The sequence below is a fragment of the Mobula hypostoma genome, chromosome X2 (genome assembly GCF_963921235.1).
Source record: "Mobula hypostoma chromosome X2, sMobHyp1.1, whole genome shotgun sequence".
NCBI lineage: Eukaryota > Metazoa > Chordata > Chondrichthyes > Myliobatiformes > Myliobatidae > Mobula > Mobula hypostoma.
The window spans coordinates 31,687,550-31,831,728 of record NC_086129.1 but is presented as its reverse complement, the minus strand read 5'-3'; the positions used below and the strand labels follow the sequence as shown (position 1 = coordinate 31,831,728).

Genomic DNA, 144,179 nt, shown 5'->3' with positions numbered 1-144,179 from the left:
TTTGTAATGCAGTTTCTTGTGCTTTCTGTTTAACCTTGTTAAGTTTATTTTGATAGAATCGGGGATTCTGTGTTACTTGTGTTATTTAAGTGGATGCCCAATTAGCGCTAATCACAGGGTCCTCATTTTCGCAGTGTCGCTCGGCTGAGCCACCGATGTTCTCTTGGTATCATTATGAATAAACTCTCATCACCGCCTCTATATCAGATTCTGTCTTTCCTCTGCACTTGGGTTCCAATATTGTCAGTGCAAATCATGACAGTTACAGATGTGTAGTATTGATAAGTTGGGAATGTGTGAAAATCTTGTACATTGCTTTTAAAAACATAATTGTTATTTGTACATGCAATAAGTTGGATGGAAGAAAGTTGTAACATCATCATAGTGGACTTCGCTTAACCAAGCAGTAATGTACGTATCTGCTTAGTCATTAATAAAGAATTGAAAATTATCAGAGATCAAATAGAGGCTCAGCCAGTTTTGTACAGGCAGAAACCAGACTTCACTTCCAGGCAAGACATCAACAGCTATAATCCAGCCTTCGGAAGTCTGTGTAGGGGAGCACTTTGGTTCCAGTGATCATAACACCATTAGTTTCAATTTGATCATGGACAAGGATAGATCTGGTCCTAGGGTTGAGGTTCTGAACTGGAAGAAGGCCAAATTTGAAGAAATGAGAAAGGATGGATTGGGACAGGTTGTTCTCTGGCAAAGATGTGATCGGTAGGTGGGAAGCCTTCAAAGGGGAAATTTTGAGAGTGCAGGGTTTGTACGTTCCTTTCAGGATTAAAGGCAAATTGAATAGGAATAAGGAACCTTGGTTCTCAAGGGATATTGCAACTCTGATAAAGAAGAAGAGGGAGTTGTATGAAATGTATAGGGAACGGAGTAAATCAGGTGCTTGAAGAGTATAAGGAGTGCAAGAAAATACTTAAGAAAGAAATCAGGAGGGCTAAAAGAAGACATGAGGTTGCCTTGGCAGTCAAAGTGAAGGATAATCCAAAGAGCTTTTACAAGTATATTAAGAGCAAAAGGATTGTAAGGGATAAAATTGGTCCTCTTGAAGATCAGAGTGGTCGGCTATGTGCGGAACCAAAGGAAATGGGGGAGATCTTAAATAGGTTTTTTGTGTCTGTATTTACTAAGGAAACTTGCATGAAGTCTATGGAATTGAGGGAATCAAGTAGTGAGATCATGGAAACTGTACAGATTGAAAAGGAGGAGGTGCTTGCTGTCTTGAGGAAAATTAAAGTGGATAAATCCCCGGGAACTGACAGAGTGTTCCCTCGGACCTTGAAGGAGACTAGTGTTGAAATTGCGGGGGCACTGGCAGAAATATTTAAAATGTCGCTGTCTATGGGTGAAGTGCCGGAGGATTGGAGAGTGGCTCATGTTGTTCCGTTGTTTAAAAAGGGATCGAAAAGTAATTCGGGAAATTATAGGCCGGTGAGTTTAACGTCGGTACTAGGTAAGTTATTGGAGGGAGTACTAAGAGACAGAATCTACAAGCATTTGGATAGACAGGGACTTATTAGGGAGAGTCAACATGGCTTTGTGCATGGTAGGTCATGTTTGACCAATCTGTTGGAGTTTTTCGAGGAGGTTACCAGGAAAGTGGATGAAGGGAAGGCAGTGGATATTGTCTACATGGATTTCAGTAAGGCCTTTGACAAGGTCCCGCATGGGAGGTTAGTTAGGAAAATTCAGTCGCTAGGTATACATGGAGAGGTGGTAAATTGGATTAGACATTGGCTCAATGGAAGAAGCCAAAGAGTGGTGGTAGAGAATTGCTTCTCTGAGTGGAGGTCTGTGTCTAGTGGTGTGCCACAGGGATCAGTGCTGGGTCCATTGTTACTTGTCATCTATATCAATGATCTGGATGATAATATGGTAAATTGGATCAGCAAGTTTGCTGATGATACAAAGATTGGAGGTGTAGTAGACAGTGAGGAAGGTTTTCAGAGCCTGCAGTGGGACTTGGACCAGCTGGAAAAATGGGCTGAAAAATGGCAAATGGAGTTTAATACTGACAAGTGTGAGGTATTGCATGTTGGAAGGACAAACCAAGGTAGAACATACAGGGATAATGGTAAGGCACTGAGGAGTGCAGTGGAACAGAGGGATCTGGGAATACAGATACAAAATTCCCTAAAAGTGGCGTCACAAGTAGATAGGGTCGTAAAGAGAGCTTTTGGTACATCAGCCTTTATTAATCAAAGTATTGAGTATAAGAGCTGGAATGTTATGATGAGGTTGTATAAGGCATTGGTGAGGCCGAATCTGGAGTATTGTGTTCAGTTTTGGTCACCAAGTTACAGGAAGGATATAAATAAGGTTGAAAGAGTGCAGAGAAGGTTTACAAGGATGTTGCCAGGACTTGAGAAACTCAGTTACAGAGAAAGGTTGAATAGGTTAGGACTTTATTCCCTGGAGTGTAGAAGAATGAGGGGTGATTTGATAGAGGTATATAAAATTATGATGGGTATAGATAGAGTGAATGCAAGCAGGCTTTTTCCACTGAGGCAAGGGGAGAAAAAAACCTGAGGACATGGGTTAAGGGTGAGGGGGGAAAAGTTTAAAGGGAACATTAGGGGGGGCTTCTTCACACAGAAAGTGGTGGGAGTATGGAATGAGCTGCCAGATGAGGTGGTAAATGCGGGTTCTTTTTTAACATTTAAGAATAAATTGGACAGATACATGGATGGGAGGTGTATGGAGGGATATGGTCCGTGTGCAGGTCAGTGGGACTAGGCAGAAAATGGTTCAGCACAGCCAAGAAGGGCCAAAAGGCCCGTTTCTGTGCTGTAGTTTCTATGGTTTCTATGGTTTCTATGGTAAAAGGATATCCTCAAAACCAGATTCAGTATCCATTTTAAAGAAAGCATAACTGTCAGAGTGAGGCTTGCAACAAATAAATTTTATATTTGGAAGCTCACTAAAAGCCATGCTCCAAGTAATCGTCAACTTGTTCACTGAAGCCTATGAGATGATAAGCCTTATATTCAACATCAGTAAGCTAAAGATACCTCCCAATCTGTTTCCACTGGACACCCTGCAGTAAAGGTTTGCAGTGAGAATGTGGAAAATTGTAGACTACTTCTCATATCTCAGAGGCATTCCATCGATGATGAAATTTGCCACCACCTTCAATGTGCCAAAGGTGGAATGAGGGAGAGAGTATTTGAGGATTAGGAGTTCAGACTTGCCACAAAGATTATAGGCTGCAGGAGAGCAGTGATCTCTGTCTCCTATATGCTTCTGAGACCAAGATCCCTTACAGCAGTTATATTGAAGCATCTGATAGATACTACCAAAGAAGGCACCTTCTACCCCACCTGTGGGATAATGAGTCAGCAGTTTCCACATTCAGTCACCTCAGAATTCACAAAACTGGAGTGGATGCAAGTCGCCTGCACTGCTGAAGTGAGTGTGAGGGGGTGGGAAAAAGAAGATGAGGAAGAGAAAAAAGAAACAGAATAGTTGGGAATAAGATTTAAAAGTAAAATATTTTCTTTTCTGAGGAATGTAAATCTCAGTTAATGTTCTATCGACAGAAAAGGGAAAGAAATTGAAATATAAACTAATACAATTGTAAATTCTGCACTCTCCACTGTGTCTATTTCTTCTATACACTCATGTTCTTTTTAATCCTTCAACATTATTGTGTACATAGAGCACAAAGCTCCATATATTTCCTGCAGAAAGTTAAATATGACCATAATTTTGCTTTTAAATCCTATTATCAGATTTCATAAGAAAAACAAAGCTAACCACAGAACAGAATGTGTCCACTTTTCAGTTCAATTTACTGACAGTCTGATTCCCATGTCTGTAACTGATGGTAGTAACCCACCATCAATGTTGGCCAAAATGGACTAAATCTAATCAGAGCCCTTCTTGATAGAGTTGGCCCGGAGAGGATATTTCTAATAGTGGGAGAACCTAGAACCAGAGGACACAGCCTCAAAATAGAGGTTGTGAGGCTTTAGAATAGAGATGATGAGGAATTTGTTTAGCCAGAGGGTGGTGAATCTGTGGATTATCAAAATATGTATATGTCACTGTATACTACCTTGAGATTCATTTTCTTGCAGGCATTCAGAGTAGAACAAAATACAATAAAATCAATGAAAAACTACACATAGAGATTGAAAAACAACTAATGTGCAAAAGACAAACTGTGTAAGTACAATAGATTAGATTAGATTAGATTATGAGGACACGCAGTCCTCTTTTATTGTCAATTAGTAATGCATGCATTAAGAAATGATACAATATTCCTCTGGTGTGATATCACAGAAACACAGGACAGACCAAGACTGAAAAACTAACAAAACCACATAATTATAACGTATAGTTACAACAGTGCAACAATACCATAACTTGATGAAGAACAGGCCATGGCACAGTAAAAAAGTTCAAAGTCTCACGAAAGTCCCACATCTCACGCAGACGAGAGAAGGAAGAAAACTCTCCCTGCCATGCCCGACCACAGTCCGACTCTGAGTCATCCGAAAACTTCGAGCTCTGATCAGCCCCCTGACACTGAGTACTGAGCACCATCTCTATCCGAACGCTTCGACCTCAGCCTCGGTCACCAGCCGCAGGCAAGGCCGGGGATTTGGGGCCTTCGCTCCGGAGATTCTCGATCGCACAGTAACAACGGCAGTGAAACCAGGCATTTCAGAAATTTCTCCAGATGTTCCTCTGCTTCTCACATCTGTCTCCACCAAATCAGAATTGTCCACGGCCCCTATTTAGCAGATACGATATCATTTCACCAGAGAGCGGCGCGCGCTGCCATCTTCTCCTCCCGCTTCATTATAATAATAATAATAATAGTAATAATAAATATGTAAATAAATAATACTGAGGGAATGAGAGGGAAATTTAGTGCATGAGAGGTCCATTCAAGAGTCTGATAACAGTGATAGAGAAGCTGTCCTTGAAACTAGTACTTTGTGCTTTGTGTCCTCTTCCTGAGGGGAGTGGGGAGATGAGAGAATGGCCAGGGTGGGAGAGCTCCTTGATTGTGTTGGCTACTTTCTTGAGGCAGTGGAAAGTCCATATCGTGTCAATGGGGGGGGGGGGCGGGGAGGGGTGGTGGAGGCTGACCTGTGCAATAGTTTGGGCTGCATTCACAACTCTTCAATTTTTTGCAGCCTTGGGCAGAATAGTTGCTCTACCAAGCTGTGATACATCTAGGCAGGTACTTTCTGTGATGTATCTGCAAAAATGGGAAAGACTCGTCAAGGACATGCCAAATTTCCTTAAGCTTCTGAAAAAATAGATATGTTGATGTGCTTTCTTGGCATCAATGTGGCTGGACTAGGAAAAATTATTGATGATGGTTGAAGCTCTCAACCATCTCCTGGATATGATAGATAGACTCACAGGTAAAGTGTCATCTCACCTGGAAGGACTGTTTGAGGCTCTGAATAGTGGTGAGGGAAGAGGTGTAGGGTCAGGTGTGGCTCTTGTCCCACTTGTAAGGGTAAGTGCCAGGAGGGAGATAGTGGTGTGTTCTCTGCTCTTCTTTCTTAAGTCAATAAAAGCTTCTGCTGGGAAAACCTGGTGATAAAGAATGTGATGGAGGAAGTAATAGTAGTCAGAGAGGGAATGATATCTTCAGAATGTTGAAGAAGAGAGGAGGGGAAAGATAGAAACATAGAAACATAGAAACATAGAAAATAGGTGCAGGAGTAGGCCATTCGGCCCTTCGAGCCTGCACCGCCATTTATTATGATCATGGCTGATCATCCAACTCAGAACCCCGCCCCAGCCTTCCCTCCATACCCCCTGACCCCCGTAGCCACAAGGGCCATATCTAACTCCCTCTTAAATATAGCCAATGAACTGGCCTCAACAGTTTCCTGTGGCAGAGAATTCCACAGATTCACCACTCTCTGTGTGAAAAAGTTTTTCCTAATCTCGGAAAAGGCTTCCCCTCTATCCTCAAACTGTGACCCCTCGTTCTGGACTTCCCCAACATCGGGAACAATCTTCCTGCATCTAGCCTGTCCAATCCCTTTAGGATCTTATACGTTTCAATCAGATCCCCCCTCAATCTTCTAAATTCCAACGAGTACAAGCCCAATTCATCCAGTCTTTCTTCATATGAAAGTCCCGCCATCCCAGGAATCAATCTGGTGAACCTTCTTTGTACTCCCTCTATGGCAAAGATGTCTTTCCTCAGATTAGGGGACCAAAACTGCACACAATACTCCAGGTGTGGTCTCACCAAGGCCTTGTACAACTGCAGTAGTACGTCCCTGCTCCTGTACTCGAATTCAGTTATAAATGCCAGCATACCATTCGCCTTTTTCACCGCCTGCTGTACCTGCATGCCCACTTTCAATGACTGGTGTATAACGACACCCAGGTCTCGTTGCACCTCCCCTGGTCTGGTTGTGGAATTCTGATGAGGGGGATGAAGTGAGAAGCTGGGAGCTGAGAGGTGGACAAGATAAAGGGTCAAAGAAAAAGAAATCTGATAGGAGAGTGCAGTGGACCATGGAAGAAAGGGAAGGAAGAGGGGCACCAGAAGGATGTGAAGGGTAGGTGAGGAGAAGGGGTAAGAGGGATACAGAATGGGGAATTGAGGTGGAGAGAATGGTGGGGGTAGTGAAATTACAGGACTGTTAGAAAAATCGATGCTCTCATGCCATCAGGTTGGAGGCTACCCAGACAGAATATGAGGTGTTGCTCTTCCAACCTGAGTGTTGCCTCATCATGGGAGTAAATGATGCCATGGACCAAAATAGAAATGTGAAATGAAATTGAAATGGGTGGCCACCAGAAAATCCTGCCTTTTATGGCGGATGGAGCAAATGCATTCGACGAAGTGGTCCCCCAATCTATGTTGAGTTTCACCAATGCAGAGGAGGCTTAACTGGGAGCACTGGATGTGGTAGGCAGACTCACAGGTAAAGTGTCATCTCACCTGGAAGGACTGTTTGATGCTCTGAATGGTGGTGAGGGAAGAGGTGTAGGAGCAGATGTGGCTCTTGTCCCGCTTGAAAGGGTAAGTGCCAGGAGGGAGATCAGTGGGCAGGGACGAGTGGACAAGGGAGTCAGGTAGAGAGCAATGTCTGCGGATAATGGAGCAGGTGAGGGAACAATGTGCTTACTGGTAGGATTCTCTATAGATGGCAAAAGTTGTGGAGGATGATGTGCTGAATAGGGAAGCTCATTGGGTGATAGGTATGGACAAGGGGAACCCTATCCCTGTTAAGGTGGTGGGAAGATCGGGTGAGAGCAAATGTGTGGGAAATGAAGGAGATGCAGGTGAGGACAACGTCGATAGTGGTGGAAGGGAAACCCATTCTTTGAAGAACGAAGGCATTTCAGATGTTTCAGAATGGAAAGCTTCACCCTGAGAACAGATGCAGCAGAGGTGGAAGAATTGAGGAAAGGGAATAGCATTTTTACAAGTGACAGGGTGGGAAGAGATGTAGTCAAGGTAACTGAGAGTCAGTATTAACTGCCTTCATTATTCACTGCCTACAGAACTGGCCCATCAAACCACTCAGTTCGAAAGTTCAGATGAATTGGCTTGAAGTAATAAGTTCGGCAGTGAAGTCCACTTCCTATAAATGAATAAATAAATGACATGAAAATTAAGAATGTGGGGTTGCAAAAGCAATGTGACTGAATGACTAATTAATTATTCATACCAAGAATCGGAGATTTGAATACTTCTTGTTGGCAAAATTACAATTGCTCAAAATCTGAAGAAAACGCAGAAACTACTGAGAATACTCAGAGTGTTAGATAGAAGTCAGTGAGATACAATCAGAGCTGATGTTTCAAGTCAATTAAATTTTATTGGAATCTAAGAGGTCTGTTTCTCCCCCTAGAGATGCTGCTGACCTGTTACGTAGTTCCAACATTTCATGTTTTTCTATTTTTAATTGTTTTCATCAAGCCTACCAGTAAATTGACTTATTATTTCAGAAGTTTAGTCACTTTCTAAATCTATCTGGATTTGAAATAATGTTTGTTTCTGATATTTATAGATAAACTGAAAGTCATTCATGGAATACACCACAATAAAACGTCACGCAAATACAGTAAACTGAATATACCATTTTTTTAAAATCACCAATTCAGTAAGTAACCATTGATCATCTGGGCTACAGGGTCAAGTAGCAGTTAAGCATGTTACTCAACTTTAAAAAATCAGTTCCATTGACTAATCTGATGATTTCATTAGATTTGTGGATTGAGATTGTGAGCTTGAACTGCAAATCAGCACACAGGAGGGAGATTGAAAACATGGCTGAGTGGTGTCACAACAACAATCTCTCATTCAATATCAATAAGACCAAGGAACTGATTATAGACTTTAGGAGAGGGAAACCCGAGGTCCAAGAGCCAGTAACCATCGGAGGATCAGAGGTGGAAAAGGTCAGTAACTTCAACTTCCTGGGTGTTGCTATCTCAGAGGACCTGTCCTGGACCCATCATATAAATATAATTGCAAAGAAAGCACAACAGCACCTCTACTTCCTCAGGAGTCTGCGGAGATTTGGCATGACATCAAAAACCTTGGCAAACTTCTACAATGTGTGATGGGAAGTGTATTGACTGGCTGCATTATGGCTTGGTATGGGAATATCAATGCCTTTGAGCAGAAAATCCTACAAAATGTATTGGATTCAGCGCAATATCATGGGTAAAGCCCTCCCAACCATTGAGCACATCTACATGAAACATTGTGCTCTTTATCGATTACAGCTCAGCATTTAACACCATAATCCCCTCAAAACTAATCAGTAAACTCCAACACCTGGGCCTCAATACCCCCTTGTGCAATTGGATCTTGCATTTCCTCACTTGTGGACCCCAGTTAGTTCAGATTGGCAAAAGCATCTCCTCCACAACCTCCTTCAACACGGGAGCACCACAGAGATATGCTCTACTCACTTTACACCAGTGACTGTGTGGCTAAGTCCAGCTCCAACACCATGTACAAGTTTGCTGATGATACCACTGCTCTGGGCTGTATCAAAAGGTGGTGATGAATCAGCATACAGGAGGGAGATTGAAAATTTGGCTGAGTGGTGCCATAACAACAACCTCTCACTCAATGTCAATAAGACCAAGCAACTGATTGTAGACTTCAGGAGCAGGAAACCAGAGGTTCATGAGCCAGTAATCATCGGAGGATCTGAGGTGTAGAGGGTTAGTAACTTCAAATTCCTGGGTGTCATTATCTCAGAAGACATGCACTGGACCCATCATATAAATATAATTGCAAAGAAAGCACAACAGTCCCTCGATTTCCTCAGGAGTCTGCGGAGATTCAGCATGTCATCAAAAACCTTGGCAAACTTCTATAGATTTGTGGTGGAAAGTGTGCTTACTGACTGCATTATGGCATGGCATGGGAACACCAATGCCTTTGAGTGGAAATCCTACAAAAGGTAATGGATTTGGCCAAGTTCCTCATGGGTAATACCCTCCCAAACATTGAGCACATCTACCTGAAACATTGTTGTTGGAAAGTAGCATCCATTATCAAAGATCCTCACCACCCGGGCCATGCTCTTTTCTTGCTGTTGCCATTAAGTAGAGGTACAGGTGCCTCAGGACTCACAACACCAGGTTCAAGAACAATTACTACTCTTTAACCAGACTTTTGAACAAAAGGCAATAGCTATACTCATTTAAGGACTCTTTTATCTTGTTATTTCATGCTCATTATTTATTACTATTTATTTGTATTTGGATGTTCACAGTTTGTTATCCATTAATCCTGCTTACAGTTACTGTTCTATAGGTTTGCTAAGTATGCCCACAGGATAAAGAATCTCAGGGTTGTATGTGGTGACACGTATATACTCTGACAATAAACTTTACTTTGAACTTTGTCGTAGTAAAACAGCATTCATCACGAAAGATCCTCTTTTTGCTGCTACCGTCAGCAAAAAAACAAAAAGAACAAAAGAGGACAGCTACCCCCATTCTATTTCTGGTGTTCCCACAACCAATGATCTCACTTTAAGGACTCTTTATCTTATTATTTCATGCTCTTGTTATTTATTGCTATTTATTTACATTTGTATTTGCAGAGTTTGTTGTCTTCTATGCTGTTGCTCTTTCATTGATCCAGTTTACAGTTACTAGTTTATAGGTTTGCTGAGTATGCCTGCAAGAAAACGAATCTCAGGTTTGTATGTGGTGACATGTACTTTTTAAATTTGAACTTCAAACTTTGAGAGGCTCAGACAGCAGTCAATTCAGTCAAGCGTTTTCAGCTGAAAAGATGATTGCTCAGATGAACTGAGGCACAGAATTCAATGAGTCTTTCTCCAATTGTTTCTGAATCAAAATCAGAAGCATATTCCACAAAGATTACATTTATAATGTAATCATAAAAGGAGCAGAGGAAACTTCTCATCTCCTTCCAAATGTGGCATTTGAGAGGAAAATAACGTACTTATGGTGAAGCATCTATAATTATTTTCAGAGCAAGTTGAAGACTTGATTTGCCTTCAAGGGAAACATCATGGAGCAGAGCTGCTGCAGCTATTTTCAAAGCATTATTTCCTTGCTCAAAGAACAAAGATTATATTGCACAACTTCTTTCCAACACATCTGCCAAAGAATTACAAACAAGAGAGAATCTGCAGATGCTGGAAATCCAAGTAGCACATACAAAATGCTGGCGGAACTCAGCAGGTCAGGCAGCATCTATGGAAAAAAAGTACAGTTGATGTTTCGGGCCGAGACCCTTCGGCAGGACTGAAGCGTGTATTATCAAAGAATTAGAGAGTTTTGTATGTACTTCCAATGTATATAGTAAATTCTGCATGAAAATCATTCTGCATTGCTTTCAGACTGCACTCAATTCCTACACACCCCCGCCCCCCCCCCCCCCAACAGTGACTTCTTGACCCACTGAGTTCCACCAGCAAATTGGTTTTGGTCCAAATTCCAGCATCTGCAGTCCATCGTCTGTCTCTTAATGGTAGTTTCTGTTGTTTTAAACAGCAGAGAACAATAACATTGGATTTAGCAGGAGAAGATGCTTCAACATTACACTCACAGTCAATTGCTTTTGTAAATTATATAAATCACCCTCTGAATCAGAACCAAACTCTCAGCAATTATCTTCCTTCTTTATGTATATTTTGTGACTCTTAAGTGTTATTAGCTAGGATGTGAAGATAATTATTTTCTGTAGTGGCATACAAAATATTGTATGGTCACCATAGAACTCGATTTTAAGTTGATGATTGTAATTGAGCTGCTTCACAACTGTTGGGAAGTGCAAAAGCTGCTCTAACTCAGAGGTGTAGAATATACCTCCTGTGGGCTACACCAACTCTATATAGTTCCTCTGGTCAGACATGGATCCCACCATGGTGGCAAAACACAATTAGAAAGTGATTGTAGTTATAGTGGTCTATTCATCATTATCATCATCAGGTGCCGTGCCCAGTTTGAGCTTTGACTGCCATGGCCCACACACTCCTGTTTCGGGTCAAGTGGATCAATTCATTGGTATTCATTTCCAGTTCTTTGGCTGCTGCCTTCATCATCATTTGTGTTTGCCTTCCTCTTGCTTTCTTCCCTTCAATCTTTCCCATACTTACCGTGCCTTATAACTCCTCTTTCCTAACTACATGTTCAATGAAGTTACATTGCCTTTTTATCATCTCATACATTATTTCTCTTTTTGTGCTTGCTCTGTTCATGACATCCTCATCAGATATTCGTTTCATCCATGATATTCTTTGCATCCTCCTCAAAAACCTCATCTCTGCTGCTTCAATTCATTTCCTCATGTTACTAGATATTGTCCAACATTCTGAGCCATATAACATAACTGGATAAACGTAAAATTTCAGTACTCTGAGGCAGGTTGTCATGTCTAGTTTAGTGTTGGTCAGTATACTCTTCATTCTTGTAAAGGTGTCTTTTGCCATCCCTATTCTTCTTTTAATGTCCATGTCACACCTGCCATCTAATGTCACTCAGCTTCCTAAGTAGCAAAAGTTCTGTACTTGTTTTACGTCGTCCCTGTTCATTTTCAGCCTGCAGATAGAATCCTTCTTTTTGGATATCACCATACATTCTGCCTTTTTGCAATTGATAGATAGACCCATTTTTGCACTTTCTTCAACAACTATATCAATTAAGTTTTGTAGTTCTTCCTCCGTACTTGCAATTAACGGTGTCATCCGCATATCTGAAATTATTGATGTTTTCACTGCCAACTTTAATTCCCAAGATGTCTCTTATTTTCTGTAATATTGTTTCACTGTACACATTAAACAAATCGGGAGAAAACACACCCTTGTCTAATGCCTCTCTTGATTTTCGTAAATGGACTCACTTCTCCATCTATTCTTACAGCAGCAGTTTGTTCCCAGTACAGATTTCTGATTAGGCAGAGGTCTTCTGAATCGAGATCTAGAGTTTCCTGTATTATTTCAAATAACTTATTGTGCTTCACTTTGTCAAATGCTTTTGTGCAGTCGATAAAACAAACAAACAAATCTTTTTGCACTTGACTAGCTCGTTCTGATAGTATCCTTAACATCAATATTGCATTTCTTGTACCTTTGTCTTTCACAAAACCACATTATTCTTATGAATACCTACATTAAAAACCATCCAAGACACTTGTGGACCTGGAAAAGTCCAGGTGATAACACCAAAAATCAAATTGACTTTATTACTATAAACCAAAGATTTAGAAACTCAGTGACTCAATGTAAAACATATCCAGGTGCAGACTGTAATAGTGACCATAACCCAGTAATATGTCATGTAAAAGTAAAACTTAAAAAACTAAAGAAGCAAAAGCCTTAACAATCCATTGACTACTCGCAATTAATTAAAGAAGAAAACTTAAGACAAAAATTTACAATTGAAGTAAGGAATTGATTTCAAAGTCTAGAAATAGTGGTCTATTATGTGACGAAGGCCCATCACTGACTACAGATGGCACATGGTGCTCTCGGTAAAACACTCATCCCCAGCTGTAATAGTGACTGGGTCTGAAACAGAGCTGCTGCATGGAGCTGTCTCACATCGAGGCAGCAGCAACCTGTACAGGTGTGCTGATGGTGGAGGATACCATCTTTAATTGGATAATTGAATTAATTAGCTTTTGGTTGGTCTAGGGGGAGGGGCTTAGCAGTTATAAGCCTCAGGTTACCAGTTACTTTTCTTTTGTGTTTAGTCTGAGGGTGGCTATATATATATATAGTTTTTTTTTCCTGTTTTTGTCTTGTTTTGAGGTAAATAAAAGCACCTCAGTCTATTTTTGTGACTCAAGCCATCTGGTTATTTTTCTTAAACAAATGACCCATGGATTTTTGTGACATATGGTGGCAGCGGTGGGATGGCTGTAGGACAGGCTGGCGGGAGGCCTCCAGTGAGATCCACAGGCCCCGGAGCTCTTCTTGGAGAATATCATCTCTCTTCTGCTGGGCAGCTAAAAAGTCCCTGAAGAGATTTACCACCTCGAGGGTTGAGGGACCCCCTTCCAGCGATGTCCCAGGCTGCAGCTGTCGGGTTTTGGATCTTGCCCCTTCTGCCTCTTCCTCTGACATTGCCACTGTCTCCCACTCATCCTCATTCTTCATCTGAAGTTGCTGGTTTTGAGACCGTAGCCCAGATCGTTTTTTTTAAAAGCACGCTTAGTTTTGCGACTGGCCATCCCACCGCTGCCACCATGTCACAAAAAACTGTGGGTCAATTGTTTAAGAAAAATAACCAGATGGCTTGAGTTATATGGACCTGAGAGAGGTGCTGTTGGCCAAATTTGACATCTCTTCAGAGACCAACCGTCAACAGTTCTGGGCCACCTCAACATCATTTGGGGAGAGGAGAAGTCTGGCCTCAGGTGGATAAAGTTGAGGCCATCCTGAACAGCCCCAGGCCCTGTATCAATACCCAGGTCCGGTCTTTTCTTGGCCTAGTGGGCTGGTACTGATGATTCATCCCTCACTTTTCAACCCTGGCAGCCCCATTGACCAACCTTAGCTGCAAGTTGGCCCGTAATCCTGAGGAATGGAGTGAGGAGTGTGAAAGTGCTTTCCAGGGCCTGAAGGAGAAATTATGCTCTTCCCCTGTGTTGCAGAGTCCTGACCCTGGTGCAGGTGGATGCCTCGGGTGTAGGCATCGGGGCAGTACTGGCTCAGGGAGAGCCAGGTGAGGAACGTCCTGTGTTACATCTCAGCAGGAAACTTGTGCCGGTACTCCACAATCGAGAAGGAGTGTCTGGCAATCAAGTGGGCATTGGACAGCCTCAGGTACTACCTTCTTGGGAGGGAGTTTGACCTCCAGATCGACCACAGAGCCCTGACCTGGATCCAGACAATGAAGGACCGGAATGCCAGGGTGACTAGGTGGTACCTGGAACTTCAACCTTTCAGGTTCTGTGTGTGGCACAAAGCAGGCAAGGAGAACATCATAGCGGACTTCCTGTCAAGACTGCCAAACATTGCCACTGCAGGAGAGGAGGGTGGTAGTGTGACGAAGGCCCGTCACTGACTACAGACAGCATATGGCACACTCAGTAAAACACTCATCCCCAGCTGTAATAATCACTGGGTCTGAAACAGGGCTGCTGCATGGACCTGTCTCACATAGAGGCAGCAGCAGCAACCTGTACAGGTGTGCTGATGGTGGAGGATACCATCTTTAATTGGATAATTGAGTTAATTAGCTTTTGGTTGGTCTACGGGGAGGGGCTTAGCAGTTATAAGCCTCAGGTTACCAAGGCTTTGGAGTTTTGTAGCTCCATGGAAGCTTGTATGGCCTGACATAGACTGGCATTTGTTAGAGGTAAAAAGGAAAGAAAGATATAAAACAGATTTAGTAAATGCATTTAACTGTCATGTGATGGAAAAGTATAGTGATTATACTCACATTTATACAGATGGTGCAAAGGAACCTGAAACAGGAGTGACAGGGTTTGGGGTGGTAATACCAGCAAAAGAAATTAGAATCAGCAGAAGAACATCTAATAAGTTAGGGGTGTTTACAGTGGAGATGCTGGCAGTGTTGGTTGCGTTGCAATGGGTGCAGAAAGCCAGACAAGCCAAAGCATTGATATGTTCAGATTCATCCTCAGTTCTAGCAAGTTTAAGGTCTTTTCACACAAACAGTCGGCAAGATGTACTTTATGAAGTCCTTCAGTTAGTTACAAGAATTGCAAATCAGGGAGGTCAGGTAAAATTTCTATGGGTTCCAGCACATATAGGGGTGAAGGGGAATGAGGGGGTGGATGAGTTGGCAAAGAGGGCATTAAAGAAAGAAAATGTGGAAGTGCACATTGGTATCAGTAAAGCAGAGGTTAAGTGTGTAATCTGGGAAAAAGTCAACCGAATGTGGCAAGAAAGATGGGACAGGGAGGGGAAAAGAAGGCATTTATATCAAATACAAAAGAGTGTTGCAGTTACTGGGGTAGGTAATAGAAACAGAAGGGAGGAAATTGTGTGGACTAGGTTAAGGCTGGGGAATTGTGCATTAAACAAAACATTGAAAATGGTAGGGAAACACCAGACAGGATTGTGTGAGGAATGTCAGGAAGAGGAATCAGTAGAACATGTAGTTCTGAGTTGCAGGAAGTATGGGATACAGAGAGATGATGAGAAATAAACTAAGCACGCGATTGGGTGAAGGGATTTAGAATGTATGTCTAGTGCACATTCTGGAGCAGAGGGTGGCGGTAATGCACCATTAAGCTGGATGCCAATCGCCATAAAACAAGATACAGACAGACAGGCTTTGGAGTTAGTTTTCTTTTGTCTGAGGGTGGCTATATATATACCTCAAAACAAGACAAAAACTGGGGAAAAAATATTTTTTTCCCCAGTTTTTGCCTTGTTTTGAGGTAAATAAAAGCACCTCAATCTATTTTTGCGACTCAAGCCATCTGGTTATTTTTCTTAAACAATTGACCCACAGTTTTTTGTGACATATTAGCATATCGTTTACTCCTGTCTGCTGTGTAAACCACTTTGGTTTTGGGGCACTTGAATATCCGATTGTCTCCAGGTCCTATCCTATACTCACTGAGATTTGTGAAGAAAATTTTCTGTTAATTAAAAGCAGTAAGTGCTGTATGGAGAATAAGAATCACTCAATCCCTGTGGAAGTTTCTGTAAGGCAAGGGTGCTAATAGAGATAGTGTGCTGATGTAGTATAGTCAATCACCCAAGCTGAACACCATTCATGAGAACATAGCTCCCTGTTACACAGCCTCTTTATTCAAGCCTACCCAAGGTCACCAGGCATAGAGCACACTCACTCGCTATTGGATAGTCATTCTGTTACACCTTGAACTGGCCACCAGAGGGAGGCAGAGAAGACAAGGTGAACCTCTTCCTGCTCCCCTGCCTCTTTGGCTAATTATTAGTTCATTATTAGCCTTGGCCTTCTGTTCTCTCCTATCAGACTCCCCCCTTCTCCAGCCCTGTATCTCCTTCAACAATCAACTTCCCAGTTCTTTACTTCACCCCTTCCCGCCATCCTGGTTTCACGTATCACCTTGTGCTTCTTCCTTCCCTCCCCCTGCTTTCTTACTCTGACTCCTCATCCTTTTTTTTTCTCCATTCCTGATGAAGGGTCTCGGCCTGAAATGTTGACTGTTTACTCTTTTCCATAGATGCTGCCTGGCCTTCTGAGTTCCTCCAGCATTTTGTGGGTGTTGCTTGGATTTCTGGCATCTGCAGATTTTCTATGGTTTGTCTTTGTAGTTTCCAATTTTCTAAGTTTCTAGTTTCTAAAACTCTAGTTAATGATTTTTTGGGGGATTTTGACTTTGCCTGTGAGTTTTTTGAATGCTCTGCCTAGACCTTGCATGCCAAGGAACCCAGTTAAGACTTGTTGGACTTTTTCCTCTAATTTTGTGTAACTTTTCTCTGCAATTGGGTTCACCACTATTCAGTGCTGGGGAAGTTAATACTGAAGAAGTTACCTCATCAGCTGTGACACATTTTACTAAATCTAATGCTTTATTGCCTGTAAATTGTAGTTTTTAATTAGTTATAAACACCTGAAATATGTATTGTGCTTAGTACCTACATGTACAAATAATGAGATTCAGAAGTGTACCAAGTTTCTATCGGGTCAATATTTATATCAGAGCTGGCAGTTTTCAGACTTTCAGAGTGGTTTGGTACTGGGGCTGAACTGTTCTCCTTGTGTACACATGTAAATTAAAGTGTGATTGAGAAATGACTGCAAGTTGTGAGGGTCCTGTTAATTGAAGGCAATACAACAAACTTAAGTGCATTACTAATCTTTGACTTTGAGTACGGACAAAACAGTCCACAAACTCTGCCTGAAATTGTAAAAAAAAAGTGACATTTTTGTTTACTTTAGGAAAAAGCCGTGGTATCTTCAATGTACAAGCATTCAGATTTCACTTTTTGCATAACCTAAAATAAGATGGTACATGAATACTCACTTCTCATTTCACCTTTTCTGCATTCTCATCATGTGCGTTGCAGACCCCCACCTTCAATTAGGGTCTGGAGGCTTCATGCCTGTTTGTTCAGTTAAGGTCAGGGGCAACACAGTGATGACATTTGAAGCAGGCAGGGTTCTCCAGTTTACTGCATTCTTCCCACATTGCTAATATTCTGTTCTAAAAAATAAATATCCCCATATATGCATTTAGTTGATACATCATAACCTCCGTTGGTCTATATAGATCTGGTTAACACAGGGGCAACTTTGGGGAATGACTCTGGTACCATCCCTGCCATTGGTCATACAAGGACTCTGACAGTTTGGACCTTTCCAGTGATAATGGGGGCATTTCTAAGAAGACATACCAGTGAGCTACTTGTTCTTTTGCTGTGGTGCTGCAGAAATTAGGTCTTTATGATGCCAAAGTCCTTTTTGGACTTGCATCATGGCTTTGGTAAACAATACACTTGTTCAGCCTACAGGCTAGATCCCTGCATCCACATGCAAAGTTCAAAGTAAATTTATTATCAAAAGTGCATATATGTCACCATATACAACCCTGAGATTTTTTTTGTGGGCATACTCAATAAATCCATAATAGAATAATAACCATAATAGAATCAATGAATGACTGCACCAACTTGGGCATGTAACCAGTGTGCAAACGATGATAAACTGTGCAAACACAAAGAGAAAGTAATATTAATAATAAATTCATAAGCAATAAATATTGAGAACATGAGATAAAGAGTCCTTAAGAGTGGGTCCATAGATTGTGGGAACATTTCTGAGTGAAGTTATTCCCTTTGTTTCAAGAGCCAGATGGTAATAACTGTTCTTGAACCTGGTGGTGTGAGTCCTGAGGCTCCTGTACCTCCTTCCTGATTATAGTAGTGAGAAGAGAGCATGGTCTAGGTGGTGGGGCTCCCTGATGTTTTTCCTGTGACAACAATTCATGTAGACATGCTCAATGGTGGGGAGGGCTTCACCTGTGATGAAAAAGGCCATATCTACTACTTTTTGTGGGACTTTTCATTCAAGAGCATTGGTGTTTCCATACCCGACTATGATGCAGTCAGTCAATACACATCTATAGCAGTTTGTCAAAGTTTTAGATGTCGTGCCGAATCTTCGCAAACTCCTAAGGAAATAGAGCAGCTGTTGTGTTTTCTTCATAATTGCACTTACCTGCTGGACCCAGGACAGGTGTCATGGTTCGGTCCGTGAAATCCGTATTCCGGTTCATGGTCCAGTCCATTGTTCCTTATTCCTGGTTTTCCCTTTTGCTGTTGGGTGCTCTAATTGAGGCAGCTGATGCATATTTTGGGCTGGCTACATAAATAGCTCCTTGGTTCAGCTTCAGTTGCTGGGAAATCCGAGAGGGTGGGCCACTGGTGGAGGTGACGCTGCTGAGGCGGGAGGCATTTTGTTTTGCTTTTGTGCCCAGATTTCAGTCACGGGCACAGAGGGCTGATCAGGCAGTGGTTTGAAGGGGTGTCCTTGATGCGTGAATGTGGTTTGGAACTTGTTGAGGGAAAGAGAGTGAGGAAGGAGTGAGAATTGCTGGGAGGGGATCCCGTGGGTCCAGTAATGGCGGACAAGGTGAGGGGGGGTTGAGGGAAAGAAAGTGGAGAAGGATAGGGATTTGGGATCAGAGGTAGGTAGCTGGGGAGAGATGGATTATTGTGAAGGGAGAAACAAAGGGAATGAGGAGATAGTGAGGGGACGGATGAATGAAAACCAAGACAAAGGGAATAAAAGAATAAGAAATGACAGTAGAGAGAGCTCTGAAAGTGAGGAAGATGAACAAGTTCAAAGAGAAGGTGCTGTCATAATTAGGTTTAGTGAGAAGGCTCAGGGACATATGAAGAAAATTAACCCGTTTATGCTAACAACAACTCTGGCAAATAAGACAGGGGAAATAGTATTTGCAAAAGTCCTTAATGATGGCAACCTATTGGTAAGATGTGCGAATGAGGAACAACTTGAGAAAGCACTCAAGCTAAAAGACATAGGAAATCGCAAGGTGGAATACACGGGGATGATGGGAGCACAAAATAGTGGTTGTAAAGGAGTGATCACGGGGGTACCAGTGAATATAAATATGGAGGAGTTAAAGAGGAATATCAAAGGAGGAAAAGTAATGAATGTTCAAAGACTGAAAACAACAAAAGAGGGAATGAAAAAGGAAAGTGAATCAGTATTGATTGAATTTGAAAAAGAAAGAGTGCCAAGGAAGGTGTTCCTGGGTTTCATGAGTTACCCAGTAAGGGTGTATGTGCCAAAGCCATTGAGGTGCTATAATTTTCAAAGGTTTGGACACATAGCTAAAAACTGTAAAAGGCAGAGGAGATGTGCTAGATGTGGGGGTGATCATGAATATGGGAAGTGCGGAACAGGAGTGCAACCAAAATGCTGCAATTGTGGAGGAGCTCAGAATGTTGCATATAGTGGGTGTGAGGTTGTGAGACGGGAGACTAAAATTCAAGAAATAAGAGTGAAAAGAAAGATCACTTATGCAGAAGCTGTAAGAATGTCAAGAGAACAGAATAATGCTCCTAATGAACAGGGAGCAATAGGGATACGAGAGATGCATCAAAGAACAAATGACAGGATTTATGTAGACAAAAAGGCTCCAGTAACATTCATTGCAGGAGTGATTAATAGTACTGCTGAGGTAAAGTCAAAAAGTGACAAAATTCAGCTGGTGGTAAAAGCAGCAGTAAACCATTTAGGGTTAGTAGGACTGACATGGGAGGAAGTGAGGGAGAACCTCAGTAATCAGTCAAGCCAGGAAGTGTCACGTGTTGGTTAATACTAATTATGGTGATTCTTTTACAATGGAATGCAAGGAGCTTACTGGCCAATAGCCAGGAATTCAAGCACTTTATTAAAGAAATGGTTGTAAAACCGGATGTAGTGTGTATTCAGGAAACTTGGTTGAAACCAACTTTAGACTTTGTGGTATATGGGTCTACAATGATAAGGAAAGGTAGAAATCTAGGGCGAGGAGGGGGTTGTGCTATGTTAATCAAGCAAGGTATACCATATAGGGTACTGGAAAAAAGGAGATGATCAGGAATACATAGTGGTGGAAGTGTGGGAGAGAGGGGAGGGAGTGGTTATAATTAACTACTACAATCCATGTAAAAGGTTGGATTTGGACAGCCTATTAAGGATACAAGGACAAAACAGACATAAAGTAGTGTGGTGTGCAGATTTCAATGCTCATAGCACAATATGGGGGGATCACATTACAGATCCAAATGGAAAGGTATTTGAAGATTTGATGGAAGAAAGAGATTTGGTGTGTATGAATGATGGTAGGGGCACAAGGATAGACATAACAACAGGAACTGAGTCATTGTTAGGTATTACGTTAGTGTCTAATACCTTGGCTGGTGTTAGTAACTGGGGAGTTTGGACTGCTTCAACAGTAGGCAGTGATCACTACCCAGTTTTGTGTTCAGTGCGTGAAAGAGTTGAAGTAAGACCAGGTGGCGGAATCCCAAAGTGGGTGTTTGGAAAAGCAGATTGGGATAAGTTCCAGAAGTTGAGTGAAGAAGCATTGACAAAGATTGACATTTCTGGAAATATAGATGAATTAAACAGTCAGGTGACTCCCGCAATTATTATGGCAGCAGAAGGATCTATACCCAGGAGTAAAAATAGGATGAATAGGAAACTGGTACCATGGTGGACAGAGGAATGTTGTCAGGCTATAAAAAACAGAAATAGAGCATTCAAGCTAGTTAAAATAACCCATAATATGCAGCATTTGGTTCAATATAAGAAAGCACAGGCAGTGGTGAGAAGAACTATACGTCAAGCTAAAAGGGCAAGTTGGAGGAGTTTTTGCAACAAAATAGAAAGAACAACACCTGTGGGGGAGGTATGGGGAATGATTAAGAGGATGGGAGGAGATAGAAGGGAATGGGAATATCCAGTAATGGTATCTGAGGAGGAAACAGCAGTCTCCAGTAGGGATAAGGCAGAGATCATGGCCAAGTCTTTTGTATAGATACACAGTTCAGAAAATTTGTCTGAAGAAGGAAGAAGGAGAAGGGAAAGAATAATGAGTCCACACCCAGGTGTGTTAAACAGGAGGGAAGGAACAGATGATATAATTGATGATCCATTTACATTAGCAGAAATGGTGAGAACAATAAAGAGATCGAGACCAACCTCCCCAGGGAAAGATCTGATATGCCCTGTGATGCTAAAAAATCTAGAAGGAGTGCTCTTGAAGTTGCTGCATTTTTATAACAGAGTGTGGGAGGAGGGAAGATTACCAAGTGCATGGAAAGAAGCAGTAGTAATTCCAATAAGGAAACATAGCAAGGATCCGTCAAAATCCACCAGCTACAGACCAATAGCATTAACATCAAATATATGTAAGATAATGGAAAGGATGATATCAGAAAGTTTATCGTATGAGCTTGAGAAGAAGGGAATGCTGGCAAGTTATCAGAGTGGTTTTAGAAAAGGAAGGAATTCCATGGACTCAGTGATAATGTTAGAGACTGAAATAAGCAAGGCCCAGGCAAATAAAGAATCAGTAGTTGCAGTGTTTTTTGACATTGAAAAAGCCTATGATATGATGTTGAAGGAAGGATTATTAATTAAACTGCACAAGATGGGGGTTGGTGGGAGAGTTTTTAATTGGATTAAAGATTTTTTGTTTGGTAGAAAAATTCAAGTTCGGATTGGATCAGAATTATCAAAACAGTACATAGTGGGAAATGGCACACCTCAAGGTAGTGTGATTAGCCCGTTACTTTTCATCATTATGATCAATGATGTCTTCACAAAGCTACCAGTGGATATAGGTAGGTTACTGTTTGTGGATGATGGGGCCTTGTGGAAAAGAGGCAGGAACATGGAGCATATAATCAGGAAACTACAAGAAGCAATTGATGAAGTGGTGGAGTAGGGTTATGACTGAGGATGTAGATTTTCGGTAGAAAAAACTCAAACTGTATTTTTTATCAGGAAAAGAATTGAGGTGGGGAAGAAGTTAAGGATGTATGGGATTGAATTAGAAAGGGTTGGATCATTTAAATTTCTGGGAGTTATATTTGATTCATGATTAACGTGGGCAGACCATATCAGGAAAGTTGAGGAGAAATGTAAAAAAGTAATAAATGTGATGAGATGTTTGACTGGTAGGGAGTGGGGAGCTAGTTGTTCAACATTGAAGAGAATGTATGTGGCTTTAGTGAGATCTGTGTTGGATTATGGAAATATAGCATATGGATCAGCAGCTAGGTCTCTGATTGGAAACTGGATGTGATTCAGGCTCAGGCTTTGAGAGTGTGCAGTGGGGCTTTTAAAACGTCACCAGTGTCAGCCCTACAGGTAGAAATGGGAATAATGCCTTTGGAACTAAGAAGGATGCAACTGATGGCAAACTACTGGGCTAACTTGCAGGGGCACAATTATTCTCGCCCTACTAAAGGAGTGTTGCAGGAGTGCTGGGAAAATGGGAGGTTTCAGAGGAATACCTTTAGTCGGGTAGGGAAAGATATTGCGAAAGAATGTGGAGTGTTTGATCTGAGGATAATTCCTTCAGTAGTTTATCCGGTTGTAGCTCCATGGAAGCTTGTATGGCCTGACATAGACTGGCATTTGTTAGAGGTAAAAAAGAAAGGAAAATATAAACCTGATTTGGTAAATACATTTAACTGTCATGTGATAGAAAAGTATAGTGATTATACTCACATTTATACGGATGGTGGGAAGGAAACTGAAACAGGAATGACAGGGTTTGGGATGGCTATACCAGCAAAAGAAATTGGAATCAGCAGAAGAACATCTAATAAGTTAGGGGTGCTTACAGTGGAGATGCTGGGCAGTGCTGTTGTGTTGCAATGGGTGCAGAAAGTCAGACAAGTCAAAGCACTGATATGCTCAGATTCATCCTCAGTTCTAGCAAGTTTAAGGTCTTTTCACTCAAACAGTCGGCAAGATGTACTTTATCAAAAATTGCAAATCAGGGAGGTCAGGTAAAATTTCTATGGGTTCCAGCATATGTAGGGGTGAAGGGGAATGAGAGGGTGGATGAGTTGGTGAAGAGAGTGTTAAAGAAAGAAAATGTAGAAATGCACATTAGTATCAGTAAAGCAGAGGTTAAGTGTGTAATCTGGGAAAAAATCAACCAAATGTGGCAAGAAAGATGGGACAGGGAGGGGAAAGGGAAGCATTTATATCGAATACAAAAAAGTGTTGCAGTTACTAGGGTAGGTAATGGAAACAGAAAAGAGGAAACTGTGTGGACTAGGTTAAGGCTGGGACACTGTGCATGAAACAAAACATTGAAAATGATAGGGAAACACCAGACAGGATTGTGTGAGGAATGTCAGGAAGAGGAGTCAGTAGAACATGTAGTTCTGAGTTGCAGGAAGTATGGGATACAGAGAGAGATGACGAGAATTAAACTAAGGGGATTGGAGTGCAGGAATTCACATTGAAAGGGTAGCTGGGCATGGGTGAGAGAGCACAGGTTATGGTAATTTTAGCTTTCTTAAGGGGTACAGGGTTTTTTTATGGGATATGATGGGTAAACAGGAATAGGGTACTAGGATGGTCAAAGAGGGGAGGGTAAAGTGTATGTTAGGGTGTGTGTGTGTGTGTGTGTGTGTGTGTGAGAGAGATTGGGTGAAGGGATTTAGAATGTAAGTCTATTGCACACTCTGGAGCAGAAGGTGGCAGTAATGCATCATTAAGCTGGGTGCCGACTGCCGTAAAACAAGACAGAGAGAGAGAGAGCGCTTCAGTTGCTGGTCTGTTCCCTTCACCTTCTGCCTGAAGCCTTGGCCTGAAGATTTGCTTGCAACCTCTTCTGCGTCCTCGCCTGTACTGCTGTCAAGTTCTACCGCCGGAGCTAGACTGGATCCTTGTTGTGCCTAGATAAGGAACTGTCTTTTGTTACTTGGAACTGTCTCTGTGTCCATGCCTTCGCTAAGTATGTCTGGCCGCCGCTATCTTGTGTTGGGAATCGTCTCTGTGTCCACACTTTCGCTAGGTAGGTCCGGCCGTTTGCCGCTACCTAGTGTTGTGAACTGCCTCATCGTGTTCAGCATTCTGTGTATGAGTCCTGGCCCTATGTTTTGTTCCCAAGGAGGGGTCCTGGCTCTGCGTTCCTGTTCTCTTTTGACCAAGGCTCTACGTTCCTGTTCTCTTTCGACCAAGGCTTTGCGTTCCTGTTCTCCCTCGACCAAGGCTCTGTGTTCCTGTTCTCTCTTGACTAAGTCAAGGCTTCGTATTCTCGTCCTGTCCATGTGCCTTGCCCAGCTTGGTGCTGGGATTCCCTCGTCCTTTCCAGGAGTCTCTCATCCTGTCCAAGCCACATCCAAAAACCTCGTCCTATCCAAGCCACATCCAAGAACCTCGTCCTGTCCAAGTCAAGGCTTCGTGTTCTCGTCCTGTCCATGTACCTCGTCCTATCCATGTGCTTCGTCCTGTGCTGGAGTTCCCTCGTCTTGCCCAGGAATCTCTCGTTCTGTCCTGTAGCCTCGCCTAGTCCTGCCTCCCAAGACCACGTCATGTCTTCGCCTAGTTCCAGAGTCTGAGCCCGAGTCAAGACCCAGGTTCTGGGTCCTTGTCCAGTCTCCAGCCTGGAGTCCGAACCCAAGCCTCATCATGTCCTCACCAGGAAGAACCCAAGCCATGTCATGTCCTCGCCTCGAAGAACCCAAGCCTCGTCATGTCCTTGCCTCGAAGAACCCAAGCTATGTCCAGTCCTGTAGCCACGTCATGTCCTCGCCTAGTTCCAGGGTCCAAGCTCGAGTCAAGACCCAGGTTTTGGGTCCTTGTCCAGTCTCCAGCTCGGAGTCCAAGCCCAGGCTCCTAGTTCCCATTTCCTTGTCCTGGTCCCGCTTGCCTAGCCCAAGTCTGTGTTCTTGTTCCAGCTCTCTAGTCAAGTCCTGTTCCTAGTACTTCAGTGTCTGTGTCTTGCATTTGGGTCCACTCCCAGTGCCCCCGTTATGACAACAGGTCCTCTGAAATAATAACACCGAGGAATTTACAGTTGCTGGCCCTCTCCACCTCTGATCCTCTGATGAGGACTGGCTCATGGACCTCTGGTTTCCTCCTCCTGCAGTCAATAATCTGCTCCTTGGTCTTGCTGACATTGAGTAACTAGTTGTTGGTGTGGCACCACTCAGCCGGATTTTCAATCTCGCTCCTGTGTGCATACAACATTCAATAGGAATTCACAGCAGCTTAGAGATCTCTAGTGGCAGACAGTTTTGGCATTTTAGGTAAATGACCTTAAATCAAGATGAAATGCTAACTCTGGCTCACTCTCCACAATACTTTCCAAACTGAAGAGTGCTTCTAGCATTTTGGTTTGTAATCAAGTCATATTTTGTTTTTGTCAGTTTAAACACAAATATAAGCTGACAAAATTTATAGGGAACAAAGAATTTGTATGGAAATTGCCCAAACTTTATATAAAACAAAATTCTGTAAGTTCATGGTGTTTTTAGCAGTTTTTTGAAACTTGAATTTGACAGTGGTGTCATTGTAAAAAAAAACACGTAAAAATTAACATCGTGCTTCTGGGGTGTGGAGGGCCTGTCAGCTTAAGTGCATTCAATAATGTATTCATCAATACCACCCCAACATCTGAAACAATTCATATTAACTCTCAATGTTTCTCAGCAACCAAGTCTGAATTAGGAAAGATGTCTCACAAAATGCATATTCTATATAGGTTCTAAATGTAAAAAAAAAACCGAAGTCAAGACAACAGTCTCACCCTCAATGTCAGCAAAATGAAAGAGGTGAATGGCAGAGCATGTGCCCCAGTCTGTAGCAATGATGTTGAAGTGAAGATGGTTGAAAGATTCAAGTTCCCAGGTGTAAATATCATTTTTTTCCTGGTCCAGCCACATTGATACTACAGCCAAGAAAGAAATTTGGCATGTACTTGATGATTCTTACCTGTTTTTTACAGATGCACCATTGGAAACATCCTATCCAGATGCATCACAGTTCAGTATGGCAACTGCCCTATCCAAGACCACAAGAAATTTCAGAGAGATATGAATGAAGCATAGTTCATTATAAAAATAAGTCTCTCCCACTTCGACTCTGTCTACACATTCCTCTACCTCCTGTGACGAGAATACACATAAATTAAGATGTTTGCTGGCCTGGGTTAGCATCAGTGGCATCAGCAGTTGGTCTGCCACCTGTCCTCAGGGGAAGGAGAGATAAGGAACAATGAAGCAGCATCTGGAGATGTGTAATGAAGGGACAGGAGAGAGAGCTGTCTAGAGCGACTCCCCCTTTGAACCCTGAACTGTTTGAAGTGATGGACAGGCGATACCCCAGCAGGGGGATAAAAAGGGACAGGTTTGCTAAGGCAACACACACGACACCCAAGGTAACGAGACCCTGGAAGCGGTGCGCCTCTCACAAGTCGGTGGGAAGTATCGGGCCATAAACGCACGGGGTGGAAAGGTACGATCAGCGGGAACCTGGTGTGTGTCCACCCTCGCTTGGGTGCCGGGTTCACTGCAGAGGATCGACCGCATCTGGAGGAGGGGTCACAGTCGGTGACCTCAGGTGACATCGCAAAGGACCCACCCGAAAGCTGCTTGTGAGCAATATCGCCGGTCTGTGAGTGGAAGCCGTTCTGAATGATCAGTCGTTCTCGTTCTCTCTCTCCCTCCCCCCACGTTGTCCATCGCCATGGCAACGACTACTGCGAACTGAACTAAATTGGACTGAACTTTGTGTCACTTTGAAATTGGTTATTTACCCCAGACAACGATAGAGCTTGATTGATGCTGTTATCTTAATTCTGTGCACGTGTGTTTATCATTGCTGAACTGTTGCATTTATTATCCTTTCGATTACTGTGTTGCTTGTTTCTTTAATAAAACTTTCTTAGTTCTTGTAATCCAGACTCCAACTGAGTGATCCATTTCTGCTGGTTTGGCAACCCAGTTACGGGGTACGTAACACTCCTCTCTGTGTGCCGACTCATATTTGTTGCTGATGAGGCCAACCACCGTTGTATCATCAGCGAACTTGATGATGATGTTTGAACTGAATCCAGCAATGCAGCCTTGAGTCATCAGCATGAACAGCAACAGACTAAGCACACAGCCCTTAGAAGTTTTATCTGACTGTTGTGTAGATTTTTAATGTCTGTTATTCCTCTTCCTTCTTCTATCCGAGGTAGTGTTAATCCAAGTGAATTCTAGTGTACATAATGTTTTCTGAAATTTGTCATTTCTGTTCTTATTTGTATTTGTAAATGTTTCAGATTGGTTTCAGACCAAGATATTATGCCAAAAGAATACGTTAATATAGGTACAGCAAAAATGTTTAATGCCTTTGTTATATTTTTACTGTTGAGCAGATTTTCTTAAGCCTTGATGTAAAATCTGTCAAAATAATAATAATATTTTTTACTTTCTCTTTGTATTTGCACAATTTGTTGTCTACTGCATACTGATTGTCCACCCTGTTGATGCGGTCTTTCACTGATTCTATTATGTTTATTGGATCTATTGAGTATGCCCACAAGAAAATAGATCTCAGGGTTGTATATAGTGACTTGTATGTACTTTAATAGTAAATTTACTTTGAACTTTATGTCCCATGCAACAGATTTGTCCACCATTCCTATGGCCTGAACATCTCCATGTTCCATGTGTTCATGGAGTATTGATGGTATTAACCAACTGACTTAACATGTAGTTCTACATCATCTGTTGTACCCTGATCTGTATTTTCCATTTATTTATTATTTTGTGATAACCTGTGAAGTTCTCTTTCCACCAGCTCTCTCAGCATTGCCTTCTCGTCGTACAAGCCTGTAGAAACCTCTGCCTCCTAACAAAAATATAGTTAAGTGAGAAAGATACCCTTTACAATCAGGTGCTCAAAATTAAACTGTCTTTCATAGCAAGTTTACTTAGAATTTAACCAAAGTGGTTATACCCATGTATGGTTATTTTTGTAATAGCGATTTAATGAGGTCAGATTCTTGCGAAGTGTCTACATACAATAGTCTAGCCAAAGCAGCATACCAATTGCTCTTGAAAAGGGAAGAAAAGTCATATCACATGTTACCAAAAGTCCCTGTTTATTTTTTCAAAATTCAGGTAAACATAAGATCTCTCCACAGCACTCCCACTGTGTTGGTATGCACATTTATTTTTGGATATATTTGTCATGCTCTTAAAGCTGTAGCAGAACTGGTTTTATACTATAATGTGTACCAGCTGTGCATAGTCTCAGTAGTTTGCAGTGTCCTGTTTCCTATTAAAACTGCGTCTAACTAAGTCTTACAGCTCCCTAATTCAGTGACTTTTTCACCCTGTGCCTTTTGGTCCAAAGATACTATCCTACTCCTTCATTCTCAGATGATTCTCTAAACCCAATTCACTTGTTACCTTTGCCTGAGCTCTCAGCAAAGTCCTTTATCCCTCCCAGAATTCAAAGTATTACATTCAGGTCCTCTTGCCGTATATGTGCAACAGATTTTTCCTTTGATTCATTCACTAACACTCAGAATGTTCTGGGACATGGAACTAGTATTTAAATGTGAGCTTATTGTCATATATTTGCCTTGTCATAATTTTCTGTGATGTGTCAGGTAGAGATATTAAGAGGTAACATCAGGCAGCCCAGAGCTGAAGTTAAGAAAGATATTCCCTCTTTTTTCCCCTCCACCCCCACCCCACACACACATTGAGCAAAAGATACAAAGCTTGAAGGCATGTGCCACTAAGGTAAAAGATAGCTTCGGTCCCACTGTTATAAAACTATTCAACCTTATTACACTTGTAATGGAATCATCTGTTTTGAACAGCAAGCAAAGCTAAGTTTTTAACTGTATCATCAGTACATGCGGCAATAATAAATCAAGTTGCCAATTTAAAATGAGAAATAATTAAATAGAGAGTGATCCATAATTTTTTGTGCATCCTGAAGATGGATGAAATCATTGTTGTCACCCAACTCCAAGCTACAGTTTCACCTAATCTCCTTGGGTTTGGTTGCAACTGAACAGACAATGCTCATTCTCTGGGTCTCCCCTTCTTTCTTGGCAACAGATCCAACCAGTTCCCCTCCACCACCACCACCACCCTCTGTTTGGCAGAACTGGTCCTCACTCTCAACAACTTCTCTTTCACTTTCTGCAAACCCATGTTGTATCCATGGACACCTGCATGAGCCCCAGCTATACTCGCCTTTTTATTGGCTGTGAGGAACAGTTCATGTTCCAAGCCTTTCCAGGTAATGATCCCCAACTCTTTCTGCGTGACATTGACAACTGCATTGGTGGTGTTTCATGAACCAATGCTGAGCTCATCAGTTTCACCAACTTTGTTTCCAACTTCCGTCATGTCCGTAAATGCACTTGGTCCATTTCTGACACCTCTCTCGCCTTTCTCCATCTCCCTGTCTCTATTTCTGGATACAAGCTATCTACCAATATATTTTATAAACCTACCAATTCCCACAGCTATTTTGACTATCCCTCTTCCCATTGAGTGTCCTGTAAAAATGCCATTCCCTTTCCTCAGTTCCTTCGTCTCTGCCACAACAGTTCCCAGGATGAGGTTTTCTTTTCCAAAGCATTAGAGATGTCATCCTTCTTCAAAGAACAGAGTTTTCCTTCCTCCTCATTGATGTTGCCTTCATTCACATTTCCTCCATTTCCTTGGCATCTGCACTCACCCCATCTTCCCATACTTCTGTAGGGATAGAGTTCTTCTACTTCTCACCTACCACCCCATGAACCTCAGCATCTAACATATCATTTTCCAGAACTTCTGCCATCTTCAATGGGACTCTACCACCAAACACATCTTTACCTCCCCAACACACCACCATTTTCTGCTTCCCACAAAGATCGATCCAGGGGCGGCGCTAAGGTGGTGCTAGCTGGTGCTATAGCCCCAGCAGAAATTGCAATAGCACCAGCGTAGCACCACCAAGAAATTAACTGAAATTTCACATACAAATTGCAGCTGCTTTGCTTTCTCTGTACAGTTTTGAATACAGCTTGTTTCTCCAGTTGATCTAGTGAAACAGCGCCCCCAATTACCATAGCGCCCACGCAGCAATAAAGTTATAAACTCTGTCAGATCCACTCTGCACTTCTGCTTATTCGTTCGTTATCAATGTCTTGTCGTTGCTGTTCTCAGATCAGTTAAGCTGATTCAAGATCAATTAAGGTGGTGGTGTCACTCACTCTCACTCACGCGAGAGATTGGTAGTATACATCCAGGCGCAGATCCATGGTCTTGCGAGACTAACGGATGACACACACACACACACACACACTGTGCTTTTACAAGCTAGTGTCGGCATAGCACGTGCATTATTTTGGCCGGCGTGAAAAATGGATTGATTTTTAGTGAGAAATCAACTTCATCCAGAGGAATCAGTGGTGTCTCAGCCTTAACATGTCTTAATTGAAAGTGACATGCAGAAAGGAGTAAGTGGGGATGAGGATGACAACAGTTCATCGGAGGAGTACGAGGGCGAAGTAGAGGTACAAGAAATGGAGTGGGATTCGGAAGAGAACATGGATGAAGCTGCTCTTAGTGCTAGTGGGAATACTGTTAGTGATGTTCGCCAGCAGCCTGAGGAAGGACCCCGTCGGCCAGCATTGAAAAAGTACCCTTCGCTGCTCGCAACAGTTTGGCAATCAGCAAAGGAGTTTTATTCGTGGCTGGTCTGACTGACTGGAATATTCGATCACGAAAGATACTACGTTCTGCTTCGCATGCAGGCATTTCCTGTGTGGAGGACATGGGTTGCATTCTGAGTCTACCTTCACTGTCACCGGTTACCGCAACTGGCGGACAGCTACAACAGCTTTCAAAACCCACCATGTAAGTGCAGCTCATACGTTTGCTATGGAGGCACGGGCCAAATTCAGATTGAGAAAACAAGACGGTTCAAGATTGGGAAATATGCTTGACAAAGGACATGCAAAGAATGTCCAAGACAATTGTGAGTATATGAGAGCTATGGCTGAGTCTCTAGCAAGGACAGACTGTGAATGACACAGTGGAATTTATAGCTCCAATGAGACCCTACCACGATGCATTTATAGATTTATACAAACTAATCTGCATATCACTGACTCTACCTGTGACATCTGCCTTATGCAAACGGAGTTTCTCTTGCCTCAGACATCTCAAAAACTACCTAAGGAATATCAGCAGCGATGCTCGGAACAACAACTTGTTCCTGTTGGCCATAAACAGCTGGAGGACCAAAGCACTTGACATCCAGAAAATCATTGATGCTTTCACCACCAATCACAACAACAGACGGATTGTGTTTCTCTGAAAACATCACTGGTGAGCGCAGTTGATTTTTTTGAAAATTTGGGCCAAGACTAATGTTGATTATTATTACTATTTTGTGGTAGATACCCCATAGTCCTTATGTTTCCTGAAAATCCTAAATTATTACATTTACTGCTATTAAGCCTACTGGTTTTGCTTAGACTTCCAAGCGGTGATTCTGCTGATTTTTGTTTTAAATTCAGTAGCTGAATTAATTGAGGTATTGCATGGTCAGAGTACGATTTGTCCAACTCCTGGTAAAGCCTTGCATCTGCTTTTGCCTTATTTGACTTTAATAACCATGTATCTTTTGGCATTGTCTGTCTATGTAATGCGAATAGCTGTGGACATTGTGGTTAGTGTTGTGTTTTTCAGTTGAAAATCACGCATTTGACGCTGATTGTGGGATTGGTGTGTGATTCACGTTGTGCACTGTGGGTGGGATGCTCTGTTGGTTTGTTTGTTTATGCTCTGTGTAGCCCGGGTTGTCTCCGATGCTGTTGATACTGTCACAGTTCACTTCAATATTGTATTTATCAATTGCTGTTGCTTGTGAATCAACAGAGGCATTTATAGTAGGCACATAATGCTTGAAACTGACCTTTGAACACCACGTGTCTGGCCTTGCGAATACATATTACCATAGGGCAGCGGTCCCCAACCACCAGGCTGTGGACCGGTACCGGGCTGCACAGCATGTGCTACCGGGCTGCGAGGAAGCGATATGATTTGGCGATATGAAACGATATGAGTCAGCTGCACCTTTCCTCATTCCCTGTCACGACCACTGTTGGAACTTGAACGCACACGAGGTCATTACCCACGCATCATCCATGTCAGTGCGGGAAGAAGATCAACTCCTCGAGCTTGCAAATGACAGCGGGCTGAAAAGTATGTTTGACATAACATCTCTGCCGGCATTCCGGATCAAAGTCAAGGCTAAATATCCTGAGATAGCCACAAAATCACTGAAAACGTTGCTTCCATTTCCAACATATCTCTGCAAAGCGGACTTTTTCTGCAATGAATGCAATGAAAACTAATTTGCGGAATAGTCTGGACATAAGGAACTGCCTTCGAGTATCGCTGTCTCCCACCACCCCTCGATGGCACCGTTTCTTTGCAGGGAAACAAGCCCAGGGCTCCCACTGATTCAGCCATATTGGTGTGTTGCAATGATTTTATATGTTCATACGGGGAAAATATGTGCTGTGTGTTTAATATCCAAACGTTACTTAAAATGTTATGATGCTATTGACTTATAAGTGGCTTATAATTGACTTATCACTATATTCATGCGCTGTATTACATAAAACCTAAAATAACACTAACATATAGTAAAAGCAGGAATGATATGATAAATACACAGCCTATATAAAGTAGAAATAATGTATGTACAGTGTAGTTTCACTGAATAAAATTGCCAAAAATGATTTGTAGAAAAAACTGGGCACGTACACGTACGTGCATGTCACACATGCGCACATAGGTGCCTGCGCAAGGCTTCATGGTCATGGTTGTCTTTCTAGGGGTAAACACAATGTATTTGACTGCCACTGTTGTCCGTTGGCAACCCTACTACACACCTCCCCACACAGTCAGACGGTCCGCAAGAATATTGTCAATATTAAACTGGTCCGCAGTGCAGAAAAGGTTGGGGACCCCTGCCATAGGGTACATCCCTCAGCACCATCACTGAATAATTCAGCCCCACTGTAGCACCAGCAAGAAAAAATCTCTGGCGCCGCGACTGAATCGATCCCTCCATGATTCCCTTATGCATTCATCCCTTCCCACTAATTACCCTCCTGCCACTTATCCCTGCAAGTGGCCAAAGTGCTACACCTGCCCATTCACCTCCTCCCTTATCGCCATTCAGCATTCCAAACAGCTATTGGGATTGCCTACTGTATTTGGTGTTCTCAATGAAGCTTCCTCAACATTGGTGAGACCTGATATACACTGGGGAACCGCTTTGTCAAGCACCTCCACTCCATCTGCAAAAAGCAGTATTTTCCGGTAGCCAACTATTTTATTTCCTATCCCATTTCCTGTTCCAGCAAATCAGCTACTCTTCTGCCATGATGAGGCCACTCTCATGTTGGAAGGAGCAACACCTCATATTCCATCTTGGTAGCCACCAACCTGATGGCATGAACATCAATCTCTACAATTTCTGGTAATTTTCCCCCTCCCCTTTCCCTCTTCTTCAACTCCCTAGCCTGGCCTCTTACCTCTTCTCCTCAGCTGCTTATTATCTCCCTCTGGATTCACCTATCACTTTATATCATGTCATCCTTCCCTTTCCTCCACCTTCTTATCCTGTCATCTTCCCCCTTCCTTTCCAGTCCTGATTAAGGGTCTCAGCCTGAAATGTCGACCATCTATTCATTCCCATAGATGCTGCCTGACCTGCTGAGTATCTCAAGCATTTTGTGTATGTTGTTCTAGATTTCCAGCACCTGCAGAATCTTCTGTGCTCATTCTCAGCTATGTGTTAGATAGCCGAAGGCGAAGTTCATCTGGTCAGAATGATAAGTGGCCATAAAATTGATTGGCTTGTGAGGCAAGAGCTCAGGCAGCATGGGTGGTTGGGGATTGGAGGCTGTGCCTTGGGTGGAGCAGGAAGAGAGGGTTGTCCACCTTTGAGGACGTCTTCAAGAGATGGCGCCTCAAGAAGGCAAACTCTATTGTTTTCAGGAACAGCTTCTTCCCTACACCATCATGTTTCTGAATGAGCCATGAACAAGACCTTTTTATTCAGTTTTATACTATTCTTGTAACTTTATTTCCATGTCAGATAGGCCAATGATAATAAAGTTTATCTCTGATTTCTTAAAGCCTAAGTCTGTTCTTTGGGTCAGGGATAGAGGAAGGAGACAGAGATTAAATAAAGCATGTATCTTTACATGCTTTAATGTGAGCACATTAAGTGGGACACATGGAGGGCATAGGATAGAGAACAATTGGACTTCTGGTTTTCTGCAAACCACTAGCACCCCAGTAATTTAAATAGTGTGGCCACAATCCTTAGAGAGTCCATAAGGCAGTCCAATGTTGAGTCCAATGCTAACTGGCAACTCCTATGACATTGCTGGTGCCAAACTCTATAGGTCTCTGCAGTTCCTTTGGATTCATCAGGTTTGTGGAGAGGGAGCCTGCAGGACAACAGCTTGTTCTCCATATCTTACTGCCCTGGCTTGCATAGATAGTTAAGACGCAACATCCATGGTTGAGCCAATCAACAGAGGGCCTATATTTCCACAATCATTGTCTAAAATTGTGTGCAAAGCCTGGTTGCTTACAAATAATATCCGGATTTAGAGAATTAAATTAAGGGCAGGTTGCTTTATCTCTGAGATTAGAAGATTAGTAAGAGACGAGGGATAGATATGACTGAGGTTGATAAAATGCTAACACCATTTGATAAAATGAGATGGAGGAATAATATCTTCTGGTGAGATATTCAAACACAAGGATCATTACTAAAGTTAGAGCCAGCCAAAGCAAGAGCAAAACCCAGGTGTACATTTCCCTGAAAAAGACTGGAACTCTTTCCCCCACATGACAACGTTTGCTGCAGCTCAGTTGGTGCTGCCAGGATGCTTGTGAAATGAAGGAGAAATGGAGTTGGAAATGAAAGTTAGGTTTAATGCTAGTCGAATTGAATGGCAGAAGAAGAATGAGGCCCTGAATGTTCAAATGGTTCCATTTATTATCAAAATGGATACAGTATACAACCTGAAATTCTTCCTCTTCGCAGTCATCCACGAAAAACAGAAGAACCCAAGAAGAATGAATGGCAAAAGAATGTTAGAACCCCAAAGCCCCTTTCCCCCTCCATCCAAAAGGGTCTGCAAAAAGCACCAGCGCTCACCACCCACCAAGCAATAACAAAGCACCCGAAGAGAGACCATGATCTGCAGTCAACAAGAACTATTGTTTACCCGACAGTTCAACATGCCATAGACTTTTTCTCACTAACAAGGGATAGAGAGATGTCACTCATTTCACAGCGAAAGGGGAGACTAACAAACAGTTGCCATTACGATGTTACAGTCTGCCACGTTACTTCTTTCTGAGATTCTCCAAATCGAGAATCACCATCAAGAAAGTGTGATTGCTTGACTACAGAGACCTCCATCTGTAGCATCTGCCGCCGCGAAATCCTGATGTTCCTTCTCCCGTGACACCTCAGTTGGCGGCACCGGTCTGAAATCGGTCGTCCACAGGGCCACGCGCCAGCGTCTTCCATGCCGCACCTGGAGAATGTTGGAAAATGGCCGGTCGGTTCGTGAGCCCCAAGAACAGGAACTCATCGCCGTGCATTTCAGGGACCTCGATAGAACCCCAGCCACCCTGAAAAGGAAAAAAAAGAGACATTAAAGAGACGAATTTAAGCTGTTTCTGAAGATGAGCTCGAAGAGGCAGCCATTTGGCACAATCTTAACTCCGCCCACATTGCACATGGTCCTAGAGGTTACTGGAATCCCATGGAATTGATCTAAGAACAAGTCATTGCTTTAGTGAGCGGAGCAGCGAAGAAAAATGCCATCACCATCTCATTTAGTATTCCACAAGAATTGAAGCTAAGTAATTTTTAGATGTAAAGTGTAGTGTCAGGAATAGGAAATAAATTGAATAATACGAGGGGTGATTGATAAGTTTATGGCCTAAGGTAGAAGGAGTCAATTTTAGAACACCTAGCACATTTATTTTTCAACATAGTCCCCTCCTACATGTACACACTTAGTCCAGCGGTCGTGGAGCATATAGATCCCTTCTTTGTAGAAGTGGTCCACAGCAGGGGTGATTGATAAGTTCATGGCCTGAGGTAGAAGAAGATATTATTAACTTCAAACTTTCTGCATAATCACTCAAAGAGTTGAATTGCACGTGCATGTAATGAGAGCACTTTGGACCTCCAGGTGGTCCACAGCAGGGTGATTGATAAGTTTGTGGCCTAAGGTAGAAGGAGATGAGTTATACAGCTCTTGTTACATGCACGTGCAGTTCAACGCTTTGAGTGATTATGCAGAAAGTTTGAAGTTAATAACTCATCTCCTTCTACCTTAGGCCACGAACTTATCAATCACGCCAAGCTGTGGACCACTTCTACAAAGGTCCAGGATGCCAACTCCTACAAAGAAGGGATCCATATGCTCTACGACCGCTGGACTAAGTGTGTAAATGTGGGAAAAATAAATATGCTAGGTTTTCTAAAATTGAGTCCTTCTACCTCAGGCCACAAACTTATCAATCACCCCTCGTAGTTCAACCTTTACATTTAATATAAGAGAATGTATACAATATACAACCTGAAATTCTTGTTCTTTGCAGACATCCACGAAAATAGGAGTGCCCCAAAGAGTGAATGACAGTAAAAACATTAGAACTCCAACCCCTCCTCCCATGCACAAGCAGCAGCAAAGCAACCTCCCCCTCTTACTGCAGCAAATACTGTAACACTTGCATTGCAGTACGATCAATTTGATTAAATAGCCACCATTATAATGCAGGTAGTAGAATTCAGGCGGCTGTGCATGCAGATTTTAACATATCATTATATTATACAAGTTATACTGTGAAAAATAGGTGGAAGACAACTTGGAACTACTCTGAAGACTCTTGTTGGAGGTTATTCATTTATTTATTTGCTTGCTTGCTTTCATTTAGATATACAGCAGGGTAACAGGTTTTACCAGCCCATGATACCAAATAATCTATTAATGCATGCTTCTTTGGAACATGGGAAGGAACTGGAGCACCTGGAGAAAACCCACTGAGTCACAGGGAAAATATCCACACTCATTACAGCCAGCAGCAGAATTGTACCCAGTTTGCTGACTCTGGAATAGTTTTATCCTCATCACTGTGCTACCATATATTTCTACCCCAACACAACACAATACAATTTTGCCAAAGTGTTCCAGAAGCAGCAAGATTACTTATTTCTAGTCAATCCAAACAGCAGATATTCTCCAGCACTTTTCAGTGAGCCCACCCTATGTGGACAGTTGTGAATTCTGCTATCTGAGACAGAAAGAGTCAATGCAATTAAAGTGCCTCTTGAACAACTGAGTGAATTACAAGCTTCGTAGTTTGCCAGTTTGCCTCTTCCCCAGGGCACCACTGCTCAATACAAGAGGACATAGCTTTAAGGTAAGGGGTGGGAAGTTCAAGGGGGATATTAAAGGAAGGATTTTCACTCAGAGAGTGGTTGGTGCGTGGAATGCACTGCCTGAGTCCGTGGTGGAGGCAGATACACTCGTGAAGTTTAAGAGACAGGTATATGGAGGAATTTAAGGTTGGGGGGGGGTTATATGGGAGGCAGGGTTTGAGGGTCAGCACAACATTGTGGGCTGAAGGGCCTGTAATGTGCTATACTATTCTATGTTCTATGTTCTATCTTCCCAAGGAACTTATTACAGCTTAGCTTTATTGTGCTACAGGTGTGAACTCTAACCTGTGGAAACATCCTCAGAATTGTACCCATAATCAGTGAAGTACCTGCATCAGTGAGAGTAGATGATGCAGAATTACTGCTCATCTTACATATGCAGAAGAAATTGCAGATTTCCACAGACCTCTTATAGGATCTAGAGTAAAAAAGCATATTTGCAAAACAGCTTTTCAGAACCTCAGGATCTCCAGCCAGTGAATTGCTTTTAGTGGCCAATTTGCAGCTAGCAATAACCCAGAAAACAATGAAACGAATAACTGTACGATCTGCATTAGGTGTTGGCTGAGCCTTCAGTACTATAGTTCAAAATAAATTTATCCCCAACCTTGAGAGTTAGGAATCAACATCCCTCTGATTGAATAGTGTCTTGGATCCTACACCACCGAGTTCAGGAACAGCCATAATAAATTTTCTTTGAAATTTAAAAACTGATCTGTTTAGTTGAAATAATGATATTTTAAGTAATTAAGAAAGAGTTCCTAATTGTCTTGGTTTTGAGCGTTATACCTGAACCACATCTATGGGTAGCAGTGGGAGACTATTATCCATGCCTGAATAGTTCCAATGAGCCAGTGTTCTGGCAGTTAGAAAATATCTGCATAATTTAGTAGGAACTAGCATTATTTTACAGCCTCATTCGTCAAGGCTGTAAAGGTGGTTGTAATACTAACTAGAAAGTGGGATGTCCTTTCCTTAAGATAGACTCCTAATACATTATAAATATGGTGCGAAGAGTGTGTTGTGCTGAATCGGACTCATGCTTTTCCCTGGTCTGTTGACGCCTAGTATTAATATTAATTCAGGAAAATGTTAACTTTAGGTGATAATCGAAAATGGAAAACATCAGGACATCTTCACTACTGAGAGCCATTTAATGGATGTCTGATGTGCAGTATCACTAGCATGCACTAGTTTATAAATTGACGAAAGATAAATTGAACTGACTGAATTCTCTAGCGCTGATGCTGGTGTTGTTAATAGACATCAATTCACAGAAATCTGTGGGAGATTCTTTTATAGCACCGACAGCATGCCAAAGTGTTATTCAAGCAATGATGTCAGCTGCAGAATTAAAATAAAACCCCTAAAAAGTCCATTCAGCATATTGCAAAGCATAGCTAAGTTTAGAACGATGCTTGTATATGGTCTCAGGTGGGTGTCCAACTTGCACATGCATGTACGCAAAAGTAAAATAGCCTTACTCTCAACCGTCTTTTATCCCAGTGCTTTGACGTTTTTGTGTTGAGCAGAAAGGGATTTATTAACAGTTTAAAGGAAGTGGAGAGAATTACCCCTTGACCACAAATGTATTGGCACTAATTAATTCTCTTGCGCTTCATATGCAGTTTCACAAAAGATCTCTTGAGGAGCTGCAGATTTAAAATTGTGGTTAAGGAAACCCAATTTTTCAAGGTGCTGTGTTTCTAAGGAAACAGCTACTGTAAAAGTAATTAGAAATGAAGGGTTGCACGTTTTTTGTAGGGCAGGGTCATTCTGTGAAGATGATTAAAACTTCGGAGGCTGTCTAAAGCATTAGGGTGATTACCCTTTTTGGAGTGTTTTCCTCCTCCTCCCCAAATGAGAAGCGGGAGGTTTCCTCTGTTTAGCAGGACACAAGGCTCAGGGAGACATTTATTTACTTTGAAACTTGAAAGTGAGGTAGTGATTAAAAACAAAGTTGGTGGGTCCAAGAAGTGACAGGAGATCTAACTGCAAAGCAAGTTCATTAAACTCCAGTTTCTCACTGCATGTAAATGTTTTGCTTTTCTCTTTGGTCAGAAAAGTGACAAATTGTATTCATGCTTTATGGTGGGAGTTTGAGGCCCTCCGTTGGTAGAGGTCGACCATGAATGTGTACATGATATGCAAGTCAGTACAAAAGCCAGGGTGGTACGATATGGAAAGCAAGCTGTTGGGTGGGAGTTTACTTTGAATTATATTAACTGATACGGTTGTTCAGTGTTAAAAAAAAACTGGACTCCCATTGTAACTACAAAATCTAATTATTTGAACAAAAAAAATCTCATAATTTTTAACAAAGAGTATAATATGTCAAAATGCAAAGGGTTCCATTAATATAAAATTGAAGATCGTTACTGAATATTGTACTGATGGGTTATGGAGGCCCACATTAGTCCTCATTATTAGAGAATCTGCTAAAACCTGCTTATTTTTATACTTATGGAATATTGCCACCATTGGTAGGAACAACACAAGATGCCCATCCCTGATTGCCCTTATTAACAATTACAATCTTACAAGCTGCACTCCATATCACTTAAAGCTTAACTTCAATACTGCATAGTTTGAGTATCACTTATCATGTAGCATTGTAATTATATGTTTGCTTTAAGAGCTAATTAACTAAATTTATATAGGACCCCTTTTCACTTCTGGTCTCATTATAAAAGGATAAAGTCACATTGGAAAGATAGGAAATGCATGCCAGGAAAGGCTAAGCAGACAGGAACATAGAAGGTAGGGGAGAGAAGTGTGTAATGAATCCAAAAGTATCTCCTGCAGTGGGCACAAGAAAAATAGTTATGTGTGTTTGAAGATTCAAAAGAAGTTATAAATATAAAAAAGCTATTAATAAATTCATAAGGAAATCTAGCCAAAGCTTTTACATCCAAAGAGTAGAAGTTCTGCCACAGAGCTTCTGGAATAAAAAGAATAGATGCATAGAGGCAGTAAAAAGGCTGAAATGGAAAGATGAGCTTGAATAGGATAAGGCTTGTGTGAAGTACAAACATTAACACAGACCATTTGCGCCAAATGTCTAGCTTTTGTGCTGCTGACTCAATGTAACACAATACATTCACTCACACAATACCAAAAACTGCGACATGCGTGATCCATCCATCCCTTATTAAATTGAGTGTGAATTATATATGATTTTTATAGAACATATTTCATCAATAATAGCGGGTAGCTTGCATCCTATAGAGCAAAAGTATGATAAACCGTAGAGATTTCCTTGAATGTTGGTGGCATTGTGTTCAATTGTGCAGAAGTGATTTAAATATATTATGGCACATTAAACACTATTCTTAAATGTTGACTTCACAAGCACTACAATTAAAGATAAGAGAGAGGTTGAATAGCTGGCAGGTTTGATACCTGCAGAGGTCATCTATGCTGAAAATTCTACTACTGCTAGTGGCATAGAGTTACAAGTTGAACTGAAACCATCTCATATTTTGTGACTAACTTGCTTTTTTTTCATAAGAGTGTGGAAAAAGTGTAGTGAGTGTGAGGTAATGATGGGTTTACCTGTGTAGCATTTAATCATTCAAGTGCACTTGGATAGGTGTCTAGTGTTCTCTGTTTATTTTAACTATGCAATAAATCAACATGATAAAACTCTGTGCTGAGGGAACTTCAGTTTTTTTTTGCTGGCTAACCGAATTGAATAAAATTGATGTTTGCATTGAGTTAAAATGTGAGCCTCCATCACCCATTGTTTAGTCCATAACGAGAAATGGATGGCACTGGCAGATCATTGCAAAGTAATGCCCCACCCCAAGTCATAATGCTCCTCATCTCTGCACAATCATTATATCATTATTCATTTCTCCTAATGTTGAGAAATAGTTCTGATTTTTTAATCCACCATGCAGTAATAGATTTGCTTTGCTCCAAATATGTTGATGTAACGTCTAGTTCTGATTGAATATCTTTTTTGATTCTATTTCAATGTAATTCAGTGTATTAGCCCTTGATAATGTAAAATGAAACTTTCATTTAGGTTATGGCCTAAGGCATTTGCAGGTAGTTAGTGTAATATAGGAGATACGTGAGTCATTTTGCATGCAGAAAGACTTCACTAATAGCAATGAAATAATCTATTTAATGACATTGGTCTTGGTGAGACAAGATCAAAAACTTAACTGCTTTTGGATATTTTATATTAACCTGTGTTATGGTTTCAGGTGTTGTATAACAGATCACATTTATAATGGTGCAGCATTTCCTTGATACAACTCACACCAAATGCTGGAGGAACTCAGCAGGTCTGGCAGCATCTATGAAGAGGAATAAGCAGTTGACCTTTGGAGCCGAGACCCTTCATCAAGACTAGAAAGGAAAGGGGAAGAAGCTAGAGTAAGTAGGTGGGGGTAATGGTAAGAAGTCCAAGATCCAGTTACAGAGAGAGATGTTGAGTTCCCAACAATGACAGTTTACCCACCAGCCTCTTCATGATTGTTGAATTCAGTGCCACTGGGCAGTAATCATTGAGGCCAGTTACCATTGCTTTCTTGAGCACTGGAATAATGGTGGCTGCCTTGAAGCCTGCAGGAAAGTGGACTGCTTCAGAGAGTGATATTAAAGATGTCCATTAAGACCTCTGTTAGCTGGGCCACGCAGTCCCTCAGCACCAGATCAGCTATGTTGTCCAGCCTCACAGCTTTGCGTGGGTTCACCCTGGCTGGGGTCCTCCTCACCTCGGCTGCGGCCACACAGGGTGCCTGTTCCTCATGGGGAGAGGGGATTACTCTCAATGTCATGTGATTAACTTGGTCAAATCTTGCATTGAAGGCATTCAGCCTACCAGGAAGAGAGGCGTCGATGCCATTGGTGCACAGGGTGGACTTGCAATCGGTTATGGTTTGTGTACCTTGCAACATGCATCGCGTGTCCCTGATGTCACAAAGGTGTCTGTGGATTTTCTGTGAGTACTTGCACTTTGCTTTCCTGATGGAACAGGAGAGCTCTTGATGACCTTAGAATTGTCCGGTGGTCTAAACTGAAAGCAGTATCCTGATATCTAAGCAGTGCAATCAACCCCTGCAGTCAACCATGGTTTCTGGGTTGCCCTGCAGTGTACTGTTTAATCCTATGTAGCCAGTCACTGATCCCGCAAACTTATCGATGTTGATGTGATGATTCAGTTTAAGATGGCACTAGTGAAGCACAGTGACTTCTTTTCAGTAGCAAACAAAACTACTAACTGCTATATTAATCACACTTTTTTCTGGTAAGCAATCACTGCAATCAATGGCCTGTAACTTTCCTTTTGGAGTTAATCTCTTGAACCACCTGTACAACCTGGCATCTTTGTGGTGTGAGCTGAAGTCTCGAAGGTGCAGGACGGTTGTGGTGTGGTATGTACGGGCTGAATTGAGGTAGTGGGGCCCAGGCCTGAATGTGGGGAATGAGTCAATGTTTGGCCATTGCTGGGGCAATTAATGCGGCAGAACCGAGGCAAGGCCATCGGGGAAGCAGAGCCCGGGTCCAGGCCCCAGGAACCAAGAAAAACCTGAGGTTTGATCGATTTAAGCACTGGGTTGAATTGGAAATGTTAGGTATGGGCCGAATCAAGGCAGCTGGGCTCAGGTCCTGGAACATATCGAAACAGCAGCGCCCATGGTGGTGGTTTGATGTTTATCTTTAGAAGCTTTTTGTATGATGCATGGCTCCAGGGCTGTACACCTAATGGGGTTTTATTTCTCCCACTTTTTCTGCTTGGTAGGATTTTTTTATTATCACCAAAATTTTTCAATCTTTAAAATAATGTTTTATTTCCTTGAGACATTGTAAGTGTTGCTTGCTTCGATGTACTCGTGTTATTTTTGAATAATATAATAATAATAAAAAGATTTGAAAAGAAACAGCAGCGCCCAGGTCTGAGAGCGGAGAATGACCCAAGGTTTGGATGATTTATGCAACAAGCCAGATCGCAAAGGTCAGAGGCTTGGGGCCAGAGGTGAGGGACGGGCCAATTCAGCTCACTGCTCCGAGAGGTTTACTCGTCTCTGCACTAAACTGAGGCTGTGGCTTGCAAATAATGGGCTCCTGGATCAGCTGCAGTGATGGCTGGCTTCATGGTGGTGGACTCAGTTTTGTGGACTTTAATCGTTTGCTGGCTTTTGTAGCTTGAATGATTCATCTTTTTCCCCCTGCACGTTAGGTGTTTGACGGTTGTATCTTTTTAATGGGTTCTCATGGGTTTCTTTGTATTGTGACTGCCTGTAAGGAGGTGAATCTCAAGATTGTATATAGTATACAGCACATACTTTGATAATAAATGTACTTTGAACTAGCTACCTCCTAGTCCACAGTCCGTGCTTTTGAAACAGTCCTGCAGCACTGGTGTGGCACATTCTGGCCAGGTCCTGATCTTCCTTTGAATTAAATTTAATAGTTTAACCAGTGATCTCTGTTCAGAGATTAGCAAAATGGATATGTGATCTGAATATCTGAAGTGAGGGCAGAGATAGCCTTGTATTTGTAACCGGGTGACCGTTAGATCTTATTCAGTATCGTTAAAAGTGTACTTAGGCAGCCATTCGGGTAATGCTAGAATAGTTGTCTGTGCCTTTAGGGGAGACGGTGATGTCATTATGCACACGCAGGATAGTGGGGAGACCATTTTGCTTTCTGCTGAAGATATGGTAGGGCGTTGGAATCGGGTTCCTCCCAGAGTGAGCTGGGCATGGTGAGGAAAGGTGAGCATTAATTGACAATATCCATGTGAATTCGTTTATGCTTGTTGGCAGATCGAGAATATCGGTAATTTGACATGTTTCACATGTGGATGCTTTAGATTTCCACGAGTGAAGGAATCAATGCTGGGTAGCATGGCTTATGCAAAGTTCCTCACCATCCAAGTAGGTCAGTCTTCCTGTAATTTAACTACCAGGCAGTACCTTGTAAAAGTTGTGCCAAAGTGTACATTTTGTCTAACTTTGTTGTATCAGGACTAATTGTGCATGTAACCGCGTAACATGAATGTCTAGTCTCTGTTCGGAAGTTCAGCACGTGTGTACGTCTTAGATGAGATGTATTCGCTTACATTTTCCGCTGTTATATGTAAGAGGCAGGGTGGGTGGGATTCTAATGTTGTTTGTATTGTGTTCCTTCAGGGTTGCCACTACCGTATTAGTTCTGGTATTTTTATATTGCATACGCAGTTTTGTTCATACACAAGGGTGTGGATCGAAAGTTAAACTGAGATTGTAACGGCAAGAACTGGTTGTAAATTCATTTTGTTTCACGACCCTCTTCTGGGACTTAAACATCTAAAACAGATATAGGAACTGAAACACGAAAAAGTCTTCATTGTCCTGCGTGTGTACTTTTCCCCAGGCTACAAAATCCGGCACCAGGAGTGGGGTTAATTCCAAGCCAGTTTAGAGGGTCTTTGATTGTTGTATGCAATATAATATGCAATACCTAATACGGTAGTGGTGAAGACAGGACCGTGGTCCCGTCGGGCGGAAGGAGAGAGTGCGGTTCAGCCTCGTGGAGAGTGCGGTGGAGTTGCAGGAACGGACCGGGACGTCAGCGACTGACGTCAGGACGCAGAGCGGAGACGTGGACCCAGGGAACTGCGGGCCCCGAAGCCATCGAACTTGCAGCAAAGGATGGCAGCAGCTCCCTTTTGCAGGCTTGTTGTGTGAACTTTAAAGACTTGAGCTTTTACTATGTCACGCTCAGAGGACACACCAGTTGAACTTGATTTGAATGAACAAATTAGGGAATTGCGTAGTAGATATGATGAAGCCATTGTTACGTACCCCGTAACTGGGTTGCCAAACCAGCAGAAATGGATCACTCAGTTGGAGTCTGGAGTACTAGAACTAAGAAAGTTTTATTAAAGAAACAAGCAACACAGTAATCGAAAGGATAATAAATGCAACAGTTCAGCGATGATAAACACACATGTGCACAGAATTAAGATAACAGCATCAATCAAGCTCTATCGTTGTCTAGGGGTAAATGACCAAATTTCAAAGTGACTCAAAGTTCAGTCCAGTTTAGTAGTTCAGTTCGCAGTAATCGTTGCCATGGAGATGGACAACGTGGGGGGGGGAGAGAGAGAGGGAACAGGAACAACTGATCATTCAGACACGGCTTCACTCACAGACCGGCGATATGGCTCACAAGCAGCTTTTGGGCAGGTCCTTGGTGATGTCACCTGAGGTCACCGACTGTGACCCCTCCTCCAGATGCGGTCGATCCTCTGCAGTGAACCCGGCACCCAGGCAAGGGTGGACACACACCGGGTTCCTGCTGATCGTACCTTTCCACCCTGGGCGTTGTCTGGCACTTCTCACCCACTCGTGAGAGGCGCACCGCTTCCAGGGTCTCGTTACCTCGGGTGGCATGTGTGTCCTGCCTTAGCGAACCTGTCCCTTTTTATCCCCCTGCTGGGGCATCGCCTGTCCACCACTTCAAACAGTTCAGGGTTCAAAGGGGGAGCCGCTCCAGACAGCTCTCTCTCCCGTCCCTTCATTACACATCTCCAGACGCTGCTCCATTGTTCCTTATCTCTCGTTCCCCTGAGGGCAGGTGGCAGACCACTTGCTGATGTCACTGATGCTAACCCAGGCCAGCAAACATCTTAATTTTATGTGTATTCTCGTCACACCATAGATAAATTAAGCAAAAGGTACAATGTATATGTCCCAAGGGAAAGACACATTTTTCCATTTACGGGAGATGTTGAGAAAGATGGGAGGTCTGTTAGTGACTTTATTGAAGAAGTACAACATGCACTTCATAGTAGAAATCAGTCTGATCAGGATCAGTATTACTTTGTTGTGTCCCTGCTCAGGGGTGAAGCCTTAGAGGAAGCACATATGTGCAGTGATGCTGGGGAAGACCGTGCTGATGACTTGTTCACCTGTCTCAGGGAAGCTTTTAGAGATGAGCGTAGTGCACCCCAGCTCTGGCATAGCTCCTACAGTTGCAAACAGCGTGAGGGTGAAGATGTAAGAGAGTTTTCACATGCCCTGGCCCAAGTTCTTAACTTGATACTGAAGCACTCCCCTGATGCCGTGTCCAATGAGAGGGTGGTGCTAAGAGATCAATTTATAGAGGGAATCTGGGATCCTTCCCTCAGAAGAGAGCTCCACAGATTCGTGCGGGGCCATCCTGAGTCCTCGATGATAGAAGTGAGAGAGGAGGCTCGTCTGTGGCTCGTAGAAGAGCCCCTGGGAAATACAAGGTCTGGGAAGTCAAAGTGCAGCAGTGGCCAGGCACAGTGCTCGATTCTTAAAGCTCGGGAATCTGAGTCGGTCACACTAGATGACGTCCTTAAAGTGGTCGCAGAGCAGGGCAAAACCCTTTGTGAATTGACTCAAGCAGTGAAAGATCTCACTGTGCAGAGGGATTTTACACACGCTACTAGTATCAGACATAATTTACAGCCTAGGTTCACAGAAGATGGGCAACCAATATGTTTCAAGTATCAGGTGGGAGGGCATTTGGCCAAGAATTGCCCACAGAATGCGGGGTGCAAGGGAAGTGGAGTCTGCATCCTCCTGCCCTCAAGAGGTTGGGAGTCGTGCAATTCAGCGGAACCCGTGACCAGTTGCTGCAACGCACCACAGGAACATGTCCAGTTGTGGAGCTTGAAATATCGGGTGTCGCTGTCTGTTGTCTTTTGGACACAGGTAGTCAGGTAAGCACCCTGACCGAGCAGTTCTTTCAAGAACACTTGAATGGAGAGAACGAGGATATGTTGTCCACTGCTGGCTGGCTAGCAGTGGACAACTGCAAACGGTCTTGATATTCCTTACTTGGGGTATCTAGAGCCAGAGGTTCAAGCAATGGGCATGAAGATACAAAATTGTGGCTTTCTGGTGATCTGGGATCCTGTTAGCACCGAACCACCTATCCCATGTATTGTAAGCATGAACATTATCAGCCGGTGTAGGCAACTTGTCTACGCAGAGTTTGACACCACCCTAGAAGGGAAGCTGGATTCTGACTGGAGAGATGTTTTCCAGAAAGTGCAGATGCACACTACTGAAAAGAAGGCAGTAGTCCGAGTTTTGGGAAAAGATACTGAGCACATACCTGCTGGATCTGTAGTCACCATTGTGGCTAGCAAGGCCACTGGCGATGCTGGTAGTGACCATAAAATGTTACTTGAGCCACTTAACTCCCCTTTACCAGGAGGTATCGTAGTCGTTCCTACTCATTGACTCTGGTAATCATATAGTGCCAGTGCAGATTTTAAACCTCTCTGGATAGGATGTATAGCTCACACCTAGGACCCGGCTGGGTATCCTGTCAAAGGTGGAGTGCATGGATAGTGATCCACAATGTGCAGTAAGATTTCAGCCAATCTCAGCTGGCATTGATCACGTGACAGTGGGTGTAAGGGAGGCGTGTAGTAAGCACAAGTTAAAGTCAATTCTAGACAAGTTCGATATTGGGTGTAGTGAAGGACAATAAGCTCAGCTAAGAGCTTTACTGGTTAAGTACCTGGATATCTTTGCAGTTGAAGAGGAAGACCTTGGGTACACTGACAAGGTCAAGCATGAAATTCAGTTAATTGATGACGAGCCTGTTTCACAGCCATACCTTCGTGTTCCGCCGAATTAGTACAATGAAGTGAAAGAGCACATCTCAAAGTTGTTGAGGAAGGGTGTGATTCGGGAGAGCAGTAGTACGTATGCCTCGCCTGTGGTGTTGGTCTGGAAGGCTGATGGTAGAATAAGACTGTGTGTAGACTATTGGAGATTGAATCTTAAGACCAGAAAGGACGCGTTCCCGCTCCCACATATTGATGAGAGTTTTGATGCCCTGCGGGGAGCGCAATTTTTCTCGACAATAGACCTCACGAGTGGTTACCACCAAATGGTGGTATAGGAGCGTGATAGGCATAAGACTGCTTTTTTGACCCCGTTTGGTCTGTATGAATACCTTCGCATGCCATTTGGGGTCTGCAATGGGCCGGCGACTTCTCAAAGGCTCGTGCAGGCAACCATGAATGACTTAGTTTTCCAAATCATCCTTGTGTACTTGGATGATATTCTGGTGTATTCACAGACTTTTCTGGAACACTCGGAGAGGCTCGACACTGTGCTTAAGTGCCTCCAGGAGACTGGTCTGAAGGTAAAATTGGACAAGTGTCATTTTCTGCAGTCAGAGGTCAAGTTCTTAGGACACCAGATATCAGCCAAGGGGATAGGCACCGATCCTGAGAAGGTCTCAGCTGTTCAGCAGTGGCCAGTACCATCTACAGTTAAGGACTTAAGATCGTTTCTTGGCTTTTGCAGTTATTATCGAAGATTCATTCAGGGGTTCTCAAAGATTGCAGGTCCACTGCATGATATAGTGAATTTGTGTACTAATGTAGGGAGTCCAAGTAAAACAAACCGGCTGTTACAACAGTCTTGGACGTAAGAATGTCAGACTGCCTTTGACTTGCTCAAAGAGAAACTGACCAGTTCCCCCATCCTTGGCTTTGCCAATTTCTCCCAGCCCTTTATAGTGGAGATGGATGCCAGCAATCATGGGCTAGGAGCTGTGTTATACCAACAACAGGGAGGGGGAAAGAGGGTTATTGCATATGCAATCTGGTGATTGAGGAATGCCGAAAAGAATGATAGGAATTATAGCAGCATGAAATTGGAGCTGCTTGCACTCAAGTGGGCTGTAGTAGAGAAGTTTCGTGGATACTTGTTAGGTTCCAAATTCACTGTAATCACTGACAATAACCCCCTGTCTCACTTGAAAACTGCCAAGTTGGGAGCAGTGGAGCAGAGATGGATCTCACAGCTGTCAGTGTTTGACTCCGATGTCCAGTATCGTCCGGGTCGGAGTAATGCCGTAGCTGATGCACTCTCTCAGCAGCCATTTGCAGGGGAGCCTGAGCCTGCCTCAGAGGATGCGGAGTTTGATGGGGCTGTGGCGATCCGTAGTTTGATCAATTGCGGCACTGCCCTTGAGCCGACACTGGTTACCGCTGGTCTTAACAGCTGTAGAGTTAAGCAGATTTGAGCCTAAGAAGCTGGTAATAGTGATGTAAGTTGTCCAACGCAAGCGAACACTCCAACCCGCCCAGGTTATTCTAATGGGGACTTGCGTACTTTTCAGCAGCGAGACCCTGTGTTAAGTGTTCGAAGGGACTTATGGGATCAGAAAAGAAAGTGGCCAGGAGCATAAAACTCTGCCTAAACCTGTTTTGTCTCTGTTAAGGCGCTGGGGCAGTATCAGGGAGCGTAAACGGTTACTGTATAGGGTAGTTGAGGATGAGAAGCTTGGGGAGTGTTACCAGCTTCTGGTACCTATCAGCTTGAGGAGCAAAGTGTTAGAGTATGTACGTGACTCTATGGGCCATCAAGGCATAGAACATACTCTGCAATTGTTGAGAAGCCAATGTTTTTGGGTGGGCATACACGAGGATGTGGCACGGTGGGTCAAAAATTGTCCACGTTGTGTACTAACTAAGATGCCGCAGCCTAGGATCCCCCCCCCCCCCCACCATGAAGTCATTTCTGGCTTCAAGGCCACTTGAAGTTGTAGCTGTAGATTTCACTGTGTTGGAGCCGGCAACTAATGGGCATGAGAATGTCTTAGTGGTCACGGACATTTTCACTAAACTTACCCAAGCATTTCCGACTGGGGATCAAAAGGTGGATACCACAGCAAGGGTGCTGTTGAGGGAATGGTTCCTGAAGTACGGTGTCCCTGAGAGATTGCATTCTGACCAGGGCCGTAACTTCGAAAGTGAGGTCATAGTGGAGCTTTGCAAACTATACGGGGTAAAGAAAAGCCGTACCACACTTCATCATCCTACTGGAAACACGCAGTGTGAGCGTTTCAACAGGACGATGCATGATTTGTTGCGTATGTTGCCTCGCGAAAAGAAGTGCAGACGGCCAGAACATCTGCCCGAGTTGGTGTATGCATATAATGCAACACCTCACGCACCCACTGGGTAATCACCTTACTATCTGTTGTCTGGGGTAGATCCCTACTTGCCCATGGATGCTCTGTTGGGGCAAGAACAGACGGTGGACCAGAAACATGACATAGAAACATAGAAAATAGGTGCAGGAGTAGGCCATTCGGCCCTTCGAGCCTGCACCGCCATTCAGTATGGTCATGGCTGATCATCCAACTCAGAACCCTGCACCAGCCTTCTCTCCAGACCCCCTGATCCCTCTAGCCACAAGGGCCATATCTAACTCCCTCTTAAATATAGCCAATGAACTGGCCTCAACTGTTTCCTGTGGCAGAGAATTCCACAGATTCACCACTCTCTGTGTGAAGAAGTTTTTCCTAATCTCGGTCCTAAAAGGCTTCCCCTCTATCCTCAAACTGTGGCCCCTCGTTCTGGACTTCCCCAACATCGGGAACAATCTTCCTGCATCTAGCCTGTCCAATCCCTTTAGGATTTTATACGTTTCAATCAGATCCCCCCTCAATCTTCTAAATTCCAACGAGTACAAGCCCAGTTCATCCAGTCTTTCTTCATATGAAAGTCCTGCCATCCCAGGAATCAATCTGGTGAACCTTCTTTGTACTCCCTCTATGGCAAGGATATCTTTCCTCAGATTAGGGGACCAAAACTGCACACAATACTCCAGCTAGCTGTACACCAGAGCCGACTGAGGGATGCGTATGCCAGAGCAAAAGAATACTCTGAACAGAAGGAGGCAGAACACATTGCCTGGCAGGAGGACAAAATGTACTGTCCCAAAGTTGATGTAGATGTGCTGGTTTACTTGAGGAACAGACCATTAGGCCCGTAATAAGATCCAGGATGCTTGGGTGGTAGAGGTACTGGGCAACACCTACACGGTGGAACCTTGGGAGGGTGGGCCTAGCAAGAGGGTGAAGAGGGTAGACATCAGGCCCTGTGAGAATTGACCCATTCCAGCTACCTGGAGACTGCAAACTCCAGTAACTCAGGCCAGCTCACCCCTGGAGCATGAATCAGATTCTGAGGATTCCGAGAATGGTGTGATAGTGGTAGAAGATATGTCAGAACAGGGCATACAGTGTCTTGACCCTAGCCTAGACAGCGTATCTTCTGAAAATATGACACCTTCTGGAACTGAGACAGGGGAGCCGACAACGGCTAATGCAGGGGCAGAGGTCGGTAGCCCTCTTGTAGCAGCACCCCACAGGAGTAAATGAGTAAATGCTGGATAGCACCCTAACCCACATCGCGAACCAGGGTCAGTCCTTGATGAGGTCTCCATAAGTCCAGCAGCACTGTCTGAGATACTGGCTAGTCTCAGTTCAGTTCTCTTTAGAGAAGCAGTTAAGGAGGTTAAAAGCACCCTTGTAGTGAGCGAGTGATCGAGGACGATTACTTGAATGCAGGGGAGAATGTAACTGGGTGACCGTCGGATCTTATTCAGTATTGTTAAAAGTGTACTTAGGCAGCCATCTGGGTAATGCTAGAATAGTTGTCTGTGCTTTTAGGGGAGACGGTGATGTCATTATGCACACGCGGGATAGTGGGGAGACCATTTTGCTTTCTGCTGAAGATGTGGGAGGGCATTGGAATTGGGTTCCTCCCAGAGTGAGCTGGGCATGGTGAGGAAAGGTGAGCATTAATTGACAATATCCATGTGAATTCGTTTATGCTTGTTGGCAGATCGAGAATATCGGTAATTTGACATGTTTCACATGTGGATGCTTTAGATTTCCACAAGTGAAGGAAGCAACGCTGGGTAGCGTGGCTTATGCAAAGTTCCTCACCATCCAAGTAGGTCAGTCTTCCTGTAATTTAACTACCAGGCAATACCTTGTAAAAGTTGTACCAAAGTGTACCTTTTGTCTAACTTTATTGTATCAGGACTGATTGTGCATGTAACCGCGTAACGTGAATGTTTAGTCTCTGTTCGGGAGTTCAGCACGTGTATACGTCTTAGATGAGATGTATTCGTTTACATTTTCCGCTGTTATGTGTAAGATGCAGGGTGGGTGGGATTGTAATGTTGTATTGTGTTCCTTCAGGATTGCCACTACCGTATTAGTTCTGGTATTTTTATACTGCATATGCAGTTTTGTTCATAGAAAAGGGTGTGGATCGAAAGTTAAACTGAGATTGTAACGGCAGGAACTGGTTGTAAATTTGTTCATTTTGTTTCGTGACCCTCTTCTGGGCCTTAAACATCTAAAACAGATAAAGGAATTAAAACCCGAAAAAGTCTTTGTTGTCCTGAGTGTGTACTTTTCCCCAGGCTACATATTATTGTGTTTTTTAGGTTGCTTTTATATTTACATTTATTGTCTTTTGTTTTTATTGTGTTCTCTATGCTTTTTGTGTTATTCTATGGTATAACAGATCCAGAGTAACTGTCATTTTGATCTCCTTTACAGTCCTGTACAGAAGAATGACAATAAGCAATCTTGAATCTTAAAGCAAAGAAGCAACAAAACATTGTCTGGTCAGAACAAAGTGAATAGCAACTTTGCAGCACGGTGCCGTAGTGGTTAGCACACACTTTACAATACAGGCAAATTGGGTTCAATTCCCAACTCTGCCTGTAAGGAGTTTGTACGTTTTCCCCAAGATTGCGTGGGTTTCCTCTGGATGCACCAGTTTCCTCCCACAGTCCAAAGACGTACCAGTTAGTAGGTTAATTGGTCATTGTAAATTGCCCCGTAATTAGGATAGGGTTAAGTCCAGGGATTGCTGGGTGGTGTGGCTCAAAGGGCTGGAAGGGCTTATCCCACATTATATCTCAATAAAAAAATAAAATTTCAGCTGAAACTGAGGCCTATGAGTGTTATTGGCTTGCAGAGGAGAGAAGAAATCCAGTCTTTTCTGGAAACTTGATTTGAACTGTAACTTTATTCAAAAATCGTAAAGCACCACAGATTTGAAATCAAGGTACAAGAGTCTGTTCAACTACTGAAATGTTTAAACTTAATGCTGACATTGCAATGGCAGTGATCAAGACCTAAAACTCAACAAGAGACATGGTCTCACACATCTGAAAAGTGGAACTTTATATGCAAAGAAACAATTCTTAGATTCACTCATTGATGACAAGTTTACAGTTTACAAGTCACAGAAATATATGCACAAAAAATAGAGGAACTGATTTGTTGCTGTTCCTTTCCAACTTCAGAGTAAATGTCCGAACCTCTGATGTAAATTATCCATTAATTGTCATTAGCTAGATGAGAGAGATTATTTCTTCTTACTTGTTTTCCAGAAAGATGGCAATGTGCTCGGAGCAGCCGCTTTTAAGTAGGCAACCAAAAGTGTTAATTGTCTTTTGTTGATGGATTTTTTATGATTACAAGACCTTGCTAAACATTAAGAACTTAAAATACTGCAGGTCTTCCGTCTTCCCCTCAGCAAGCTGCTCATCAGTAGAGAAACTGAAGGAGCTGGACTTGGCGTGGGCCATGCCGTTGCCTGCTACAGAAAGGCGTCGGAATTGGTGCGCAAAGGCGGTATGCAGTCTAACAGCACTTTTCTTGTGATGGCAAGACCCAGTTGGGCATTGGTAATGTGGAATGCTGCCAGTCCAGTTCACCGGTTTAGTGGTGGGACCAACACTGGGGGAGCTGCATGGCCTCGGTCGTAGCAAGGATTAGACCTCAAGCTGTAGCGTTGCCTGGTTGCAACCATCCAGGAGAGAGGTGCCAGAGGCAACATGGCCCAGAGTTCATGCTGGTGTTGGTGCTGCTCTCCAGTGTTCACTCAGCAGAAGATAAGCTGTAATGTGTTCCACTGCAGCCTGCTGCAACATTCATGAACTCAGGGACTTGGACTGTATTTTACTGCTATCTTATGTGTTATATTGGCCTTGTGCTGTGTACAACTACCGGTCCTGCATCTTCTACCCTGGCTCTGGAGTAATGCTGTTTTGTTTGCCGTATTCATGTATGGTTGAATGGCAATTAAATTTTAACTTGAACTTTTGTTGATGTAGTGCATAACAAGCTATCACCAAGTTTAAAGAACCATTTACCACAATTGGGAGAGTGTTTATCAAGCAAGGCACTATGAGTTAATGGTTATTTATCTTTTGCACTTTTTAAAAAAAATTTTTGTAATTTAGTTATTTCTTGCACTGTACTACTGCCACAAAACAAATTTCATGACATATGTCAGTAATAATAAACTTGATTCTCACATAGAAAATATTGATTATTTATATCAATTCCACAGCAGATATATACATATGGACTTTTAATATTTAACAGCAGCTAGATCTAGCCCTCATTTACCGCATTTAATTTGGTCAGTAAGTCACAGAAAGCTAGTAACCTTTAACTTACCTGTCTAAAAATTGCATTTCTAGCATCAAGACTGGAGTACGATAATTAATGACAGTCAGACTATTTCCACACACAGTTGATGCAGATGCACTACATGAAAGAGCAAAAATGACTGACTCTAGTTCAGAAAAAGATTTTCATTTTGATGTTACTCAGGAAATTGAATGGCTTTGGTTCGGTACTGCTTGAATAAATGTCAAGCAAATTCAGTGCTTTTACAATAGTAGGATTTGACTCAGAAAAGAGTGACAAAATCAAGATCAAAAGAGGGATAAAGCAAGGGACCCTTTGTCGCTAGAACACTGAGGAAGGGGAGTTGTAATTATACCACCAGAAGGAAGATCCAGATGCACGGCACTTGCATTTGCAGCTGACATAGCAACTATGAGCGACTCTTATGACAGGATGGTGGAAAATATAAACATACTGTCATTATTTTATAAATCTATTTGACTGGATGTAAATGGGAAGACGATGAAAGGACGAAAGGTTTTCACTTCGTCAATGCAAGGAAGACACAGTGTACAACATGAAAGAAGAATGGAGCTTCGACCGGAAGAGCATCTCAAAGATACCACACAGCAACATCGAAAAGTATCCGGATGCTAGAATAGACCCATGGTGCGGAATCTCCGAGAATTGGGCTGCAAAGTTAAAGGGGTGATCCGACAACTTAAAAAGAGCGAAGCCGAAACTTGATTCAAAAAGTCACACTCCAGAAGACTTAAACTGTTCCAGGAGTGTATTACCACTTAATTTTAAATGAGGTATCATTTTGGTGGCACACATCTGTTTCCTTGATGTGATTGCATAAACGCATATGCTATAATTGCAGCAGATTATTGAGAGAGGGGTAAAATGTTGCCACTTAATCTTGTCCAACCTTTCAAAGAACTACTTTCATTTTGGACAATGCATAAATCTTGAAAGGTCTTTTCAAGTCAAAATTTGCTTTACTACCTATTGTTTCAGTACTATGAATTTATTTATGAGTTATCTCAAAATTTATGTTTTAAGAGCAATAAACAGTATCAAAGATCATAGTGTGAAAGCACACTAAAATACCCTTACACAGTTCACAGGATACAGTTTGTTACTGCTTACCTTGTTACAAATGCTTGACTCAGGGAGATGCATAGAACACACATCACAATTCACATACAGCTGGAATGGCATTATATAACATTGCACTAAACGAACAGAAACTTCCAAACACCAGTCTAGGTCTTAATAAGTCAGCTTACAAGTATACTGTGTGAGGCATAAATCAGGCTGCAGTATAGTATTGTTGAAGATTCATGATTTTGAAATTAAACTGGAGCATGTTTTTTTAAATATTGTATTGCACTTTTGTTGAAGAGCAAATTCTTCATGATTTCCAGATGCTCAGGAATCAGGCAATATTTGCTGCTCTATAATAAAAGGAAGGGTAAATTCCAAGTCATCACAGCAAGTGGATATATAAGAAAGATTGGACCTGAAAAGAACAAAAGATATACATGAATTATACAAATGATTTTTAAAAGAAATCTAAAGAATTTAAGTAATACATTTTGAAGTCAAATTTTAGTGGCATTTGGAATAGAACTGTAGGTGGCAAATGATGGTATTCCATCATCATCTTGACCTGTGGGTCATCAATGGTAGAAAATCGAAACAAAACATTCGTTCGATCGTAAATCACAAAACATGAGAAAATTGGCAGAAGCAACACACCCACAAAATGCTGGAGGAACTCAGAAGGCTAGGCAGCATCGTCCATGAGTCCTGATGAAGGGTCTCAGCCTGAAATGTTGACTGTTTCCTCTCTTCTGCAGATGCTGCCTGACTTGCTGAGTTCCTCCAGCATTTTGTGTGTTTTGCATTGGCTCGAGTGTACTGTGTATAGTTCTGGTCACCATATTACAGGAAGGATCGAGTGGTTTTAGGAAGAGCGCAGAAGGGACTTAACCAGGATGTTGTCTGGAAGAAAATGCCGTAGAGCTTAAATAAATTCAGTTTATTCCTGCTGAAGTGTAGGCAACTGAGACATGAGTTTATATAATTATGAGGCATACAGATAAGATGGTCTGACTTTCCTTTCCACGGAAAGGGAATACAAAACTAGAGGGCGCAGGTTCAAGGTTAAAGGCAATGTGTCCAACAGGCTTTTCATACAGAAGGCAGTGGTTATATGAAACAAGCTGTCAAAGGAGGTAGTGAATACAGATACAATTGCAACCTTTAAAAGGCGTGTGAATACTTAGAATGGAAAGCCATAGAGGATATGGGCAAAATTCGGTCAAATAAGATTTGCATAGTTGGGCATCACAGTGAGTACAGATACAATCAGCTAAAAGAGCCTCCTTCTATGCTGTACATTTCTGATGGTAGGGGAGCTATGTTGCTTCAGCTGGGGCACAGACAAGGCACGTGTGCTGCACAATTGCCTGTCGTAGCCACCCAGAGGAGGAGATACCGGATGCGGTGTGGGAGAGAGCGGAGACCTCTGTGGGTGCACTAGAATCCATACTGGATTGGGTGCTACCCTCTGGTGTTCTTTAGGTGGAAGAACAGGATGGACCAGGACAACATCTCATGCACCATCAGTCTACAGGCCCATGCCACTTGGAGGCTCGGGCTATGTATTTTTTTTGTGCAAGTATGTTTTTCTGCTATTGTAACTATACGAGGGGTGATTGATAAGTTTGTGGCCTAAGGTAGGAGTCAACTTTAGAAAACCTAGCACATTTACTTTTCAACATAGTCCCCGCCCCCCCCCAACTACATTTACACACTTAGTCCAGTGGTCGTGGTGCATACGGATCCCTTCTTTGTAGAAGTTGGCGTCTTGGACCTCCAGAAAGTGGTCCACAGCAGGGGTGATTCATAAGTTCATGGCCTAAGGTAGAAAGAGATGACTTATAATGTAATGAGCTCTCATTACATGCATGTGCAGTTCAACTCATAACTCATCTTCTTCTACCTTAGGCTATGAACCTATGAATCACCCCTGCTGTGGACCACTTTCTGGAGGTCCAAGATGCCAACTTCTACAAAGAAGGGGTCCGTAAGCTCCACGACTGCTGGAATAAGTGTGTAAATGTAGAGGGGAGGGACTATGTTGCAAAATAAATGTGCTAGGTTTTCTAAAATTGACTCCTTCTACCTTAGACCATGAACTTATCAATCACCCCTCGTATATGCAATAGGTGCAGTGTGCTATTGGTAATGTGTTTTGCACCTTGGCCCTGGAGAAATGCTGTCTCATTTGGCTATATCCATGTACAGCTGAATGACAATTAAACTTGAACTTGGTTCTATGATTCCATGCTATGGAGTTCATCAGAGGAATTAGTAATTTCCAATTTTCAACAATGCCTTTTGGTCCACTGAAGAACAAGCTCCATCTTTACATTCTTACCTGCAGTTCTGTGAACTCCGTTGGAGTCATTCAAGTTCCTTTCCAGAGCTGTCAAAAAAAAGGAAGAGAATTATCAGATGGGATTGCTGAAAAGAGTTACCAAATAGCATTCAGGGTTCATAAAGGGACCACTTAGAAATGTAATGCATTATTTATGTTTGCAGAGAAGTCTATCACAGACCTGATATAAATTGTTCCAATGTATAATTCAATTCAGTCTCCTCAGGAAACAGTAAACAGCAAACACTTGGAAAACACGGCTTGTGAAATTTTCTTTCCAAAGTACTAACAGAAATAAAAACAAATTGATCCAACCTTACAATGCACATTTGCAGTCTGATCAGCAACATTCCATGGATAGCTCATCCAAACAGTTGGGTGGAGATAGTCCACTGCTCTGAACACAACTATGATGATTTTGAAAAGTTTATCCTTCTTTCTTTGAAGATTTTGAAAAATTGACTCTTTTAAACTCAGTCACAACTCAGCAGTGTTCCTTCCTTTCAAAATGACCTTTGACAGTAGAATGGTTATATGGTGTATTTTGACTGATACAGCTGAAAATGTTTATCACAAAATAATGGTTAGGTGGGGGAGAAATCAGTGGTCTGTTAACTTCCACTGTACACAGAATGTAGTAACTTTGTCAGTTTATTGCAATTGCTCATATCAACAATGTATTTTGTTTTACTAGGTGAGGAATTAAAACAGAAAATATCACCCAGAAATTGAATGCAGTCTTAAACAGACATTGTGTTCACTATCTCATATAGATTTTTAAGTGGCTTCCTCCTGCTCTTCTCATCTTTTACAAAGAGTCAGCATGTAATGATTGCCGTGTCTGTGATCTATATCCCACAATCCATGTCTCTATAGTTGCAGGGGAGAATTCTGATCGTGGAACTGGGCCATTGCTTTGCATGAAAGCATCATTGCCTGTTAATGCACTGTTCAGCTCATTCTTTCACTTTTGATTTCTCTTCCCTGTCAATTTCCTCCCTTCCCATTTTGACTCTCTCCACCCTCTACTTCCCCCCAAACTTCTCCATTTTCTATTTTCGATCCACTTCTTCCCACCCCCACCAACCCCTACTTATGTCGTCCACAAGGCAGTCTGCATGGTTGCAAGAGACATACCATAATAACGATGCTGAAAATATTCTGGACAGCAGCTATAAATGGGGAAATTGGCCTTTATTGCTTTTAGATAGGTGAAAACCACTACAGTGATATCCTAAAGAGGTTAGGAAAAACTTCTTCACACAGAGAGTGGTGAATCTGTGGAATTCTCTGCCACAGCAAACTGTTGAGGCCAGTTCATTAGCTATGTTTAAAAGGAAGTTAGATATGGCCCTTGTGGCTACAGGGGTCAGGGGGTATGGAGGGAAGGCTGGGTTCTGAGTTGGATGATCAGCCATGATCATAATAAATGGCGGTGCAGGCTCGAAGGGCCGAATGGCCTACTCCTGCACCTATTTTCTATGTTTCTATGTTTCTATATCCCTAACTTAGGATTTATAGTTAATATCCAACTTGGCTTTAGGGTAAAATATATTGAATGTTTAGCCAACAGAAACGAATTGACCCCTTCTTCAGTCTTCATTTCCCTTCCCCCAATTTCCTGCCTCCACTCCTCAATTCTACCCTCCCTGCTTTGCCCTCCTCATCCTCTGCACCCCACCCCAACTCAGGTGTGCTTCCCTGCAGACAGCTGAGAGGCTAGGGCCTGAAAATTTCTAGGTTCTAAGCTCCCATACCCTGCAGAATACTTGTAGAAATTATGTTTGTAGCAAGGTTGTTAAAAGCTCATCACACCAAACAGTCTCAGACAAATTTTTCTCTAAGCATCACATGTAGGACAATCATAAGGAACTGAAAATCATCGAATGATGTTAAATTGTTGTCTGTGACCTGGGCCTCATTGACAAGGTCAACATTTGTTGAGATGGTGATGAGCTGCCTTCTTGAGCTACTGCGGTCTGTCTGATGAAAATTCTCCCTTACTACTGCTGAGCAGGAGGGTCTAAGGATTTGGATCCAGCTCCGATTAAGGAATGGTGATATATTTCCGAGGCAGGATATAGTGCGAGACTTGAAGTGGAACATTCAGGTGAGGATAATTTTGCATATTTGATTGCCTCATTCTTCTTAAAGTAGAAGTTATGGGATTGTGAGGTGCCGTCACAGCAACCTGGCTGAATAACTGTTTTGAATTTAATATAGTGCACACAATCCACAGTACAGTTGCAGTGGAGGGTATAAAAGTTCAGATGATGGATGGCGTACCAACTAAAGTTGAACGGGATAATTATGGCCTTTTTGAGCATTCGCTCAAAAAAGAGGGGGATATTTCATCACACTCTTGCTTTATGCCTTGCAGATGGTGGAAAAGGCTTGAAGAGTTGGGAAATGAGTCAGTCACCATTGGATACCCAACCTCTGACCTGCTCTTGTAGCAATGGTAAATATGTAACTGGCCCAAATGAGCTGCTTATCAATGGTGACCCCCAAGATACTGATGGCGTAGGACTCAGTGATAGCCCTTTTGCTAAAAGTGCTGGTGGCTAAGACTCTCATTGGCATAAGCGTTCTTTTTCTTCTGCCCTGATGTTGTCCAACTCTGCTGCCTGCAGACAGATTGTTTCATTTGCTGATGGGCAACAGGTGGAACTAATCATCAGGAAATCTTTCCACTTCCAACTTTCTTATGGAAGGAGGGTCGCTGTTGTTGTCGACTATGATTGGAACTAACACAGTAACATGAGGAACTCCAGTGCTTACAACCGCCTTCTTTTGTGCAAGGTATCATTCATGGACATTAGTTTTATCAGAGCACCTTGATGCCACACTCAGTCTAAAATGCTGTCTTGATGTCAAGGCCAGTCAAACATGATTTTTAGAGGTTCAGCTCTTTCTTCCTGTTTCATGAGGATATGATGGTGGTTACATGGGCCTGTCAGGTCTCTACCAGCTTCATGTAAGAGCACTCCAGTTATCCCATTCCTCTGCCCTCTCTTCTCTGCAAAAGGCCCTCTTGTGCATCAAAAGTTGAGTGTTCACTAAGTTATCAACAAGCATCCAAAGGTAAATCTGGAGAAACTCAGATGAACCACTTAGCATAACCCTCTTGCTTTGGAATTGGTACAACTTTCTCATCAGAAAAACAAGCTGAAGCAGTCGCTGCATTTTGCTGAGGGCAGCATTTGGACCAGTGTGCTTTACTTGATCCAGTCAGCAGAACAAACTCTCCCCAGCACTGGGACGTCCACAGAATAGACTCCACAATTTCCCCACAATGATTGTTAACTGTTAAAGTAAAATGTGAAATATAACCCATGCTTCAGACGCCTGACTAAATAAATAATTTGCAAGGGTGCACTTTCTCAAATTGAAACTGTATAATCAGAATTTAAATAAGAAAACGGGAACTCAAGTTTAATTTCAAAAAACTTCCTCAATTTCACCTTACACAATCTATAAAATTTGTATCAAAAGACCATAAGATGTAGGAGCAGAACTAAGCCATTTGTCCCATCAAGTCTGTTCTGCCATTCCATCATGGGTAACTTCTTATCCCTTTCAATCCAATGTTCCTTCCTTCTCCCCATAACTTTTGATACTCTACTAATTAAGAAACTATGAAACTCTACTTTAAATATACTCGATGACTTGGCCTCTACAGCAGTCTGTGGGAATTAATTCTACAGATTCACCATCCTTTGGCTAAAGAAATTCCTCCTCATCTCTGTCCTAAAGCCAAACTAAATTCAATAACACTCCCTTCTAAACAAACTGATATTGATCTGGCCTCATCTTCTGCAGCTTAGAATGGCGATGCATGCTCAATTCGTGCCTTTGTCAGATTTATTTCTTCACTCATCTGAGAAAATTTTGGAAGTAAGCATGCAAAGAAATCTGTTTTGGGGCCCATTTCAGAATAAGTAGTACATTTGAAAAGAAAGTGTTCGTTTTGCTCGTACTTCATGACCCAGATGAAAGGATAAGGTTAACGTTACAGTATATTGTTTCAAGCTATCACTCAATTACCACAAGGCAAGGGGCACAATTATGGGATTTAGTGGTTGTGGGTAGAGGCTTCCAGCTATTATGAAACTTAACCTACAACTTACAACTGAACAGTGGGCAATAAAATGCTACTTCAATAGCACTCTCTACATATTTACTTCAGTCTTTCAAAGATCATGCAAGTAAACAGCAAAATCACTGTCATCTCATTGAATGTTTATTTATGGATTCACATGAATATCAGTTGATTTATTTATAGAATAAAATGCTGATTTTCTCTTGAAAGCTGTTTCTGTAAAACAAAGTTGTACTTCTCTTTAATAACGATAGTTCCCAAGTTTTGTGTTACAGATATAGTCAGAACCCATGTTACAAGGGCTAATTTAAGGGCCATTTATTTTTCATAATGCTCCTTAAGTGTATCAAAGACTTTCAGAGATACAGAAGTTAAGAGTTAGATATGATTAGTCTGGATCATTATTGTAATCTCAAATGCTTGCTTGCTTCCTTTCATCTCCTTCCTTTTTATTCTTTACTTAGCTCTCTTAAAATGGCATGATGGACTTAGCCTTATCTCCAAACACTTCCAAAATCAGGTAAAATAATAATTATGCCACATCATGTGTTCACCTCCAGCACTCGTCCTATGGTTACAATTAATTGGTACAGCAACAATGGGATCCATACACAAGAGGTTTCTGTTCTTTGGTCATACCCTGAGATGAGCAAGCCACATCAGACTAAGCTACCAGCATTGGCTTGATATCTACATACTTCATGATTCTTATGCCTCAATGATTGCTGAATATTCCCAACTTTTGATGTTCCTGGCAGGATTCTTGGCACTGTGGAGGAACAGTGGGATCTTGGGGTGCATGGCCACAGATCCCTCAAAGTTGGCGAGCACAAGTTAATTGGGTTGCTAAGAAGGTGTATCGTGTATTGGCCTTCATGAGACAGGTGGATGGAGATCAGAGCTGCAAGGTGAAGTTGCAGCTCTCTACAACCCTGTTAGGCCATACTTTGAGTATCGTGTTCAGTTCCTGTTGCCTCATTGGATGTGGAAGCCTTAGGAGAGGGTGCAGAGGAGATTTATCAGGATGCTGTCTGGATTGGAAAGCATGTCTTATGAAGATAGGCTGAGTGAGCTAAGGCTTTTCTCTTTAGAGAGAAGGAGGATGGCAGGTGACTTGATAGAGGTGTACAAGATGTTAGAGGCATAGTCAGAGACTTTTCCAAGGGTAGAAAAGGCTACCAAAGGGCATAATTTTAAGGTCATAGTAGAAAAGTATAGGGGAATGTCAGAGGTACATTATTTACACAGAGTGGTGGGTGTATGAATGTCCTGCCAGGGATGGTCATAGAGGTGGATATATTAGGGCCATTTAAGAGACTTTTCAATAGGCACTTGGATGAGAGAAAAATGGAAGGTTGTGTAAGAGGAGTGAGATTGATCTTAGGTTAGGTTAACAAGTTGGCACAACATCATGGGCCAAAGGGCCTGAACTATGCTGTAATGTCTATGTTTCTCTGTTGGATTTTAGTTGTGTTGAAAATTACATGAACTAAAAATAGAAGACACTTGATATATCAGAAAGGATTTTTCTTATTTATATGCTTTCAATAAGCCAGGTGAAATAAATAACTACAACTAAAATATAATGCATTTCATGTTTAAGGGCAAATAAGTATCTTTTTAATTATTTATTTGTACTTCAAAATCCAGGGCCAACATTTATTGACCATCAATATCTGACATTGAGAAGGTAGTTATGAGCCACTTTGAATGATCGCAATCCTTCTGATTAAAGCATTCCAACAATGCTGCTGAGGAGGGAGTTCTAGGGCAATGGATAGGGTGTCAGTCAAGTGTGGCATTGTTTTGTCGTGGATAGTAGCAAGCTCTTCGACTGCTGTTGGAGCTTCACACATCCAGGCAAGTGGATATTATTCCATCATACTCCACCTTCAACGAGACACAATTAAGTGGAGGTGGCACTGATTTGCGGGTCATTTACCCGCATATATCCAAACATGAGCAGCTTTTGCAGGTGTAGTATGTATATGGCTGGTCTAGCTGAAACTTCTGTGGCATAGATGTTGTTAGCTGCTCTGAGCCCATGGCAAAACATTGTCTAAATCTGACTGAATGTAAGCACAATACCCTCACCTGTATACTTTGTGTATATTCTATATGCTGTTTGCTGTCTGCACTTCCATGCCTGTGATGGTGTTTCATTCACCTGTTCCTCAGCATACTGGTGCCCATGACGATAAACTTGACTTGAGCAGGTTAATGGTCAATGGGTGCCACCTGACTGACTCGATGACTGAGAGACGACATTGAAATTGTTCTGTTTTTTTTTGCCAACAGGACAAACCTGGACTATTTCCCATATCGTTAGACAGGTGCCACAGTTCACTATGGAACGAGCAATGTAGGTTGAGGCAAAGTTGTTTAAGGATTGCAAACAAGAGCAACAGTAAAAATGAGGTGAAGCTAAATGCAAACTAGGGGAACAGCAAAACCTTCTTGGCCAGTCCCTTGCTGCTTCTGTCTGAGACGTGGTGCATGATCTCCATCATTTTAAGTGTCCAATGACCTATACACTCCAATTCCCCATCCAAAATGTCTTATAGCTTTCTGTTTCTTTCTGGAACATAGATCCAACTAGTCCCCCTCTACTAACATTCCTCTACCTGGCAACATTTGTACTTACTCTGAAAAGTTTCTCTCTTTGCTTTGCAGAAAGTGGGAAGAACAAAGGTGTAGCAATAGTACTTACAGAGGTGCCAGCTACCTCTGCCTTCCTGTTGGCCACATGGAGTAGTTCCTGCTCCAACCCTATTGACACCGCTCCCCAACTCTTCCTCACTACGTCAATGACTGTATTGGTGCTGCCTTTAACATCCTTGTGGATCCCATTAATTTGATCAGCTTCACCAGCGACTTCCAACCTACCCTCAAATTCACTTGGACTATTTCTGACACCCTCTCCCCTCTACAACCATCAGCCTCCTGAACTCCCATAGATAACTTTACTCATCACAACTCTGATCTGATTCTACAGCCTCAGATTCACTTGCAAGAACTCTTTACAACCCACGTTCTCAGAATTATTTTTCTTTTCATTTGCACAATTTATCGTCTTTTGCACATTGGGTGTTTGTCAGTCTGTGACTTTGTTATTTTCATTGCAGCCTCCAAGTGCTTTTCAACATGTATTTGGTTGATCTGATGCCATGCGACTTCAAGGGATCTGGAGTTAGTCGCTGAGGATTCCCAGGGATAATGATCTTGGCTGCGCAACACTGGACCGTCACCGTTGAGGTGAGTCAGTCAGTCTAGCCAGTAAGACAGAGATTGTGTTGGAAGAGTCTGGCACTCTGCTTATAAAAGGTACAATTCTGTAAGTATGACCATGCCAGGCACTATTTGACTAGATTTCAAGACTACTATCTCAATTTAGACTGTGCTGCCCACATATTTTGCAAAGGAGACTTCTTAGGTTGGCTGGGGAACAACTTTGCCATATCAGAGTTCAGATACTAGGTCATAAAGTTCCATCTGGTTTTATTGTTTCCCTGCTTCAATTGAGGTAGAATTTTGGACCTTGCAATGTCTCCAGAGCCAGAGATGAGATGGATTGCATCCAATGAAGGGAATCAGTTACTGCTTCAATCTCAATCCAGTAGTTACATGGTCATCATTATTCCCAGCTAGTTCCTTCAATTTTCTAGATTAACTGAATTTCAACTCCAAAGCTGCAAAGCTGTTGCACGTACTCCTCTCCACCCCTCCTCCTGCCTTCTGCCCTTCTTTCCAGTTTTGACGAAGCGTCTAGGCCCGAAACGTCAACTGTTCATTCTCCTCCATAGATGATATCTGACTTGCTGGATTCCTCCAGCATTCTCTGTGTGCTGCCCTATTGCGATTTGAACTCTGGTCTCTCAATGGTTAGTACAGGCCTCGAGTTTTGGAGGTATTCCTAGTAATTTAATATGTAATTTTGTGCCCTGAATACCCTTTGCTTAATATAAATTATATTTAATATAAATTATATTTCCTGACACTGAGGAGGACTTTCACTCCATCAAGTCTATCCCATAAGCCCTATTCCACTACCTATTCCCCTGTCACCTGTTTTCACTCAGGTGCACTTTCACTCCCTTCTGATTTTCCCCAACTGCCTGCCTATACAGTAATTTACATTGGCCAATTAACATTCCAGCACATCTTTGGGCTGTCTAGAAAAACAGGAGCCCACACAATGAGAAATGCAAATGTCACATAGGCAGCACCAGAAATCAGGAACAAATATCAGTTGCCGGAGCTGCTGCACTACCTGTTGTGCTACTGTGCCATCCATTTAAAGAAAGAGAAATTTCATGAGGTCATTCTGGTCCATGTGAAATATTCAAGTGAAGCTTACCAACAAGCAGCATGCAAGAATTGCTCGAGTTTGAGGAAACTTAAGCAAAGAGCAGTTTTCGTGTACAGCCAGGCAGCAAGGGCCAATGGATAAATGATTTGTAAAGGAAAGATTTACCACCAAAGCAAAATGCTTCCGACATACAAGAATCATAACTTAAGTACTTTGATTTGCCTATTTGACTCAAAAGATACATAAAACCAACATCAATATTTAAAAAGAACCTACCAGTTTTTACACTCAGTTTAATTCTGCATTCAAAAATCTCTTGTCCAGTGCTTACAATGCAAGTATAGTTGCCGGCATCTGAGGCTTTCACTTTTGGAATAGCTAATACAATTTTTTCGTCAGCTATACTATGCTGAAAGTTAGGACATTCAAGTTGATGGCGATTTTCATAGCAAATGATCTCACTCCCCTTTTTCCAGTATGCAACTGTATTATTGTTAGTCTTGAATGGGTGGAGACACATCAAATATCCCTGATGGCCATGTGTCACATGCACTACTACAGTTTCAATACCTGTAGAAAGAAACATATTCAACATTTTAAAATACCCTTATGTAGGTTATGTATTTGTCTGACCAACTTATGTACAAAGAAACTGAATTTTATATTCTTCAGGTATCACAATCACCATCAGCTGAGGTCACCACAAGGCTGGTGTGCCTAGCACCCTGCTCTACTCACTTTATGTTTCTGACTGTGGGGCTAAGCACAGCTCCGATGCCATATTTAAGTTTGCTGACAACACCGCTGTCATTGACCAAATCAACGGTGGTGATGAATCAGCACATAAGAAAGAGGGAGACTGAAAATCAGGCTGAGTGGTGCCATAACAACAACTAAGACCAAGGAGCTGGTCATTAACTTCAGGAGGAAACTGGAAGTCCATGAGCCAGTCCTCATTTGAAGATCAGAGGTGGAGAGGGTTAGCAACTTTAAACTCCTCATTGTTATCATTTTAGAGGGCCTGTCCTGGGCAATGCACCAAAGTGCATTTATAAAGAAAGCACAGCAGCACATCTACTTCCTTCGAAGTTTGCAAAAATTCAGCATTACATCTATAACTTTGACAAACTTCTATTGATGTGTGGTAGAGAAGTGAACTGACTGATTGCATCATGGCCTGGAATGGAAATACTAATGCCCTTGAACATGAAATCCAACAAAAAATAGTGGATGCGGCCCAGTCCATCATGGGTAAAGCCCTCCCCATTCCCGAGCATGAGCACTGTTGCAGGAAATTAGCTTCTACCATCAAGGGTCTGCACTATCCAGGCCATGCATTTTTCTCACTGCTGCCAAAAAGAAGGTGGTACAGGAGCCTCAGGATCCACACCTCCAGGTTCAGGAGCAGTCGTTACCCCTCAACCACCAGGCTCTTGAACCAGAGGGGATAACTTCACTATACTTCACCTGCCCCATCACAACCTATGGACTCACTTTCAAGGACTCTACATCTCATGTTCTCCATATTTATTGCTCATTTACTGTATTTATCATCATCTCTTTTATTTTTGTATCTGTTGTCAGTTTGTTGTCCTTTTGCACATTGGTTGTTTGTCCTTCCTGTTGGGTACCGTCTTTAATTGATTCTATTGTGTTTCTTTTACCCTTGATAATAAATTTACTTTGAAAGGTTGCAGGAGGGAAGAAGGGGGAGAGGGAAGTCAAGAAAATTTTTCATGTAAAATAATGGATCTGCCAGAAGAATAATGAGAACTCGACTGAAGTTAACAGCATGGAATTTATTTTATTCAATTTGCAATTAGTGGAAACCGATGAACATTCAGAATATTGAAAAATATTTAAATGCAATTAAGTGAAAATTTCCACTGGAAGTTGAAAGAAATTAATTGAGCATAGTTCTTTGCACAAACTGTGTCAAATTCAACCCAGTTTTATTCTAGAACAAAATCTCTTACTGTGTCCAATCTTAGGCCTGAGTCACTTTGTTGGACTTCACTCTCACATTGAATATGATGGAGAATTGTTTGGATCTAATATAATTTGAAACTGAAGGTGATCCATTCTCTTACTTGGGCCAAACAAAACACTGAATTTTAAAATAAAATATCTTTCCTCAATTCAAAACAGATTGAGATAGAAAACAACACCCTGCTTTACATGCTGTTACATTAAGTAATGACATATTTGCAAAGAGCTCTACTCCAGTAATTCAACTTCTTTTGAAATTTCTACTCAATTAGATATTTGTCAATATTCTGAATGCTCATTTGTTTCCACTAATTGGAAATTACATAAAATTATTCAACGCTAGTAACTCTAATATAGTTCATCATTTAAACTGAGCTTCTTCCTGGAATCATAACAAATGTTCAATTATCCCTTTGAAACCATCGCTAAACTAGAAGAGTGTCTTATTTTGTTTTTGTGTCTTCTCAGAGAAGAACTCGCATTTTTAACACCACAATAACTTCATCAATAAGTGGTGGTAACAAATAACTTTTTAAAAATCTGAAAAATATTGATTTAACTTCTTACACTGAAACCGTCCATTTCCTACTATAGTTGCAAGGATATCCAATATCCTAATCCAGAAGCAACAAGCAAACTGCGGAAGGAACTCAACAGGTTCAAACAGCATCGGTTGCAGGGCGGGGTGATGCATGACAAGGAATTGACGATATTTTTGGTTGAAATCCTGTCCTGACGCAGGAAATCAACTCAAAGCTTCAACAAACACTGTGGTTCTAATTATGCAGTGACAAAAAATATCAGGTCATTCTAGCTAGAACCTCAACAGTGAATTCAAAACTTAACAAATTCTAAATTGCAACTGCCACAACTGACACTGAGCAAACAAATCATGCGAAGCTGCCTTGACGCCATATTCCTGCCTTGTTGTTGTAACAATAGCATTGAACCAAAGCAGATCCCAGAGAGGTATTTTATTTAAAATGTTCCTGGATAAGGTTTGGCATTCCCTGCATCTCCAAACAAACTAACAACTCACTTTAATTCCTGGAATTCAGGAGTCTACTTACACCTTACAACACACAGCAACTGAAATTGGCAACTGCTTATTCTGTTGATCTGGTTCTGGTTCACGTGGCCAAGTGGTTAAGGCATTGGACTAGCAACCTGAAGGTCGTGAGTTCGAGCCCCAGCCGAGGGAACGTGTTGTGTCCTTGAGCAAGGCACTTAATCACACATTGCTCTGCGACGACACTGGTGCCAAGCTGTATGGGTCCTAATGCCCTTCCCTTGGACAACACTGGTGTCGTGGAGAGGGGAGACCTACAGCATGGGCAACTGCTGGCCTTCCATACAACCTTGCCCAGGCCTGCGCCCTGGAGAGTGAAGACTTTCCAGGCACAGATCCATGGTCTCGCAAGACTAACGGCTGCCGGTACTGATTCAAAGTCTCAGAGCTGAAATCAGAGCTCATTTCTTCCCTTTTGCCATTTGCGCAGTTTGTTTTTTTTTTGCGCGCTGGGGTTTTGATATTTTTCTTTGAACGGGTTCCATGATTTTCTTTGCTTCATGGCTGTCTGTGGGGAAGATGAATCTCAGCCTTGATGAATCTCAGCCTTTTGCATGCATTTATTTTTAAAGTATGTATTTTGAATCTTGAATCTGGCATCTCCTGCACTGAAATATAAACTTAGATAATGCAAGGAGGGGAATTTCAATCCAGTCAAATGAGGAAATGCTAAATATTGGTGAGTTGAATCCCAAATTCTCTCTAAAATGGATTAAGCTGGAACAGGGGTTGGAGTTAATGTATTGAGTTTGTAAGCAACCAGACTCAATTATGTAGCTCTGAAATGAGCATCAGTGACAGTAAATGCAGCAACTCAAAGAACATTCATCAATTCAATTTGATTCATCAGTTGCATTAATTCTATACATACCTTCTGGATTTCCTTTTGGTATGTATAGTATGGCTACCACAATGTAGATGATGTATTTTAATGCACCCATGACTGTTAGCAGGTGGAGAAAGCTGTAAAGAAAGGGAATAATTTATTGGTGAAAAATGGTTCCTGGCTTCTGTAATGCAGTGGCTGAGATTCAACAATCAGCAATGTGGGAATAATGCATGTTTTGCTGCCAGTTGGCTGACAAACTTTCAATGCCTTCACAAAGCCTGGCATTCCCAGAGGAATCTGTGGTATTTGAGGCAAAGGCAAGGAACTTCAGCCCATCAGACTGAAGAAATCTCATGCATAGAAAGTACAAGATATACAATACATACAGCAAGTAACATTACTTAAGTCCAAGACTTAAAGACTGTAAAAAGACATAATCAGAGAACAGATATTGTTTTTTTCTACCCATTTCATCCATCATGCTAATGCTATTTGTCTCTGTTAGGGCAGTATCCTTCTGCACCTTTCCTATCCAAGTATCTGCCCAAATATTTTTTAAATGTTGTAATTGTATCTGCCTCTATCTAGATAGCTCTAGCAGCTCGCTCTAGAAAACCACTACACTGTATCACACACACAAGACGTTGGAGGAACTCAGCAGGCCAGGCAGCATCTATGGAAAAGTGTAAACAGTCGGCATTTCAGACCAAGACCCTTCATCAGGACTGGTAAGGAAGGGGAGAAGTCAGAGTAAGAAGTTGGGGGGGGGGTGAAGTATAGAGCTGGAAAGTTGATTGGTGAAAGAGATGACGGACTGGAGAAGAGGGAAACTGATAGCGAGGACAGAAGGCCATGGAAGAAAGGGAAGGGGGAGGAGCACCAGAGGGAGGTGAGGGCAGGTAAGGAGATTAGGTGAGCGAGCAAAACAGGAGTGGGGAATGGTGAAGGGGTGCCGGGGGGGGCGGGGGTTGTTACTGGAAGTTCTAGAAGTCAATGTTAATGCCATCAGGTTGAAGGCTACCCAGACAGAATACAAGACATTGCTCCTCTAACCTGAGTGTGGCCTCATCATAGTCTCTCTCTCCCTCGATGCTGTCGGAGGATGATACCAAAGTTCTGCAATTTACGGAGGGACTGCATTTCAAATTGGACTTTTTCAGTTTTATGTTTTTTATATTCACCCATTCTTTCTTGTTGCAGTTTGCGCAATTTATTTTTGTGTGGGGGGGGCGGGTTGATATTCCTGTTGCCACTTCCGTGATGTGTTTTTTCTGCATGGGGGGGGGTTGCTGTTCTTGTTGCTGTTTGCATGATTTGTTTTTTTCTGTGCGGGGAGGGGAGGGTTGGTGTTTTTCTTTGAACAGCTTCCATGGTTTCCTTTCTTTCATAGCTGTCTGTGGGGAAGACAAATCTCAGAGTTGTACACTGCATGCATACCTTGATAATAAATATACTCTGAATCTTTGAACCAATCATTCCATAGTCAGTCACTTAGAATATATTTTACCCTCATTGTAATGTTTGGGCTGAACAACAAGTGAATCTCATGTCCACATTTGCATGCTTTTATGCACTGAGTTTCTGCCACATGATTGGCTGATTAGATATTTGAATTAAGGAGCAGGTTTACAGGTGCCTCTAATAAAGTGGCCACTATGTGTATATTGAGTTTACATTTGAAAAGTTCGTTAAGACAACCTTTTCTACATTTGTACCATATCTATGAATGGAAACAAATGTTCAAATTTCAAAGCACAGATGCATGGAGAAGATGTATGATGTGAGCAGAGTTAAATGGATTAAGTGTTTCAAAACTGTTCCATATGCAATATTGACTCATTTAAAAGGTACTAAGTTACCCACTAACCAAAGTTGCATCTACCACCTACACGAACGCCACTCAATCAAAACTTTTAAGTTCTGCAGATATTTTGCTATGACCTTACTATCTGGATGTAGCTATGCTCCAAGACCTGTAATTGAAAACAGACTGCCAAACCACTGGAAAACAAAAGTCATCTGACCAATATAGAAGATGTAAATTAGATTAGATTCAGATTAGATTCAACTTTGTCATTGTGCCGAGTACAGATACAAAGCCAATAAAATGTAGTGAGCGTCTAACCAGAAATGCAAAGATTTAGATTAGTTTTTAGATTATGAGGGCACACAGTCCTCTTTTATTGTAAGTTAGTAATGCATGCATTAAGAAATGATACAATGTTTTTCCAGAATGATATCACAGAAACACATGACAAACCAAGACTGAAAAACTGACAAAACCACATAATTATAACATATAATTACAACAGTGCAAAGTAATACCGTAATTTGATAAGAACAGACAATGGGCATGGTAAAAGTCTCAAAGTCTCTCGATAGTCCCATCATCTCACGCAGATGGTGAACCTCCAGCGCCGCAAACTTGCCGATGCAGCATCCTGGAAGCATCCGACCACAGTCCGACTCAGAGTCCGTCCAAAAACTCCGAGCCTCCGACCAGCTCTCTGACACCGAGCACCATCTCTGCTGAGCTCTTTGACCCCGGCCCCGGCAATAGGTAAAGCCGAGGATTTGGGGCCTTACCCTCTGGAGATTCTCGATCACACAGTAGCAGTGGCAGCGAAGCAGGCATTTCAGAAGTGTTATAAAATAGTGTTATTTTCAAAATAACTGCAAATAAAAAGTAAGTGCTACAGCACCCAAATATAAAAGTACTGAGACAGTACAATATGGGTGCAATACTGCTTAGTGCTGTGATGTGAGGTTCAGCAGGGTCACACACTCGGAAGAAGCTCTTCCTGTGCCTGCTGGTGCGGGAGCAGAGGCTCCTGTAGCACCTACCGGATGGGAGGAGAGTAAAAAGTCCATGGTTAGGGTGAGATGCATCCTTGATAATGCTTTTCACCCTGCCCAGGCAGCGTTTATGGTAGATGTTCTCAATGGTGGGCAATTGGGTGCCGATAATCCGCTGGGCAGTTTTCACCACACGCTGAAGTGCTTTGCGGTCCGATACAGGACAATTGCCATACCACACTGAGATGCAGTTGGTGAGTATGCTCTCAATGGTACAGCGGTAAAAGTCCGTCAGTATCCTGGGACCGAGGTGAGCTTTCTTCATGCTCTGCAGGAAATAAGGGTGCTGTTGCGCCTTTTTGATCAGGATGGAGGAGTTCAGGGACCAGGAGAGATAATCGGAAATGTGGACACCAAGGAATTTGAAGCTTGATACATGCTCCACTACAGCTCCATTGAAGTTGATATGCATTCTGTGAATAATTAACCGATTTTTATGGAATTCAGTGGATGGAGCTAAAAAGGTAAAGGGGGCAGAAGAAGACAGGAAGAAAGAGAGATAAGAGGAAAACATTGAATTGAAGGCAAAATATTGTTAGCATATTTTCAATGCTAAGCTTAACATTTGGATAGCAAAAATTATAATGAAAACAATGTATTTTCCAGCATTTCCAGTTCTTCATTCAACCTTTTGATTTGTTATCCCTTCTCCCATTTTGAAATGTCCCCTCAAAAGCTGTCCTATTGATCCTCGATTACATACTGTTTGGTGCCAACTAACAGAGCAAATTCCTGACCTGACAACTCCTAGCTCACATCCACTTGAACTTCCACTGGATCCAGTCTAACAGCAGCTTGTGGAGTAACTTCAGCCACTAAGTGTCAGAATATTAATGGAGAGAGAAAGCAGGCAGTTAACACTGCCATCAGATGCTGAACATTAATTTTTTTCCCTTCTTTTTTGAGTCTGGTTGTCATGGCATGGATACTATATAGCCAAATGCCTCTTATCTTAAGCATTGCAATTGCGTCAGCCTTAACCTCTTCCTCTGGCAACTCATTCCAGGTATTCTCTGCCCAATAGGAGGAGAAGATGGCAGTGCGTGCGGCCTCTCCAGTGAATGATATCTATAATCTGTCAAGTAGGGGACCATGCACAATTCTGATTTGATGGAGACGGACGTGAGAGTACAGAGGAACATCTGGAAATCTTCTGAAATGCCCGCTTCGCTGCCGCTGCTACTGTGTGGTAACCGGAATCTCCGGAGCAGAAGGCCCCGAATCCTCGGCTTTGCTTGTTTCAGCGGCCGGGACTAGGTCAAAGGCGCTCGGGAGGCTGTATCGGAGGGGCTGGTCGGAGGCTCGAAGTTTTCGGACGGACGGACTCAGTGTCGGCTGTGGTCGGCTGCTTCCAAGGCATCGGCACGTTGACAGTGCCTGGAGGTTTATGGCAGGGAGTTTCTCCCTTTTGCCGCCTGCTATCGGGGACTCGGGAGTCGATTGACTCAGGGACTTTGAGACTTTTTTTTTTTTACCATGCTCATGGTTTGTTCATCATCAAATTATGGTATTGCTTTGCACTGCTGTAACTATATGTTATAATTATGCGGTTCTGTCAGTGTTAGCCTTTGGTTTGTCCTGTTTTCTGTGATATCACTCCGGAGAAAGTGTAAGTGTGCATGCACCTGTCGTGCATGCAGCCTGTTACAGCTGTTCCGACTAGTTTTCTTACTTTTTTCAGGTACGTTATTTGTTGTATTTTTTTTCACATTAACACGTTGAAGCTGCACCCTTTCTAACACGCTGGTGGAGAGAGTTTTATTTGGGTTTTTAGCGCTGGAAATAGTTATATTCAGACACGTCTCATTAGCGGGGCAGCAGTATGGTCACATTGTTTATTCCAGGGACCAGCTGATTGCGCTGCACGAGGACATACCCGACCAAAACTTTTCCATGGAGGGCTTCCAGACCGTTTGGGCTGACTGGAAGTGCACGGAGAGCGGTAAGCGTAAAGGAGTTGGGAGCTTGCTGTTCTGGTTAACAACGGATTGTGCAATCCTCGTCATATTACGATCGAGGAACGTGTTTGTAGACCGGATATTGAACTTTTTGCTGTTGGACTCCGGCCATATTCCATCGAGATACAACACTGGGCATCATGGGAGGTCGTTCCTGCCTGTGGCCATCGAACTTTGCAGCTCCTCCCGTGGAGGGTCAGACACCCTGAGCCAATAGGCGGGTCCTGGACTTATTTCCATCTGGCATAGTTTGCATATTGTTGTTTGATTGTTTGTGGTTTTTGTATTTCTATATTATGCTCTATTCTTAGTTGGTGCAGCTGTAACGAAACCCAATTTCCCTCGGGATCAATAAAGTATATCTATCTATCTACCTAGAAACGTGGTATCATTTCTTAATGTATGTATGCATTTCTAAATGACAATAAGAGGACTGAATGTTCTCATAATCTAATCTAATATGCAAAGGTCTCTTTTAAATCTCTTTCTCATCTTGTATTTGTGCCCTCTAGATTTAGACTCCACAACCCTGGGATAAGGACCATGACTGTCCACCTCATCCATACCTCTCATGATTTTATAAACGTGTATCAGGTAACCACTTACTTATTCTCCTGAAATCTACAGAATAAAGGCCCAGTGTAGCCAACCTCTCCCCACATCTTAGGACCTCTGGTCCAGGTTCAACCTCGTAAATCTCATCCGCACCCTCTGTAGCTTGATCTTATAACAGGGTGACTAGAATTGTATACAATACCCGAAGTTCAACTTTACCAACGGCAACATAATGTCCCTGCTCCTAAACTCGATGCCCAGCATGCCGAATGTCCTCTTTACTACACTGTCTACTTGCACAGTTGCTTGCAGTGAACTGTGAGCACTCGCTCTCCCAGGTGCTTCTGTTCACAACACTCATTAATACCCTGCCATCCACTGCATAGGCCCTATCCTTGTCTAAAATGCATCACTTCACACCAACCCAAGTTGAAATCGATTTGCAATTGGTCAGTCCATCTCCCTAACTGATCAAGATCTCTTTGACGTTCATTGTAACCTGCTTCACTACCAACAAGACCGCCTTATTGAGCATCATCAAACTTGCTGACTATACCATATGCATTAACATACAAACTATTTACATAAAAGAATGAACAACAAGGTCACAACACTGCAGCACACACAAAATGCTGGAGGAACTCAGCAGACCAGGCCGCATCAAGGGAAAAGAGTAAACAGTCAACGTTTCGGGCCAAGACCCTTCATCAGTACTGGAAAGAAAGCAGAGAAGTCAGAGTAAGAAGGTGGGGGAGGGGAGGAAGAAGTACAAGGTGGTAGGTGATAGGTGAAACTGGGAGAGGGGAAGGGTGAAGTAAAGAGCTGGGAAGTCAGTTGGTGAAAGAGATAAAGGGCTGGAGAAGGGGGAACCTATTAGGAGAGGATAGAAGGCTATTGGAAGAAAGGGAATGATGAGGAGTACCAGAAGGAGGTGAGGAGATATGGTGAGAGAGTGAAACAGGAATGAGGAATGGTAAAAGAGAGGAGGGAGGGCATATACAAAAAGTTCGAGAAATCGATGTTCATGCCACCAGGGCAGAGGCTGCCGAGACACCGTCTGGCCTGCTGAGATCCTCCAGCATTTTGCGTGTGTTGCTCGGATTTCTAGATCTTGTCTTGTTTGTTCATCAAGGGATTTACTTGTACCCAGCTGCCTTAAGTGATGTATCCTTCCTATTTTTCCATTGACTAGAGTCTCTATCTCTCATCAGCCAGGGATCACTGAACTTGGTGAATCCAATTATAGATGCACATTGAAAACACCCGGAGAGCTGTTTGGTTATATCAAGGCTATTTCAAAAGGCAGCTCCTCACTTCATCACTCTCTTAAGATTGGTTAGGGCCAAGCAATAAATGCATAATTGGCAATTGCACTTGCATTCCTTGAATAAGAGAATCAAAAGCAACCAAAACCAGATGAAAGGCTGCCTTGGAAACTATGTGCACTTCAAAAGATTCGGTAGAGAGTCTGAGTCTAATAGGATTCCATAGAAAATTTAGGAATAAGAGATTAAAATCATAAGTTGTGAAAAGTAGCATTGAGGGAGGAGTGGAACAAAGTGAAAACTGATCCATAATCCTGTTTGCCAGAAAAACGTACGTCAAATGCAAGTTCAAAAGAGTGAAGAAATTTAATATTTAAATAGTAGAAGGTTCCCACCTGCTTCAAAAGGGTATCAATTTTACCAGTACCACAAATAAAAGGCAGGTAAGCTGCCTTAACGTTCATTGCCAGTAGAATACAAGAGCAGGGGAGTTATAGTACAACTTTACAAAATACTGAATATGTTCTAGCTTGGGCCCTGTGGTTAGATCTGTTTACAATGCTATAGGAAGAACATGATTGCAATGGAGAGGTTGCAGAGGAGATTGACCATGTTACCTGGGATGCAGCATTTCATTTCAGGAGACTAGACAACATATTTTTCCTCTCTATGAAGTGGAGGAGGGTCCTAATTGAGGCACACAAAATCATGAGGGAGATAAACAAAGCAGACACTGAGAAACTATTTCCCTTTGCAATTGCTGTAAAAGGAAACCAGAGGACATATGTGTAGGATAAGGGAGAAGAGGTTTAAGGGTGGAATTAAGAGGAAGAACATTTCACCGTGGGTGATGGAAATTGGAACATGGCGCTAGAGTGGGTACTCTCACATGCATCAAATAGTATTTGGATGAGCACTTGATTCAGCCAAGTACTGAAGATTATAGACCAAGTGGTGGTAACCGGGAGTAGTTCAGTTGGGCAACTGTTTGTCAGCATAGACATGGTGGGCTGAAAAAAATCTCTTTATTTGCTCTGTGAGTTAATAGGTTTGGAAAACCACTTGACTGAACCTCCAAGAGTGCCCCCGAGTTATATTAGTTTTCTGAGCTTCCAGACATTTAGGTTCCTGGTGTTCAAAGCTTCAATCTCTCCTCTTTTGGTATTTTCAGATTTAGTTTGTATCATCCTACTAAAACCTACTTCAGATATATCTACTTTTCTTAGTTAACACCACTACCACCTGTGTCTACCAGGTTATCCAAGTCTCCATTCTAACACTTTTGTTCTCTTTGGTCCTCCACACTTACCCTGCAATTTAAGGTAAACTTCTCCAATTTTAATGAAAGGTCATTGATTCAAAACATTAACTCTGTTTATCTCCCTCCAGACACAGTCCTAACCTGCTGTGTATTTTCAAAGTTATCTAATTGCAGTATTTTGTTCATGTTTTATTTTTACATTGTCCTAACATTTTCAAAATCTAGACAAGGCAAAATTTATTTTCAAAAACATACAGCATTTCCCAGAAGCAACTATTTTAATCATGGTTCAAGTTATGAGAAGACTGTATTCTGTTTTATTTTCACTATGCTGATTGTTTTCAAAAGCCCTGCAGTAGGATTAATTGCTATTCTTTGCTGTTTCTTTCCCAAACTGAACAAACACGTGGGAAATAAAACTGGAAAGGAACTAGGGAAGAAACTGGGATGCAAATGGATACAAGAACTTAAATCCGCAGTGGCAGCCAAAATGAGCATTTGATACTGACTGTTACTTGACTGATCGACACAAATTTGACTCCGAGTTCCGTATGACCTTCTTGCTCAGCAAGCAGGGAGCCACAACAAAAGAATCATTGCTCAAATACATACACCGCCAGATATGGTGAATAATACCACCTCACAGCACTCTATACTCTGAAGTTTTATAACTGTACAGAAGAAACATTGTCAACTTGACTTTTGTACTGCATCCTTTTAAATCACTTATAATTTAAGCCCTTAAATTCCCTTTCATTTCTTTTGGAATCATTCCTAGATTTTTACAGCTACAAATCAAGCAGGTTTAGCTTCTGGAAAATCATTTCTGGGAAACCACATGACTTCAGCATCAGGTTAAAAACCAAACTATCAGAAGCCTTGTGGATTTATCTGAATCATAACCATACAGAACTCAGAAATATGCTCTTATGCCCACCAAATTCATGCTGAACCATCAATCACCCATTCACATGCATTTCACATTAATCCTAAATATTATTGTTGCTGCATTCTCATCGACCCTCTCTGAAGTACCCTGAGGAATTCCCAATAGTTGCAGGAAGAACGTGCAAACTCCCCACGGACAGTATCCAAGGTCAGGATTGAGTCTAGGTCTCCATCATTGTGAGGCAGTGGCTCATCTACCTACATCACTGTGTCACTCTACTTGCTTCACTAATGAACGCTGGTACTTTATAGTGCCAGGAATACAGATACAATCCCAATCTCAGGTGCTGTTTGTGTCAAGTTTGCAGGTGGGTTTCCCCAGCATGATCTGTTTTCATCCAACATTCCAATTGCATGCTGGCGAGTTATTTGCCTGCCATAAATGATCCTTCTGATAAAGGCAAAAAAAAAAGAAATATGAGTTGATGATCGAGACTGGGGGGCTTGGAGAGGCAATGCGGAAGATTGTAGCATCAGAACAATGAGTTGCTGGCCCCTATTCTCATTGCTGCATAAGCGATCTCTCTCTCCCTCGATGGAGAGAGAGAGACAGCAACTGTCCGAGATACCAAAGTGCTGGGTTATGGACTGTAGCTTCGATGGACTCTGGATCGAGATCAGTTTGGGAGTCTTGGGCATGGTGGGGTTGGGGTCAGTGGTTCTGCTGGAGCAAGAAGAGGTGGGGGGGTTGATGCTTTTGCTGCTGCTTGTGTGAAGGGAGGGGGCGTCAATGACTTTAATCATTCATTCTAAAGGGATCTTGTTTCATGGATGTCTGTGAAAAGTAAGAATTTCAGGTTGTATACATTCTCTGGTAGTAAAATGAACCTTTGAAATTGCAGGGGTACATAGAAATAAGTGGGGAGGTGGGACAAATATTATTCCTTTGGACCAATATGAACCTACTGGGCTGAATGGCCTCCTTATGTATTATTATATAATAAGACTCATCATTCCTGACAATCAGCGTCAACAAATACGGAAAATTCTCTTGATGTAAAGCTCTTCAAATCGTAATTGACATGTCTCCCACCACAAACACCTGCCTCACTCCTTCATTATTGCAGCCCCAAATGACACCATTAACATTTGTTTATTTCATCAGTGTACTTTCCCGCAACTGTGCCCATTACATGATCCATCCAGATCACCTCATCCTCATTACATGCCAAAAAAGGCAGCTCTCCACATTTTTCCCTGTCCCTCGCAACACCACATTGCAATTCAATTGTGGCAATAGCTCTGAGTTCACATTCAATTCCCTCTGCAAATAACCCTGGAGTGCCAAGACGTCTGCGGCCTTTACAATCAACAATCTGCTGGAGAAACTCAGCACATCGAGCAGCTTCTGTGGGTGGAAAGGAATAGTCACTGTTTCAGATCAAAACCTTCCATCAGTTCCTCCAACAGATGTTGCTCCAGAGTCCATCATCTGCATCTGTTGCTTACATTAATCTTCTTGGGTTACACAAGCTGGTGTAAAACTTAGCAGCATGTTTAGTCCAAAGATAATCTTAGAATGACTTGCCACCATTCCAATTTTGCAAAAAAAAAACCACAACCATAATGTTTCACTTTGTCACTCCTTATTGATTTCTGCCACGTCGTCGTTGCTGGTTTCCTGCTTAAATTTCCACATTCCTACTCACATCTTCTCCCGCATTGTCTCCCTCACCTGTCACTTATGACCATGACCTGCTACGGTAATCCTTGTTGGGAGGAGTTCCTTTGAGAAATATTAGAACTTTGCTGACATCAATTCTGTATAGTGTAGTGAGCATATGGCCTCACAAAGTAGTAAATGGTGAAATCTGAGTTGATGCACGTTTCCTTATGGGTGCTGCTTTGGCACCTAGTTTGGTTTCCTACTCCCCAGCAAACCCACTGAATAAATAAGCTTTTACTGGTCTAGTTTCATTCACCCTTCATGTGCATCTCATTCCTTTTCTTCGAGAAGTAGAAAACTCAAACTGAACTAGGGATAACTGGAATGATATGAAATGAGGTGGTCAATGTCCGACTGTCACTTATTGAATGCTCGACTTCCAGGATGTATTCTATTAATTGAATATCAGACTTAAGTAGAAGCAGTGTAATGAGTGTTCCCAAAAACATCAATTGTGTCCTGAAACCTGTTTTTTTTAATTCAGGTTCCTGATTAAGGTACAAAAGCTGATGTTATCTTTGGGCCCAAAGCCACTAATTATAAAATATGTGATGTTTATATTACCAACAATAGAATCTATAGATGTAAATTTGAACTCATGATCAGTTCTACTTCTTCATGACCACCAATGCAAGAAATGAAACTAATGTAAAGCTTTCCCCTTGTCCCTTGGCTATCTGAATAAGGTGAACAACAAAGAAAGAGAGGAGATTGCATAATCAATCCTATTGTTGAAAAAACTTAAACACGAGGAAATCTGCAGATGCTGGAACTCCAAGCAACACACACAAAAATGCTGGTGAACACAGCAGGGCACAGGACACAGGGCCTGACGAAGGGTCTCAGTCCGAAATGTCGCCTGTACCTCTTCCTATAGATGCTGCCTGGCCCGCTGCATTCACCGGCATTTTTTGTGTGTGTTGGTTGAAAAAACTTGCAGCTTACTAACTGGATTTTGTATTGATAATGTAACAGCAAGGAGGAAACAGTACACTGGCACTTGAAACAGGAAACTGAAACCACCCAACTTACAAGCTCTGGGAGCACTTTGCAAAGAATGTAGCGTAATGTGCTCGTAATGCTCTAAAAGAAAATTCTACTTCACTGGTGAATAAGAGACGTAATTGCTTCAACAGTTTCACTGAGAGAGTGGCAAACCTAGGGACAAATCTGAGCCTATGGGTATAGACTATACCATGCCACAGGCCAACATTTTGGTCAAGTCCTTCCGAGCCATGAACAGACTGGCTAATATTTGGAAAGCGGTCCCAAGCTACTTGGCTTCTCTGATCCTTGATGATCATCTGCAGGCTTTGCTGAGACCACATTGTGAATGTTTGCAGAAAGTATTGAGCACACCTGGATTTGAAAAAGCAAGTATACATAAGTGTTCAATTACCCTTATCCTACTTAAGGAGAGCTGCTTTGAATGGGTACGAAGTGTAGGTTATTAAGAAAGGTCTACAAATAAGACTACAGTAAGGGAAAAATTATGGGAATTGTAATCAACCGCATCTTTGAAAAAGTGCAATGCACAAACTTAATCAAAATCCATTTCTCTTGTGTTGCCAGTGCAAATATTGCCAGTGCAGGTATACCAGAAGCTTAATCTAAAGCCTTAATCTGAAACCTTAAAAGCATCTGCCAAGGGTTGGCTCTTCTCTAACAAGAACAACATTCAGGTTACAATGTCATCACAGAGCATCTGACTGTACTCCAACAGTTAACAGTCTCCAGAACACCACAGACTTGGATGACCTCTTACAAAGAATTGTGCAGTAATTCATGAAAAAAAAACTTGGAGATGGGGAATAATTCTGTCTGCTAACACTGGGCTGAAATTATCAGTGTGCTAATCTTCCCAAAATGAGGCTGCCCAGTGTTCATTTACATCTGGTGTTTGTGACTCGAAGAGGTTTCAACACAGAAGGGGTCGTTCATCACTGAGTGGCTGCTAGAATTGGAGAATCATAGAAGTGTAAGCAACAGAAACACGTCCGTTCAGTCCGACTTGCCCATGCTGACTGTGGCTCCTATCCACACTTATACACTTGCCTGCATTAGACCCATATCCATCCAGGCCTTTCCTATCCGAGTACCTGCCAAACACCCAATAAGCATTGTAGTTGTGTCTACCCTGCTGTGTTGGTATTGGGTTTGAACATAGAACATAGAAATCTACAGCACATTACAGGCCCTTTGGCCCACAATGTTGTGCCGACCGTGTAATCCACTCTAGAAACTGCCTAGAATTTCCCTACCACATAGCCCTCTATTTTTCTAAGCTCCATGTACCTATCCAAGAGGCTCTTAAAAGACCCCATTGTATCCGCTTCCACCACTGCCGACGGCAGTGCAATCCATGCACCCACCACTCTCTGTGCGAAAAACTTACCCCTGACGTCCCCTCGGTACCCATTTCCAAGCACCTTAAAACTATGCCCCCTCATGTTAGCCATTTCAGCCCTGGGAAAAAGCCTCTGGCTATCCACACAATCAATGTGGTGTGGTGGTTATCTGGAAAAATTTGCTATGTAGTGGTGCAATTGATATTCACTGTCCAGGGCCAGGGTGGGGAGTACCTTTTGCCAAGTTCAGCTTTCTAAACACATCAGCTGATGTGTCTAAAGATCAAAGAATTATTTTTGAGTAAATTAAACTTCCAATTGCAAAGTTGACCGCCAAGTTCTAAACTCAAATGAAGATCTGAAACCATGTTCAATATAGACATCTACAGATAGCTTCCTAAAAGGAGGTTCTACTGTAGCCACCTACTCTCCAAAGTGGAGATCACTTCCTCGTTTATCCTCCACAGCAGGTTTAGCTGCCAATGCCCACTATTTGAGCTGTGGGTCCCTCCTTCCTCCAAGAAGGAGATGCTTCCAGCTAACCAAGTAATTTAAATATAGTTCATTTATTTTCAGTGATACATTTTTAAGTTAAGATAAGATACTTAAAACACATTTAAAAATCAATATTTCCATATTATAAAAGATTTCTAAATTACAAATGATTTCCGAAACACAAAGGATTTCCACAACACAGGAACAATCCCTTTAAGCTAAAAAGAAATATCAGCGAGTTGCAAATAAAACCACCATCGCAGAAATTGAAGATAGAGGAATGGATTCTTGTTCACTCAGTCTTTCTGTCATTTTTCTTGATGTTCTTGGACCATTGCTAACCAGCCTGACTGCTCTCTCACATTTACAGTATACTGTTTTTTTTTGCCACATGGGTGACTTCACACAGATATGATATTTTAGATACCTTTCACACAGGTGGTCTAGAAGCTTCTGGGGACAGAATCTCCCAGGTATCTACAATTAATGTTATGAATGCTGACTCTGCACACAAACCTTCCAACTATTAATAAATCAGTTATTCGATGTGCTAAGTGATAGTATCACTTTTGTTCGCAAGCTTCCTTGAATTAAATCACATAGCTAGTGTTGCCTGGTTTGATTCAAGTCCAATTAACATAACCCCAATGTCTTACACTATATCTCTTAATCAATCAGCTCAGTGCTATGGGCCAGCATCCTGTGTCCTTTTTACTTCAGACTGATCATTGCTTGCCATTTGCATTAAGAACTGAGGACTGCCTCCTATTTAAACAAGTAGCAAAACAAAGAATACCAATTGGAAATTTAATTTACTCAAAAATAACTCTTTGATCTTTAGACACATTAGTTGCTGTGTTTAGAAAGCTGAGCTTGGCAAAAAGCACACCCCACCCCCCAGCCCTGGACAGTGAATATCAATCGCACCACTACCTGGTAAATTTTTCCAGATAACCAAACTTACTTCTGTGGAAAAACTTACTTCTCAAATCACCTTTAAATTTCTTCCCTCTCACTTTAAACCTGTATACTATAGTTCTAGAGGCTTGCCTGCTCTGGCCGATTCTGTGCATTTTGACAGAGTGACTCAATAAATACAGTATTTCAGTTACAAATTGAATGTGTACTATGGTAGGCAACCAAACGAGAACGGAGCTGATGTCAAAACCTCAGTGAAAGTTAATTTCACTAGAAACATACGGAGTTTTATCATTACACAATCAGCAGGAACAGATGGTGTACACAAAGCCCAGAGGGTCTCTATGGTGTTAAATGTCAAAGGAGAGCAGGCCTCGACTCAATGCTGCTCTTTGAATGCACAACTACTACTCCTATCACCACTCCCTAAAAGAAGCCTGTTCTTCCAGTTTGTTACCTGGTTACTCAAATTAGAAGACATGTTCTCAAGCACAAAAATACACTATTGGATTCTACATCATGCGGCGATTAACTTAAAAGAGGAAGTAAATGCTGTATTTGATTAAATATCTTTGCTAAAACTGTGTACCATTTCACAACCTGTATAAAAAAAATGTTGTGATCCAAGTGCAGCAGCTTACAGTGCAAAAAGACTTAGTACGTACATCCTGCAGCCCTATCTTTATCAAAGGAAGCGCAAGGTAGTAACTATTTTTATGCCATGGACCAAAACCATTAAGCAAGGGGTCTGTGAACCCCAGTTTGGGAACGTCTGATCTAAGGAGATGCTGGTCAAAAGTTAAATCCACTCACGTGGTTATAACTAAAACACTATAACACATTTCAGGCCGTTCGGCTCACAAAGTTGTGGCAACATATTTTTAAGCCCACTAAGATCAATCTAACCCTTCCCTCCCACATAGCCCTCCATTTTTAAAAAAATCATCCATGTGACTATCCACAAGTTTCTTGAAAGCCCCTAAAAAGTATCGGCCTCGACCACCACCCCTGACAGGACGTTCTGTGTAAAAAAAAAATTCTCTTCCAACCCTCTATATTTTCCTCCAATCACCTTAAAATTATTCACCCTGGTACTAGTCATTTTTGCCCTGGGGAAAAATCTCTGGTTGCCCACTCATTCTATGCCTCTTATCATTATCATCTTACATACCTCTATAAAAATAAGATTTGAAAGCTTGTTGTTTTCTAGCGATAAAAAAAATGAGGCAAAGGCAGTGTAAGCATGATTCAATATTTTGGCACTTTGTATTTGTAGCTTAGCTTAAATAGTTTCAGCAGCAAGTCCAAGGGAGCCAGGAAAGTTGTCCAAATACGTGGGGCTTTCACACCAGTCCTCATCACTCACCCAGCACTCCCACCCTGGCCTTTAAACTCCTGCCAACCCACAGCAAAGCGTGCGCGCGCGCGCGCGCGCACACACACACACACACACACACACACACACACACACACCCCCCCCCCCCAACGTTTCTGGTTACTTTTCTGAATGGAACTTTAATGGAATGGCACCAGATCTGGCCCAGAGAGATCACAGCCAATGTCACAGGCAAGACAATGATTGTGCTCAAGGAGATGAAAACGCACAATTGAAGCATTTCCTTAAATGGGAAAAGGCATCCAGAGGAACATAATCTAAAAAAAAGTGCTTTTTCCAAATGAAAGCAACAGTAACTGCAAACATAAGATTAATTGCAGGATCATCAGATGAAAATAAAGAGAGGGAAAAAGAATTCAGGAGAAAAGATTAGCTGCCTACCAAAAAAAAATTTAGGGAGGATGAAAAGAGTTAAACAGAATGACAGCCAGTGTTCAAAAAGGAGCAGGTCTTCCAGGTTCACAAGTACATAAAAGTGAAAGGAAATGCTGAGAACTGCATGTCCTGTTCTGAGCTTCATCAATAGAGGGACAGAGTATAAAAAGCAGAGAAGTCATGCCGAACATTTATAAAACATTGGTCTGCCTTCAAATGGAGTAAAGCGTTTAAATCTTTTCACCCCATTATCAAAAAGATATGAAGGCATTAAAGAGGGCCCTGAAAATGTTTATTAGAATGATTCCTGGAGCGAGGAACAATAGTTACAAGGATAAATCGTAGAGGTTGGGGCTCTTTCCTTTACAGAAGGACGAGGAAAGATTTGATCAAAGTGAATAAAATGGCATGGGGTCTGAGCAGAGTGGATAAAGTTCCTTTTGCACTGACAGTGAAAGGTTAAAGTTCACCGATATAAATGTTAATAGTTTCTTTTCTCCCACAGATACTGTATGACCCACTCATGTTCCTCCAGCAGATTGTAGCTCCAGATTCCACCACCTGCAGTCTCTTGAGCCTTCACTGTGCAGGTATAAATTAATTGGCAGGAGAATAAGGGGTATCTCAGAAAAAAAGCTTCTTTCCACAAAGAGTCATTGGAATCTGAACGCACTGCCTGCAAATCTGGGGGAGACAGGATTTATTGTGGAAATCAGATAAAAAAAAATATGGCAAGGAGAATTTTGCAGGGCTTCAGAAAGAGTTAGGGGCAGCAGTGAGCTGTTCTGCTTGAAAGCCAGTCTCTACATGATGGGCTGAATGGTCTCATTTGTGCTTCAAGCAGGCTTCAATTAAACTGGTGCCTAAGAAAAACGTAGTAACCTGCCTCAGTGACAATCATCCAGCAGCATTTGTATCCACTGTGATGAACTGCTTTGAGAGATTGGTGATGAGACGTCAAATCCTGCTTGAGAAGCAACTTGGATCCACTCTAATTTGTCCACCAGCATAACAGGTCCAGAGCAGATGCCATCTCATTGGCTCTTCACTCACCCTAGAACATCTGGACATGAAGATGCACACATCAGGATGCTCTATCAACTGCATCTCGGTATTCAATACTATCACCCCTCAAAGCCAATCAATAAGCTCCAACACCTGGGCCTCAATGTCTCCTTGTGCAACTGGATTCTCAATTTCCTCACTTGCAGACCCCAGTCAATTAGTATTGACAGCAACATCATCTCCACAATCAACATCAGCATAGGTGCACCCAAAGGCTGTGTGCTTAACCCCTGCTCTACTCACTTTATCCTTATGACTGTGTGGCTAAGCACAGCTCCAAAGCCATATATAAGTTTGCTGATGACACCACTTTTGTTGGCCAAATCAAAGGTGGTGACAAATCAGCACACAGGAAGGAGATTAAAAATCTGGCTGAGTGGTGGCACAACAACAACTTCTCACTCAATGTCAGCAAGGCCAAGGAGCTGATTATTGACTACAGGAGAAGGAAACCAGAAGCCTATGAGCCAGTTCTCAGAGGATCAGAAGTAGCGAGGGTCAGCAACATTAAATTCCTCAGTCATCATTTCCAAGGGATCTGTCCTGAGCTCAGCACGCAAGTGACTTTACAAAGGAAGAAAAGCAGTGCCAATGCTTTCTTAGAAGTTTGAGTGGATTCAGCATGTCATCTAAAACTTTGACAAACATTATATGTACTGTGGAGTGTAGATTGGCTGGTTGTATCACGGCCTGGTATGGAAACACTGAAGCCCTTGAATGGAAGAATCTGACACAGCCTAGCCCTCACCATCATTAAGCACATCTACATGGAGCACTGTTGCAGGAAAGCAGCATCCATCATCAGGGACTCCCGAAATCCAGGCCATGCTCGCTTCTCTGGGCTGTCATCCGGAAGGAGGTACAGGATACAAGAAGTTTCTTCAGATACAAAAAGTGTAAAAGAGAGGCAAAAATGGATAATGCACCACTGGAAAATGATGCTGGAGAGGAAGTAATGGGGGACAATGAAATGGCAGAAGAACTGATTAAGTATTTTGCATCAGTCTTCACTGTGGAAGACACCAGCAGTATGGTGGAAGTTCCAGGTGTCAGGGGTCATGAAGTGTGTGAGGTTACCCTAACTAGAGAGAAGGTTCTTGGGAAACTGAAAGGTCTAAAGGTAGGTAAGTCACCTGGACCAAATGGTGTACACCCCAGAGTTCTGAAAGTTGTGGCTGAAGAGATCAGGGAGGCATTAGTAATGATCTTTCAAGAATCACTAGATTCTGTAATGGTTCTGGAAGACTGGAAAGTTACAAATGTCACTCTACTCTTCAAAAACAGAGAGGCAGAAGAAAGGAACTTATAGGCCAGTTAGTCTGACCTCAATGGTTGGGACAATGTTGGAGTCGATTATTAAGGATGAGGTCTCAGGGTACTTAGAGGCACATGATCGAATAGGCCGTAGTCAGCATGGTTTCCTCAAGGGAAAATCTTCCCTGACAAATCTGTTGGACTACTTTGAAGAAATAACAAGCAGGACAATGGAGAATCGGTTGATGTTGTGTACTTGGATTTTCAGAAGGCCTTTGATAAGGTGCCACACATGTGGCTGCTTTAACAAGTTACTAGCCCATGGTGTTACAGGAAAGATCCTAGCATGGATTAGACAGTGACTGATAGGCAGGAAGCAAACAGTGGGAATAAGGGGAGCCTTTTATGGCTGGCTGCCAGTGACTAATGGTGTTCCACAGAAGTCTGTGTTGGGACCGATTCTTCTTACGTTATATGTCAATGATTTGGATGATGGAATTGATGGCTTTTTTGCAAAGTTTGGAGATGATATAAAGTGAGGTGGAGGGACAAGCAGTTTAGATGAAGTGGAGAGGCTACAGAAGGACTTAAACAGATTAGGAGAATGGGCAAAGAAATGGCAGATGGATTACAGTGTTTGGGAAGTGTATGACAGCATCTATTGAAAGGAATAAACAGTTGTCGTTGCAGTCTATCTTGTTGTGTGCAGTCTTCAGTTGATTCTATTGTGTATCTTTGTGCTTACTGCGAGAAACGAATCTGTGTTGCATCTAGTGATAATAAATTTACTTCGAAAAACATCTTAAAGGGCCACTGTAGAACAAATTATTTCCACTCAATTGATGGTTAATTTCATTTGAAGACTACAACAGCAGAGCTTCTGGATGGTGTAGTCTGAAGCTAACAGACACAACATTGATAGTGGAGAATTTTCATCATCATCTTTTTCTACCTCTGATTATCGGTGTCTAAAAGACACGTTGAATCGATTTGGAACTGTTCCAGACTGGTGAAATTCTTCTAAGGTTTTCAGGGGCATTTGGTCTCCGTCCCCAGCCCTCTAAACAAAATGCCACATTGCTTATTACTTTTATAAACTGAAGCAAATATATTAAAAAAAACAAAAGTTTACATGAATTTGACAACCCAGTAAAAAGAATTGCAGGAAAATCTAGCAGAAGCAGCAATTCCCACTGGTGATTACCTTTCTCCAAGGAAAGCGAAAGTCTGCTCCAGAGTCAACAAGCTGGGAAGGTCATCTGCAATATGATGTTTTCATATGATGTTTTCAGTAAATAAAAATATGCTCTGCAATGGAAAACTACAGGCAACATTGATAAAGATGTTTTTACTCTCAAATGTCAACCAGAATTACTAGGGGGAGGGGGAGAGATGGTATTTTTCCTCCCAAAAGTTCACAAGTTGTATGCTAGTTTGTGAAGTCATGCAAGAAAGGTTACAACAGACACATTCATCTGAACTGCTGCAGAAGGATAGAGGTGAAGGTTGGTAATCAAGTGGAATCAAAGCAGATAATGGTGGTACAGACAAGTTAAAATCTATGTATAGTACTCTGCTAAAGTCTTAGGCACATATATACAGCGAGTGTGCTTAAGAATTTTGCATAGTACTATAGTAATTTTATATATTGCACTGTACTACTGCAAAAAAACAAGTTTCATGATATATGTGAGTGGTAATAAACCTGAGTCTGATATGGGTCTCTATTGTGGACTGAGAGTGGGAAGGGGAAGGGACAGGGACAGGAGAATCATGGTTCAGAAAAGGGGAAGGAAGAGAGGAGGGAGTGGGAAGCACCAAAGAAACATTCTGTAATGATCAATAAACCAATTTGGAATCAAATAACCCTGCCTGGTGTTTCTGGGCTGGGTGTGTCTGCACCCATGCCACACTCTGCCCCTGGCACTCTTCCTCTGCTACCTGTTCCACTGCGCCCCACCCTATTCCCAACATCATTAGCTCCCACTGGATTTACAAACTTGCTCTCTGCCCCATATTGTGCAATACAGTACTGTGCAAAAGTCATAGACACCCCTAGAGGTATATATGTGCCTTAGACTTTTGCACAGTACTGTGGATGTTGGAAAGCGTTGAATGGACCACTCCTGCTATGAGCCATCAAGGCCAAAGACTATTCTGAGAATGAATACTAACCAAAGATGTAATGTAAAAGGCCAGGTATGGGGTAAAAAAACAGGAATATGTCAAGAGTCCCAAAAAAAGCTGCTTCAGACAGGCCTGGAGATGATGCTGCCAGAAGCTGACGATTTAGTGTTATTCATTATTTCCAAGTTTGGCTATTACCAGACTTGGAAAAATTATCTAATCATGTAACACTTAAGTGTGAATTCCATTCTTTGACTTTTATCTTTTGTTCCATTCTTAAACTGTATGACACATATTCAACTCTATTAAGGCAAGCCTGAAACAACAGCTTTTGAACTTACGGCATCTTGTGGTAACTTACAGTGGGGTTCACGGAACAGCCACTATTTATTTTGAATTGGCGTTGTGGGACTCAGTACATTTTCAGTTAAACAGTCATTCCAATCTTGCACATGCAAATTTCAGCATTCAGTTTGTTTCAGTCCTCTCTCATTCCTAACTTGCTATTTCAGATTTAATATCTCCTCCCATCTACATCTCCACCAGACATATCTTTAGCACTCACTTTCAGCTAGCCACAACACCACTTACTCCATTTACTCTCTGTTGGTCTCCATCCTATGACAAACAACCCCTTTGTCCCCTCAGTCCCTCTCCCTTTGCTGTTTTATTCCTTGTGATATCAAAGAGCCCTGATAAAAGAGAAGTCAATAAGCATCAGTGAGAAAATATTTCAACGGCTGGACTCAAAGGCTACACAAAGAAAGGCAGAGATGGTTTTTGTATGTTAATTATCCCAGCCTGAAAAATTGCTGCCATAATTCCCACTGGAAATTTCCAGTCTGACCATCCTCTGCTTCTTTGAAAATGACGTTGCTTTCATTGATGGAAGAGCTAAATACAGCCAGATCGTTTGTTGTGGTGATGGGAAGAATGTGGCAATCACATTCATTTGTAGTATCATTCCAGCAAGAATTGCCTGTAGCCCCTGACACAGCCCAGAGTTCCAGACCAAGTAGGAGGACCTAGTCTATATCAGGACCTCACGCGGTCTGAGAACATTTAGAAGTGACCTGAACACTTGGAGATTTGGCTCCCACTGGAAGGCAGAACTCCAATGGAATCTGATACTTTCACATTCCTATCTGAAATGACGGTATATGTGAGTAGTGACAACAGCAACTGTCAGCACCCCATTTCATCAATCATATCAGTAGCTTTGATCTCTAAGCTGACCCATGGAAATTAAAATTACAGACTCACACAAAAAAATTATCTCACAAGAACATCTTTTTCACCCCCAGGAATGAACCCACACATAATATATCATCACACGATCACATGTAACAGCAAGACAACTTGACTTTGAAAGGGTTACTTCCATTAAAAATTGATTACTTTGCAGATGAACAGAATGTCCTTCATATTAGTGACCCTGTGTGATGGCACGGGTATGTTTCTTTGGGAAACCTGACACATATCTGTCAGATTAGGAAGATTCAGATTAATTGATTGATCACATGTATATCAAACCTACAGTGAAATGCATCATTTGTATTAACAACCAGCACAACCCGTGATCGACTCCATTGCTTCTCTCCGACTGAGGCGTTGAAGGCGCGAGCCCATGATCGACCCCATTGCTTTTCTCCAACTGAGGCGTCAAGCAAGGTTGAAGACAAGAGCGGAGGACGGGTGGGTGTTTGGCGCAGTCTGCCTGTGTTTGACCGGTATTCCTCTCCCTCTCTCTAGCTGCTGTCGGAGGGAAGTACAGGAGTCTTGAGATCCATGTTGTAAGGATATCGAAGAGGTGGTGGACTCGTTTTGGGGGACTTTGTGGTTCATGTTGCATGTGTTCCTGGATTCTAGTTACTTTTTTTTTTGCTGCTTTTGAGCAGTTTAATTGGGGCTATGGATGCAGTCTGGGGCGCTTTAGCGAAGAATGTGGCTGCAATGGGCTAGTGGCACGAGACTGAACCGAACACTACTGGCCTCCTGATTTGATGTTTGATATTCTACATGTCGTTCGCTTGCTTTTTGCCGTTTGCGCAATTTGTTCTATTTTTCACGCGTTGGGTGTTTGATGTTTTCTTGAACAGGTTCCATGGTGTTTCTTTTATTTGTAGCTGCCTGCAGGAAGATGAAGCTCAAAGATGTATTCTGTATACATACCTTAATAATAAATGTACTCTACGGGATGTGCTGAGGGCAGCCAGCAAGTGTCGCCATACATTCCTGTATCAACATTGTAACCCCACAATGTTCAGTGCAACAACAGCAAAACAAGCCCCCATTCCTCCTTTCAGCTATCAGGCCTCGAGTTCTGGACTTCCAATCAATCTTCAGCTTCATTCTTTGATACCAACCCCAGGGCTTGCCAAAGACAGACCCTGTCCTCCAGCCTTAGATCACCAGACTCACCAACTCACGTACCCAAGGGGTCACCGGACCTTGTGCATCCCGCTAATACTGCAGGGGACTTGCTGACCTGGGGGGGAGGGGGGTGATGCCACCAGCCCTCATTCTCAGCACTTCCCAGCCCAAAATCCGTCCACTGATATCCTTCGTACACAGCGTCACTAGCCTTCAAATGGGGAGTGAAGGGTGGAAGCTAGACTCTGCCTGATCTCCCAACTCCCCACATTCCTGTTCATAAGCTCTATCCTGACCTCTAACATCCTTCTCTGTCCACAAAACCATCCCTTTGTCCCTAAAGAACAACTAATTCTGAGCCACAGCCCCAGCGGGGAACGCAGCTTGGCACCATTCTGACTGGAAGAGGTCAAAGTGTAAACTGAAATTGGACGGTTAATCAATTCTTGGTTAAGATGACAAAGTGACAGCTAACTCTGTACATCATACAAAGCTGTACCTCATACCTGTTTGAAATCGAGTGAGTCCTAGACCAGCCGTTAACTGTGGCAGGACTTGCATGCTATAAACAGAGATAAGCTTTATGTACAATATTCTACACAGGTTTTGAATAGAGGGGGATTGAAATGTCACACCCATACTGACAACCTCCAATGCAAATGAACTCACAGTCACTGCTGGGTATACAAGATCAGTCTTCCATAGAGCGAGCCTAGGCAAAGCAAACTGCCCAGATAATGTCCTTGAATGTGCCCTTATATTCTGTACTGATCAGCTGGAGGAGTTATCTGCAGACATTCTTAACCTTTCCCTGCTTCAACCTGAGGCTCCCCCTGCCCCTGCTGTAAGAGCACCAGTATCATCCCAGTACCTTAAAAAAAAAAGCAGCATGCTTTAATGACTAGTGCCTAGTACTGACATTCACCATCATGAAGTGTTTTGAGAGATCAGACATGGCACTCATTAACTCCAGTCTCCCAGACCAACCTTAACACACCCCAATTTGCCTAACACCAAAACAGGTCAATGGCAGACGGCATCTCCCTGGCCCCGCACTCATCTGCGGAGCATCTGGACAGTAAAAACGCCTAGATTAGACTATTGTTTACTGACTGCAGGCCAGCCTTCAATAGTGGTCCTCTGGAGGAGATCTCAGTTCACAGATACTTGGAATGCTCCCACACTCAATTTATGGTTTCTCAGAAAATTACTCATACACCTCGCAAATAGGACTAGTTTATACGCTATAAAGGAAATGGTGTGGAAACAACAGGGCTATATTCAGTATATGAAAGAGGATGGGAAGAGAAGTGCTGGCAAAAAGATCAAGGATCAACTTCATTTGCCATATACCACACATTTACAAGTATTAGGAATTTGCTGTGGTGTGTTGGTGCAACTGGCAACAAAACACAACAACATTCAATAATTATAAAGAAATAATTATATATAAATAATAAAAAGCTAATTATGTTGGCGATTAAAGAGTGGATATGGAATAAAATGTGCATAAATAAAGAAATACCAGTATGTATTTACAATACAAGCAGCTTTAAGTGTCTACAGTGCAGTGTAATGATGGGGAAAAAGGCTACCAAGAATGGCTGATCAGATTAACTGCCTGGGGGAAAAGAAACTTTAGCACAAAGTTTTTGTTTTAATAGCCCTATAGCACTTAAAGAAGGGAGCTTTTGGAAAAGGCAGTTTGCAGGGTGGGTAGTATCTGCAATGATTTGTCCTGCGCAGTTCTTTGTTCTGGACACATACATGTCCTGCAGAGATGGTAGACTGCAGCCAATGACCTTTTCTGCTAGTCTGACAGTTTGCTGCAGTTTTCATATTGTGAGAGGATGCTGCACTAAACCAGACAGTGGCGATCCCCTTATTCCCCCAATAGATGTACCATAACCCAATAAGCTAATGACCTTAAACACTGGCGAAGTTCCAGAAGACTGGAGGTGGCTGATGTCATTCCATTGTTCAAAGAGGGTAGCAAGGACAGGCCAGTGAGCCTGACTTTAGTTGTAGGGAAGATACTGGCGAGAAATTTGAGGGACAAGCTCTACCATCGGTTGGATAGTCAATGCCTGATCAGGAATAGACAGTATAGGTTTGTGCGTGAGAGGTCATGTTTGATGAATTTTATGAAGTTTTTTTAAAAAGTGGTAACTAAGGAGATTGACGGCAGGGCAGTGGATGTTGTCTACTTGGACTTTTGTATGGCCTTTGGCAAGGTCTTGCATGGCAAGACTGATCTGGAAGGTTAGGTTGCATGAGGTTCAGATACAGCTAGCAAGGTGGATTCAGAAATGGATGATAGGAAACAGAAGATGATGGCTGAAGGTCATTTTTTTCATCTGGAGGCCTGTGATTAGCAGGGTGACTCACTGGTCAGTATTGGGACATAAGTTATTCATTGTTTCGGTAAATGAGTTAGATATGTGATGTGGAACAGAATGACCCGGGTGTACTGAAAGTATTGCACAAGTAGACAGAGGAGTGGAAAAAAAAGCATTTGGCAATCTGGACTTCTCTGCCAGGGCATCGAGTTTAGGAGAAGGGACATCATGTTGCAATTAATACAAGTAATTGGCGAGACTGCACTTGGAGTATTGTGACTTGTTTGGTTATCCTGTTATAAGAAAGACATAAGGAAGCTAGAGAGAGTGTAGAAGCGATTTATGCTGATGCTGCCATAGGGAGTGATTGGCTATGCTGGATCTTTATTCCCTGGAGCTCAAAAGAATGAGAAGTGACCTCATAGAAGTTTATAAAGTTATGAGAGGTACAGACAAGGTAGATGATCATAGTCTTTTCCCTATGGTTGGGAAGTCCAAAACTGGAGGGTATAGATACAAGATAGGAGGGGAGAGATTAAAAAAAAGACCTGAGGAGGTAACTTCACTACAAATTGGGTACTGAATATCTGGAATGAGCTGATCCAGGTGGGTACAAGTGAAAACTTTAAGAGGCATTTGGATAGGCATATGGTGTGAGGGGTTCGGAGGGGTTATAGGCTAAATGCCAGCAACTGGAACTCAAACGGAAGATGCTGTGGTTAGCATGGAGTAGTTGGGCCAAAGGCCCTGTTTTCATGCTATATTAATCTATGACCCAAAACTAAACATGTAATGTTGATTTGCGACTGCTTAGTATTTTCAGTTTTGAATCAAATGGAACCAAGAACAAAAAAAAACCCTTTAGTGTACTGTTAAATGTGGAACATACCTGCGGGTACAAGAGTAGGAAGAGTAGGAGTTTACTGCATTTGCGTCATGTCACAAATGAAAGTAGAGCACTTGGTATTTCTATCAGAAAAAAAATTGTACAGTGAACAGTGAAACCATGTGAGAAGATAGAAACAACATGGAAAATTGTAAGATCAATAGCGAAAAACACTTGTTGGTGAAAAAGAGAGAAACGTAGACACAAGTTTTTCAGAATCATTCATCTTAAGTCTGAGGTTTATAGATTTTTGTTAAACTGTGGAAAAAAAGTATGCATAGTTAAACTCTCAGATCAACCATTACAAAATGAGAGGTGCTGCTTTGCTTGTCTAGTACAACCTCTACCATCATGGAGGACACAGGCAGTGGGTACACAGGAACATTTCACCTGGAGATTCCTTCCAAACACACACCATCCTGACATGGAAATATACCACTGTTCCTTCATTGTTGCTGTGCCCAACTTCTGGAAGCTTCCTCCCCAATATTTATTTTGGAAATAAATCCCCAAACTAGCTCATAGCATCAAGCATTAAACCTTACATAACACACATATATTAGCCTTACTAACAGTGTATCTCCTCAAAAGGAAGAGAAAATCGGCATGGTGTGCAGCAACTAGCACTGTTACCTCACAGATCCAGGGACCCCATTCAACACCGACCTTCGCTACTATCCTTGGAGGGCTTGCACACTCTTTTTGCAACTGTGTGTTTCTGTCAGGTTCTCTGGTTGCCTCCCATGTCTCAAACACATGTTGGTAGGTTAGCTGGACACTGTAAACCGCCCTTTTGTATTAAGTGGTAAAATAAATTAAAGCAGAGGTAATGGGTCTGTGAAAGAGAATAAATTTCAGGTTACAGAGGAACAAGGAGGGCGAATGGGACTGATGGGATTGCTTTACCAGGAGCTAGCATGCGCCAAATATCCTTATTCAGTGCCATTATCAGTAAACCCAATCTTGTTAGCTATAGGCCCAGCAGTCCAATTGCAAGCATCAGCAAATGATGGAAGCTGTTGTTGACAGTGCCATCAAGCCAAATGTACCAATAACTTGTTCATTGACACCGAGTTTCTTTTCTTGTCTGGACAAATCAGCTCCAGACCTCCCTGTAGTCTTGGTCGAAATTCACACACGAGCCGAGTTCCAAAGTTGAGGTGCAAGTGACTGCCCTTACTACCAAGAGAGTATTTAAATAAGTGTAACATCAAGGAGCTATATAGATCCACCACCATAAGCAGCCATTCCCCCATCATCAGTACAGAGGCTACAGTGTGCACTGTTGATTCTAAATGCACAAGAGCTACTCACCTAACTTGCTTCATTGGCTTTCTCAAAACTGAAGTCAATATAAGGAAAGGTAAATACTCTCCTTCCCCCCCAAACAAAGGACGCTGGCTGTGGCTTTTAGAGATCACAGTACCCCAGCACATCCCTGTAGAAGCTCCTCAGGGTCTGTGGCTGAACTATCTTCCATCACAAGGTGAGAAGTGATATATTCATTGATGATGGGGCCAAGTATAAATTCCATTCTAAATTTAACATTAAATAAAGATGTTTGTAGGAAAAACTGAACACCTAGTTATGGACATTAAGGGGCGAATAATTCATGCCACTAAAGAGCCTAGAACTGACTTTTGCCAAGAAGAAAGAATTTAACCACCTATGCTTGAAAATTAATGGCACTACCATCGGCCAACAGTCATTATTGACCAGAGATTCAACCACATTAGCCATGTTGAAATTTGGCCACAAGAACTGATGTGTATCTGGTAGTGAGCAAGACCTCAAAGCAATTTGGCTCTCTACAAAATGAATTAAGTGCATGATGGAACGCTCTCAAGTAGCCCACGCTCCATCAACCACCATAGACATTCATTCCTTCACCACTGGTACACAGAAGCTACAGCACTATCTAAACAGATAGCAGTTGCTCCACAGTCTTCTCCAATTGCATTCCTAAACTACAACTTCTACCGACAAAACAATTTATGATGTTCTCTTCAAAACTTGTGTGCACCACTTTTGTGATGTGGGGTTAATGGCTCTCTTTAATTTGGAACTTCCAGGACTTCAATAATATCTGTTTCAAACTTCCTTTAGGAAACAAAATCATGTATCCTAAAAGTTGAAGAGATAGGTTTCCACCTTCCCGTTTTAGCAGGCTGGAAATCCCCATTACAATCTCCCTACATCAACTGCTACAGCAAGGTGTTGTATCAGGTTTACATAACACATGAACCAATGACAGCGTCTTCATCTAAAGGGCAACCACCGAATTTAATATAGCATCTTAAGTGTGCTTTACACACGTATAGACCGAGTAGGTGTTGTGCTAAAATTTTCCATAGCTTCTCCTCCCCAACACACAGGTGACTTGTGAAACTCCCCAGAATAAATGAATTCCAATTCATTAAACAAACGTTTCTAAAAATATATGCAAAGCAATTAATTTCTTTCACTTTGCAGACTCATAGATTGTGTTGGAAAAATAAATAGATTGCACAGAATACCAAAGATGTTGTACTGAAGTACCAAGACATGGTGCATTTCCTTCATGTTCTTTCTAAATATCTTTCTCCCCCCCCCCCCACCAAATTTATCAGAACATAAGAATTTTATCTTCAAATTTACATGGAATTGCACCATATGGTCCCAAGGCCCTGACCAAGTTTACAGGAACTCAAGAAAGGGCAAGTCTTCACAAGTTATAAATGGCATTCTTTAAAATCATTCCAGCTATAGCAATCCAAATACTCAACGAAACTAACGATTTAGCAACAGATATTTATGTCACATAAACACCGAAGTATAATTGAATTGTATTCTTGTAGATTTTTGCTTTGTTTTTCCATCACATGGTTGATAATTCTATCATAATTGCAGAAAGAATGAAATTAATGACTTGTAGTGTAGAAGTGGACTGGTCAAAGTTTCATAGGACACACAACAGGAGACAAAACCTCCTTCACTTGGAACACATTTACTAAACGGCTCACCAAATGGTCAAATTCTGTAGAAAGCCCAAATGCACAGCACTGAGTTCCAGATTCAGAAATGTTGTAACTTTTAGTATTTCAGATGTTTCCTTACCTGCCCATCACTTCCCTCTGGTGCTCCTCATTCTTTCCTTTCTTCCATGACCTTCTGTCCACACCAATCAGATTCTCCCTTCTCCAGCCCTTTATCTCTTTCACCAGTTGACGTCCCAGCTCTTTACCTCACCTATCACCTACTACCTTGTATTTCTTCCTCTTCTCCCCTCACCTTCTTACTCTGACTTCTCGTCTTTTTTCTCCAGTCCCGATGAAGGGTCTTGCCTGGAAACATCGACGGTTTACTCTTTTCCATAGATGCTGTCTGGCCTGCTGAGTTCCTCCAGCATTTTGTGTGTGTTGCATGGGTTTGTTAAAGGCATAATATGTTGAACTGACTTGATAGACTTGTTTGAATGACAGGTGGTTAATGTTAATTTGGCAACCAGAATTCAGTATATCAGGTATCTCTTGGACCACTGTGAGGCAGAAATTCTCTCCCCTCTCTTTCCACATTAACACCACTCTCCTTAATAAAGATAGCTCTACCTTTCTTTCTTTGCAGAGTAGTGCTTGATTTTTCCTGTTACGTACCCCGTAACTGGGTTGCCAAACCAGCAGAAATGGATCACTCAGTTGGAGTCTGGAGTACTAGAACTAAGAAAGTTTTATTAAAGAAACAAGCAACACAGTAATCGAAAGGATAATAAATGCAACAGTTCAGTGATGATAAACACATGTGCACAGAATTAAGATAACAGCATCAATCAAGCTCTATCGTTGTCTAGGGGTTAAATGACCAATTTCAAAATGACTCAAAGTTCAGTCCAGTTTGTAGTTCAGTTCGCAGTAATCGTTGCCATGGCGATGGACAAGGTGGGGGAAGAGAGACAGAGATAGAACAGGAACAACTGATCATTCAGAACAGCTTCACTCACAGACCAGCGGGATGGCTCACAAACAGCATTTGGGCGGGTCCTTGGTGATGTCACCTGAGGTCACCGACTGTGACCCCTCCTCCAGATGCGGTCGATCCTCTGCAGTGAACCCGGCACCCAGGCAAGGGCGGACACACCCCGGGTTCCCGCTGATCGTACCTTTCCACCCTGTGCGTTGTCCGGTACTTCTCATCACTCGTGAGAGGCGCACCGCTTCCAGGGTCTCGTTACCTCGGGTGGCGTGTGTGTCTGTCTTAGCGAACCTGTCCCTTTTTATCCCCCTGCTGGGGTATCGCCTGTCCATCACTTCAAACAGTTCAGGGTTCAAAGGGGGGAGCCGCTCCAGACAGCTCTTCCTCCCACATCCCTTCATTACACATCTCCAGACGCTGCTCCATTGTTCCTTATCTCTCCTTCCCCTGAGGGCAGGTGGCAGACCAACTGCTGATGCCACTGATGCTAGCCCAGGCCAGCAAACATCTTAATTTTATGTGTATTCTCGTAACACTTCCCCCCTTTAAGGATTTTTACCGGGAGGTAAAAATTACAAACATGACTACATTATCTGATACATACACAATATACATCTTTAACAGTTATTTAGCTAATACAGAGAATTTGAAGCTGTCAACACCTTGACAGACAGTCATCACATTTTCTGTTCCTTTTACACGTGTTATTAATAATCCCTTAGACCAGGCTCCAACTCAGCAAACTTCATAGTGGCCAAAAACACTGATGAATTGCGACCAATGTAACCTCTCATTTGGTTTTGTCCCGGACCACAATAACAAGGGTCGTCCCATTCCGACTCAGTTTTCTCTCGCAAGGGCTTAGTAGGAGGGGGACGGGTATTGACCGCAGAGTTATTGCAAAACTTCCTGCAGTACCCCACCATCTCCAAGAGCCTTCTGAGGGCCCTCTTGTCTGTCGGGGTGGGGAGGTCAGCGATAGCCTGCACTGCAGCTTGCATCGCTGCCAGCTGCCCCTGTGTCACCACAATTCCCAGGTAGGTGACTCTCGTGTGGCCGAATTCATTTTTTTCAAGGTTCACTATCAGACTGGCTTCAGACAGCCGTATTAAATTGCCAATACACACCTCTGTGGTCATCAGCCCTTTAGTCACTGAATTACTCGAAAAATATGGGTGTTGTTTACTTGGCCGCCCTATTGTAACCGACATAACCCAACGTCCCAGTTCTTTGCATTTCCTCGGGACAATCAAACACATGGGTGCGAGTCGTTTAATTACTCCTTCGGGGATTAAGGGAGAGACCTTATCAGTAGACCTGGCCAAAACAATAGCCTTCTCCCATCTGACCGATCCCATCCTAATCTTTTCAAAATGGTTTTTTCCTCTTATCAAGGGGCCCCTAGCTTCATTGATTTCCACGCTAACACCGACTAGGTTTGTTAGCATATCAAAAGCCGGTGACCGTCTCAGTTCGCGTCGGTCATGATCAATAACATTTTTCCCCCTGGGCAGCCGGTAACTCTCTTTCATGATTCCACCAACTGTTTCCTCCAGCACCGCAAAATGTCCACCGGGGGGTACCTCGTGGGCCATGTTAAAAACCTCATCCCCATAACTCTTTTGCACCACCCCCCATTCCTCATCTGCGGGTACTGTACTTGATTTCCCTTTCTTCCTTAGCACTTCCTCATCCGCACAATAGCCTACTAGTTCCCTTGTCAAGGCTGAGTCAGAGAGAGCGGTCTCGGCAAAAACCATCAGCCCCTCGTCTCGCTCCTGCGTCTGCACAAATTCTTTCCTGGCTACTGCTACGTCCGTCCCAGCTCCCTCACTACCTCTTATCTCACTACACCCTGTCTCATACAAGGTTGGCAGAAATGTTTCAGCCAAATTCACCATCGCGGGCGGGGCCTCCATGCTGGCAGGCTGACCCGTCAATCTCACGACTGGGAACACGATTCCTCCGGCGATGTCATTACCGAGCAAGACTTCCACGTCTTTCATTGGTAACTCGGACCTCACCCCGATCGTGACTACTCCAGAGACCAGGTTGCTCTGTAAATGTATCTGGTGCAAAGGGACTGACTCTGTCCCTTCCCCAACACCTTTGACCTCTACCTCCCCAGTCTGGGTCTCTGAGCTAAACTCTAATACACTCTTCAGTATTAGTGACTGACACGCTCCCGTGTCTCTCCAGATCCGCACTGGAACTGGTTTTAACCTCTTTTTCACTGACACCAGTCCGGCCGAGATAAACCTCTCGCGCCCTTCCTGGACTTTTTCAGACCTGTCCTTCCCTAGCGGTTCGCTTAACAGCTCAATACAGCCATTCCAAATTTCTGCTTTTCCTTTCCCCGTCTCCTTTCTTGGGGCAAAGCACCTGGACGCAAAGTGTCCGACTTTCCCACAATTATAACAGACGACCCCAGGAGACTTCCTACCAGACTGCTCCCGGTCTACCTTATCCTTTTCACTAGTCCCCGGCTTACTTTCTGACTTTTCCGGTGGACTCTCCCCGCCGTCCTGACTACCCTTCTGGTAGCCTTTACTCGGGGCAACCTTCATTTTATGCGTCAACGCATACTCATCCGCTAACTTAGCAGTTGCGGCTAACGTGGCTGCCTCTTTCTCATCGAGGTAGGGTCTCATACCCTCAGGGACACAACCTTTAAACTGCTCAATCAGAATCAGTTGCAGCAGTCTGTCATAATCCCCCTCTACCCCTTTCGAGGCGCACCAACGCTCACAATATGTTTGCATCTCACGAGCAAACTCCAAATACGTGCAGTCCCACCGCTTCCTCGCATTCCGGAACCTCTGCCGGTATGCCTCCGGGACCAACTCATAAATCCTGAGGATGGCCTCTTTCACCACCTCATACCTCTGGGCATCTTCCGCGGATAAAGCTGAGTAAGCTTGTTGGGCTTTCCCTTTCAGTACACTCTGAAGTAAGACAACCCACTTATCCCTCGGCCATTCCTGACTTATAGCTACCTTTTCGAAGTGGAGAAAGTACCGATCCACATCGGTATCGTCAAATGGGGGAACCAGCCTAACCTCCTGGGTCGCCCGGAACCCTCCACCTTGGTTCGGCACGAGCCCCTGCTCGGCCCTTATCTTTAACTTCTCCAGCTCAAATTCCCTTTCCCTCTGTTTCTCCTCTCTCTCCAACTGTCTGTCCCTCTCTCTCTCTTGCCTTTCTACCTCTCTCTCCTGCCTTTCTAACTGCTTCTCTTCGTGTTCTAACTGCCGTACCCGGAACTCGTGCTCGAGTCTCAGTTTTTCAAGCTGTACCTGTACCGCGTCTCCAGCAGGTTTTTCAATAGACACCTCCCCCAGCTCACCTTGGGGAAACACACCTTTAGATACATAGTGCTCTACAATAGCTCTGTGTATCTCCTCTCTCCTCATTGTCGACTTCACCTTAGCAAGATTCACCCGTTTTGCCACAGCTATCAATTCCGATTTCCTGGCATCCTCTAATGCCTCCAAGGTCGGCGCCTTTATAAATTCCTCAACCTCCATTTCTGCTGTTTGTCTTTTCTTTCTTTCGGGAATTTTAACCCAATCAATTTACTCCGTCCCAAATTTAGCGTTCAAAATCCCGGACGAGCCCCCACTTATGTTACGTACCCCGTAACTGGGTTGCCAAACCAGCAGAAATGGATCACTCAGTTGGAGTCTGGAGTACTAGAACTAAGAAAGTTTTATTAAAGAAACAAGCAACACAGTAATCGAAAGGATAATAAATGCAACAGTTCAGTGATGATAAACACATGTGCACAGAATTAAGATAACAGCATCAATCAAGCTCTATCGTTGTCTAGGGGTTAAATGACCAATTTCAAAATGACTCAAAGTTCAGTCCAGTTTGTAGTTCAGTTCGCAGTAATCGTTGCCATGGCGATGGACAAGGTGGGGGAAGAGAGACAGAGATAGAACAGGAACAACTGATCATTCAGAACAGCTTCACTCACAGACCAGCGGGATGGCTCACAAACAGCATTTGGGCGGGTCCTTGGTGATGTCACCTGAGGTCACCGACTGTGACCCCTCCTCCAGATGCGGTCGATCCTCTGCAGTGAACCCGGCACCCAGGCAAGGGCGGACACACCCCGGGTTCCCGCTGATCGTACCTTTCCACCCTGTGCGTTGTCCGGTACTTCTCATCACTCGTGAGAGGCGCACCGCTTCCAGGGTCTCGTTACCTCGGGTGGCGTGTGTGTCTGTCTTAGCGAACCTGTCCCTTTTTATCCCCCTGCTGGGGTATCGCCTGTCCATCACTTCAAACAGTTCAGGGTTCAAAGGGGGGAGCCGCTCCAGACAGCTCTTCCTCCCACATCCCTTCATTACACATCTCCAGACGCTGCTCCATTGTTCCTTATCTCTCCTTCCCCTGAGGGCAGGTGGCAGACCAACTGCTGATGCCACTGATGCTAGCCCAGGCCAGCAAACATCTTAATTTTATGTGTATTCTCGTAACATTCCTATCACCTATGCCATCCTTGTTCATCTATAATATAATCATATTTTAACTCAATTTCTCAAGAATCCTCCACTGTTCATAAATTACCAGATTTTGCTGCGTTCAAGTAGTGAATGCACAAAAATATTCCCAAAAGAAAGTAAGTCATTGTCTTGTTCCACCCAGTGCAAGTTCCTTTGCCTAAACCACTGACTACATTAATCTCCCTCGAATCTAGGTGAATTCACCATTTAAAACCCTCTTATCAACCTGAACACAAGATCCACATAAACCATCATATTACAGCAAAGCCTGACTACTTCAACCTAAAACCATCTTGCTCTTAGAATTCTTAATTCTACACTTAACTGCGTAATATACTCCTGAAAGGTCTAGTAATGACTCTGAAAAAGCTGCTGCCCATGGCCTAACTCACACTGTTATCTTCACCATTTCCTCTGTGGTTCGTTGTCTATGTTTGCTCCTAGTTAAACAAAATCCTGTTTTCAAATTCAAGTTCAGCCCTCAGCCAGCACTTTATTTAGCCTTCTGTAGTATCTCTGCTTTCAAAAGTTCATTCTTGCTCATTTCCATATATAGATTCACCACAATCAGCCAAGCCTTCAGCTGACAAGCTCATGAGCACCAGAAATTTTCTGCATCACCAAGCCTATACCTCTATTTTCTTCTTTAATTCACTCTTATCACCTTTTGATTTTCATCTTTTTGTGTCTTAAAGTATTTCTTTTCCTTGACAGACTCACAAGCTATCCTTGTAAAGATTCCAAACTGTTCACAGATGAAACGTTTCTGTGTAGTTTGCCTCTTGGCACAGATTTCTAGTATCCTGAATTGTAATACAATTTCATCTCATAACAGCCACACTAGACAGCTGACCTAGATATGGAGCTGATTTATGGTCTGCTAAGCTGCCCATTTCTTCTTTGTCCTGATGGTCATTGACAAAGTCTGAGAGCTTTCAAAGACTTGCTCTCATGACTGCATTATAATTGATGACCCTCTTACCAGATGCCATAATTTACTAAATATGCCATATCAGTGCAAGTTACTGTGGTTAGAGACCCATCATCCTTATATAGTTTGCCTATTATCACAATGTTAGCACTCCATGACCTTGTATTTACTGACCAGCTGAAGAGTTGAATACATTGGGAAGAATCATAAAGTAAACAGGACAGAAACAGGCCCGTTGGTCCAACTCATGCTTACTGACCAAAATGTCCATCCAAGCTAGTCCCATTTGCTCACATTTGGCCCATAACACTCTGAACCTTTCATATTCATATACCTGTCCAAGTGTCTTCAATGTCCTTTTATACCCGCCCCAATCATTTCCTCTGGTTTCTCATTTGTAACGTAAAATGCATCATACCCTGCATAGAAAAGTAGCCTCCTAGATCCCTTTCAAATCTTACCCCTCCCACCTTAAACCTATACTACTTAGTTTTTGAGTCCCTTTTCCATGGAGAAACAAACATCCCCATCTGATGTTATACATTTCTATAAGTTCACCCCTCAGTATCCTACGGGATTTTAAATTATTTTCAAGGTCCCAGTCTCTTCCAGACATAGTTTAGCATGAGGCCAACTAATTTCTGACATTTATTGCTGCCTATTGCAGAATAAGGTTACGTGTGAACCCAAAGAAACCAAAAGAGGTGGTAAATTAAAAACAAAAATTTTAAAAAAATCAAAACAACATTAGGATGACATCTGGTGTTTTGGAAGAGACAAATTGTAGGCAACGGGTAAGCAGAGGAATACGATGCAAATTGTGTCTCAGAACAAAGAGTTGTGTCATAGTTGCGAAAGATGGGGCAGTATTGGGGAGTAAAAAATGTCTGGAAAAAGGGAACACACATTCGATAGGAGAGAAAGAAGCTGAGGTCAGGACGGCAGAAACACAAGGACGGTGGAAGTAACAGAGAAGCCGCGACGTGTAGCCGGGAGAAAAATGGGGAGCACATTTTCTGGTAAGGAAAACAGGACAATGAGGAAAATGCAGACTGCGCGGAGGAGCTGGAAAACGAACGAGAAGCTGGAAGAAATATACAGGGCGTGGGGGAGAGCAGGGATGCATATGAGAGTGAATAGAATAAAAGGAGTGGAAAAATTTAATCGTGGCTTCTATTTACATCTCCGGAGATCTCGACAAAATGCACTGAATCACTAACTTAATTTGTTTCACAGGAGCCGCCAGTAAAATAAGAACGAACGTACTCACAATTAAGTCTCCGTACCGAACAACAGAAAGTCGAGCCTGGAACAGCTTGTCTGCAAGAGCGATGCGGGGAGCTGTTTCAGCACACACTCTTTAAAAGAAACAGCCCAAAATGGTTTTCATGTGAGCTTTTCGTCTGCTACTCCTCAGAAATAATCGGGTTTAAATAGGCAGAATCAATCCTCTGATCATCGAAATGGAAAATTTTGTAACTGTTACTCAGTTCGAACGACTTCGTACCGCTGCCGCCGCGCTGATGAATTGCGTGGAGGGAGCGGGGGGAATCAGACGGCATTGGCGCACTGCCAATGATAAATCCTTGTTCGAATACTGCAATCAATGCTTTAGGGAATGTGGAGAGAAGCAGTTTTCTGGGGGTGGGGAGAAAATCTCTACATTGTGATCGCTATTATTCTTCGTGATTTTATCATTCTAAGATATTCCTTTATCGGCAAAGGATTGTGCAATGAGTCCGGTGTGGGGGCGGGGGTTGGTGTTTATCTGGCGATTACACACAGGATAGTTCCCTTCTGCTTCCAGCTCTGCAACTGAACCACTTAGAACACACACTAGCCAGGCTGTTTTATCCTTCATTGTTTCTCAAGTAGGATTTCCTTCATGCATAACTATTGCAGACATCCCACCCTGCAAAAACTCATTTCAGGCAGGTAGCATCGCCGCCCCCGGCAACCCCATATCCTCCCCCCACCCCCGTCGACCTCCAAGGGTGCATGTATACAGGACATTTAATTATGAAAGAACACAATTTATTTGATCACATATTGAAACTATTTACACACACACACACATATATATATATATATATATATATATATATATATATATATATATATATATATATATATATATTCATTCCTTGTTGAGTATTTTGTTGGCAGTCTCAATGCTTTATGCTAATACAAATAGCTTTTCAATTTCTTTTGGAAATTTTCCTTGTACTGTGATGTGGCTTGCTTGGCAGATTTGAGCATTTTGCCAGAAGTCTCAACCGCAAGCAGTCTGCATCAATGAATTTGTTAATTTTGCAAGACATCAGATTCACAAGTGCTTTGTGAGACAGCTGACTTCTGAATTCTGTCTTAATGTGACGCACCATGCTGAACGCCCTTTCTAAATCACAATTAGAATTTGGTAACACCAGAAGCAGTTTCATCAACTGGCAGAGCTCTTTGAATCTCAAATGCCCTGTGCTCACAGATTTTACTTTGGACAGCTCCCCCCAGAACTCATCAACTGGCAAACTTTTGTAGTTTGGCACCAGTCCTTCAAGGTTAGTTGAGGCATAATCCAGGACTTCCAAGTGGAGCTGTTCTCTTGCATCTGCCTTGATCACTTTTGGAAATCTCTCTGTCAAAGTCAAAATCTGGTCTGGATTCACCTCATCTTGGCTCTCTGCATTGACCACGGACAGATTTTTCAAGATTTGGTCTCTCATTGGGAACTTCTCCAAGATTTTTTCAAAGCACCTGACATAGAATGTTCTGGCATCTTTGAAGAACTGCTTTGTCTTGTAAGGGGGGGGGGGAATCTCTTGTGCTTCCTCGCTTAGCAACTGCCTCCTTGCCAGTAACCCAGTAAAAAGCTCTTCATCTGGGCGGTGAATTTCAGGGTTGCTCACATCTATCTCCTGAATGTTCTGTTCTCTCAATACCTTTGGCTCAATAAATCTGCTTGCTATATCATGCAGGAGCTCTTCTACACTCTAATCCAACTTGATGAGGATAGGTGCCTTGTTTTGAAAAATCAAATTGAATTTGTCAAAACATTGTGTGACATTATGGAGAAAGCATGTGTATATTTTCAATTGGGGCTCTTTCAGCCTCTTCTGAATATGAGATGACTCCTGATTCTCACTCTTTGACTCAAATTATGAAATAAAGGCTGGCCATTGGTGGAGCAGATGGTCCAATTCTTTTTCTAAAGAAAGCCAGCATGTAGGACAATGATTTTGTACTCTCTGCTGGGCAACATTGCAGAACTCTTGAAACTGTTTTAGGTCTTCTCTTTGTTAGGAACTTTTCTCAAAGTAGTGATAGATGTCAATGAGCAGTTCTTCAGGTTACATTGAGAGCTCCTTCGCAGCAGTTTTGGTACAAATGTTGACCAGGTGACTTGGACAGCCAACGCTGTAAATATGAGGGGCTTGTGCTTTCACTCTTGATAAGATAGAGTTGTTTTCGCCAATCATCACACTGCAGTTGTCACTGCTAAATCCTACACAATTAGACCATTCAAGGCCTTTGTCATGCATGGATGATGCAATGCAGTTGAATATGTTTTCAGCTTTGGCATCATTGCACACTAGCATGTATACAAATCCAACTGTTACCTTATCCTGTGTTTCATTCTAGTACCTGGCTAAAATGGCACATTCCTTCTCACACATGATATCGTTGCTTTCATCAACCAAGATACTGTATGGCCTTTTTGCTGTCCGGATGAACTTGTACAGATCCTCTGAACATTCAGGTTCCAGTGCCATGGTCACAATTGCTGCTGTCTTGGTTGATGAGCAGGCATAGTTTTTTGCTATTTCTGTACTTATATTATATTACATTATCAATAGACAATAGGTGCAGGAGTAGGCCATTCGGCCCTTTGAGCTAGCACCGCCATTCACTGTGATCATGGCTGATCATCTACAATCAGTACCCTGTTCCTACCTTCTCCCCATACCCTTGACTCCGCTATCTTTATCATGGATTCCTTTTTTTATTCTATTACAACTTTAAGCTCGTCTACAGGGAGTTTGGCCTCATCACGTAGGACATCAATAGAGTGGCTCCTTAGCAGCTAGCCAGCTAGTTTAAATAACGTTAGCTATGCTAATAAATGAATGACACCTGTTAAACTCACCTTAACATGTCCTTTACAGTCATTTGGGCAATAGAATAGTCACTGTTGCAAACAGTGCAGCGAGCAACACTATCATTATTTTTGACCCCTATTAGGCAGGGGTACACTTTAGTGTAGTCTGGGGTGAAGTGTGTTTTATATATTTTTTTGAAATACTCTGCCATGGCGGTGCAGGACACTAAACTGAACTGATGGAGAGACAGAGGTCAACTGTAAAGCCCGCCCACAGAGAAAACTGATAGGTCTACTTAGCACAAAGAGACCAATCAGGATGCTCGCTCCTGCTCCCGCACTCAAAAAAATCAATTTCCAGGATATTGTATATAATTTCCGGGCATCAGGGAGCTACCATCAATATGCGGGAGACTCCCGGAACTTCCGGGAGAGGTGGGATGTCTGCTATTGCAGCGAAAGCACCCTCACCTTCAAAAAGGACAGATAGCGAGTAAAGTAGGAAAGGATCACAGGTTTTGAAGGCCGGGGCAATGCATACTAGAATGGGAAGAAAGAAAGAAGATGAGGTCTGAAAGAACTCTGAGGGAGGTTAGGGATTTGGCCTGAGAGTGGGAAGGATGGCAGGGAGAATCGCAAAGGCATGCTTCTGAAGGTAATCTGAGCTTCCCAAAATTCAGTACTGTCAATCTCATTCAGAGCCAAGAAGTGTCAGAAATAGAGAAAACCATCATGATGTAAAATCAAGACTGAAGTTTGGATTCCTTCAGCAAAAACCTCTTGGGGACTTGGCAATAGTTGACAGTAGAGCAGGAAATTCCCCACATTTGTTTGGACTGAACACAAAACACATGGCACCATGCTGGACCTGAAAACTTAATGTTATCCCTTGACACCTTGATGAGCAGAAAAAGAAAAAAAAAACACATTCAAATGTTCATTAAAAAAACATTCATCATCATTCTCATGCTCTCCAGTCAGAAGTGTTGAGAAACATGTCATATGAGTTTGCAAGGTCATGAGTGTCTTTGGCTGAATTGAGGCAATGGTATGCAGCTGTTAAATTTATTTGTGGCACTGCTGATGCAGGGCAGTCGATATAAAATCACCCAGGTTTTCTTGTCCTGATTCCTATCTAACTGGCTGGTCAACTGAATGACGAGCATTGATTTCAGAATGTTGCTTATTTCGAAGCTAACAGGTGCGATCTGCATATGTTCAAATTACTTTTGGCAAAAAATAGTGTGAAATTGCACCTTATTTATGAAGTGATTAAGAAGCCATTCAGGTCCTTGCTCTAACAGGCTACTGATCTCCTTCTGAGGAAAAATACCTGTCAAGAGAATCCCACCAGTTCAATCGCTGTATTCCAACAGGCTTCATAACAGCTTGGACAACATCACTCACCTCAACATTGAAATGATTCCACAACCTATGGACTCACTTTCAAGGATTCTATAACTTATGTTCTCAGTATTATTTATTTATTAATTGTATTTGCACAGATTGTCTTCTTGTGCACATTGGTTGTTTGGCACTCTTTGTGTGTAGTCTTCATCTTTCTTCTACCATGAATGCCTGCAAGAAAATGGATCACAGGGCAGTATATGATGACGTATGCTTACTTTGAGAATAATAAAATTTACTTTGAACTTTGGGGGAAATAAGTTAATAAGTCCAGTACTTATACAAGTTACATGTTAGTATGTGCGTTAGTAAGTATTTATACAATTTACTGTTGAAAATATCCTGGCTGGTTGTATTATGGTCTGCTACAGCAATTCAAATACAGAAGCTGCAGAGGGAAGTGTACTCTGCCCAGTACATCATGGGTGCATCCTTCCCCATCATCTGATGTATCCACAGGAGGCTCTGTCTGAAGAAAGCAACAGCTATCATCAAAGATCCCCACCACCAGAGCATGCCATCTTCTCCCATCTACCATCAGGCAGGAGGTATAGAAGCCTTAAGTCTCAAAATATCAGGTTAAGAACAACTACTTCCCTTCAACCATTTGGTTGTTGAACAGCTACTTCCCTTCAACAATTCGATCACTTTGCACTAAAATAGATTTTGTATTTTTTTTGTTTTGTTCTAATTCTGTTCTTTTTTGTAAAAATTGTGAAAAAGAACAATGTGTATGAGAAAAACATTATATGATAATTGTATAAGCAATGTTAAGAAAGAGTATTGAAAGACATGACACAGTATAAAAAAAATTGTTTGGCAGGAAGTATGGGTTTACATGTTGTGGCTTGTTTGAGGATAAAATTTCCGAAAACTGAACACAAGACATGCTTCTGAAGTTAGGCTGAACTTTCCAAAAGTCAGTATTGTCAATCTCATTCAGTCAGGCTGATTATGCAATTTAAATCTGTATCCAGCAAGAGTATTTGAGTTCATATGTGTAGTTTTTGTGTAGCAGAATCAGCTAGGGTATTCAACATCAGTTCATAGGAATTAGTTTTTATTGCATTTTGTGTAAACAATACTAAGGATACAAAGAACTCACCTGAACAGGAGACGCCCAATGTGACATCTGCTATACCAATGTTAAGGCAACACACAGATTCTGATTCTGTAAAACCGGATCCTGTTCAAGTGTGTGTTTCATCAAATCTACAATTCAATTAGAAGCAATAAAGCAATAATGAAATATACTATATGGCTGGCCAGGGCAGTTCTTATTGCAGTGTTTTCGTTGCCATGAAAACTGAAACTTATATCTCATTGCTCTGAAAAAAAAAGATATTTAATTTATTCAGCTGAGCCATGTAGGTCAAAGGAATTCTGTGTAAATCAGATTGAGATTGAGAAAAAGAAAACAAAAAAAGGAAATGTAATCTGAAATGAAGCCCCTGTAGGGTCATATCAAGGCCTAGATAGAGTGGGTGTAGAGAGGATGATTACTATGGTAGGAGTGTCTAAGACCAGAGGACACAGCCTCAGAATAGAGGGGCATCCTTTTAGAACAGGGATGAGCAGAATTTCTTTCACCAAAGAGTGGTAATTCTGTGGAATTTGCTGCCATAGGTAGCTGTGGAGGCCAAGTTTTTATGTATATTTAAGGCAGAGGTTGATAGATTTTTGATTGGTCAGGACATGAAGCAACACGGTGGGGAAGGCAGGAGATTGGGGCTAAGAAGAAAAATGGACCAGGCATGATGAAATGGCAGAGTAGACATGGGCTGAATGGCCTAATTCTGCTCCTATATCTCTACTTCTATATGTCTCTATTTCAATATATAGTTGTACATGGTAAGTAGGAGGCTTTCAAAAAGGAAATTTTGAAACGACAAAGCTTGCATATGCCTGTCAAAATAAAAGGCAATGATGCAAACACAAGGAAATCTGCTGATGCTGGAAATTCAAGCAACACACACAAAAATTGCTGGTGAACGCAGCAGGCCGGGCAACATCTATAGGAAGAGATACAGTCGACATTTCAGGCCGAGACCCTTCGTCAGGACTAACTGAAAGAAGAGATAGTAAGAGATTTGAAAGTGGGAGGGGGAGGGAGAGATCTGAAATGATATGAGAAGACAGGAGGGGGAGGGGTGGAGCTAAGAGCTGGAAAGTTGATTGGCAAAAGAGATATGAGAGGATCATGGGATGGGAGGCCTAGGGAGAAAGAAAGGGAGAGGGGGGAAGCCCAGATGATGGGCAAGGAGTATAGCGAGAGGGACAGAGGGAGAAAAAAGAGAGAGAGAAAAATAACAATAATAAATAAGGGATGGGGTACGAAGGGGAGGTGGGGCATTAACGGAAGTTTGAGAAGTCAATGTTCATGCCATCAGGTTGGAGGCTACCCAGACGGAATATAAGGTGCTGTTCCTCCTACCTGAGTGTGGCTTCATCTTGACAGTAGAGGAGGCCGTGGATAGACATATCAGAGTGGGAATGGGATGGGAATTAAAATGTGTGACCACTGGGAGATCCTGCTTTCTCTGGCAGACAGAGCGTAGGTGTTCAGCAAAACGGTCTCACAGCCTGCGTCGGGTCTCGCCAATATAAAGAAGGCTGCATTGGGAGCACCAGACGCAGTATATCACCCCAACCGACTCACAGGTGAAGTGTCGCCTCACCTGGAAGGACTGTCTGGGGCCCTGAATGTTGAGGGAGGAAGCGTAAGGGCATGTGTAGCACTTGTTCCGTTTACAAGGATAAGTGCCAGGAGGGAGATCGGTGGGAGGGATGGGGGGGACGAATGGGCAAGGGAGTCACGTAGGGTGCGATCCCTGCGGAAAGCAGAAAGGGGGGGGAGGGAAAGATGTGCTTAGTGGTGGGATCCCGATGGAGGTGGCGGAAGTTACGGAGAATAATATGTTTGACCCGGAGGCTGGTGGAGTGGTAGGTGAGGACAAGGGGAACCCTATTCCTAGTGGGGTGGCAGGAGGAGGGGTGAGAGCAGATGTGCGTGAAATAGGAGAGATGCGTTTGAGGGCAGAATTGATGGTGGAGGAAGGGAAGCCCCTTTCTCTAAAAAAGGAGGACATCTCCTTCGTTCTGGAACGAAAAGCCTCATCCTGAGAGCAGATGCAGCGGAGACAGAGGAATTCCGAAGGGGATGACAGGTGTTGAGAACAAATGAGGTGATTATGGAGTATAAGAAGTGCAAGAGAACACCTAGAAAAGAAATCAGGAGGGCTAAAAGGCCTGATGTTGTCTTTGCAGACAAGGTGAAGGAGAATCCTAAGGAATTCTACAGATATGTTAAGAGCAAAGGGATTGCAAGGGACAAAACAAGTCCTCTGGAAGATCAGATTGGTAATGCATGCATGGAGCCAAAAGAGATGGGGGAGATCTGAAATGCATTTTTTGCATCTTTATTTACTCAGGACACGGACACAGAGTCTATAGATGTGAGGCAAAATGACAACAACTTCATGAACCCTATACAGATTACAGAGGAGGAGGTGTTTGCTGGCCTGAGGCAAATTAGGGTGAATAAATCCCCAAGTCCTGACAAGGTGTTCCCTCGGACCCTGCAGGACGCAACTGCAGAAATTGCCCGGCCCCTAGCCGAGACCTGGATGATGGGGATCCCTGATTATGGATGTTCCCTGCCTACAATGACATTTCATAGAGATGTACTCAATGGCTGGGAGGGCTTTACCCATAATGTACTGTGCACTGAGGAGAGCGGTAGAATAAAGTGATCTTTTGGCACATTGGCCTTCATAAATCAAAGTATTGAGTAGAGGAGATGGGATGTTATGTTGATGTTATATAAGAAATCGGTGAGACTTATTTTGGAGAATTATGTTTGGTAAGCTACCTGCAGGAAAGATATAAATAAGGTTGAAAGAGTACAGAGAAAATTTAGAAGGGTGTTGCTGGGTCTGGAGGACCTCAGTTACAAGGAAAGATGGAATAGGTTAGGACTTTATTCCTTGGAAAGTAGATGATTGAGAGATTTGATAGAAGTATACAGAATTATGAGGGTATAGATAGATAGTGTAATTGCAAGCAGGCTTTTTCCACTGAGGTTGGGTGGAACTACAACTAGAGGTCCTGGGTTAAGGGTGAAATGTGAAAAGTTTAAGGGGAACATGAGGGGAAACTTCTTCACCCAGAGGGTCATGCGAGTGTGGAATGAGCTGCCAGCACAAGTGGTGCATGCGAGCTCAATTTCAATGTTTAAGTGAAGTTTGGATAGGTACATGGATGGTAGTGGTACGGAGGGATATGGTCCGGGTGCAGATCAATGGGAGTAGAGAGTTTAAATGGTTTGGCATGGATTAGAAAGTCCAAAGGGCCTTATTCTATGCTGTACTTTTCTATGACTCTATTGTTTTCTTACTCTACTGCTAGCTATAACAGGATCAATGAAAGATCAACCAGAGTGTATAAGACAATAAACTGTCCAAATGCAAATATAAATAAATAGCAATAAATATTGGGAACATAAGATGTAATGCCTTTGAAAGTAAGTCTATAGGTTGTGAGAATATATTAATGATAGGGCAAGTGTGTGTAGTTATCACGATTTATTCAAGAGCCTGATGGTTGAAGGTTAGAAACTGTTCCTGAACCTGGTGGTGCAAGTCCTGAGGCTCTTGTACCTTTTACCTGATGGTAGCAGTGAGAAGAGAGCATGACCTGGGTGGTGGGGATCTCTGATGATGGATGCTGCTTTCCTTCGACAGCATTTCATGTAGATGGGCTCAGTGGTGGGAAGGGCTTTACCTGTGATGTACTGGGCCATATTCACTATCTTTTGTAGGATTTTCTGTTCAAAGACATTGGTGTTCCCATACCAGGACATGATGCTGCCAGTCAATACACTTTCCACTACACATCTATAGAAGCTTGTCAAAGTTTTAGATGACATGCCAAATCTGCACAGAATCTCTAAGGAAGCAGAAGCGCTGTCATGCTTTCTTCACAATTGCATTTACATGCTGGATCCAGGACAGTTCCTCTGAAATAGTAACACTCAGGAATATACAGTACTAACCCTCTCCACTTCTGATCCTCCGATGATGACGGGCTCATGGACCTCTGGGTGCCCTCGTCCTGAAGTCAATAATCAGCTCCTTGGTCTTGCTGACATTGAGTGAGACGTTGTTGTCATGACACCACTCAGCCAAATTTTCTATCTCCCCCCTATATGCTGATCCATCACCACCTTTGATACGGCCCACAACAGTGGTGTCATCAGCAAACTTGAATATGGTGTTGGAGCTGGACTTAGCCACCCAGTATTAGGTGTAAAGCGAGTAGAGAAGGGGGCTAAGCACACAGCCCTGTGCTGATGGAGATCGTGGAGGAGATGTTGTTGACAATCCAAACTGACTGGGTCTACAAGTGAAGAAATCCAGGATCCAATTGCACAAGAGGGTATTGAGGCCAAGGTCTTGGAGTTTATTGATTAGTGTTGAGGGGTTAATAGTATTAAATGCTGAGCTGTAGTCGATAAACAGAATCCAGATATATGCATAAACAGGCCATTCGACCCATCTAGTCCAAGCTGGCCTAGTTTTGTGCCTAGTCCCATCTTCCTGCATCCAGACCATAGCCCTCCATACCTCTCTCATCCATGTACCTATCCAAGCTTCCCTTAAGTGGTATAATTGAACCCACATCTACCACTTCCACTGGCAGCACATTCTATACTCACACCACTCTCAGACACTCCTTAAATATTTCACTTTTCACCCTTAACCTATGACTTCTAGCTCTCATCTCAACCATTATCAGTGGAAAAAGCCTGCTTGCATTTACCATATCTTTACCTTTATAATTTTGTTCTCCTCTATTAAGATCTCCCGCACCCTCCTGTGTTCCAGTGAATAAATTCCTAACCTATCCAGCCTATCCTTGTAACTCAGGTCCTCAATTCTTGGCAACATCTGTGTAATTTTCCTCTGCACTCTTTCAAGCTTATTGTATCTTTTATGCAGGAAGGCGACCAAAACTACACAATATACTCTAAATTTGGTCTCACTAAACTCTTATGCAACTTCAACGTAATATTCCAACTCCTACACTCAATGTCCTGACTTTTGAAGGCCAATATGCCACAAACTTTCTCTGTGACCCTATCACCTGTGATACGACTTTTAAGGAATTATGAATATATATTCCCATGTCCCTTTCTTCTATAGCACACCCCAGTGCCTCACCATTCACTGTGCAAGTTCTACTGTTTGCTCTCCCAAAGTGCAGATCGTCATTTGTCATGGACTTCATAGCCTATCAGAGGAATTGGTTTCTGTTAACATTCTGCAATCCCACTGAATCACGTTCATATTTGTATGTGCCCTAGGAATAGTTAGAAAGTTTTAGAGTCTCATTAAAACCCAATGTTCAGTCCAAACATTGAATGAAATGTTGATAAAACCATGAATGGATAATTGACTTTTATTATTGAATTATTCAGTGAGATTCTGGATTGCATAATTTCTTCCAACATTCAGGACAATTCCTCTCTCTGCTGTATGATAATTCCCAGCAGGGTGGGTTATACTCACTAGGCTGTACAGCCCAATTTACAGGGAATGGTGGAGGAAGTCAATGAACCAGAGCTGAATCCCACCCCAGAAATCAGAGAAGATGCTCCACGACAGGTGTGTCAAGGTCAAAACTTGGAAATGGCGTAGAAGGAGTTGGAGCTGGAAATTAATGGAAAGATTCAACAACAAATACAGGGAAGTTCTTATGGACCACATGGCATCCATCTTAGGGAGTTAGAGCATATGGACCAAACAAGAGTCAGAGATACAAGTTACCAACCAATCCTCCACAAGTGGTTATTAAAGAACAGGATGCAATCCAAATTGATATTAAGACACAGAACTCAGGATTCACCACGAGAATTCCTAGGAATGACAACAAGACAATAACAATACCTATTTATGAAATTTTAAACTGTTAGGAAGATCTCCAAGAGAGAAAAAACTAGTGACATGTTTAACCCTGTAACTAAATTTGCATAAATATTCTTAAATATCAATACGGTCAACTGCCATAACATGCTGCTCATTATTTCTTGAAGAAGGAACATAACAACATAATAATGTAAAGTGTAAACATTGCTTTAATGTTATTGAGATCACTATTAAATTAAGTCATAGTGTTTTTGGTGAACTATTGCAGACAGTTAAATATAGACCGCTGTGATGCATAAATATTTCTCTAATATACCTAGTCTCATTGAGCTATGTAATAGTCCAGAATACAATTACCGGAAGAACAATATACTACAGACACTAGAAAGACCATAGGTGCTGAAAATCTGGGGCAACGTACACAAAATACTGGAGGCCTTATAAAGGGTCTCAGCCCAAAACTGTTCAATTCTCTCCATAGATGCTGCAGGCCTGCCCAGTTCTTCTGGCATGTTGAGTGTGTTGCTTAATATACTGCACTTTGTTGAGTGTTATACCGTGCTGCTATTTCATTTGAGAGGCTTTTATAACAATGGCTTGAATAACAGGAGCAGAATAAATAGAGCAATAATGATGATAGCCATTGGCATAATCAAACTTACAGCAGAGGCAATGTTCATCCTGATGTTGTTTTGCTATTAAACGTTAGTGGAACAGGTCTCTTGCTTTATTTTCTCCCATCATCCCTTCCACTTTCTCCTGGCCATTCTTTATATCTCTCTTCAGCCAACCACATATGGTCCTACAGTGTGGAAATAATGATTTTCTATTAGTGTTGTGACAGACAATGAACTTCATCAACCAATCAAGCTGGTACAATCACTAACACAAAATACTCTGCAGATGCTGGGGTCAAAGCAACACACACAACACGCTGGAGGAACTCAGCAGGTCGGGCAGCTTCCCCCCACCTTCTTTATTGGGCCCCTGCCCCTCCCTCTTCAGTCCTGATGAAGGGTCTCGGTCCGAAACGTTGACTGTTCATTTCCACGGAAGCTGCCCGACCTGCCGAGTTCCTCCAGCATGTTGTGCATGTTGGTACAATCACTGTTGATTCGATACTTGATCCTATCTTGTTTGCCAACCACATTCCATTTTCTAATAACACTAACTCGATATGATTTGAAACAAAGACCCTCTCTCGTCTGTCCTCTTTCTGTCTGGGTGTGCCAATATTTATTACAGCAACCTCTCAATATTCTCTGCTCAGAATAATGCTGAGATCATCCTTGTCTACAATATGATAAAAGAAAAGGAGACCCCCTTTAAATGGTTCCCAATTAAAATGCATTTAATTTCATTTTTACTCAAGTTCAAGTAACAGCATGTCTGAAGATTCTCATTCCTGGAGTTCTTCTCAATACAGTGTAAGAAGTTAAAAAAGGGTGTTGAATTAGTTCATTCATTTCCCGCCCTAAAGCATTAAACCGGCGTGCTGTAACTTGCTATCTGATTCTATACGTTTAACTTTTTCTGGGAACTCAATAAATCCAATATCCAAATTCAACACTTGATCTGATCTTCATTTAAGGCCTAACAATTGGATGCAATGTCCTAAAAGAAGAGAAAACCTGGTGGCATTTTCACTGTGGTTAGTACTCAAAAACCATTAATGGAAGGTGTGTAGAAATGGATTGTATATTGACTATCAGAGGGAAAACAGAGAATTGGAAGAAATGGGTCCCTTTCAGATTGGAAAGATGGAGCACAGAATGCCCAGTTTTATTAGCCATGATCATACTGAATGGTGGACAGGCCTGAGGGGACTGGTTGTCCACTTCTCCTCTTATTTTGTGAGTGTCCAGTCTGCATGTCATGTTAGAATAACTTAACAGCACTTTAAAGAATAATTCTCAAGTGTATCTCTCGAGTACAGTGATTATTGCATCATGTTACAACTGTGCAAATCAATGGTGAAACTACACTTGGAGTATTCTGCGCAGTTCTTATCACACAGCTCTGGAAAGGATGTCATTAAACTGAGAAGGTGCAGGAAAGGTTTGTGAGGATGTTGCTGCGACTGGACAGTTTGGTTGTTATGTAGAGACTGGGCCTGCTGGTAACTTCTTTTCCTGGAGTATAGGAGGTCGAGGGGTGACCTTATGTAAAACCATGAGGGGCTTATGAACTGAATGGCTGGAATCAGTATCAGACCCGAGTTTATTGTCAATGACATATGTCATGAAATTTGTTGTTTTGCAGCAGCAATATGGTGCAATATATAACTATATTATAAATTGTAATAAGAAATATATTTTAAAATTAAATAAGTAGCTCAAAAGGACAGGAAAAATATTGTGAGGTTGTGTTTATGGTTAATTGCCCATTCAGAAATCTAATGGCAGAGGGGAAGAAGCAGTCCCTGAAATGTTGTATGTGTGTGTCTTCAGGCTCCTGTACCTCCTTTCTGATAGAAGCAATGGGAAGAGGGCAAGTCCTGGGTGGCAGGGGTCTTATATAGTGGATGCTATTTTTTTGAGGCATCATCTTTTACAGATGTTCTCAATGGCAGGGAGGCAACTGCCCACAGTCAGTTTTTCAGAGTAGTGGAGTTTAAATTCAGGGAAAAATATTTAAAGACCTAAGGACCAATTTTCACACGGAGGGTGATGGGTATAGATTGAACTGCCAGAGGAAGCTATAGAGGTGGGTGCAATTACTACATTTAAAAGACATATAGACAGGAGCATCTACAGGAAAGGTTTAGAAGGATATGGGTCAGAAGTCACAAATATGATTAGCTTAGCTACACAACTTGGTTGGCATGGAAGAGTTGAGCTGAAGGGCCTGTTTCAGTGCTGGATTACTCTATGACTTGATGACCCAAACCGAGCAGGAACATAAGAAATGGGAAATCATCGGATGCTGGGAATCTGAAATACAGACAGAAATCAGGGCAAACATTCAGCAGGTCAGGCTGCATCTGAGGAAAGAGAAGAGGATAATGCTTCAGGTCTGGAACTCTTTGTCATAACCAGGAAAAAAAGAAAAACAAGTCAGTGAAAAAGGATCTAGTGCTTTCCTGGTGTATATAACAAACTCTTCTTGTGCTTCCAGCTGGGTACTGCTATCAATTTTAACAGTTGTTTCCATGACAAACTCTGCCATCTTCATCAGGGAAAATGCCTGAACATGTCTAGTCAGGTAGTATTAATACCCCTGTCGTCTGTCCCTTCTGATTGGTTAGTGCTCATCCAATCAGGTTTCCGCTGTCCCACCTTGTTTACAATCAAATTCCAGTTCTTCCTTAGAGTGAGACCTTTGTCTTTGAAAAAATTCTTTTCTTTTAATTGTATTTCAATGGCTTCCTTCACCAGTCAGTCCCAAAAGCCATTGGTGTGGCACAGTAATTTTGTGCTGTCAAAGTCAATCCAATGGCCATTGCAAATGCAGTGTTCTGCTATCGCCAATTTCTCCGGGTAGTGCAAACGGATACGCCTTCTGTGCTCTTCAATGCGGGTTTCCACCATGCTCCCTGTCTGGCCAATATACACTGATCCACATTCACAGGGAATCCTGTAAACACTAGCCTGCTGCGTTCACCAGCAACTTTGATGTGTGTAGCCATCCTGGTCCCAGGTCTTCTTTGACCTCCATAAGCTGTGATTTGAGCTTCCTTACGGGTTTGTGAACGGTATTACTCTGGTATTTCTTCTGGAAGGGCCACCACAATCCTGAAAAATACCATCCACACAGAGTATTCACACGGAGTGGTGGGTACGTGGAACGTACTGCCGGCGACGGTGGTGGAGGAGGATACAATAGGGTCTTTGAAGAGACTCTTAGATAGGTACATGGAGCTTAGAAAAATAGAGGGCTATGTGGTAAGAAATTCTAGGCAATTTCTAGAGAAGGTTACATGGTCCGCACAGCATTATGGGCCGAAAGGCCTGTAATGTACTGTAGATGTCTATGTTCTATGTTCTTATTTAGAAAATGCAGGATGGTTGGATAGAATAACGGGAATATCTCTAAGAGTGTGAGACCAAATGGGTTAATGTGAGCACTACCACCACATTCTGCTTCTTTGTTTGCCAAAGGAAAAGCTCTGATACATCACCAGTAGAGGAGAGTATATAATTAGAATAATAAAGGACTGAGCCAAAGCGATGACAGGCAGAAATGGGCAGATCACAGAAAAAGAGTGAAAGAGTGCATTGCCTAAGTTGGAGAATTTACGATTCATTCTGATCATCTGCAACATACCCTTACGGAAGGTGAGATTGTACTAGAAACATAGAAAATAGGTGCAGGAGTAGGCCATTCAGCCCTTCGAGCCTGTACCGCCATTCAGTATGATCATGGCTGATCATCCAACTCAGAACCCTGTACCAGCCTTCCCTCCATACCCCCTGATCCCTTTAGTCACAAGGGCCATATCTAACTCCCTCTTAAGTATAGCCAATGAACTGGCCTCAACTGTTTCCTGTGGCACAGAATTCCACAGACTCACCACGCTCTGTGTGAAGAAGTTTTTCCTCATCTCAGTCCTAAAAGGCTTCCCCTTTATCCTCAAACTGTGACCCCTCGTTCTGGACTTCCCCAACATCGGAAACAATCTTCCTGCATCTAGCCTGTCCAATCCCTTTAGAATTTTATATGTTTCAATAAGATCCCTCCTCAATCTTCTAAATTCCAGAGAGTATAAGCCTAGTCGATCCAGTCTTTCATCATATGAAAGTCCTGCCATCCCAGGAATCAATCTGGTGAACCTTCTTTGTACTCCCTCTATGGAAAGCATATCTTTCCTCAGATTAGGGGACCAAAACTGCACACAATACTCCAGGTGTGGTCTCACCAAGGCCTTGTACAACTGCAGTAGTACCTCCCTGCTCCTGTACTCGAATCCTCTTGCTATGAATGCCAGCATACCATTCGCCTTTTTCACTACCTGCTGTACCTGCATGCCCACTTTCAAAGACTGGTGTATAATGACACCCAGGTCTCGTTGCACCTCCCTTTTTCCTAATCGGCCACCATTCAGATAATAATCTGTTTTCCTGTTTTTGCCACCAAAGTGGATAAACTCACAGTTATCCACATTAAATTGCGTCTGCCATGAATTTGCCCACTCACCTAACCTATCCAAGTCACCCTGCATCCTCTTAGCATCCTCCTCACAGCTAACACTGCCACCCAGCTTCGTGTCATCCGCAAACTTGGAGATGCTGCATTTAATTCCCTCATCTAAGTCATTAATATATATTGTAAACAACTGGGGTCCCAGCACTGAGCCATGCAGTACCCCACTAGTCACTGCCTGCCATTCTGAAAAGGTCCCGTTTATTCCCACTCTTTGCTTCCCGTCTGCCAACCAATTCTCTATCCACATCAATACCTTACCCCCAATACCGTGTGCTTTAAGTTTGCACACTAATCTCCTGTGTGGGACCTTGCAAAAGCCTTTTGAAAATCCAAATATACCACATCCACTGGTTCTCCCCTATCTACTAGTTATGTCCTCAAAAAATTCTATGAGATTCGTCAGACATGATTTTCCTTTCACAAATCCATGCTGACTTTGTCTGACGATTTCACTGCTTTCCAAATGTGCTGTTATCACATCTTTGATAACTGACTCCAGCAGTTTCCCCACCACCGATGTCAGGCTTACCGGTCTATAATTCCCCGGTTTCTCTCTCCCTCCTTTTTTAAAAAGCGGGGTTACATTAGCCACCCTCCAATCCTCAGGAACTAATCCAGCCTCTAAAGAGTTTTGATAAATTATCACTAATGCATCCACTATTTCTTGGGCTACTTCCTTTAGCACTCTGGGATGCAGACCATCTGGCCCTGGGGATTTATCTGCCTTTTATCCCTTCAATTTACCTAACACCACTTCCCTATTAACATGTATTTCTCTCAGTTCCTCCATCTCACTAGACCCTCGGTCCCCTACTATTTCCCAAAGATTATTTATGTCCTCTTTAGTGAAGACAGAACCAAAGTAGTTATTCAATTGGTCTGCCATGTTCTTGTTCCCCATGATCAATTCACCTGTTTCTGACTATAAGGGACCTACATATGTCTTAACCAATCTTTTTCTTTTCACATATCTATAAAAGCTTTTACAGTCAGTTTTGATGTTCCCTGCCAGCTTTCTCTCATAATCTTTTTTCCCTTCCTAATTAAGCCTTTTGTTCTCCTCTGCTGGACTCTGAATTTCTCCCAGTCCTCAGGTGTGCTGCTTTTTCTGGCTAATTGGTATGTTTCTTCTTTGGAATTGATACCATCCCTAATTTCCCTTGTCAGCCACGGGTGCACTACCTTCCCTGGTTTATTTTTTTGCCAAACTGGGATGAATAATTGTTGTAGTTCATCCATGCGATCTTTAAATGCTTGCCATTGCATATCCACCGTGAACCCTTTAAGTATCATTTGCCAGTCTATCTTAGCTAATTCACGTCTCATACCTTCAAAGTTACCCTTCTTTAAGTTCAGAACCTTTGTTTCTGAATTAACTATGTCACTCTCCATCTTAGTGAAGAATTTCACTATATTATGGTCACTCTTACCCAAGGGGCCTCTCACGACAAGATTGCTAATTAACCCTTCTTCATTGCTCAATACCCGGTCTAGAATGGCCTGCTCTCTAGTTGGTTCCTCGACATGTTGGTTCAAAAAACCATCCTGCATACATTCCAAGAAATCCTCTTCCTCAGCACCCTTACCAATTTGGTTCACCCAATCTATATGTAGATTGAAGTCACCCATTATAACTGCTGTTCCTTTATTGCACACATTTCTAATTTCCTGTTTAATGCCATCCCCAACCTCACTGCTACCATTAGGTGGCCTGTACACAACTCCCACCAGCGTTTTCTGCCCCTTAGTGTTATGCAGCTCTACCCATATCGATTCCACATCCTCCCGGCTATTGTCCTTCCTTTCTATTGAGTTAATCTCCTCTCTAACCAGCAATGCTACCCCACCTCCTTTTCTTTCATGTCTATCCCTCCTGAATATTGAATATCCCTGAATGTTGAGCTCCCATCCTTGGTCACCCTGGAGCCATGTCTCTGTGATCCCAACTATATCGTATTCATTAATAACTATCTGCACATTCAATTCATCCACCTTGTTACGAATGCTCCTTGCATTGACACACAAAGCCTTCAGGCTTGCTTTTACAACACTCGTAGCCCTCATACAATTATGTTGAAAAGTGGCCCTTTTTGATTTTTGCCCTGGATTTGCCGGCCTGCCACTTTTACTTTTCACCTTACTACTTTTTGCTTCTACCCTCATTTTACACCCCTCTGTCTCTCTGCACTTGTTCCCATGCCCTTGCCACATTAGTTTAAATCCTCTTGAACAACAGTAGCAAATGCTCCCCCTAGGACATTGGTTCCAGTCCAGCCCAGGTGCGGACCATCCTGTTTGTACCAGTCCCACCTCCTCCAGAACTGGTTCCAATGCCCCAGAAATTTGAATCCCTCCCCCTTGCACCATTTTTCAAGCCACGTATTCATCTGAAATATCCTCCTATTTCTACTCTGACTAGCACGTGGCACTGGTAGTAATCCAGAGATTATTACCTTTGTGGTCCTTTTTAGTTTATGTCCTAACTCCCTAAATCCACCTTGTAGGACCTCATCCCGTTTTTTACCTATATCGTTGGTACCTATGTGCACCACGACCACTGGCTGTTCGCCCTCCCGCTCCAGAATGTCCTGCAGCCGCTCAGAGACATACTTGACCCTTGCACCAGGGAGGCAACATACCCTCCTGGAGTTTCGTTTGCGGCTGCAGAAACGCCTATCTATTCCCCTTACAATCGAATCCCCTATCACTACAGCTCTCCCACCCCTTTTGTTCTCTCCTCTGCCGCAGAGCCAACCATGGTGCCATGAACTCGGCTGCTGCTGCCTTCCCCTGATGAGACATCTCCCCCAACAGTATCCAAAACAGTATATCTGTTTTGTAGAATGTCTTGTAACCTTCTGGTTATCACCCTCCTTATCAATGCACTTTCAGAGTCCACACACAGCCTCAACACAGGTCTCTTGTGACTTTTATATGGCAAAATATTGTGTGCAACTCCTGAAGAAATTTTATAAAATTGTACTTTCTCATTCAGAGAGTCACAGAAACAGGCTATTTGGCTGAATTTGTCCATGCCATCCATTTTGTCATTTTGGATAGTACACTGTATCTGACTAAAACAATAAGATTATGCAATGAACAGTTAGAAGATTTCATCTTGTGCTTTAGTCCTTAAATTGTCTTCAGTTTCGCATTCATGTTGTTGATCTTAAATCCTTTCATCTTTAAAGTGCCAATAGAACTTCAGTGTGTAATGTAAATAGTAAATTATTTCTTGAAAGCAGTATGTTAAACTTATTTTTAATCCATTGATTTAGAAAGAGTAATAAAATCAACTGATTTAAAGGCTCAGAATAAGCAATGAAGATTATAATAGAATGGCCAAAGGAAGGGGTTGCATGACTAATCGGTCACAGGCATAGTTTTTGCATTATAAGGATGCAAAAGCTCTGCAAGGGAACCATGGATGGATGAGCTGATCACTCATACATGTGGAAATGATTTATCTGGCTCTTTATTGTGCTCTAGACTATCTAAACAACAGGAAGTCGTACTACAGGCTGCTGCTTATTGACGACTGTTCAGTGTTCAACACGATCATCCCATCCAAGCTCATCATCAAGTTTACAGACCTTAGCCTTTGGACCTCCCTCTGCAACTGGATACTCAACTTTCTCATCTGCAGACCTCAAGCACTTCCTTGCTGATCATCAACACAGGGGCACCTCAAGGTTGTGTGGTTAGCCCCCTGCTCTACTCTCCACACACGCATGACTGTGTGGCTAAGCGCAGCTCCAATGCTATCTTCAAATTTTCCATCAGCACCTCTATTTATAGGATGAATCACAAGCTGCGATGAGTCAGCTTCCAGTCAGGTGGTACTGCAAAAGCGACAGCTTGCTCAGTGTCAGCAAAACTAAATAACTATTTGTTGACTTCAGGAGTGGGAAGGAGGATGAACATGTGCCAGTCTATATTGGGGAATCAGCAGTGGAGAGATTCAGCAGCTTTAAATTACTAGGCGTTTACATATCAGGTGACCTGTTCTGGACCCAGCACAAAGAAAATGTGACAGTCTTTATTTTCTTAGGAGGGGTTAAGGCTTAGTGTGTCTTCAAAAAACTCCAACAAATCAGCATATTTCTACAGATCTACTGTTGAAAGTATCCTAACTAGTTGCATCATGGTCTGAATGAATTGAATTGACTTTATTTCTTACATCCTTCACAGACATGAGGAGTAAAAATCTTTACATTACATCTCCATCTAAATGTGCAATCATAGTAATCTATAACAATTTATAATAAATAGAACAGTCAGTGTAACATAGCCTACACTCAAATCAGCATGAGTTCACCAGTCTGATGGCCTGGTGGAAGAAGCTGTCCCAGAGCCTGTTGGTCCTGGCTTTTATGCTGCAATACCACTTCCCGGATGGTAGCAGCTGGAATAGATTGTGGTTGGGGTGACTTCGGTCCCCAGTGATCCTATGGGCCCTTTTTACACACCTGCCCTTGTAAGTGTCCTGAATCATGGGAAGTTCACATCTACAGATGTGCTGGGCTGACAGCACCACTCTCTGCAGAGTCCTGCGATTAAGGGAGGTACAGTTCCCATACCGGTCAGTGATGCAGCCAGTCAGGATGCTCTCAATTGTGTCCCTGTAGAAAGTTCTTAGGATTTGTGGGCCCATACCAAACTTCCTCAACTATCTGAGGGGAAAGAGGTGCTGTTGTGCCTTTTTCACCACACAGCTGGTGTGTACAGAACACGTGAGGTCCTCAGTGATGTGGATGCCAAGGAACGTAAAGCCGTTTACCCTCTCAACCCCAGATCCATTGATGTCAATAGGGGTTAGCCCGTTTCCTTTCCTCCTGTAATCCACACAACCAGCTCCTTTGTTTTTGTGACATTGAGGGAGAGGTTATTTTCTTGACACCACTGTGTCAGAGTGATGACTTTTTCCCCCTGTAGGCTGCTTCATTATTGTTTGAGATAAGGCCAATCAATGTAGCATTGTCAGCAAATTTAATTAGCAGATTGGAGCTGTGGGTGGCTATACAGTCATGGGTATACAGGAGGTCAACGAGGGGACTCAGTACGCAGCCCTGAGGGGCTCCTGTATTGAGAGTCAGAGGGAGCCCACTTTTACAACCTGCTGACAATCTGATAGTGAGTCCAGGATCCAGCTTCACAAGGCAGGGTCAAGACCAAGGTCTCTGAGTTTCTTGTCGAGCCTGGATGCAACCATGGGGTCGATTGCTGAACTGTAGTCCAAGAACAGCATTCTCACACAAGCATCCATCTTTTCCAGATGTGTAAAGATGTATCTGGTATGCCCATTCAAATGCATGGGAATGCAAGAAGCTACAGAGAGCAGTAGACTCTGTCCAGTACATCACAGGCACACCCCTCCCCATCATTGGTAGTATCTGCAGGAGGTACTGCCTCAAGGTGGCAGCATCCATCATTAAAGAGCCCCACCATCTAGACCATGCCACTTTCCCACAGCTACTATTGGGCAAAAGGCACAAAAATCTGAAGTCCCGCACCACCAGGATCAAAAACAGTTACTTTCCTTCAACCATTTGGTTCATGAATCAACCCGTACAACCTAATCACTACCTCAGTAAAGCAACACTGTTACTACTTTAACACAAAATAATCTGCAGATGCTGGGATCAAAGCAACACTCACTGAACTCAGGTCAGGCAGCATCCGTGGAAACGATGAGTCGATGTTTCGGGCCGGAACCCTTCATCAGGACTGAAGAGGGAAGGGGCTGAGGCCCTATAAAGAAGGTGGGGGAGGGTGGGAAGGAGAAGTTAGTCTCCAATCTACCAGCCTTCTCCTTCCCACCCTCCCCCACCTTCTTTATAGGGCCTCGGCCCCTTCCCTCTTCAGTCCTGACGAAGGGTTCTGGCCTGAAACGTCGACTCATCGTTTCCACGGATGCTGCCTGACCTGCTGAGTTCCTCCAGTGTGTTGTGAGTGTTGCTGTTACCACTTTAACCATTTAGCACTAAAATAGACTATTTTTGTTCTAATTCTCTTGTAAAAATTGTGTATACTTCATGATAAATTTATTTTTCTTATGATGCTGCTTATATCATGCCATGTACCTGTGAAGCTGCTGCAAGTAAGTTCTTCATTGCACCTGTACATACATGAACTTGTGCATGTGACAATAAACTTGACCTTGACTTTGAAACATGGTCTTCCAAAAGCTGCTTGAAATCCGAGAGTTATAAAGACACATTTATGTTAGTAGTGTTTGAAGGAAATGGTGTGTTGAAGCTGATACAATAAACCAGTAAGGAATCATTGAGTTGTGCAATTTGTGATCCTTGATCAAGTTTTCACCCACTCAGGTCAATTCTGGCCAAGTTCAGCAGTTATTCTATAAGAGGGTTCATTTTCCTGCAAAGATATGTAAATAAATATTAAACGCAAACAACAGGAATTCTGCAGATGCTGGAAATTCAAGCAACATACATCAAAGTTGCTGGTGAACGCAGCAGGCCAAGCAGCATCTATAGGAAGAGGTACAGTCGACGTTTCAGGCCGAGACCCTTCGTCAGGACTAACTGAAGGAAGAGTGAGTAAGGGATTTGAAAGCTGGAGGGGGAGGGGGAGATGCAAAATGATAGGAGAAGACAGGAGGGGGAGGGATGGAGCCGAGAGCTGGACAGGTGATAGGCAGAAGGGGATACGAGAGGATCATGGGACAGGAGGTCCGGGAAGAAAGACGGGGGGGGGGGGGTGACCCAGAGGATGGGCAAGAGGTATATTCAGAGGGACAGAGGGAGAAAAAGGAGAGCGAGAGAAAGAATGTGTGCATTAAAAAGAGTAACAGATGGGGTACGAGGGGGAGGTGGGGCCTAGCGGAAGTTAGAGAAGTCAATGTTCATGCCATCAGGTTGGAGGCTACCCAGACGGAATATAAGGTGTTGTTCCTCCAACCTGAGTGTGGCTTCATCTTTACAGTAGAGGAGGCCGTGGATAGACATGTCAGAATGGGAATGGGATGTGGAATTAAAATGTGTGGCCACTGGGAGATCCTGCTTTCTCTGGCGGACAGAGCGTAGATGTTCAGCAAAGCGGTCTCCCAGTCTGCGTCGGGTCTCACCAATATATAAAAGGCCACATCGGGAGCACCGGACGCAGTATATCACCCCAGTCGACTCACAGGTGAAGTGATGCCTCACCTGGAAGGACTGTTTGGGGCCCTGAATGGTGGTAAGGGAGGAAGTGTAAGGGCATGTGTAGCACTTGTTCCGCTTACACGGATAAGTGCCAGCAGGGAGATCAGTGGGGAGGGATGGGGGGGACGAATGGACAAGGGAGTTGCATAGGGAGTGATCCCTGCGGAATGCAGAGAGAGGCGGGGAGGGAAAGATATGCTTAGTGGTGGGATCCCGTTGGAGGTGGCGGAAGTTACGGAGAATAATATGTTGGACCCGGAGGCTGGTGGGGTGGTAGGTGAGGACCAGGGGAACCCTATTCCTAGTGGGGTGGTGGGAGGATGGAGTGAGAGCAGATGTACGTGAAATGGGGGAGATGCGTTTAAGAGCAGAGTTGATAGTGGAGGAAGGGAAGCCCCTTTCTTTAAAAAATATTAAGTTTCATTCCCTATTGATAGAATGTTAAGAGAAACAAACAGAAGGGATTGACTAAATTATTGGATATTAAAAGCTTCCAAAAGGAATTCATGTCAATCAGGACAGGGATTTGAACATTGAGATTTGCCTTTTGCCCTCAAATCAATGCTGAATTATACTGTATGAACTGTAAATCTTTTTGCTAAATTCAATATTACCACTAACAGTAAGCATGAATGTAAATTCATTGAAAAGTAATTTAATTCAAATAATAGAATATTACAACCTGACCATATTTTTCCTGGTAAATGCACCAGTCCTTTCTCCACCTTCTATTCTCCCCCTTAAGAAGCACCAGTTGCCTTTAGGTGACATTAAACACCAGAAATCCATGCCCCAGAGATTTGTATGTACTCAATGAATCACGAAAAAAAACAGCACACATGCCACTGTAATAAGCCAACAGCATGGATATTGCATTCAGTATCAGCAAATAGATGCGCTTTTTTTTTTAAGATAAGATGGGATTTGTGTTTAGCCCTGGGTTACCTAGTGCTCTCGGGGAATTTTGGTATATATTTTCCAGAAGCATGTCATTTGTTTTTCTTCCTGCAAGCATGCTGCTGAAGTGATCAATCGGAACCAGGATATTTGCTTAGAATAAATTTACTTAAATTTGACAGTAAGGGTGTTGCCCAGCTAATATGGATATGTCTTGTACTTCACACTGTGTGAGAGAGTAGAGAAGTATACAGCAAAACATCACTGGCATCTGCACAATGAATATCTGATGCACTATATCTTTTTATTGGTTTAATTTGTTTTTTCCACTAGTCTTATCACTAAAAACAGCATCCTGCTGACATACTGACGAGTTCTGGACTTGAACGATCATAAATGACATTAAAGTGAGCTGTGTTAACTTGAAAACAAACTGTGAATTTAAGGTTTGCACTTTATATCAATAGGCACAAGAGCATAACTCCATCTGCCTGAAGATCTTTCATAATGTATGTCCTTATGTTTGTACATATTTCCATCAATATTTAAAATTAAACCACAGTCATTCGATGACTATACAGACAGTTTTATTTCTGCTGACTAGCTAGGCCTGTGCAGAGATGTTCTCTGTTTTAACTTCTCCAGAGGAAGTTGCTGAGACATTTGCAAATGGAGAAGTTTTGAGATTATAAGAAATCCCCAAATTTGTTCAATATTTCTTTGATATTAAGTTGGTTTGGAATGTCCCAAGGTCAACAAAAATGTGAACCTTTCAGATTCACCGTTGGAGCACTCAACAGCTAAACATCTGAGACACCCGTTTGCCTGCTGTAGCCTGTTACAGGCTCTGATCGGATCACTGGCCCATTTGGTGATTGGCCAATAAGACCACCTTGTGCTGAGTCAGATGTTTACTAAGAATACCAATATCCAAAGTGAATGACCATGTAACATTGAGCAATATCACAGCTGCAAGTAACAACATTCGATTAATAAATTGAGGAACAAGAAGAAATTACTGGAAGCTTATTTGTGTTTCCAGTTATCAGAACATTACAAAGTAGGAATAGGCCATTTGGCTCCTCATGTCTGCCCACCAGTCATTAAGATCATGACTGATCCATAAACTCAGTACCATTTTCCCAGCACCAGCACCGTGTACCCTGATTCACGTGATATCCAAAATTTTTTTGATTTCTTTTTTGAACACACTCAGTGATGGGCCTTCTATGACCGCCCCAGCACAGAATTTCAAAGATTTACTACCTCTGAGAAAAATGAATCCCATCTAAATCCTAAAAGGAATGCTTTTCTAAATGTTAAACAATTTTTTCACATTCAAGCTTCAAGATTCAGGACTGCTTAATGCCATTTCCAGTACAAAAGTGTAAAGGAGAATGAAATATTTGTAAGTAGGATGCCGTGCACAATCCTGATTTGATGGAGACAGACGTGAGAAGCACGGAGGAACATCTGGAGTAACTTCTGAAATGCCTGCTTCACTGCTGCTGCTACTGTGCGATCGAGAATCTCCGGAGGGGAAGGCCCCAAATCCTCAGCTTTGCCTATTGCCGGGGCCGAAGTGCTCAGCAGAGATAGCGCTCGGTGTCGGAGGCTCGAAGTTTTCAGACAAACTCAGAGTCGGACTGTGGTCGGGGTGCTTCCAGGATGCTGCATCGGCAAGTTTGCGGTGCTCGAAGCTCATGGAAGGGAGTTTCTCCCTTCAACCGTCTGCGTGAGATGATGGAATTTTCAAGACACAGACTTTTTTTTAAAAAACGTGCCCATGGTCTGCTCTTCATCAAATTACAGTATTGCTTTGCACTGTTGTAACTATGTTATAATTATGTGTTTTTTGTCAGTTTTTTAGTCTTGGTTTGTCTTGTTTGTGATATCATTCTGGAGGAACAAAGTGTATCATTTCTTAATGCATGCATTACTAAATGACAATAAAAGAGGACTGCTTGTCCTCATAATTTAATATAATAATTGTTACTCCAGATCTGATGCAGCACAAAAAACACAATGAGATAAAGAACACAATAAAACACGCACAACAGATATAAAGGCATAAAATAGCTTATATACATAGATTGATTGTAGGTTCACAAAGTGACACCAGGAACAGAAGTGTCTGTTCACAGGAAATTAAAATAGTGGTGATGGCTTAGTGGGTGGTGGTGTTGATCAGCCTTTGCTTGTATTGATTGTTTATGCCAGAGTCTTTCAAGTAAATGTTAAAGTGACACACACAAAATGCTGGAGGAATTCAGCAGGTCAGGCAGCACCGATGGAAATGAATAAACAGTCGATGTTTGAGGCTGAGATCCTTTTTCAGGACTGAAAAGGAAGGGGGAAAGAAGTCAGTGGGGGGGGGAGGGGAAGGAAGCTAGCTAGCTAGCTGGAAGGTGAAGACTGGTGGGTGGGAAAGGTCAAGGCTGGAGAAGAAATCGGATAGGAGAGGAGAGTGGACCATAGGAGAAAGGGAAGGAGGAGGGACACCAGGGGGATGTGATAGGCAGGTGGGAAGAGGTAAAAGGTCACAGTGGGGAATGAGGGAAGAGGGGAAGGGGTAGTGAGTGTTTACTTCCATTCTTTTGATAGTGTTACAATTGAATCATTTAATAAACTATTCACATGTATAATTGACAGTACACAAGCATTACAAACATGAGAAAAGCAAAGTGTGGGCTTCACTTAACTGATCTGCATCTATGTTGTAATTCTATAATACACATTAGGGAGCAACTTAATTGTAGAGTGCCAAAAAGAGTCCATGGGATATTTTCCACAATAGATCTGTAAGTTGTTTTGAAGTCATTTTTTTAGATTGTGGACATTGCTAAGAAGGAAAGCATTCATTGGTCATCCATTATTGTCAATGAGAACACGACAGTGAGCCATCTTGTTAAACCACCATTGTGTATTGAGCTTATGATGTCGCCAAGTCCAGAATTTTGACCAATAATGAGAAAGATAGTGCCATTGATGGCTATATGATTTTTGAATATACCATCCATCATAAGGTATCTCTGTTGCTCTGGATTTAAATGATATGGCACTTAGATTCCTTACGATTAAATATTAGGTGAGAGTCATGAGGAGAAAAAAAAATCAGAGGTGTCTTTACAGGTGACCATTAGGGGCATTCTTCCTTTGTTTCATGTGTGGTAGTTGTACATTGGGAATTATTGTACACATGACCACTGCTCTTTTACCCAGCCGAACAAAGAAGGGCGTGCTCTCCAAAAAATTTCTGCAATTCTTCCACTTTCTGCAGAATACACAGAGGCCTCTGTCTTTCTATCCACAGGTCCACGTACACACAAGGGTGGATTCAGGTTCCAAATTAAATTGTTTATAACATGTAAATATTGAGGAATCTTCTGTGCACTGTGGGATAGAGAACTGTCTTTTCTTGCAGAGATCCATCCTGTGATTTGAAAGCCTGTCACTGCTTTGTTTCAAACATTCTTGGAAGTAATTTATTAGATAATGTTATTTACTTTTAAGTACTTAAATGCATTTAAGAAAAAGTTACCATAAACAAATGTCTCTCAGTTTAGAAAGATGGGTTCATTTCTGACCTCCATGCATTTCCCGCGGGTGCTTCAGTTTCCTCCCATATCCCATGTTACGTTCATCAGAAACTATAGATTACCTGATCACAGGGGCTGATCGTAAATTTAGTGGGGTTTTAATGAGCATGTGAGAGGATAAATTACAAACAAAAGCAGGAGATGCAGATATAGCCAGTGTAGGTTCTGTGGAGGAAAGATCTTGCTAGGGAGGGATATGTGTGATAAGTAGGTATATGTGACTTAATACAATAATAGAATTTGCTAACAGGCCAATCACTTCAGTCTCAACTGACAGGTTGAGCTGGTCTTTTGAACAATTTGCATGACAAGCATCAAGCAAATGGGAAGGGGAAAGCGTGTGAATTTATAAAAAATTCACTTTGACCTTGCACTCTTTCAACATGTTTTTATCACTCCTCAGCCTCATTTACTCCAAAGAAAATAAAGGTCAATGGTCAAAGGTTCATTTATTATCAAAGTATGTAACTCTGAAATTCTTCTCCAGATAACCACAAAACCAAGAAAGAACAGAACGACAGCATGATTATCAACCCCCAAATCCCTCCTCCCTGCACAGAAAACAAACAACAAAACAGGCACATTGACTCCCAAATTCCCCTTTCCAGGCACACAAAAAACCGAGGAAGATTGAGCAAAAAACACAGAATATAAAAAAAACCACAAGACTGAAAAAAACCTGTAGTCCAAGTCCATATCCAAAACTCAGAAAACCTGGCTAACATTCTCTGGGCACAGAGGCAGGCCTTTCCATCTCCGGCAGCGAGCAATTCCACTAGCAATCAAAAGGCAGTCTTCCCTCTCTGGTCGCAGAGCAGCTCCCCCAGAGATAAAAAGGCAGTCTCAACACAAGCAGCCTGTAGAAACTCTGCTTACAACTCAAACCCCCTGATGCAAGTAACATCCTCGTGAATCTTTCCTGCACCTGCTCAAGCTTAATCACATCTTTCAAGTAGTGTGGTGATCAGGACTACACACAATATTCTTAAGTGCAGCTGAGCCACCATTTTGTATGTCTGTAAAATGATGTCTCAACTCTTTGACCATCTGGCATATGCTTTAAGGTTTATGACCCCTTAAGTTTTCATTGTAATAGTAACTGAGACATGAAATAGTAGACAGTAAAATCTAAATTAGTTAGTCCTGACGAAGGGTCTCGGCCTGAAACGTCGACTGCGCTTCTTCCTATAGATGCTGCCTGGCCTGCTGCGTTCACCAGCAACTTTGATGTGTGTTGCTTGAATTTCCAGCATCTGCAGAATTCCTGTTGTTTGTGGTCCTCAGAAACTATAATTTAGATTTTACTCAATGGGAGAAGTACATAAAAAGCATTAGATCAAAGAGATGTGCAGTTTCTATTGTTTGTGGCAGCAGGATGTATTCAAGCATGAAATTTCTCAAAGTTATTGTGTGGTTGAGGAGAAGAGAACTAGTTACTCCCCACAGCTAGTCAACTGTGAATACTGGTGACTGTCACAGTCTAAGGTGTAGAAGCACTTGCTGTAGCCAGCACAAAGGCTCTGTAGAGAAGAGTCACAGTCACTGCTGCCATCGAACACTGCCGAGCTGAACTGCACCTAACAGCTTGTCAATCAATTTGTGGTTGGCAATGCAGGGTGGTGAAATGGCAGCTCAGGTCAAAGGGAGCAGGAGGTACCTAATAAAATGGCTGAGTGTATATTTTATGAAGAAAGTATTTTTAAAATAATACAGCAAATCATTGCTGAACTCAACATTCATGGGTATGGGATTATTGTTCTAGTCATGAATATTACCCTGGTTTAGTTCACACAAATGAGGGTTTTAAAAATGGGATTCTCCTGTCAACTGTTCCATTAAGATCTCACAGCCTCAAATAAACATATTTCCCATTCCAGAATATGGAAGACTGGTTGTTCTCATTTACTGCATGTCCCTATCTTGGACACTGCACAGTATACAGTAATCAAATAATTGGCCTTTTGTAAATGTATGGAGCAGGAGGCAATGCTTAAAAAAGTACAAAACCTCAACACAAACTGAGAAAGGTCAGACAATTGGCACTTCTAAACAATGCTCTCCTGGACCGTTTGGAGAACCATGCATTACTTAGCAAATTGATTCTCAAACTGTATGCTAATTTCTGCACATCCTTGCATCTAGACCTTATCCCTTACCATCAACTGTACAGCAAGCATTCCTTATTTTCCTGCCATTACTAGTGTACTGTGGCTGCAGAGTGTGCCATCTGCAAACCACACTGCAATTCCTCAGCCCACCAAGTCCAACTATACACAAGAACATCATAATAATCCCACTCTTCAGTTCTCTCCTGCAGTGCTGCTAATTTTCTTCCTTTCAAGTTCTTATGCAGCTCTTTTAAGCATTACTATTGAATCTAGCTCCATTATTCCTCCATCAACACATCCTAGATGCCATCTACTGACTGGGTAGAAAAGCATTTTTCATGTCAGTTTTGTTTCTTATTCCAAAAGCTTTCATTCTCTGTCCTCTGGTCTCTTGCCAATGGGAACAGCTTTTTCTCTATCAGCTTTACCTAAGTACATCAAGTGTTACAATGGGGTGCTGGGAACAGACCCAAATGCAAGAGACACACTGAAGTACAAGGAACAGGACTTGACTAGAGTAGGGGCGTGACAGAATTCAGACCAGGAGCAGGGACAAGAACACAGACTTGTGCTAGGGAAAGCAGGACCAGGACTAGAAACCATGGACTAGGAGACAAGGCTTTGACTCCATGCCCGAGACTGGACAAGAACCCAGAACTTGGGTCTTGCCTCAGCTCAGACCCCAGAACTAGGCAAGGACATGACATGGCTGGGGTCTAGAGGCCTGAGCTTGGAGACAGGCTGGAGTCTTCACTCCTGAGACTTGAGGCTAGGGTCTTGGGTCTTGAGCTTGGCTACAGGCTGGGGCCTTCAGGCTTGGGTTCTACACAGAACTCCACCCCACAGAGGCAGAGTAACTGCAAACAGCCCATTTACCCAATAGAGGCAAGGGACAGGAAGGGACAGAACCAACCACAGGGTAACAGCAATTACAGCCTGGCTTACCCAACAGAGGTAAGGACAGGAAAGGAGCTCAATCCAGGGTGGCTCTGAGTCTCAGGTGCAGCCAGCAACCTTGGCTGGCTACAGAAACAGCCAAATCCATACCACAATGACTGCTCCAACAAGGCTCCATGAAGCAGTGGTCCTCCAACCAGGCCTAGAGATCACAAATAGTTTCACTAGCCTTCCATCAGCAGGGTACTCCCAGGGGGACTGACAAGACAAACCAGCAACCAACACACAACCCCGAGGCTACTTATATTCCAAGCCCCAAGATGGAAATCAAGTGCCTATGATTAACTCAATCAAGGGACAGCTGGAAGACCCGGAGTCCTGAGTCCATGGACCAGACCGTGAACCGGAATACAGACTTCATGGACCGGATCATGACATCAAGATTTGAAATAATAATATCAGACTCCACTGCAGGAATAACAAATTCAGTTTTTCAAATCTCACACTTAACTAAACTTTCTCAAGGTCTGAATCATTCTTGCAAATATCTTTTACACCCTTTCTAAGATTTTGATAGTAGATTGTAATCGTCATGTACCAAGTGAAAAGCATAGCTTGCATACTGTTCATGCAGATCAAAAGATTACATGGTGCATTGAGGTAGAACAACATGAAAGCAATAACAATGCAGAATAAAGTGTAAAAGCTACCAGTAAAGTGCAGGTAGCACACACAAAATGCTGGAAGAACTCAGCAGGCTAGGCAGTATCTATGGAAAAGAGTACAGTCGACATTTCGGACCGAGATCCTTCATCAGGACTGGAGAAAAAAAAAGATGAGGAGTCAGTTTAAGAAGGTGGGGGGAGGGGAGGAAGAAACACAAGTTGATAGATGAAACCGGGAGGGGGGAGGGGTGAAGTAAAGAGCTGGGAAGTTGATCAGTGAAAGGGATACAGGGCTGGAGAAGGGGAAATCTAATAGGAAAGGACAGAAGATCATGGAATAAAGAAAAGGGAGAGGAGCACTGGAGGGAGGTGATAGGCAGGTAAGGAGATAAGGTGAGAGAGCGAACTGAGAATGGGGAATGGTGAAGCAGAGCGGGTAGCATTAGCGGAAGTTCGAGTCATCGACATTCATGCCATCAAGTTGGAGGCTACCCAGAAGGAATGTAAGGTGTCGCTCCTCCAACCTGAGTGTGGCCTCATTTTGACAGTAGAGGAGGCCATGGACTAACATGTCTGTATGGGAATGGGAAGTGGAATTAAAATGCGGGGCCACTGCGAGATCCCGCTTTTTCTGGCATAAGTGCTCGGCGAAGCAGTCTCCCAATCTGTGTTGGGTCTCACTGATATACAGAAGCCGCATAGGGAGTGAACTCTGCGAAAAGCAGAAAATTTTCTCGTGCTGGAGAGGGTAGGAACAGGGAGATAATGGATCTGAATGAGTGGCTGAGGAACTGGTGCAGGAAGCAAGGATTTACGTTCTTGGACCACTGGGTTATGATTTGGGATAAGGATGAATTGTACAACAGGGACGGGTTGCACCTTATTAGGCGGGGGACCAGCATTCTGGCAGGCAGGTTTGCCACTGCAACATGGGTGTGTTTAAACTAAGTAGTGGGGGGGAGGGGACAAGCTGGAAACATAAGGATGGAGTTAAAGGGAAAGTGAGAATAAAAAAAGTTAAGAAAGACAACGGAATCAACGGAGCAGAAAGCTCAAGAAGGGATCGTACAGTATGGTCAAGTGAAATAGGAATTGATTGGGAGGTGAGGGGAGTAATGAATTAAAAGTATTGTATATGAATGCACGGAGTATAAGAAATAAAGTGTATCAGCTTGAGGCACAGTTGGAAATTGGTAAGTATGATGTTGTGGGAATAACAGAGACATGGCTTCAAGTGGACAGGGCCTGGGAAATGAATATTCAAGGGTATACGTCCTATCGAAAGGACAGACTGATGGGCAGAGGGGGTGGGGTGGCTCTGCTGGTGAGGAATGATATTCAGTCCCTTGCGAGGGGAGACATAGAATCAGGTGACGTAGAGTCAGTATGGATAGAACTGAGAAATTCTAAGGGTAGAAAGACCCTAATGGGAGTTATCTACAGGCCCCCAAACAGTAGTCTAGATGTAGGGCGTAAGTTGAATCAAGAGTTAAAATTGGCATGTCGCAAAGGAAATGCTACAGTTGTTATGGGGAATTTCAACATGCAGGTAGACTGGAGGAATCAGGTTGGTACTGGACCCCAAGAAAGGGAGTTTGTGGAGTCCCTCCGAGATGGATTCTTAGAACAGCTTGTACTGAAGCCTACCAGAGAGAACGCAATTCTAGATTTAGTGTCGTGCAATGAACTGGATTTGATCAGAGACCTCGAGATCAAGGAGCCATTAGGAGGTAGTGACCATAATATGATAAATTTTAATCTACAAATTGAGATTGAGATTAAAAGGGAAAATCCATACAAAGGGAAAATTGGAAGTGTCAGTATTACAGTTGAACAAAGGGAACTATGGTGCTATGAGGGAGGAGCTGGCCAAAGTTCAATGGAACAATACCCTAGCAGGGATGACAGTGGAACAAAAATTGGCATGTATTTCTGGGAATAATGCAGAAGGTGCAGGATCAGTTCATTCCAAAGAGAAAGAAAGATCCTAAGGGGAATAAGGGGAGGCCGTGGCTGACAAAGGAAGTAAAGGACAGTATAAAAATAAAGGAGAAGTATAGCATAGCAAAGATGAGTGGGAAGCCGGAGGATTGGGAAACTTTCAAAGAGCAACAGAAGATAACTAAAAAAGCAATACGCCGAGAAAAAATGAGGTACGAAGGTAAACTAGCCAAGAATATAAAGGAGGATAGTAAAAGCTTCTTTAGGTATGTGAAAAGGAAAAAAATAGTTAAGACCAAAATTGGGCCCTTGAAAACAGAACAGGTGAATTTATTATGGGGAACAAGGAAATGGCAGACGAGTTGAACAGGTACTTTGGATCTATCTTCACTAGGGAAGACACAAATAATCTCCCAGATATAATAGGGGCCAAAGGATCTAGGGTAATGGATGAACTGAAGGCTGAAGGGAATTTATATTAGGCAGGAAATGGTGTTGGATAGACTGTTGGGTCTGAAGGCTGATAAGTCCCCGGGACCTGATGGTCTGCATCCCAGGGTACTTAAGAAGGTGGCTTTATAAATCGTGGATGCATTGGTAATCATTTTCCAATGTTCTATAGATTAAGGATCAGTTCCTGTGGATTGGAGGGTGGCTAGTGTTGATCCACTTTTCAAGAAAGGAGGGAGAGAGAAAACAGGGAATTATAGACAAGTTAGCCTGACATCAGTGGTGGGAAAGATGCTGGAGTCAATTATAAAAGATGAAATTATGACACATTTGGATAGCAGTAACAGGATAGATCTGAGTCAGCATGGATTTACGAAGGACAAATCGTGCTTGACTAATCTTCTGGAATTTTTTGAGGATGTAACTATGAAAATGGACAAGGGAGAGCCAGTGAATGTAGTGTACCTGGACTTCCAGAAAGCCTTTGATAAATTCCCACATAGGAGATTAGTGGGCAAAATTAGGGCACATGGTATTGGGGGCAGAGTACTGACATGGATTGAAAATTGGCTGGCTGACAGAAAACAAAGAGTAGCGATTAACGGGTCCCTTTCAGAATGGCAGGCGGTGACCAGTGGGGTATGGCAGGGTTCAGTGCTGGGACCGCAGCTGTTTACAATATATATTAATGATTTAGATGAAGGGATTAAAAGTAACATTAGCAAATTTGCAGATGATACAAAGCTGGGTGGCAGTGTGAAATGCGAGGAGGATGTTATGAGAATGCAGGGTGACTTGGACAGGCTGGGTGAGTGGGCGGATGCATGGCAGGTGCAGTTTAATGTCGATAAATATGAGGTTATCCACTTTGGTGGTAAGAACGGGAAGGCAGATTATTATCTAAATGGAGTCAAATTAGGAAAAGGGGAAGTACAACGAGATCTAGGTGTTCTTGTACATCAGTCACTGAAAACAAGCAAGTACAGCAGGCAGTGAAAAAAGCTAATGGCGTGCTGGCCTTCATAACAAGCGGAATTGAGTATAAGAGCAAGGAGGTCCTTCTGCAGCTATACAGGGCCCTGGTGAGACCACACCCGGAGTACTGTGTTCAGTTTTCGTCTCCAAATTTGAGGAAGGACATTCTTGCTATTGAGGAAGTGCAGCGTAGGTTCACAAGGTTAATTCCTGGGATGGCAGGACTGTCATATGTTGAAAGATTGGAGCGACAGAGCTTGTATACATTGGAATTTAGAAGGATGGGAGGGGATCTGATTGAAACATATAAGATTATTAAGGGATTGGACACGCTGGAGGCAGGATGCATGTTCCTGCTGATGGGTGGGTCCAGAACCAGAGGCCACAGTTTAAGAATAAGGGGTAGGCCATTTAGAACGGAGTTGAGGAAAAACTTTTTCACCCAGAGACTGGTGGATATATGGAATGCTCTGCCCCAGAAGGCAGTGGAGGCCAAGTCTCTGGATGCTTTAAAGAAAAAGATGGATAGAGCTCTTAAAGATAGCAGAATCAAAAGTTATGGGGATAAGGCAGGAACTGGATGCTGATTGTGGATGATCAGCCATGATCACAGTGAATGGTGGTGCTGGCTCGAAGGGCCGAATGGCCTACTCCTGCACCTATTGTCTATAAAATGGAGGGTAGGGAAGGGAAAGATGTACTTGGTGATGGGATCCCGCTGGAGATGGCGGAAATTATGGGGAATTATGTGCATGACACGGAGGCTGGTGGGGTGGTATGTGAGGACAAGAGGAACCCTGTCCCTGGTGGGGTGGTGCGAGGATGGGGTGAGGGCAGACATGTGCGAAATGGAAGAGATGCGGTTGAGGTGAGTGTCAATGGTGGAGGAAGGGAAGCCCCTTTCTTTGAAGGAGGAGGACATCTTCTTAGTTCTAGAATGAAAAGCTTTATCCTGAGAGCAGATGCTGTGGAGACGGAGGAATTAAGAGAAGGGGATAGGGTTTTTACAAGTAACAGGGTGGGAAGAGGTATAGTCCAGGTAACTGTGCGAGTCAGTGGGTTTATAATAGACATCAACAGATAAGCTGTCTCCAGAGATAGAGACAGAGAGATCAAGAAAGGGGAGGGAGGTGTTGGAAATGGACCAGGTAAATTTGAGGGCAGGGTGGAAGATGGAGGGAAACGTGATGAAGTGGACAAGCTCCGCTTGGGTTGAGGAAGCAGCACCGATGCAGTCGTCAATGTAGTTGAGGAGTGGTACCAGTGTAGACTTGGAACATGGACTGTTCCACATAGCCGACAAACAGGCAGGCATAGCTGTTATTCATGTGAGTGCCCATGGCTACACCTTTTGTCTAAAGGAAGTGGGAGGAGCCGAAGGAGAAATTATTAAGAGTGAGGACAAGTTCTGCCAGATGGAGGAGAGTGGTGGTGGAAGGGAACTGGTTGGATCTGGTCTCCAGAAAGAAATGGAGAGCTTTGAGGCCTTCCTGGTGGAGGA

The 144,179-nt window shown here is 42.6% G+C and overlaps 1 protein-coding gene across 15 annotated transcripts; it reads right to left on the bottom strand.

Annotated features, from left to right (window-relative positions):
* Positions 1-56,615: 56,615 nt before the first annotated feature.
* On the bottom strand, positions 56,616-127,752 carry LOC134340915 (uncharacterized). 15 transcript variants are annotated; one of them, XR_010016673.1, is made up of 5 exons: positions 107,677-108,195; positions 100,604-100,711; positions 97,020-97,099; positions 58,634-58,681; positions 56,618-56,707 (listed from the first exon to the last, which is right to left on the bottom strand). XR_010016673.1 is itself a non-coding variant. In XM_063038512.1 (2 exons), exon 2 carries the CDS (start codon positions 104,489-104,491, stop codon positions 101,672-101,674), a length of 2,820 nt encoding a protein of 939 aa, XP_062894582.1. In that variant the 5' UTR covers positions 104,492-104,662; positions 107,677-108,200; the 3' UTR covers positions 100,719-101,671. The 15 variants fall into 15 exon arrangements, 1 of the variants encoding a protein (XP_062894582.1); XR_010016666.1 differs by lacking the exons at positions 97,020-97,099; positions 100,604-100,711 and adding exons at positions 70,974-71,065; positions 90,496-90,550 and having other exon boundaries at positions 56,626-56,707; positions 107,677-108,193; XR_010016665.1 differs by lacking the exons at positions 56,618-56,707; positions 97,020-97,099; positions 100,604-100,711; positions 107,677-108,195 and adding exons at positions 111,910-112,080; positions 113,015-113,121; positions 119,498-119,637; positions 127,574-127,752 and having other exon boundaries at positions 58,632-58,681.
* Positions 127,753-144,179: the final 16,427 nt, after the last annotated feature.

Bases quoted from the DNA above. Each gene is read 5' to 3' on its own strand.
- LOC134340915 (XM_063038512.1), bottom strand. From the start codon at position 104,491: ATGGAGGTTGAGGAATTTATAAAGGCGCCGACCTTGGAGGCATTAGAG.